This window comes from Vipera berus, assembly GCF_964194415.1.
Source record: "Vipera berus genome assembly, chromosome: 2".
NCBI classification, from domain to species: Eukaryota; Metazoa; Chordata; class Lepidosauria; order Squamata; family Viperidae; genus Vipera; species Vipera berus.
Genome location: NC_138203.1, coordinates 126,509,090 through 126,653,268, shown reverse-complemented (window position 1 = coordinate 126,653,268; position 144,179 = coordinate 126,509,090). Strand labels below are relative to the sequence as shown.

The 144,179-nt window shown below is 42.4% G+C and overlaps 1 protein-coding gene and 1 long non-coding RNA gene across 7 annotated transcripts; both read right to left on the bottom strand.

Moving 5' to 3' along the window:
• Positions 1–38,147: 38,147 nt before the first annotated feature.
• Positions 38,148–49,151, bottom strand: LOC308661773. The gene is made up of 3 exons (XR_014025018.1): positions 48,933–49,151; positions 47,437–47,589; positions 38,148–38,179 (listed from the first exon to the last, which is right to left on the bottom strand). It is a non-coding gene; the product is annotated as an uncharacterized lncRNA (long non-coding RNA).
• Positions 49,152–71,757: 22,606 nt separating this feature from the next.
• LOC308662549 (methyl-CpG-binding domain protein 1-like) lies at positions 71,758–143,620 on the bottom strand. 6 transcript variants are annotated; one of them, XM_081318491.1, is made up of 17 exons: positions 143,451–143,620; positions 128,270–128,416; positions 124,801–124,915; positions 123,822–123,869; positions 122,507–122,835; positions 115,804–115,889; positions 112,326–112,366; positions 109,787–109,921; positions 103,395–103,445; positions 102,913–102,978; positions 100,852–100,908; positions 95,113–95,277; positions 83,103–83,336; positions 81,836–81,946; positions 80,926–81,045; positions 75,281–75,420; positions 73,017–73,298 (listed from the first exon to the last, which is right to left on the bottom strand). In XM_081318491.1, exons 2-17 carry the CDS (start codon positions 128,404–128,406, stop codon positions 73,226–73,228), a joined length of 1,908 nt encoding a protein of 635 aa, XP_081174617.1. In that variant the 5' UTR covers positions 128,407–128,416; positions 143,451–143,620; the 3' UTR covers positions 73,017–73,225. The 6 variants fall into 6 exon arrangements, with proteins under 6 accessions (XP_081174612.1, XP_081174614.1, XP_081174615.1 ...); XM_081318486.1 differs by lacking the exon at positions 75,281–75,420 and having other exon boundaries at positions 71,758–73,298; XM_081318488.1 differs by lacking the exon at positions 75,281–75,420 and having other exon boundaries at positions 71,758–73,298; positions 143,447–143,605.
• Positions 143,621–144,179: the final 559 nt, after the last annotated feature.

Sequence of the window (144,179 nt, the reverse complement as noted above, 5' to 3'; positions counted from 1 at the left end):
TGTCAGATCATTTTGCAGACCTCTGCAGCGATGGAAGGTCTGTGGTTTGCCTTCCTTTGCCTGTTCGCTCAAGCAAGTAAAGCCAAAGTCTTCTCCAAGTGTGAATTGTATAAAGAATTGGAAAAAAATGGAATGGATAATTACCATCGTATTGGCCTAGCTCACTGTAAGTTTTCTGCTTTGAGTGTATCACTTCTTTCCCAGTCTGGGGCTTTAACTTAAGTCCAGTATGATGGTCATCTAATTCTATTTCCTTTCCATTTGATTCTGGAGGAAATTTCTTTTTTTCTTTAATGTCTAGCTTTTTAAAAGAACATTCATATTAAGGTTGAAAGGTAAGTACTATGAGTATGCAAGTTAAGCAAACTCAGCTGTGGGGCAGAGGGAAAGGGCCATCCATAACTATGCAATCAGATACACACACACACAAACACAAATGTGTCATGTACATCAGACATTAAAAAGGAGTGGGTGTCGATTGTCACAAACACTCCTACCTCAAAGTTTTCCTTTGACAGTTAATCACTTATTCATGTTTAATTGCTATGATTTCCTCCCAGGGTTATGTTTGATCCTGTTTAGCAGCGGGTTCAACACTGAACATTATGTGTATGCCGAAGGACAGCCATACTATGGTTTATTTCACCTGAGTGGCCTAATATGGTGTTCAGATGGGAGACATAACAGCCAGAACATTTGCCGAATAGATTGTGAGGGTGAGTGGCTTCTTTGTACCCCAGCAATTTACAAAATGAATTGAAGTAAAAACTACCCTGGAAATAAAGCCCTACAACCCTTCAAATTTTTTTTTTTATTATTTATTAAGCTATATTATGATCATAGGGACGGGGTGGCTCAGTGGGTTAGGACGCTGAGCTTGTCGATCAGAAGGTCGGCAGTTTGGTGGGTCGAATCCTGAGTGCCATGTAACAGAGTGAGCGCCTGTTACTCGTCCCAGCTTCTGGCAACCTAGCAGTTCGAAAGCACGTAAAAATGCAAGTAGAAAAATAGGGACCACTACAGTGGGAAGGTAACAGCGTTCCGTGTGCCTTTGGCATCTAGTCATGCTGGCCACGTGACCACGGAGACGTCCTTGGACAAGCCCTGGTTCTTTGGCTTTGAAACGGAGATGAGCACCGGCCCCTAGAGTCGGAAACGACTAGCACACGTGTGCGGGGGAACCTTTACCTTTACCTAATGATCTGTACATAACAACCTAAGGAGTTCTCCCAAAGTTCCCATTCACAGGTTGATGTGGTAGTGATGAACATATTATTGTTAAGATTTATAAAATGTTATTGAAATTGAATTCGGAAAATGAACATGTAAAACATTGTATGATTCAGTGGGCAGGGAAATTTGGATATAATGTGATGCTGGAACAATGGGAGAATATGTGGACAAAAAGCTTAAAATTTATAAGAAAATTTGTATAAGATGATGTACCGCTGGTATTTAACACCAGATCAGTTATCTAGAATGTGTAAAGGTATTTCAAACGAATGTTGGGAATGTAAATATAAAGAAGGGACCTTTTATCACTTATGGTGGACATGCGATAAAGCAAAGAAATATTGGAGTAGGATTCACATCTTAATGCAGAAAATTCTTAAAGTAAAGATAAAGATGAAACCAGAAATTTTTCTTCTGGGCATAATGGAAAAAGATTTAGAAAAAAATGGAACTTTGATCTTATACATGTCAACAGCAGCAAAACTATTATCTGCACAAAATGGAAGGACATTCCGATTTGATTCCCACTATGGATGAATGGCTACAGAAGTTGATGGAGTTGGCAGAGATGGCTAAATTAACTGTTTGGACTAAAGAAAAGAACATACGTACATTTGTTTCCACGTGGAAACTGCTCCTGGATTTTGTGCTTGGGGTGGAAGAAAGTGAAACTTTGATCTTGGGATTTACTGATTTAGATTGATTCGTTATAGAAATGGCTAGTTTATACTACTTTGGAAAAGTAAAAAGTGGAGGTACGATATTAATGCTTTATCCTACTGCAACAAAGGAAGTCGGAAATCAATGCTCTTTCTTTTCTTTTTCCCTTCTCCCGCTCACTTCTTTTTCTCTTTTCCTTCTCTACGGGGTCCTACTATTTGTTTTTGTATTTTGTACTTTATTTTAAAACAATCTAAAGCAGGGGTGTCAAACTGCCGGCCCGTGGCCGGACACGTCATCTGGAAACCGCACGCACCCCATTGCCGGCAATGGCAAAACTGTCCCGATACGTTGCGCAATGTCACATGATGTTGCGAGTTTGACGTGTCTGATCTAAAGTGTTCTCCCAAAAATTCCATTCCCAGGATGATGCATTTTGGACATCCCTAATAAATGGGTTAGGAAGCTGAGCTTGTCGATCAGAAGGTCGGCAGTTTGGCGGGTCGAATCCCGAGTGCCGCATAACAGAGTGAGCGCCTGTTACTCGTCCCAGCTTCTGCCAACCTAGCAGTTCGAAAGCACGTAAAAATGCAAGTAGAAAAATAGGGACCACTACGGTGGGAAGGTAACAGCGTTCCGTGCGCCTTTGGCGTCTAGTCATGCCAGCCACATGACCACGGAGACGTCCTCGGACAAGCGCTGGCTCTTCAGCTTTGAAACGGAGATGAGCACCGGCCCCTAGAGTCGGAAACGACTAGCACGCATGTGCGGGGGAAACTTTACCTTTTACCTAATAAATAAAAATAGGAAAGCCTGTGTGAGATAGTGATTGAAATGGCAGACTGGTTCTCAGATCACAGCTGAGACCTCCTTGAAGAGTGCACTGGAAACGAATTGCCATGAAATTCTAAATCTAAGCCTGGGAGATTCAACTATCACTGGAAAGCCCAAAGTCAGCATAGAAGGACTATTGGCATTCCGGTGGATGATTTCCTACTTAAAATCCCAGTTTTATCATGGGAGAAACTTTGATTTCATTAATGCTTTCCTTCTCTTCCTCCACAGAATTCCTCGATGACGATATTGCAGATGACATTAAATGTGCTAAGACAGTTGCCAGGAGTAGCAAAGGGATGTTGTCTTGGTAAGTAGCATCTACTTCGTTCATTCTAGGAATGAAAGAAAAAGTGGTAGAATGCATTCTTTAATTTTACAAAACCTTGATAGAAATCCCTTATTATTAGGGGGTAGTAATATCTTTGTGTAGGCAATGCATCTCTGAGCCTTCTGTATTTTGCTTTGGGCCATACTTGTTTTGAAAATAAATTGGGGGAAGAAATAGAAAAATGCAGAGATGGAGGCTACCTAGATAACAGGGTGGTGATGAGCCAGTCTGGTCTAGTGGTTACAGTGCTGGCCTAAGAACTTTAAGCTGTGAGTTCTAGTCCCACTTTGAGCCTGAAAAACAGCTGGATAACTTGGGCCAGTCACTCGCTCACAACCTCAAAAGGTTGTTGCTGTGGGGAAAATAGGAAGAGGAAGTAGTATTAGGTATGTTCACTGCCTTATTTATAAGCAATAAAAAGGTGGGATTAAAAAAACACCAAATAAATAAATAAAAAGTGCAAGATTTCTCACTTTGAGAATGTAACATTCTAGAGAACTCTGGAATGTTCCCATCCCTCCCTCCCACCCTACCCCAACCATGTCAGATTTCATTCCTTACCATGCCATTCCAGGGACAGTTTGACAATTTCTAGAAAGAAAACCTCTGAACCAGAAGTGGTTCAAGATTTTCTGGACAGGATGTGCTGAACAATACGAGCCTGTTTCCAGGCCAGATCACAAAAGAACACTTCAAATGACTTCTGCTTTGGTGGATTAATGGGAGTGTGGCGGCTCACACAGTTGGAGATTAGCAAAGCAGCATTCGAGACCCGGAGTGCTGCTGCGTGGCAGGGTGAACTCCCGTCATTCACTCCAGCTCCTTGATTTGGACATGAAAGGAGCCCTCATGCTCCTCCGAGCAACGGTGATGTCACCAGCTGATTCTTTCAACCCAGAAACACCTTAAATAGTGCCTCCAACACAAAGAGGATGGGGTGAATTTATATCCCAAATATGCCAACCACCACCAGGATGACATAGAAAATGTAATGTACGTTCCAAATGTGTACAGAATATTCTGTTCCCAGATTAATGAACTTTGCTCATCAATAGAACTTGGATGAAATGTGAGGTACACTATGCAATAGTTAAAGCACTGAGTTAAGAATCAGAAGATTTGGAGTTCAAGTCTTCCCTGAGCCATGGGAGCTGACTGGGTGACTTTTTCCCAACTATTAACACTCTAAAACAGCCGAAAGTACTTACAGGATTGCTGTAGGGGGGGGGGCAATAACAGAAAGGAACACTAGGCATGCAACCTGAAGCTTTTGGAAAAAAGATTGGATATAAATCTAATTGAACAAATAAGTCCCCAATAATGCAAAATCATGAAAAAGCAAAGACTTTTCCAATATCTTTATTTATTTAGGCCCCAACAGTTGTCCTACCCATGGAGACTATTGTCATTCCCTCACAATATTGGGCATTTTGACCTAAGAGTCTTCTTTTATATTTCTGTTGCTCCTCACACTCCCTTCGAAAGGGAATTGTTTGCACACAGTAGGTGCAATGCAAAAGCACATTTTGGAATGTACTTGTTGAATCAAAACCTATTGCCCAAAGTTGTCATCTTTTTAAAACAATGAAATCTTTGTCATGTACTTAACCTATTCTACTCTCCTCCCCTATTTCTTTAGGATACACTTCCAAGAATATTGTACTCACCCTGTGCCCCAATTATTATATTGGGAATGTATATGAAATACAAGAATCAATGCAACCTTTCATTCCTTTCTGCTTTTGGATGACTCTATCCTGACCAAACAGCTTCTGGAACTACTGTACCCATTGTCTGGAAACTGGTTTCCCATCTAAACCCTGGTCAGCCAGAATCACAAGTTGCTTGCCTTCTTCTAAACCAGGAAGGCAAGAAACTGAAATCTAACCTATTTTCAGGAAACCATTTTTGTAACCCTCAAATTTTATGAGTTTTGCAACAGTACGTTAGATCCATCATCTGAACTCTAAGAACAATTTTTTTTAAAAAAAATAGTATAAAATATACTTAAAAATACGTGAAACTGCCAACTGATAGGAGTATTTATGTTTCCATTGTATGACTTGCAAATATACAAAATGGAAGGACAAACACAGAGTACAAAAATAATATTGTTTAAATGTTGACATATCCTATACTTTGGATGTAAAATCAGAATAGGTTACAACTTTTAAAATTCTCCTTTGCCTCATTCAATCAGTCACATATCTGGTCAATTACTGAACTGAAAGCAACAGGTCTTGGTGGCCAAGTCTTGGATCATAGTCCTCTCTTATGGTCACTTAGTAGGAGGGATTCCTCTGTGGTTGAACTTGTGCTCAACAACCATCTGTTGCATCCTTGAGATTCTTGTATACCTGTACTAGAAAAATATGTCTCCACACACAGAGATGCACAAGATCGTAATATGTGTGCCTGTGCGTAACAGCCAAAATTTTCACCAGAATTTATAATCAGCATTTCAAGTATTATATGCCACATATAATATTTTAAAAAATACTAGAAAAATGTATTCAGCGTCATCTGGTAAAAAGCAAAGCAGGGGAGCAACTGCACTTTATGGAACAAGATATTTCATAAATTGGGTTCAATTGCTAGCAAGATCCACTTCTTGGGCCTTGTAGGATGCTTCCACCTGAACGAGACACAGAGGAAGATCTCCTTCTGACCTTACAGAGCAAATAAATGAAAGAACTGGTTCATAAATGGGAATGGAGCTGAGGAGGGAGAGGATGGGCCTGTACTGACACCTCTGCTCTAATGAAGCAGGATCCTGTTTGTTATGTATTAGGCTTTATTGGAACACCTAAAGCTTGTATAAGAATCACCACCAGGAGGCGTTGAACTGTAACTGTTTTGGCGGGAAGCATTTTCGGAGGGGAACAGAGGTTCAATCCGATTGGTTGGTTGAGTACTGGCCAGGTGCTGGCCAGGTATATATAAGAGAGCAGTTAGCCCCTATTCCCCAGTACAGTCACTTCCACCTAATAAAGAGCTATTATGTTGTACTCATCGTCTCGGCATCCTTCCTGCTCTCCAGAACCCACTACACAACAGTGGCAACGAAGGTGGGATCCTGCTTCGCATTAAAGAGCTGAATTCATGAGGGGACGGCTTCGCATGCTGGAGGAAAGAGGCATCTTTCCCCCCCCTTCTACGGCCGGCTAGTCATCATGCTAGTGGCCTCACATACTCAGAACCAACCGTTTGAGTCGGAGGAGCAGGATCCGAGAATGAGAGGAAGATGCCGAAGGTCGGCCAGCCCAGAGAATTCGACATCCACCATCCCGAACGGTGGCCATCACACCTGGGGCAAGTTGAGAACTACTTCCAGGCAAACCAAATCGCCGAGGATGGCCTAAAAGCAGCGACCCTGCTTTGCATAAGTGGGCCGGCCACATTCGACTTGGCCAAAAGCCTATTCACACCGACGCCGATGAAAACCGTCTCATACAGAGACCTCACGACAAAGCTGAACGGGCATTTCAAGCCCTGAATGTCCACGCTGGCCTGGCGGTTCCGGCTTGACCAGAGGGTACAACAGCCGGGTGAATCTGCGTCGGAGTTCATCGCAGCCTTGCGACAGGCCGCCTGCCTCTGCCAGTTCTCCAACCTGGATGAGAGACTTCAGGACAGGCTTGTGTGCGGCCTAAGAGACAAGCATCTGCAACAGAGGCTTTTTGCAAGGCCCGATATAACTCTCCAAGATGCTCAAGATGAGATCTTGGCCGACGAGGCAGCCAGAGGCACGGTGCAAGCGGTACAGACTCCCCTGCCCCGCAGCCCAGAGGAAGCAATACACAACAAAGGTGCAACGTACGGCGAGCACACAGATGAGGAAGAACCTGACATTGACCTGATCCAGCAGAAAATGGAACAACGGGATCGACAACGCGAGGACAGGGAGAGCCAGCCAAAGGCAGCTCCCTCCCCGAAATGCGGAGGCTGCAGAGGCAACCACGTGGGGGCGAACTGCAAGTTTCAGTTGGCCACATGTCGGGCCTGCGGAAAATTGGGCCACATCACAGTGGTCTGCCGTAGCCGTTTCCGAGAGGGCCTATCCAAGTGACAGTTGTAGAACTCGTGGTGGAAAGGTACCGGGGCCCGGAGCCCAACAAGCGTGGGGTTTTTCGAAAGCCGGAGGGCCATCTGCCGAACCGGGGCCCGCCGACAGTTTAAACCCAAACTTAAATTGGAAGTCCATTTACAAGGCATTCCTTGTAAAATGGAGCTAGTCTCCGGCTCTGCAGTCTCAATTATTTCCGAAGAGACATTTAAACTTGTTTGAGGCCGGAACAAGCAGTGGGTTAAATTGAGGCCCTCCAGCATCTTGTTAACCAATTTCCAAAATGCCCCAGTAAAAGTTAAGGGAGAGGCCACCCTGTCCGTGCGGTTTAAGAGGTTTCAGGGGCACTTGGATGTTATTGTAGTCAAAGGCCATAGGACCAGTTTAGTCGGGTTGGACTGGTTTGAGGCATCAGACATCGTAATATCTGGCATCCACAGATTGCAGGGAAACAACATCGAATCTGTCTGCAAAGAGTTTGCAGACGTATTCGATAGTAAGCTGGGGAGGTACACAGGGCCCCCCATTTCATTTAAGTCCTTGAGTCCTTCAGGAATAGGGCGGTATATAAATTCAACTAATAAATTAATTAATTAATTAATTAAACCCCAGCATCTTACCTATTAGAATCAAACCCAGGAGAGTCCCCTTCGCACTCAAGCACAAAATTGAGAAAGAGCTAGACAAACTAGTAGAACAGGGGGTCCTACAGCCGACAGACAGGGGAGAGTGGGAGACCCCGATAGTCACCCCCCTCAAAGCTGTGCCGATTATAAATTCACACTAAATAGGGCCCTAAACCAGCACGCTTACCCGGTCCCCACGGTCAGCCACATTCTCGCTTCCCTCCAAGGTGGCGCCATCTTTGCTAAACTAGACCTCGCACAAGCATACCAGCAGCTGCCAGTCACCATGGAGACAGCAGCAGCACAAACAGGGCTTTTTTTGTCATATAAAAAAAAAGCTCATATATTTGTGTAGTCACTGGTGTGACTACTGCCTGTTTGATGGCCTTCAAGATAGGCTGAAACAGGAAATAAAGATTTGTCCCATGTTTGGGGCCTAGCAAAGTAATCTAAATAGTTAACAAGCATTTGACACATATCTCCCCTTGCTTCTTAAGCTAACAAAGCGAGAGAGAGCCTGTGGCTTAGAGGTGAAAAGAACTGCCTAATGTGCAATCAGCCCAGGTTCGAATCTCAGAAGGGTATGGCTGACTGATGAAAACTAATAAGTTTGAAATGCATATCAGTCTCCCTTAATTCTTTGTTAGCAATTTACACAAATATATGAGCTGTCACCGGTGTGACTACTGCCTGTTCGATGGCCTTCAAGATAGGCTGAAACAGGAAATAAAGATTTGTCCCATGTTTGGGGCCTAGCAAGGTAATATAAATAGTTAACAAGCATTTGACACATATCTCCCCTTGCTTCTTAAGCTAACAAAGTGAGAGAGAGCCTGTGGCTTAGAGGTGAAAAGAACATTTTCTTTCTTCTTTCCTACTTTCTCAAGAGGTGTGCTGCCCACTCACTCTCACCCACATAACTGTGATTTAGTGAGTTTATTAATGTTCCCCAGTAATTCCCTTTACCAGCACTCAGAACTGTCCCAATAAATCCAAATACAAGCAAGCCAAGATTAGTCCACAAAGCAATTGGTAAATAGTCCATAAACAAGAAAAAGTTGCTCAAACAAATAACTCCATCAAACAAACTGAAATCCACCAGGCAAAAATAAAATACACACACAAAAGCTCACTTCGCAAGATCCTATTCAGGCTTGTCATTGCTGGCGTGGTCATTCAAAACCTTGCACCTTTTGGGTTGGGTCATTTATATATCTTCCTGTGTCTGGTCGTTCAGCAGCCCATTTGGCTTTCCATTGTTAACTTAAAACTGTTAAGCAGATGTTGTGCAACTGCCAATGGGGGCTTCCTACATTTGAGCCTTCTACTGATAAACAAGGAAGGTTGGCATGCACTGGTAGGAGTGAGTTGTCCATAATTTTTCTGTATTCTCTCACTAGTGCAACTTGCCTTCACAAAGCTGGCAGTGCTATATCACTCAAACAGGAAGCCAGCAAATTGGGGTGGTTTTAATACATATGCCTATCTCATGTTATCATTGAGTCTGGCATGTAGCTTGCTAGTTTGGCAGTTATTGAGCTATACAGGAGCACCGTATTCTGCAATGAAGTTGACCAGCTCTAATGCTGATGTTCTGAAGGTAGCCGCTGAAACTTCCCATTGAATTCTGCTTAATTTCTGGACTATGTTGTTCCTAGTATTGATTTTTGTCACCATGTTCACTAGATGTATCTTATAAGAGAGTCCAGTCCAATGTTACTCCAGAATACTTTGGATAAGGATTGTAGGGGAGTTGGTTATTGTTTAAGTAAACCTTCAAGGCTTCATTTGCTAGTTTATTACTAAGGTAGAAGTAGATAGTTACTGTTTTGTTGGCACTAGGAGTAAGCCTCCAGTCACTGAAGAATTTCCCCAAGATCTTAGGATCTTTGAGAAAGAGCCTATTTGCCAACTCCATGTGTTTTTCTTGCACTGCTATGGTCAAATCATCAACATATCCAAATTTGTGTCTCCTTGTTGCTGGCATATATAAATTGAATAATGTAGGTTTCATTAGAGAGCCCTGTGGGGGTTTTGCTACTGATACATTGGTACACTTTTGATACATTTCTTATCCTAATATTATATTAAATCCAAATTGAAAAGGAAAGGATAATCCTGTGTGAAAGGAAAAATCTGATGAATTTAAGCTCATTGTGTCCCATTGATGTCACTAAATTATGAACACATTTTGGTGAACTGCCCCATGAATGAGTAATGCCACCAGGTGGCACTGGTAGACACAGAGAAACAAGGATTGAAAGAATTTATTTTATTATTTTCTAAACACATTCTTCCTGTATGTTGGGTCTTGCTTTTTTTCCCCAACTTTGTTTTGCTCATCTAAATTAGCTTTTACCATCTTTGCTTAAAGTACTGTAGGCAGTCAGCACACACACCCTTCTTAGAGAATGAAATAAGTTCTCCAGGGCCGCCTGAGCTTATGGCTTGGGCGGCTGAAGGATTGAACTCCCCCGTAGCCTGGGCTGCTCCCAGCTGGCCGGCGCCTCTGCTCCTGATTTCTTGGAGCAGAGCCAGGCGTCTGCGACCACCCCTGCCTGAAGGAATAACTATGGATTAAAGGAGCAGGCAGAGCGATACAAGAGGAAAAGGTATATTTTACTCTCCAGCTTGATGGACTTTTTTGAATTATAAATCTGAAGTGAAAGTGCGTCACATTTGGTAAAAGATGGCGGCTAAACCACCCCCTAAAACTCTTCGGAGTGCTGGAACTTCTCCTGTGCAACAATCATTACTGCAGGCGCTGCATCCTCCTGATGTATTGACATCAAAGGACTTACAAGATGCTCTTGAAAAACACGCCCAGGTAATTTTGGAATCAATTAATCATAGATTTGTACAGATGGAGGAGAAATTGGAGAAATTGGAGGAGAGAATGGAGGAGAGGATGGAACAGAAGTTCAGAGTGATGAAGGCAGACATCTTGTCTTCAGTGTGTAAAGTGGCTCGCTGTGTGGAAGAATTGGAGGAAAAGCTAGAAGATTTGACTCAAAAGAATGCTATATTAGAAGCAAAAGTATTGGAGAATGAAGATAAAGTGGAAAAGGAACTGAGTCTTGCTCAATATTACCAGATGCAGTTTGCCATTAGAGTTAGAGGCTTAAAGGAGAATACCAAGGAAGATCTAAAGCAGCTGGTTTCTGAGGCTCTTGAAGTGGTACTGAATCAGCCAGCATCCGAAATAAAAGGAGGCATGGATAAAGTGTTTCGTGTGAATTCATGGATTGCTAGACAGAGAAAGTTGCCTAGAGATGTGGTGGTTTACTTTGCAAAAAGGGAAACTAGAGATGAAGTTATACGAGCTGCTTATGATACTAAAGTTGTGATTGCTAATCAAGAAGTCTTGGTCTTAAAAGAAATTCCTCCAAAGATTTTAAGGAGAAGGAAGGATTTTACATTTCTTGTGCAAGAGCTAAAGCAACGAGATATAAGGTTCAGATGGGAGATCCCAGCTGGGTTGATGGTGACGCACGAAGGTAAAAGGTACCGTCTGGTTACTGTGATGCAAGCGCGTGATTTCTACAATAATGTTTTAAATGCAACGCCATTAACACCTTTGGAAGCTGGAAAGGGATCTGGAGAAGGAGTGCATAAAGAGGTCGAAGGTGGTCAGATAGAAGACAACGGTGTTGGAAGAGATCAAGATACAACTTCGTCGGATGATTCTATAGAACAGAGGGTGACGCGTGCTGCTGCAAAACGATCTAAGAAGAGAAAATAGCAGGATTTGCAGAAGTCTATGGAATTTCTACGACGTATTCATAGTCAAGTATGGGAGGGGGGAAAAGATTTGGGTGTAGACGCAATATATTTTTTATATGTGGTGGTTTTGTGGAAAGGGTGAGTTTTTTTTTGGATTAAAGTTTGGTGGAATATATAGAAGATTTCCAAATGGAGGTTAAAGTTTTGTTCGCAATTTTTTTTTTTTTATTGTTTGGAATAATTATAGATGTGCTGGAAGAGGAACGGCCGATTACAGAAGAGTGGACTTTAAAGTTTTCTGATTTGGTTGAGGTGGCGAAGATTTTGGTTAATTTGAAAGATTATTTGTAAGAACGTTATATCATGGAATGGACAAAATGAATGGAGTCTATTTAGGACAAGTATAGGCTGAGAAGTATTATATAGTATTTGAATAATTCCTCTTTCCTTTTTTTTCTGTTTTTTTTTATCTCTTTTTATTTTGGGGTTTTTTTTCTTGTTTTTAATGTATATTTAATTTTATTAAGGTTTGTTTTATTCTATATAAGCTAGAAAGTGTTTCTTGTTTATCTTAGTTTTTTATATATATTTAATATTGCCAAGGGTTGGTTTATCTTATATAAGCTAGAGAGTGATGGATTTTAGAATTTATAGTTGTTAGTATATGGTTGCTTATGTTTGCCTTTCTTTTTTTTCTTTTTCTTTTTATATATATACCTTGTATTCAGCTCTGGGAGGTCGGGGGGGGGGGAGGGGGGGAGGTAGGGGGGGGAGGAGGGAGGGAGGGAGGGGGGGAGGTAGGGGGGGAGGAGGGAGGGGGAAGGGGGGTTTTTTTGAAGGAAAATTGTATTTTAAAACTTTTCAATAAAAAAAAAAGAAAAAAAAAAGGATTGAAAGAATTTATTTTATTATTTTCTAAACACATTCTTCCTGTATGTTGGGTCTTGCTTTTTTTCCCCAACTTTGTTTTGCTCATCTAAATTAGCTTTTACCATCTTTGCTTAAAGTACTGTAGGCAGTCAGCACACACACCCTTCTTAGAGAATGAAATATTTTGGGAAATATTAAAAGAGACAGGATAGAATATTTCCACTAAAGGAGAAATGGAGAAAAATATTTTTTTTAAAAAAATGTTTTATTGATTTTCTAATTTTACATTTAATTATTTGAAAAGCCACGTGGTGGCTAGGTTAATCGATAATACAATGACATACAAGTATCTTTACTACAAGTCTCAAGCTACATTAAATTTTTCCTCTCTTTTCCCCTTAGTATTTACTGTCTCCTGTTTAAACTAATACAATCCTTATTAAATCATTTAAATACAAATGACATTCTTAGATTTTATCAATAATTTTTGGAATTGTGGGAAGTCAGCTCCCCAGAGAAGGAAATATTAAAAGGGCAGAAAAATATATTTCCTAAAAAGAAATTGAACCAGGAAAGTATGCTGAGTTTTCTTAATAGCCCAAGTCTCCCTCCCCCCAAGCAGAAACCAACTCTATAGAAATGCAGATGTAAACCATTCAGGAAGGTTGAAGCTAAGAAGACTAAGACATCTAAAAATCTACATACCCCAGCCCCAGGGACGTGGGCTGGGATATACAAACAGCAGGATTCCTAGAGAGGCACACCTGGACTAAGGACACACAAAATAGCCCCAGACAGGAACCGGAAATCACTCCGAACAATAGAGTCCAGGGGGTATAAAAACCCACTACCCACATGTGGTCATGCCTTTTTTTTTCTGTTGGATCCATCTTTTTGTCTGGCTTTCCTCTGCAATAAACTACAACCTTCTTTCCAAAGCAGTTGCCATGTTTATTCCCTGCTTGGATGAACCATGATGAAGACTTTCCTTCCAACAGCTTATACATAGCCTTATTGTTTCAACATTCCACCTTTATAGACAATCAATGTCCTAATTAGTTTCCCCAATTTTTAATTTCCCGTTGATATTTAACTTAACATTTAATAGTTATAGTTTCCAAGTTTTAAGTAACCAAAGTTCCCATTATCAATACATCACAAAGTCTAATATTCAGAATACACGTCTTATCTATTTGAATATATTCTATTTCTCACCATCTTACATCAACTAATTAATAATACGATATAACATTCTTATTTTCTATTAATTTCCAAATGTCTTAAGTTTAGTAACTAAATTTTCTTATTTTAGCGTCAAATACTTGCTCTCTTTTTCTCTTAATGTCTATTATTTCATATTTAAGCTAGTGCAGTAAATAAGAAAGGAACAAGAAGTATTTAAAAAAATGACTTCTGATCTTCCATATAGCAATTACAAACTTACCCTCATTCTTCCCCCATCAGTGTTTCATCAAAAAAATGAAACAAGTTCATTTTTCCATATTCAGCACTTTTCACTCAGCAAACCAGAAATCATCAAATCATTTTTATTCATTTTCCACAAAAGGTCCCAAAAGGGCTTCCAAGCAGGTCAATTTTGCCATTTCTGTTAATTCTGTCAGCTCCACAGTCCAATACACACACTGAGGGTAGTGGTGTATTTTCCATCCTTGTGGACATAGTAGCCTCGCTGAAGTTATGCAGGGCTTTTCAACCAGTGGTACGGGTACCACCTGTGGTACATTGGCACCTGGCAGGTGGTACGCGACCATCCTAGAAAAGTGGTAGCAGGATAGGGGAATGAGCACCACACAATGAGCACCACACAAGCCTGAGAGAGAGATGGCTGGAGCTGCAAGGCTATCAGGGCTCAGCGGAAGCACCAGGCTCCAGCTGGAGCTCAGCGCTGATCCTGGCACTTCTGCTGAGCCCAGAAGTAGCGCCAATCAGCTGGAATGTTGCAGCATTTCCAGGGTCTTCTGATTTACATTCAGATGCTTGGCAACTGATTCATATTTATGATGGTCGCAGTGTCCCAGAGTCATGTGAAGTGGCCAAAACCTGCTGCAACCACCCAGCAGATGGGAATAAAAACCAAACACCCCACCCCCCACCCCACCCCCACTGCCAATCCTCAATAGAAATGCTCATAACAATGAAAACCTCGGACAGGAGGAAGAGCACTGCCGGGCGGGCAGGCAGGCGTCTTGCTCGGCTGAGGCTTGGGGGGCACTTTTTTCAGTGCCATGGTAACTTCAAATAGTCACTAAGCAAACTGTTGTAAGTCGAGGACTACCTGTACATCACTTTTTTCTTTTTTTTTTCTTTTTTGGTCATCACGTTTTTGAATCCTCAAGGGACCAGGCTGTATGCCATGTAGGACTTTATAGGTAATCACCAGCATCTAGAATAGCACTTGGAAGCAAACCAGCAACCAGTGCAACTTGCAAAGCAGAGGTATTTAATTCCATTTATATCCCGCCCTTCTCCGAAGACTCAGGGCGGCTTACAAGCTTAGCAGTAGCCTTCATTCTATGTATATGCCTGCTTATTAGGGCTTTCACACACACCCCAAGCGGCATTATTACAAAGTCAGCTTATTGCCCCCAACAATCTGGGTCCTCATTTTACCTACCTGGGAAGGATGGAAGGCTGAGTCAACCTTGAGCCTGGTGGGACTTGAACCTGCACTAATTGCAGGCAGCTGGTGTTACTTAAGGAGGCATTAGCCCACTGCTCCACCAAGGCTGTTACTTGTCAGGTAAAAGTTGTTCCATAATATATTTTCAACACAATCTATCTATAGAGGCCGACGCTCAAGATTAGCATTGGGTCCATTGTTCAAAAACATCCTTCAATAAGTCCAATGTTTAAATATTTTGGTTCATTCTGTTCATTTGTAGGTCGATTTTCAACATTCTTTCACTGTAATTTTTAGTTCGTTTTTAGTTGCTTCTGGTGTTTGATTTTTAGTTTCATTATGTTTGTTTGTTTTTTTTAAAAAAAGAATTCAAAACAAAAGCATTTTCCCATAGGAAGGATCTTATAGTTCATTTCAAAATCTTATTTCAAATTTATCTATCCCTTCAGTCCATTTGTGATTTTTGTAAGATTAGGCTGCAGCTGCCATACCTAAAGATTAAAGCAGGGCAGCTAAGCAGGGTGAATAGCAAGGAATCTTGTCTAAAAGATCCCTTTAGGGGAAGTAGTTAAGAAAGAATTAAATCATTAAGGAAACAAAGGGGGAAACCTCACCTGAAGACAAAGGAAATTTTGGGCCTGAGCACATAGAAAAGGCCTCAGGGCTCCCAGTCCATAGCTACCACACTTGAGAATCAATAAAGCAAGGACTTTTTTTGGGGGGGGGGGTTAGGGACACGGTGGCTCAGTGGGTTAGGACGCTGAGCTTGTTGATCAGAAGGTCGGCAGTTTGGCGGATCGAATCTCGAGTGCCGCGTAGCAGAGTGAGCGCCTGTTACTCGTCCCAGCTTCTGCCAACCTAGCAGTTTGAAAGCACGTAAAAATGCAAGTAGAAAAATAGGGACCACTACGGTGGGAAGGTAACAGCGTTCCGTGCGCCTTTGGTGTCTAGTCATGCCGGCCACATGACCACGGAGACGTCCTCAGACAAGCGCTGGCTCCTCGGCTTTGAAACGGAGATGAGCACCGGCCCCTAGAGTCGGAAACGTCTAGCACTCATGTGCGGGGGAACCTTTACCTTTACCTTTTAGGGGTCCTGAAGCCCACCCACTTTTTGAGTTATCTTTGGGTCCAGATTTGGCAGCTCCCTTCCCTCTAGCTAGCTAGAGCCTGCCAGCCTAGCTGAGAAGGACATGGATAAGTGTAGATGAGTGTGTGTGTGTGCACACATGAGAAAGAGCAAATATATATGTTTTAACCAGTAAAATTTTGATGTTATTTTAAATTCACTGGGTCTCCATGTAATCAGTTATGCTTCAGTGTTCGGTCAAAAGTGATTTGAACATAGCTATTTTTCAAGGCTGTGTGTAAGTAAATGGCCATTGGCCAAACCTGGGAGTGTGTTTGCAACGGTTCCTAGAATCAAAATTTTAATCACCCTTTTACTGTTTATTTTTTTAAAAAAAATAAGTCCTTAAACTTGTATTTAAAACTTTTTATTTTTACTATTTTATTCAAATATAAAATGTTAAAATACAAAATCCTAAACAAAAAAATTAAACTGATATAAAACAAGAGAAAAACATTTTTAAAAATGTGAATGAAAAAATTGGACAAAAAAACATATTATGCCCCGTAGTTGAACACTGAAAAATCTATTCCAGCCATAATAACTTTCCCCCTTACAAAGCATATCCAAAATTTATAAGCTTGTACATCTATTTACAGCCCAAATAACCTGTCATGCATTACATATATGAAAGAAAAAATAATTAACTGGTTAAACAACGGTGAAGTTAAAGTTCAAGGCGCTCTGCTAATAGCCCATTATATAATTTATTCATAGAAAGTCTAGTGGGCCACAGCCCTTTCAGAACTGGGCTGCACAAGCACTGAGCGTGGTTGTGCACACAGCTCCATTTGTGCAAGTGGTGGGTGTACCCCTGCCACTTGTACCAATGGAGTTGCTCATGCTTGTGTACACACCTAGCACTCACATAGAAGCATCCTCTCCCCTCGCCCCCTCTCCACTGGGCCACCAAGCCGGAAAGGTTGGGGACCACAGGTCTACACAGTTTCTTATTTACCACAAATCACCCTGATCATTATCTCTGAGTCCGGGATCAAATAACCTTGTTTGATTTTTAATAATGTAAACTTTCCTTAGGTTTTTAAAATATAAAATACGTCAGAGGTCAATGAGTCATAAATCAAAAAATTGCAAACCTTCAAAAAGTGCAGTTAAAACCCAGGCATGCTTAAAAGAAAAGAGCAGCTGAAGGAGGACAGAAGGCAAGAGACCAGACTGTTCTGTACCAGCCTGCTACCGGCCCTGCAGAAAACGCAGGGACAACCCCTTTACAAATGGCAAGAGGCTGGAATAAAGCCTGCCAAATTTATTAACATAAAACAGACACCAACCATGAAACAGGAGCTATGAAACAGGAACTATTCAAGCGGTTGCCTTCAGCAAACCAGCCCTCCCACACATTCCCCTTTTATACAGTTCAGGGCGTGGCTTCTCTCTGCCTCCTTCCGAGGTGCCCCATTGCCTTCCTCTGTTTACTCCTGATTGACTGCCTCCTGCGTCGGGCGTCCTTGAACAGGGCCAGCTGTGGGTCATCTTCATCCACGCTGTCAGGCTCACACAGCTGGGTCTGCATCGTGACCTGGTGGGAGGGGCCTGGCTGAGGGCTCTGCGGAGCCTCAAGGCCATCATCAGCAAGCTCTTCAACACCCCCCTCCTCCTCCTCTGAGTCATCCGACCCAACTGCCGAACCCACAGGCTGACCCTGAATCACAACACAGACCTTCCGATTGCTCCTTACTGAGAATTGTGGGCATCCAGACCCCTTCTTTTCTCCATCAGATTTTCCAAGTCGGCATGATCCTCAGAATGAGAGAAACTTAACTGAAATGTGCGACACATAAAAAGTGTAGGATTTTGATTGCTTGGTAGTGGCCACCATTTGGATCCATATCTACAGTTGTAATTGCAGATATTTCTAGAGACATAATTTTAGTTAAACAAGCATAGCACCTCTTTCAGGGGTACTCATAAGTCTCTCTCTCTCTCTCTCTCTCTCTCTCTCTCTCTCTCTCTCTCTCTCTCTCTCTCTCTCTCTCTCTGTGTGTGTGTGTGTGTGTGTGTGTGTGTGTGTGTGTGTGTGTGCACATATGCATATGCATGCATGTAAAAGAAATTCCAAATGATGGCCACTACCATGCAATCAAAATCCTACAGTTTTTATGTGTCGCAGCACATAGAGGGTGGGGCTGCCATCTTGATTTTTTCCCCCACCTCTTCCCTAACATCCCCAATCTCTTTCTTCCCCTGTGGTTCCAAGACATGTGGGTCCTGCTTGCAACAAAGAATCTTTCCACCTATTTCCACCACACTTGATCAAATTCACAATCCTATAATCCCCAAATATCATCCATGTCTGTCAGCTGAGATAATTCTGCTGCTGCAATCCGTTGCTTCCTAAACTCGATGGAAACGTTGCAATTCCGCAGAGCTTGTGGGTTTCCCCTTTGGCAAAAACCCTTGATTCATTTCATCTTCCAGCTCCTGTGCTGAAGCCATGCCAGCAGGCTTTTAAAGGGGAAATTAAATTCGATGGCTTTTCATCTTCCTCCATTTCGGAATTACTGAAACTGGGGGCAAATAACTGCCTATGCAGTGTGATAGATTGGGTTCAAGTTCACCATCAAACCTGGGAACTCTCTGGATGACCCCCAGCTGCTCATTCCAACCTACCTCTTTCATTATATATATTTTTTTTTTGCCCAAGATGGCGGCGACCACGGGCGGCGTTCGTTGAGCTCTGCGGTGAGCCTACACAATGGGGGACTGGTGAGGTTCACGAAAGCCCAGCCGAAGGGCATATTCGAAGGGGGGGTGTAGGAACAACAGGCTAGCACCGTTTCGCGGTGTGGAGCCTTTCCCCCCCCAGAGAAGTAGAAGCGGCAGCGGCAGCAGCCGGGCGGCCTGTAGCTTGCCGCCGATCAGCTGGTGCTCTGGATCAGCTGTCAGGCGCTGTGCTGGCTAGAACTGATTGCTCGCTCTCCCTTCCTCGGGCGTTGGGGAAGCTTTCTCAGACTGAGATGACTTCGGCAGCCTAGGATCCTGCTGCGGACCTCTGGATGGATCATCAGGTGCCTGAACTCGGTTGGAGGGCGCCGTCTGCAGCCATGTGGATCTCTCTGTTCCTGTCTGTTGCTCCTGGCCTTTCCGCTTATAAAATGGCTGCGGATTCCCGTCTCGGCGTGGAGGCTATGGGGGAGACTTTTCTGTCTCCTTTTTCTCAGAGGACGATGGAGATTTGGCTGCTTGAATCTGAGCATTTGACATTTATAACTGAGCTCCCTGCAGTCCTAGAAATGGATTTAGTGTGCTGGATGGTCTGCTTGCTACTTTCTAAGATGGACTGGATGCTGGAACAGGATTCGGGACATTTTTTCTCCTGTTCCTGTGACCTCCCTATGATGTTCCGGAAGGAGTCTAGGACAGGCCGTGGTGAGAGGGCGGCTCTGGACTGGCTATTAATCCCCTGCTGGTGTGAGAGACTAGCAAGGTGGACTTTTGCTTCCCCAGCAACGCTGCCCTTATCCATCCCAGGCTGGATTTCATGGCTAGGTGAGAGGACAGCCATGGGCTCTTGTCTGGACCGGCTCAGGTGAGAGCAGAGCCGGATTGGCAGACTGCTGGATGAAGACACGTTCCGGACTTAATGTTTTTTACATCTGAACTAACATCTCATCAGCTTAATAACTTCTGACCCCATTTGTGAACAATGGCTCATATGGACAGTTCCATCTCATGGCTCGCGTACAATACTCTGGATCGGACTTGTGCGCCCTCAGAGGGGTTTCTCCCTCCTGGATATGGCCAGCCTTCTTTTCTAACATTCCCCTTGATGACGGACCCAACTGCTGGGGTTCCGAGAGGTGGCTGGGCTTAACTAGGGGCCTCGAGTGGAAACGTGCTAAGAGGCCCCTGATAAAATTTTTAGCCGGTTATTTTAAAAGGTTAGGGAGGGGGAGGGAGGGGAGGGTAGGGAGGGAATCTTTAACCGGCACTCAGTCTGGACCTGTTAGAGGTCCTGACGGGACGGGGTCGGGGGAGGTGGCTGCTGGTTCTGGGAATGTGGGGGTGGGGCTTCAAATCCCCACGGCGATAGGGAATGGCAGCAGGTGTTTGCGCGGAGGGCCATATCAACACCTGGGATCGCGCCCCCGCTATCTCCGAGCGGTGGCGCGCTCCGACCCTCCGGTTAGCACCCTCTTACCCGGGGATGAGGGTGATCAGACCCCTGAGCTCAGGTTGGTCTATTTTAACGCTAGATCCGTAGTTAACAAAGCTCCCCTCATCCATGATCTGATCGAGGAGGAAGGTGCGGATCTAGCGTGCATCACGGAAACTTGGTTGGGTTCGGAGGGAGGGGTGCCTCTCACCGAGTTATGCCCGCCAGGTTTCCGGGTGCTGCACCAGCCACGGGCTCAGGGCAGGGGTGGTGGGGTGGCAGTGGTTATTCGGGAGACTTTGTGTCCCCGGGAGGCCACCATTGTCCAGATGTCCGGGAGTGAATCCCTCCTCTTGAGATGTGGTTCTCGGGTTCAGTTGGGTTTGTTGCTTACATACCTGGCGCCCAGCTGTGTGGCAACAGCCCTGCCTGAGCTGCTCGACACCCTCTCAGGGTTGGTGGTGGAGTTCCCCAGGCTTATAATCCTGGGTGACTTCAACCTGCCGTCACTGGGAGGGTCGTCGGAGTTAGCTCGGGAGTTCATGGCTTCCATGACAGCCATGGGCCTGACCCAGGTTATTGAGGGCCCGACTCATGTGGGGGATCATACTCTCGACCTGGTATTCCTGTCTGGACAGTGGTTGGATGATCTGGGAGGGGGCTCCCCATCCATCACCCCTCTGTCATGGTCAGATCACCACCTTCTTTTTTTTTTTTTTTTAATTGAAAAGTTTTAAAAATACAGTTTTCCTTTAAAAAAACCCCTTCCCCCTCCCTCCTCCCCTCCCTACCTCCCCCTTCCCCCCCCTCCCCCCCTCCCTCCTCCCCCCCCACCTCCCCCTAACCCCCCTCCCCCCCCCGGACTTCCCAGAGCTAAATACAAGGTATATATATATAAAAAAGCAATCATAAACAACCATATACTAACAACTATAAATTCTAAAATCCATCACTCTCTAACTTATATAGGATCAAACAAAACTTAGCATTATTAAATATATATAGAAGACAAAATAAAAAAAGAAAAAAGAAAACGAAAGAAGACTTATTCAAATGCTAGATAAAACTTCTTGACCCTATACTTATTCTGGATAAACTCAATCCATTTTCTCCATTCCATAATATAATGTTCTTGCGAGTAATCTTTCAAATAGGCCGAAATCTTCGCCATCTCTGCCAAGTCGGAAACCTTTAAAATCCACTCTTGTATAGTCGGCAGTTCCTCTTTCAGATCACCACCTTCTGAGGCTGGTTTTCCGTCATGCCACCCCCCGCCGCTGGGCGGCGGAACCGACCAGGTGGTTCCGCCCCAGGCGCCTAATGGACCCGGATCGGTTCCAGAGGGCGCTTGGGCCTATACCTATCACCCTTACCCACAGCCCAGTCGATGCTCTGGTGGAGGCCTGGGAAACGGCTGCCACCAGGGCACTTGACTGCATTGTACCCACGCGACCTCTGACCCGGCGCAGATCCCGTTAGGCCCCATGGTTCTCTGTGGAGCTCCGGGAGATGAAGCGTCGGAGACGAGGTCTAGAGAGCGGTTGGAGATCCAGCCAATCCGAATCCGACCGATTGCAGTTAAGAACCTTTATAAGGTCTTATCTTGCGGCGATAAGGACGGCGAAGTCTAACTACTTTGCCGCCCTTATCGCGTCCGCAGATAATCGCCCGGCCGCCCTGTTTAGGGTGACTCGCTCCCTCCTTAACCAGGAGGTGGGAGAGGATCCCTTGCAGGGACGAGCCGAGGAGTTTAGTCATCATCTGGCGGACAAAATCGCTCGGATCCGGACCGGCCTGGACTCTGACTGGGCAGAGTCTGATGTGGAGGAATCAGGCGGTCTTGAGCACGTTATCTGGACTGAGTTCGACCCTGTTTCCCCTGATGATGTGGACAGGATCATGGGGAGACTGAGCACCACCACCTGTTTGTTGGATCCGTGCCCCTCCTGGCTAGATTATGCGGCTCGGGAGGGAACACGAGGCTGGTTCCATGCAGTAATAACTGCTTCTTTGAAGGAGGGTGTCTTCCCTGCCGCCTTGAAGGAGGCGGTGGTGAGACCCCTTCTCAAGAAGCCTGCTTTGGACCCGGCTGCTTTAGACAACTACCGTCCAGTCTCCAACCTTCGCTTTCTGGCGAAGGTTGTTGAGAGTGTGGTGGCGCATCAGCTCCCTCTGTTCCTGGAGGAAACTGATTATCTGGACCCATACCAATCGGGTTTCAGGCCCGGATACAGCACGGAGACGGCATTGGTCACGCTGGTGAATGATCTCTGGAGGGCAAGGGACAGGGGTTGCTCCTCTGTCCTGGTCCTATTAGATCTCTCAGCGGCTTTCGATACCATCGACCATGGTATCCTGCTGCGGCGTCTCAGGGGGTTGGGAGTGGGAGGCACCGTTTTACGGTGGTTCTCCTCCTACCTCCAGGGCCGCTCACAGTCGGTGTTGACGGGAGGGCAGAGATCCGCCCCGAGGCCTCTCATTTGTGGAGTTCCTCAGGGGTCGGTTCTCTCGCCTCTCCTGTTCAACATCTATATGAAGCCGCTGGGCGAGATCATTCGTGGCTTCGGGGTGGGGTATCACCAGTACGCTGATGATACCCAACTTTTTCTTTCCACCCCGAACCAACCCAGTGATGCCCTCTCCGTGATGTCCCGGTGCCTGGAGGCGGTTCAGGTCTGGATGGGGAGAAACAGGCTTCATCTCAATCCCGCCAAGACTGAGTGGCTGTGCATATCGGCATCTCGGGTTAACCAAGTTATTCCACCTCTAACGATGGGGGGTGAGGTGTTACCCCCCGTTGATAGGGCTCGCAACTTGGGCGTCCTCCTGGATTCACGGCTCAATTTTGAAGATCACATAGGAGCCGTGACCAGGGGGGCTTTTGCACAGGTTCGCCTGGTGCGCCAGTTGCGTCCCTATCTGGACCGAGACGCCCTACGCACAGTTACTCATGCGCTTGTGACCTCCCGTTTGGACTACTGTAACACTCTCTACATGGGGCTGCCCTTGAAGACCACTCGGAGGCTTCAACTGGTGCAGAATGCGGCCGCGCGAGTTGTAATGGGGGTTTCCCGATACTCCCATGAAACACCTCTACTCCGCGAGCTGCATTGGCTTCCGGTTGCCCTCCGGGTGAAATTCAAGGTGCTGGTTATCACCTATAAAGCCCTACATGGCCTGGGTCCGGGGTATTTGAGGGAACACCTGCTGCCGGCATCAAACGCCCTTCGCCCAGTGCGCTCCCACAGGGAGGGTCTGCTCAGGGTCCCGCCGGTAAGAGATTGCCGGCGGGTGACACCCAGGGATAGGGCCTTCTCAGTGGGGGCGCCTGCCCTCTGGAACCAGCTGCTGGTGGAGCTGAGGACTGCTCCCGACCTCCGATCATTCCGCCGGGGCCTGAAGACCTGGCTCTTTGAGCTCTCGGGCGAGGCTGAGGAGACATTCATTTTAATTGGGGTTTTTAATAGTACAAGGTTGATTTAATATTTTTTTTAAAATTGGGTTTTAACTTTTGTATGGTTGATTTTTAACTCCCTGTAAACCGCCCTGAGTCCTCAGGGAAAGGGCGGTATATAAATGCAATAAAATAAATAAATAAATAAATAAATAAATAAATAAATAAATAAATATATGTACATTGTTTTGAGCTTCTAGAGCAGGGGTGTCAAACTGCCGGCCCACGGGCCGGATGCATCATGATGAAACTGCGCCCACCCCATTGCTGGCAATGGGAAAAAAATTGTGATACGTCGCGACATGTCACGTGACGTTTGATACCCCTGTTCTGGAGTGAAGGCAAGATTTTTAAAAAATCTAGCAAATACAATGTGAAAGAAAGACGCGTGCGTGTAAGGGGGGATTTTTGTTGCGCAAGACTGTGGTGATGTTGTTCACTCCTTTTTTTCAACAGTTCGAGTTTTAAAGAAGTCAAGATGATGACATAGCATCTACAAATTGCTTTTGAGGTTTGGGGGGATAAAGGGGCCAAAATCCTCACCTCACTGCAAAAATACGTAGCATTATTATGCCATACTCCTCTTCCCTGAATAATAACAACTTTTCAGCCCTTTGTATTTAAGTTTCCCTTTGAACAGAAATCACTTGATATATGACATACAAATATATAAGTACAGCATGGCTGAAAGAAAACTAATTTTACCTTCCTATTGGCAACAAGCTCACATCAAATCTCGATATCAAGAGAAACCTGGGCCCCAGTATGTTTTCTGAGTTGCTTTTTCTCTTCAAACCTCTCTCCCCTCCTCCAGATAATGGTGCTGAGGAAAATCCAGCACAGCCCGTTTCTTTTCTTCTGTGGCAGTATTGAAGAAATGGGCCTTGTCGGCCAATAGTGTTCAGTGGGAAGCCTCAAAGACAGTCTAATCTTGTTTCCATCATCAATGGGAGTAGAAGGAGACTATCCTGAAACATTAACCGCTAAAAGAAAGTATATGTATCCTTTAATCTTCTATGTCTATATAGTGGCGCAGTGGTTAGAATGCAGTACTGCAGGGTAATTCTGATGACTGCAGATTGCCAGCAGTTCAGCAGTTCGAATCTCACCAGCTGAAGGTTGACTCAGCTTTCCATCCTTACGAGGTCGGTGAAATGAGGACCCAGATTGTTGGGGTCGATATACTGACTTTGTAAACCACTTAGAGAGGGCTGTAAGGCACTGGGAAGCAGTATATAAGTCTAAGTGCTATTGCTACCTTCTTCAGAATTGAGATATAAAGCAGGGCACTAAGTCTTAATATTCTCATGGGTATCTCTTTATTTAACCCCCACCATCTCTTCACCCTCCTCGAGGTTATGCTGCTTGGACTTCTTATTTTTGACCCAAAAGTGTATGAAAACCACTATAACAATGATTAAAAGCAAGATTGATCCAACAATCTGTAAGAGAGAAGAAGAAAGGCTACATTAAGAATAACACTCCAGGAATATAATCCAGAATTTGAAAACATAAGCAAAAATGTCTTTGATGTCCTAGAGGCCCAACATTCACATAGTTCCTTTAGTGAATTTAATTTTGTGAGTTGAGGTCACCAAGAAAGCTAAACTTTTCCTAAAATGCATGCAACAATAAATATATGGAATCAGAGTTAGTTTTTATTTCAATGGGGTGTTTTTAGTGTATATTTGAGAAGCAGTTTTTCATACCAGACTTTCAAATCAGGACAAAAAGAAAAACAAATCATCATAAAGAATCTAATGAAAATGAGGCTGCTATATGGCAATTGTGTGCAGAAATTCATCTGTTTGTATCAGAATTGTTGAAGTTCCATAAGGACTAAACTGTGATGTAAGAATCAGTGGAATACAGACTGCTTTGTGATAAATACATCATGGATTAGAATATTGATAGCTGTAATCTGAAGTTTATTGCTAAAGACCAATTACTTTATTGACCTGAGATGGATACCCAACTATGTGCTTTTCCTCTGCACCCCGATTTTTACCCATTTGAATGTCTAATCAATTAATGTTTCCCACTTTCCAGTTACAGCAGAATGGGAAAGCATCTAGGAGAGAAAGGATTAAATTTCTCTCTTTTCCTGTCAAATCAAACATACCCTGAAAACCAGCTTCTTTTCCCAATATCAAGAATCTGTTAGGGGTTTAGTATGAGCTCCATAATGTTATGCAGCTTTGCCTTCCTTTCCTCCTCAGCGAACAAACATTTTCAAATTAACATTCAAAAGATTAGCATTTTATGAAGATTTTAAGGCATGCATCAGATGAAAAACAAGACAAAACAATAACTTACCTCGGACACTACTGCTTCATCTAGAACTGTGTCTTCTAGTCCATAAAAATGTGTAAACAATGCACACTTAAGATATTCACCATTCAAAAAAACAATCACAATCCACATCCAGGCAGGGAAGGAACTCTCCCATGCCATTCTGCGGCACTTCTCTTTTTTAACATTGAACGACTTTAAAAAATACACTTGAATAATAAAATTCAGCATCACGATGATGATGAACGGCATTATTACAAATAAAGCAAAATATATTTTGTTCCATGGCTCTGTCGGACAGGCAGTTTTAAATTCCGTATTTTCCTCAACCACAACCAAGATAATTGTGGCAATGCAATTCATTATTGTTTTTCTGTTCTGTAAAAGCCTCTCAACAAATTCTCCAAGCTTCATTTTGAATGGTTTGCTCCAACCGCCTGAACGCTTCCGAGAAGTTCTGACAAGGTTATCTAACACAACAAAAAACAAAAGGCAAACATACATAACTTGCTACAGTCATGTCATGGGAGAGAAATCTTTTTTTAGCGAGCTTCCAAAGAAAGTCAAACACAACAGCATCCTGAGGACTCACTCTTTCAGCAGCCACTTTCTGATGCTGAGGAGCTTGCAGCCCTTCTCCAGCAAAAAGTCACACCCCTTATGTCCTGTTTTTCCTTCAGGAGTTCAGGGCAGAACACAGAGAGAGGTAAGACCTCAAGAAACAACAGGTCACCTAATAAAGATTCAAAGTTACAACAGAGACCCCAAAACTAAATAGGATCTTGTTTCAAAAATAGCTGCAGCACCCCTGCAGTCATTCACCCTTACAACCAACCAAGGGCATGTGTCAGTGCTCCTCCTCGTCCTCCTCCCCCCATCTTACCCAAATGGGGTGCCACAGCTCTTGAGCTACTCCACATGCCTCCTGGAAGCCGTTGCCATTTTCAGCACCACAACAATTCCTCTCCTGAATGGAAGCTGCTTTCAGAGCAACCTGCTCTGGTCAGCTGGCTGTTGAAAACTGCAAACTTCCCATAGGCTGTGGGGAAGCCAGATGCTTGCATGCAAAGGTGGCATCTGGACTCTATTGTTTGGAGTTATTTCCTGTTTCAGGCTTTGTATTTCCTTTGTCACGTATTCTGTCCTGAGCCTAGGTGTGCCCCTCTAGGATTCTTGATGGTTTTGGGTATGTCCTATTATGTCCCCTGCTTCCCTGGAGCTGTGGCTGATGTTGACTCTAGAGATCTTTCTTCCTAATCCCAGTTTCCTGACAAGATTATCACATCTGCATTCCTGCAGACTTGGTTTGTGCTTGGGACAGAGAGACTTGGGGGCAGGGTTGGTTTCTGCTTTTAAAATCCTTTAGGGAAATATATTCTGACCTTTTAATATTTCCTTCTCTGGGGAGCTGACTTCCCACAAAAAGTTCAGCTTGCAACTGCAACCAAAAAAGGAGTGACCCTGGATCCTTGCAAAAAAATTGGCTGTTCGTTTAATTGCCTGTAGATCCCAGATAAAACTCGCTTTAAAATCCTAGCTGGGTCCTACTGGCAATCACATAAACAGCAAAATGTTTTTTTCTTTTTTATCTATTGGCTAAGGCAGGGCTTTTCAACCAGTGGTACGGGTACCACCTGTGGTACATTGGCACCTAGCAGGTGCTACGCGACCATCCTAGAAAAGTGGTAGCGGGGGAGGGGAATGAGCTGAACTGGTGGCAGCACTGCACAAGCCTGAGTGAGAGATGGCTGGAGCTGCTGGGCTGTCAGGGCTCAGCGGAAGCGCCAGGATCAGTGCTTCTTTGGGGCTGTCAGGACTCAGTGGGAGCGCCAGGATCAGCGCCAGGCTCCAGCTGGAGCTCAGTGCTGATCCTGGTGCTTCTGAGCCCAGAAAAAGCACCGATCAGCTGGAATGTTGCAGCATCTCCAGTGCCTTGTGATTTACATTCAGATGCTTGGCAACTGATTCATATTTATGACGACCACAGTATCCCAAGGTCAAATGTGAAGTGACCAAAACCACCCAGCAGAGGGGAGGGAATAAAAACCAACACCCCATCCCCACCCCCTCTGCCAATCCTCAACAGAAATGCTCACAACAGTGAAAACCTCGGACAGGAGGAAGAACACCGCCCGGTGGGCAGGCAGGTGTCTTGCTTGGCTGAGGCTTGGGAGGCATTTTTTTCAGTGCCACTGTAACTTCGAACAGTCACTAAGCAAACTGTTGTAAGTCGAGGACTACCTGTATTTCATCACTTTTTTCCTTTTTTTTTTTTTGGTCATCACATCAAGTTTTTGACACCTTGCTAGGTGACTGGTGGTACTCGGATGTTGCCATATCCTAAAAGTGGTACAATGGGTGAAAAGGCTGAAAAGCCCTGGGCTAAGGGGCTGAGATAGGACTCGGATCCGAACAATTCAAATTGCTTTGCCAAATACCATCAACCACACCCAGAATGGCAGTCTACAAGGAGGTTCAGCATGATTCAAAGGAAATGGAATGTACATTCCATGGTTCTTTGTTAATCCCAGATCAATGAATTTTGCACATGGCCGACTAAGAAACATGATGAAATCTGAGACCCACTGTAGGATAGTTAAAACACTGAATTAGGAGTCAGGCAATTCGGAGTTTAAGTCTTCGCTCAGCCATGGCAAAAGAGTGGGTGACTTTGCAAAAACTATTCACACTCTAAATTAGCTCAAACTACCTTACAGGGTTGCTGTGTGAGAACCAAGAAAAGGAGAGAGCACCTGAAGCTTTTGGAGAAAAGATGGGGTAGGATATTTTATAAAGAAAGTGTAGGTTTTCAATTTTTTAAAAAAAAATTGCTGTACTTTTTCAAATTATAAACTTTCATAAATATCACATTTCTAAAATGCACAGAGCAACCAGAGCATCATGGACTTTGAGAGAGGAGACTTTGAGCACCCAGCACCCAGCACGGGGTACAGTCAGCCAAAGAAAGTGACAAGCAAAAACGCAGGAGAGGCAGAGCAAGGGCAGAAGCAGGCAGTGGCAAATCCAGGCTGAGCACAACGTAGCTGACCCAGGAGACCAGGCAGCAGCAGATCCAGGCAACTGGGCACCGGCCAAGCAGACGGGCAAAACAACAGCAACAACTAAGTGTGGTAACAGTCTGCAAGAGGTTAAGGAATGTTGGCACTACCTAACTCCATCCCACTCTACTCCACTCCACACTCCACTCTGTGCTCTCTCCATTCCACTCTCCACCCCATCCTAACTCTCCACTCCACTCTGTGAGAAAGACACTCAGCTTCCAGGGATTTGACAGAGTCATCAAGTGAAGCAGCAAGCAATTTATTGAAAAATGTGTTCTTGCAAGAGCAGGTGGCTAGCAAGAAGGCACACCCAGGCATTAAATGGTTACATTATTATTTCCTTTCCCGAAGTGAAAGTCCATTCCCTGCCTCCCCAATGGCTGAGTACTACAAGGTGTACAGCCTGTCCAAAGAGCCTAAGCATCCCATGTGAATCTCTGCCCTTGCTTACATCTCTCAGCACCCCTTCCCCTTTTGTCCTTTTTAGGTTGGTTTTCCCTGAATGGGTGAGTGCACGAGGCATTGTCTAACCCAGAGGTCCCCAACTCCCTGGTCCGTGAACCACAGCAACCGGCCACAGCATGCCAGAAACCAGGCCACGCAAACAAGCGAAGCCATGGGATGCAGGCAGCATACGAAACCACGCCCCCTCCGGTCCACAGAAAAACCTCTCGCCACAGAAGCGGTCCCTGGTGCCTAAAAGGTTGGGGGCCTCTGGCCTAACCCACAGGACCTGTTTCTTGGAAACCATTTGCATAGGCATAAGGAAATAAAATAAGCGGTTAGTTTATTCTCTGTACATTTCCACAAGCTCTTGTGGTTAAGCTGTTGATGGGCTTCTTGTAAGACCGCAGACATTTCTTGTTGTTCTAACCTTTATTCTTATTATTCTGGGCCGTGTCAATTTTCTAAGTATGTGTCCCTAAAGTGTGCTAAATGTGGTTTGATGCAAAAACAACACCTTGCTATTTCCCATAATTTTTCCCCTTTTCTTTTAGGTACCATTGTTACAACTCCTGCTACTACTGTTAAAGAGGTAAAAAGTGATACTACCATGCCTCTCCATTTTCCACGCCATGATTCTAGCCATCCTGTAAGAGAACTATTCCTGAATTCTAAGCCAACTTCTGTGTCTATTAATTCTGCCCAAGCTGCTAAACATTTCAGCCTTTCCCCTACTTATCAGGTAGTTTTAACCACAAAGTCTAAGCTACTTATTTTATGTTTGTGGCACCTGGGATTTTTGTTGTAAGCAATTGAATATTACATGTCCCTTTTTCAAACTAAATCTAACCCAGAACCTGCATTCCAAGTATTTAACCACAAAAGGCAAATGTACTTTTAATAGACCTTATTTATCCATTTTGGATTGTTTTCCTTCCCCAAAGCCTCTCTCTATTCAATGACACGATTACTTTTTTGCCTAGAAAGTGTTAACTTTAAGAAGTCATCTGCCTACGGTCTGCTGATTTTACTGTTTCTGTGCCGTTTTTTATGAGGTCCTGAAAAGGGTCATGTTTTACTTCAGTCAGCCTTTTCTTGGTCCACACAGTCACTTCAGTGGTGAGGAGTTTCAGGAATGTTTCCTCCCACTTAGGAGACAAGGGGTGGTCCTTCCAAGTCTTGATCAGGAGCTAATCTCCTGGCTTAGAAATGATAGACTGAGAACTTCCAGGGGAACATTTGTACCAGCAGGATCTCCTGTTGAGAAGCAGAAAGAATGGCCAGCACACCAGCAAGATATTTTCTCAAGACATTAGTATTTAATTCAGGCACAGGACTCCCATCTCCCATTCCCACATAAGGAAGTCCAAACATCAATTTATAAGATGCTATTCCCAGGTCTTTCCATAGGACAGTCCTTAGTCTTAAACACTATTTTAACTTACCCATTGATTTTAACACTGTAAAATCTATTTGTACAAACCAGAAGGGGCTATTGGTAACAATTGACATCCTTCCAGCTGTTTTCTCCCTCCTTTGTTATTAATTTTTCCAGGCAAGCCAAACATTTTTGGGTTACTTGTTTTACAATTGTGTATAAGCCAAAAGGTAAAGGTAAAGGGACACGGTGGCTCAGTGGGTTAGGATGCTGAGCTTGTCGATCAGAAGGTCGGCAGTCTGGTGGGTCGAATCCCGAGTGCCGCGTAGCAGAGTGAGCGCCTGTTACTCGTCCCAGCTTCTGCCAACCTAGCAGTTCGAAAGCACATAAAAATGCAAGTAGAAAAATAGGGACCACTACAGTGGGAAGGTAACAGTGCTCCGTGCGCCTTTGGAGTCTAGTCATGCCGGCCACATGACCACGGAGACGTCCTCGGACAAGCGCTGGCTCTTCGGCTTTGAAACGGAGATGAGCACCGGCCCCTAGAGTTGGAAACGACTAGCACGCATGTGCGGGGGAACCTTTACCTTTTACCTTTATAAGCCAAAATACAAATACTTTCCTATAAATAAATCCACCATAGCCTATGCCCCATCCCCCAATTTCTTTTATTTTGGCTATTTTTAGTTTCTGAAAAAGCTGGGTCCTCTGTTAGGCTTTTCAGTAAAGGGCTAAGGTTCAGAACTTGACATTTCCTGTTTTGCTGAGTTGCTTCTTTTGCAGCCAACCCATTTGACCTATTTCCTATTATCAGTATACTTCCTTCCCATACTATTTCTTGCTCTTTTATTTCAGCTTTTCTTCACCAAGCAACAGCACAGGAACATTTTTCTTTCTCCCTTCCTACTTTCACAAGAGGTCGGATGGGCTGCAGAAGTGCGCTTCAGGCCTCCAGTTTCTGCAGAAGGCTTCTAGCAGACTGAGGAAGAGACAAGCTAAGACAAATGTCGCACTGAACGTAAGGACCCTTCAAACTTCAGGGCTTTACATTGGACTTGTTCCTGAAAGGGTGCTGCTAATATATTGGCGCACTTTTGATACTTCTCTTATCTCAATATTATACTAAATCCAAATTGTAAAGGACAGGATAATCCTGTGTCAAAGCAAAAAAATCTGATGAATTTCGACTCATTATGTCTGGGTTGGGTTATGCAACACATTATGGTGAAATGCCTCTTGAGCTACCGTAGTAAGACACCAGGTGGCAGTGTTAGACACAGAGAAACGAGTTGATTGAAGCAATCTATTTTACTCTTTCCTAGATCATATTCTTCCAGTATCCTGGGTCTTGCTTTTTTCCCCAAAGTTTGTTTTCGCTCATCTAAATTAGCTTTTACTAACATACTGAGGAACTTCCCAACTCCCCATCCATACTTACCAGACTTGAGAATCAACAAAGCGAGAGCTTTGAGGGATTTAAGGACTCCTGAAGCTCACTCACTCTTTGGATCCAGGCTTGGCAGCTTCTGTCCCTCTGGCTAGTGTGGGTAAGTATGGATGAGTGTGTGTGTGTGTGTGTGTGTGTGTGTGTGTGTGTGTGTGTGTATGTGAGTGAGTGTGTGTGTGTGAGAGAGAGAGAGAGAGAGAGAGAATATATGTTATGTTCGGTGCTGCGACAGATGACTCGGAGACTGGTATGGGGTTATTCTCTTTATTCCACCCCCCTTGGACCCATGATGCTACTCTGCTTAGTACTGGATCCTTGCTGGTGGCGTTGGCGATGTCTTTGCTGTTAGTGGGCATTCTTGGAGTTCCTGTATTGTGAGAATTTGTCCCACGGGTGCTGGGTCTGTGTCTGTGTCTGGTAGAGGTAGCCTGCTTAATGCATCCGCATGGCCCATTTCTTTCCCAGGTCTGTATTTGATGGAGAACGTATATGCTGATAGGAATATTGACCATCTCAGCATCTTTGGTGACATTATTTGTGGGGTTTGTCTGTCGGTTGTGAATAGTCCTAAGAGTGGTTTGTGGTCAGTGAATATTGTGAAATTCCTACCATATAGATAATCGTGGAATTTCTTTACCCCTGCCACGATTGCTAACGCCTCTTTGTCAATTTGTGCATAATTCCGCTCTGCCTTGGTCAGGGTTCTAGAGTAATATGCTATGGGTCTTTGTTCCCCCTCACTATCCAGATGGCTGATCACCGCCCCCACCCCATATGGTGATGCATCGCATGCTAAGCATATTGGCTCTCCCTCAATGAAATGGGTGACTGTGGACCTACTGGATAGTATCTCCTTCAGTGTTTGAAAGCTTCTTTTGTGTTGTTCCTGCCACTGCCAGGTGGCTTTTTTGTCAAGTAGCCTGTGCAGTGGTTCTGCTATGGCAGCTTTGTGTGGTAAGAATGTGTGATAGAAATTTATGAGACCCAAAAATGCTTGTAACTCTGCCTTATTTTTGGGTACTGGGGCTGATTTGATTGCTTTTATTTTGTCCTCTGTTGGATGTATGCCTAGGCCTGACAGTCCACCAGGGAGATACCCTGCCAGAGAACACAGACCTCCAACATACCTAAGGGATTATATAAGGAAATGAATCAGGGGAGTAAGACAAACAGGGTATAGATTAATTCACAAGTGGAGGGGAAGGGGTGTTCTGTATGCACCTGTCCATCCTCGTCACCACTGTTATGTTCGGTGCTGCGACAGATGACTCTGAGACTGGTATGGGGTTATTCTGTTTATTCCAATATACGTGGCCGAACTGACCTCGCATGCCCGAGTGACCCTTATATGTCCGGCAACTGCCGGACGCTAGCCAACCCCCTGGCTGCAATCTCCCGCCTTGCCTCAGACACCCCGGCCGGATTAGCCAATCACGAGGCTGGACAGGTGCATACAGAACAATATATATATATATTAATCAGTAGAAAAAAAACTCCAGCCAGGATGATGGAATTGGTGCTGATGAATGAAATGAGAAGCCAGGATGCAAGCTGCCAGAAAGGAGGTTTTATTTCAGAAGCCAGAAAACTGCAGTGAAGTGTTGGGTTCTGGATCAGCTGTCAACTTGGCAGGATGATAGAATGGTTTTTATACCCTCCTCAACCAAAGGATTGAGATGCCTGCCTGGTAGAATACTTGATTAGCTTAATGTTTGTTTGTTTTTTGTTTGTTTTTTGTTTTTGTTTTTTGTATCTTGATTGCCCTTATTCTTTTTTCTGGGTGATAGATAAGGTCAAGTCTAACCTGGGGGAAGGGAGGAGAATGTAAATCTGGTGGATTTTTGTGTTTATCTGGTTTAATCCTGTCAATTCAGTTTGCCTCAGTCCAAAGCATGACTTGTTACATTCTTGCAGTTTTTGTGTTTCATCCATTGATGCAATGTAACCATTTGCAGCACACTAAAAAGCAGAGACATCACCCTGTCAACAAAAGTGTGTATAGTCAAGGCTATGGTCTTCCCAGTTGCAATGTATGGCAGTGAAAGCTGGACCATAAGAAAGGCTGAGCGCCAAAGAATTGAAGCCTTTGAACTATGGTGCTGGAGAAGACTCCTGCGAGTTCCTTGGACTGCAAGGCGATCAAACCGGTCAGTCCTAGAGGAGATCAACCCTGACTGCTCTTTAGAAGGCCAGATCCTGAAGCTAAAACTCAAATACTTTGGCCACCTAACGAGAAGGAAGGACTCACTGGAGAAGAGCCTAATGCTGGGAAAGATTGAGGGCAATAGAAGAAGGGGACGACAGAGAATGAGGTGGCTGGATGGAGTCACTGAAGCAGTAGGCGTGAGCTTAAATGGACTCCAGAAGATGGTAGAGGACAGGAAGGCCTAGAGGAACATTGTCCATAGGGTCGCGATGGGTCGGACACGACTTCGCAACTAACAACAACAACAACCATTTGCAAAATGCTCTTATTAGGTTACCTGAAGCAATTCCGCTTGGCTGGGATGCAGAGTTTTGTTTCTTTGTTTTTCTCCTAACTTTTGGGAATGGTTCTTTTCCTTTTCCTTTCCCTGGGGTCATGATTCTTTCTACATGTTGTAATGAGTAAAGTTTTGTTGTTATTTTAAATTCACTTGGTCTCCATTTTTCTAAAGAACTGGTTGTGGCTCTGTGTTCAGTTGAAAGTGATTTGAGCGTGGCTATTTTTCAGGGGTGTGAGTCTGTGTAAGTGAATGTTATAAATCGAACCCAGGAGCACGTGTATAAGTCTTTCTAGAATCAAAATTTTAATCATTCTTTTACTGTTTATTCCCAAGAAAAGTTTGTATTTAAAACTTCTTTTATTAAGGACGGAAGGAAACAATCAAGCATGTAAAACCTGCCCATCCAAACATTATTAATAGCAGAAAAGTGAACAAGCAATTTTCAAAAAACGTTTAGAAAATGAAGTACATGAATCCAGCGTCTTTTCAAAACAACCAACTGCTATTTTGACATGGCTGTTTCCTTATCTCCCCGGGCTCTAAACTTGTCTTGCAGTCTCCACATGAGGAGCAACTGTTCGGAGCACTTGTGGGTGATCTCAAATCCTCTCTTTGTCCTTGGAGGAATTAGGAGAAAAATGCTGTTTGTACACAAATGTTCAAGAAGTATCTCGAAGATTTTCTGTCATTTATGCTTGGCAGCAAAGACAAATACCGATATTGGTATCGTATCCTGCAGTGGGCTGTCACTTTTTACAAACTAAATGACCATAGGCTTCAAGCCATCACCCTCAGACTGACAGAAACCAACCGAAATGTGCAGGTTCTTTAAAACTGGATCCATATCTACAGTTGTAATTGCAGTTATTTTGCAGATATAATTTTGGTTACAAAAAGTATAATACCAGACAGAAGTTGCAGCATCAATCTGTTGTTTACCAGAGATACAGAATCTCCCTAACACCTCTTTCAGGGGTATTCATAGGTGTGTGTGTGTGTGGGTGTGTGTCTGTGTGTAAAAAAAAGTCCAAATGGTGGCCACAACCATCCAATTGAAATCCTATGCTTTTTATATGTCCCAGCACATAGATGAAAGAGGTAGAAATTAAATTTTATGGTGGATCTGCCATCTTGACTTTTTTATTTTTTCCCCACTCCTGCCCCAACACCCCTGACCTCTAACTTCTTTTGTGGTTCCAAAATGTGTGCCTCCTGCTTGAACTTTCAATAAAGGGTGTTTCCACATATTTCCACCACTCTGAATCAATTTTACAACCTTGTAATCCCCCAATATGTTTGTAAGATGAGGTGATTCTTTTGTTACAATCCATTGTTTCCAAGGCTCAATGGAAAGGTTGCAGATTCTTTTCTTTTAATTTTAATTTTTTATTCAAAACATCAAAATACCAACTTCAAAAAAGGGAAAACAAAGAAAATACATATACTATATAGAAAAGTAAAAAAAAACTTTTAACCCGCATCTTTCCCAACAATTGGATCCCATTACTCAAAATCATAAGTCTCTGGGGTGGATATCTCCAAAGCATTTGTTGTTCAAAAAACCCCTACAAGTTGAAAAACAATGGCTCTTAACATTCGTTTTCCAGTTAGGTATAATGTCCATTCCCCAATCTCCATCAATTTTCTTAAAAAAAAAATCCAGTTCATCAGTTCTGCAAACTTTGTGACTTTAAAATCCATGCCTCTTTCAGCCTTCTCCAGCTAGCCTGCAGTTTTCGAACCAGACTCCTTCTCCTTCAAGTCTTGCCAGCAGCAAATTAAATCCCAATCCATCCAGTAATTTATTTGGTTTAACTGCTATTACTTATTGTACATATGAATATCATCTTTGGGTTGATTTAAAACTGTTGTTATTTTATCAAACTTTTTATCTAAATTTTCAATTTGAACTTGTAAATTGCAAAGCCTTTTTTTCCCAAAGGCTTCCCAAAGAGCTTCATCCTTAAATTGATACATTCTTTGAATGTTTAATATAATCCAAGACTCTTCTGTAGCTAAGATTTACAGACAATTATAAATTCCTCTCAAGGACAAGGGAAACACCAAATACACCAATAACCTGAAAAAAGGTTGAAATAAACTTTCCCACAAAATAAGTGGGAAAGAGGGATTTCATCAAAGATTAAAAAAAAAAGACCAGAGCTTTTAAAAATTAATAAAATGTAAAAAGCCCTGTAGTGAAGATCCGATACTAATGGTCACCACGATGTAAAAAAGATGTCGAGACTCTAGAAATGGTACAGAGAAGAGCAACCAAGATGATTAGGGGACTGGAGGCTAAAACATATAGGGAACGGTTGCTGGAATTGGGTATGTGTAGTTTAATGAAGAGAAGGGTGAGGGGGGACATGATAGCAGTGTTCCAATATCTCAGGGGCTGCCACAAAGAAGAGGGAGCCAAGCTATTCTCCAAAGCACCTGAAAGCAGGACAAGAAGCAATGGATGGAAACTAATCAAGGAGAGAAGCAACCTACCAGGACTAAGGAGAAACTTCCTGACAGTTAGAACAATTAACCGGTGGAACAACCTGCCTCCAGAGGTGGTGAATGCTCCAACACTGGAGGTTTTTAAGAAGAGACTGGACAGCCATTTGCCTGAAATGGTATAGGGTTTCCTGCCTGAGCAGGGGGTTGGACTAGATGACCTCCAAGGTCCCTTCCAACATTATATTATTATTAAATGTAAACGAAATCAGTTCACTTTTGCTACTCAATAAGTTGCCATCTACTTCCATACAGAATAACAGTGGCGTAGCGTGGGGGGTGCAGGGGGGGCCGGCCACACCGGGCGCAACATCTGGGGGGGCGCGCTCGCACTCGCAGCTCTCTGCCCCTGCCTGGTTCACTCACTCTCTCTCACTGCAGTGCTGGCTGTGCAAATCCGATCCGAGGGGTCGCCGCCCACTGTGGAGGGGGGGGGGTGCAAATTACTTGCCTTGCCCTGGGTGCTGACAACCCACGCTACGCCACTGCAGAATAAACAAAAGTGACTTACCACAACTAATAAAGCAATAAAAGAAAACACAAAGAATCCGCTTTAAAATCTTGCAAGCAGTTAGAATAAATCATCATTAAACTAGTCTATTAACATGTACAAGGAAAAATCAAAAAGAAAAAAAAGCAAATATCAAAATGTGCTGTTAAATTGAAAACATGATTAAAAACAAAAAACAGGTGAATGGGGACTCAACCTTCTGGCTTCTCCTATCAAAAATCGCAACCGTCTAGATTTGTCTTCTCAGGTATGTCCAGGGTGATCCAAGGGTCCTCAGTTATTCCTATTTGGTAGCATCCAAACATCGATAATACAGCAAGAGCACTTCTAGCTTCAAGTTGGAGGTATTTCCGAATAGCCTGCAAGGAATACTAGAGCAAGAAAACAAGAATGATTGTTAACTAATTAGGAAGGAAAGAAAATGGACATCGAAGTCAACAAAACATAGAGTAAATACCAGAATTGCCACCAGGAGAAAATTACCCAGAGATGTTTTAGTCCATTCTGTAAGAACAACAACAAGAGACTACATTTTGGATTGCCACTTCAAATCTAAATTAAGAATGGAAAATATGTTAACAATTGTCTATGTTAAAGTTCAAGAAACAGAAACTAAATTGAATTATGTGAAACAGACATTCTGAGTTTGCAAATAAACCAGGACGATGGCATATAAATTAAGAAAGCAAAGAGTCTTGAATAGAGATATTAAACAAGATAAGAAAATAACAGGTATAAATATCAAAAATGATGTTGATAAATCAAGAGCATTTGCTGATGATTTAGTTATATTCTTCTTGTTGTTGTTAGTTGCGAATCCATTATTCTTAGAAAACCCAAAAACCAGTATAAAATATCTGATGAAGAAACTACATGAGTTTGGAGCTTTGGTGGATTTAAAAAAAAAAAAACAATGCTTGCCAAGAATATGACCTCTTGGGACTATTGACTAAAAAGTTGGGTTTAAAAGTGGGGAAAAAAGTGAAACACCTAAAGGTTATATTGTCAAACACAAATGCTAAACTGTTTCAAAATAACTTTGTGCCTGTTTGGAATGATACTTTAAAAGATTTATTAAGATGGGATAGATTGCAATTAACATTATTGGGGAGTATTTCAGTGATCAAGATGAATGTTTTACCAAAGACGCTTTTTCTGTTTCAAACTATCCCAATACTTATAACCGATACTCCATTTAAACAAGATGGAGATGGATATTTCTAAATGTATAGGGCAAAGAGGGAGAAACAAGAATTAGATATAAATGATTGCAAGATGCTAAAGAGAGAGGAGCTTTGGGTTTACCAGATTTGGAATTGTACTTTGATGCTTGCTGTTTCCTCTGGCTGAAAGAGTAGGTGACTCTCCAAACTAGCAGGTTACTTGAACTGGAAGGCCAGGAATTAAGATTTGAATGGCATGGCTATTTGTCATATGATAAGGTTAAAGCAGAAGTCCCCAACCCCCAGGCCGAGGCCCACTACCAGGCCTATTTAGAACTGGTTTGCACAAGCAGTAGGCCCGTGCGCATGCACACATCTCAACTTACACAAGTTGAGTTGCATGTGCACATGTGCACTGGCCCACCACTCACGGAATCTGGTTTCCCCCTTCCCCCCCAGCTGGGCTGCCAAGCCACAAAGGTTGGGGACCACTGGATTAAAGTAAAGGTTGGTTTTAATAACCACTTTGATAGACACTCTATCCTAAGAGTTTGGAATAAATATAAAGTAAGATTCTCTGTGAAGATGCCTCTTTGGGTATCATCCCAAGAGGCTTTGTTTTTAGAAAAGAGATGGTGGTGAGGCCAGAGTGGTGAACTTATGGGCAAATAATGTCTTTCAGTTATGGTGACCCTATCCTCAAATCTAAAGAGGAATTGAAATCAGAAGGATGTGTTTGTCAGGGTTTACATATTTAAATTTTATTTTTAAAAAGCTATGGATTTGACTTTGTGGAAAATTAATTAGAGGTCCTATTGGTTGGTAGCGATGAACATATTATTGCTAAGGTTTATAAATTCTTACTGAAATTGAACTTGAAGAATGAATATCTAAAGCAATGGGTGAATCAATGGGGAGAGCTTTGGATATAATATAATGAAATGAAATGAACCTTTATTGTCAAAGTACAACTATGTGTACATTGAGATTAGCTGAGCCTCCCTTCGTGCTCTCACCCTCCAACACACAGTGACAATAAACCCTCCATCTTACTACACCGTGTGAACCAACTACACCACACACCATTCTCCCAAGTCAATTCTGCATAAAATTCACAAAAGTTATTTCTCATTCAAAAGCCTAACAGCCCACGGATAAAAGCTGTTTTTCAGCCTGTTGGTGCAGCTGGCTATACTCCTATATCTCCTACCCGATGGTAGGAGAGTAAAGAGATACCGTCCAGGGTGTGAGTCATCCCTGAGAATTTTCCTCACTCTTCCAAGGCAACGAGCCCTGGCAATGTCATCCAGTGGTGTCAGGGAACAGCCCACAATGTCTTGTGCTGTGCTCACTACCCTCTGTAATACTTTCCTATCCACGGCTGTCAGACCAGCATACCAAACCAGAGCCTTGGTGGAGCAGTGGGCTAATGCCTCCTTAAGTAACACCAGCTGCCTGCAATTAGTGCAGGTTCGGTTGACTCAGCCTTCCATCCTTCTGAGGTAGGTAAAATGAGGACCCAGATTGTTGGGGGCAATAAGCTGACTTTGTAATAATGCCGCTTGGGGGGGGGGGCGAAAGCCCTAATAAGCAGGCATATACATAGAATGAAGGCTATTGCTAAGCACATTGATTTGTGCTTTAGATTGTAAGCCGCCCTGAGTCTTCGGAGAAGGGCGGGATATAAATGGGATTTTAAAAAAAAACACAATACCATACGAGAGGACGCTCTCTATAGTAGACCGTTAAAAGAGGGTCATTAGCCGTTGTTCTACCCTGTTCTTCCGCAAGACCCTGAGAAAGTGAAGACTCTGTTGGGCCTTTCTACCCACCTGGGTTGTATTAACTTTCCAGGTCAGATCTTCACAGAGGTAGACTCCCAAAAATTTAAAGGAGGAAACTCTCTCCACACAGTCCTTCCCGATGTAAAGTGGGGCAGGTTCCTCCTTTTTTCTCCAGAAGCCTAGCACCATCTCTTTCATCTTACCGATGTTCAGGTGCAAGTTGCTGTTACTACACCATATGGATAGAGTTTGTACCTCCGTCCTGTATGCTGTCTCATCCCCACCTGTAATGAGACCCACCACAGTTATATCATCTGCCAACTTAATTATTGCAGTGGATGGGTCAGATGATACACAGTCATATGTGTATAAAGAGTACAGGTAGGGGCTAAGCACACAGCCCTGTGGCGAGCTGGTGCAAAGCTTCAGGGGGGTGGACAAAGCAGACCCGACCCTCACTGTTTGTAACCGGTCCCTGAGAATGTCTTGAATCCAATCGCAGATGGCGGGGGAGAATTTCAAGTCAGTCAGCTTCTCGATGAGAATGCTCGGCAAAATGGTGTTGAAAGCCGAGCTATAGTCAACAAAAAGCATCCTGACATAACTTCCAGGTTTCTCAAGATGACTTGATACAGAGTGTAAAGCAGTAGCTATGGCATCGTCTGTCGACCTATTTCCCCTATAGGCAAATTGATGTTTATCAAAATCCAGTGGGAGGCATGTCCTGAGATGTTGGAGAACCAATCTTTCGAAGCATTTCATGACTACAGACGTTAATGCAATAGGTCTGTAGTCGTTCAGGCACTCAACTGCGGTTTTCTTGGGGACCGGGACAATGGTAGCTGCTTTTAAGCACGATGGTACACATGCCGTTTGCAAGGAGATGTTAAAAATCCTTGTCAGGACCCCTGCTAATTGATCGGTACAATTCCTGACCACTATCCCCAGCACCCCATCTGGGCCTGTGGCTTTGCTAGGATTCACAGCCTTCAATACAGCTCTAACTTGGTGTTCACACAGGGTGAGTGGCTGAGAATCAGAAGGCCAGCCAGCAAAGGCTACAGGGTCTGGTCTTTTTACCTCGTAGCAAGCGAAGAAGATATTCAGCTCCTCAGCCAACGAGGCATCGGTGTTAACCATGCTCCTCATACTGCCCTTGTGGTTGGTTAAGTGCTGCAGTCCCTGTCATACTTGCCTCGGATCGTTGTCTGCTAAGTGGTTCTCCACCTTGTGTTTATATTGTTGTTTTGAGGATGGCCTCTTTTGAGATTTGCCCTGGCCTCTCTGTATGTGTCCCTGTCCCCCGCCTTAAAGGCAGACTCCCGGGCTCTCAGGAGTGTTTGTATCTCTGCAGTCATTCAGGGTTTACAGTTCCCGTAAACCCTAATGCACTTATCTGTTGTTACACTATCAGTGCATGTTCTAATATAAGAGAGTACGGCATCTGTATATGCATTCAGATCTTGTTCTTCGAATACACTTCAGTCAGTGGTTTCAAAGCAGTCCTGCAACTGGCTGAGAGCACCCACTGGCCAGGTTCTGACCCTTTTTGTGACTGCCTGAGTTCTTTTCCTGAGAGGGACATACTTTGGGCACAACAGGAGTGAAAGATGGTCAGATGTACCAGGTGGGGGAGAGGGAAAGCTCTGTATGCCTGTTTCAGATTGGAATACACGTGGTCTAAAGTGTTCTTCCCTCTGGTGGAAACTTGCACATATTGTACAAACCTGGGGAGAACTGTCTTCAGACAAGCTTGATTGAAGTCCCCAGCCACGACAAGAGCGCCCTCTGGGTGAGTTTGCTGCTGCCTGGTGACGACGTCATACAGCTTGGAAAGTGCCATGCTGACATTGGCATCAGGTGGAACATAAACAGCTGTAATAATTACCACAGTAATTTCTCTAGGCAGATAGAAAGGCCTACATATAACAGTCATCAGTTCCACATCTGGGGAGCAATATGTGTACACCAATCTGCTGTTGACACACCATTTATTTTTATTTATTATTTATTTATTTATTTACAGTGTATATACACACAGAGTCCTCCTCCTTTGCTCTTACCGGAGCCTTTATCTCTGTCAGAGCGGTGAATGCTTGAACAATGGGAAAATATGTAGATGAAAGGTCTAAAGTTCACATTAAATTATAATTTAAAAGAAAATTTTCATGAGATAATGTATCGTTGGCATCTAATATCTAATATTGTCAAAAAATGTATAAAGGGATTTCAAATAAATGTTGGAAAAGTGAATGTAAAGAAGAAACTTTTTTCATTTATGGTGGATGTGTGATAAAGCAAAGAAATATTGAAGCAGAATTCATATCCTAATACAGAATATTCTTAAAGTGAATATAAAGATGAAACCAGAGACTTTTCTCTTAGGTTTAATAGATAAAGAACTTGGGGGGGAAAATGGAACTTTGATGGATATGCTGACAGCAGCAAGAATACTTTATGCACAAAAATGGAAGGATGCTTTGATTCCCACAACAGATGAATGGGTGCAAAGGTTGATGCAGTGGAGATGGCCAAATTGACTGCTTTGATTAGCAAAGAACACAACTAATTCTGTTTCTATTTGGAAACCGCTTTTGGACTTTGTGCTTGTGGTTTTGGACTTTGTGCTTGTCAACATAAAATGTTGACTTTGAATTTTGCTGATTAGCTAGGTTTGATGTTATAAAAATGACTACTATATATTATTATATAAAAGTAAAAAGTTGAGGTTTTATATACTACCATATTCTACTGCATCAAAAGTTGCCAGGAAGCAATCTCAATCTCTCTCTCTCTCTCTCTCTCTCTCTCTCTCTCTCTCTCTCTCTCTCTCTCTCTCTCTCTCTCTCTCCCCTGCACTTTTTTCTCTTTCCCTTTTCCCTTCTTATTTTTCCATTATCTTTATTTTTCTTTGTATGTTTTCTATTTTATATTTTGATAAACCAATAAAATGTATAAAACCAAACCTGGGAGTATGCCATCAAAGAGCCAGCTTTGGTGGTGAAATCAGCTATTTGTCAGCAGGAGAGAAAAAATCACCCTTCTGCTCAGCACGCCATCTTTGGAAGACTTGAGAAGGTTGCAGTACTGCAGAGCCTGTGGATTTCCCTTTTGATTCATCTCATGCTCCAGTTCCTGCACTGCAGCCATGCTAGCAGGTTTTTAAAGAGGAAATTAAATTTGATGACTTTTCACCTTCCTCCATCTCTGGAATTACTGGAACAATTATTTGTGGGCAAAAAAACTGCCTGTGTGGTTGGGTTCAAATCCAGCATCAAGTCTGGGAACTCTCTGCATGACCCTGGGCTGCTCCCCTCCTCTCATTGCTACCAACCTCTTGCATGATAAATGTACACTGTCTTGAGCTTCTAGAGCCAAGATAAAAATCTAACAAACAAAATGTGAAAGAAAGACTCAATGAAAGACAAATATTTTACTTACAGGGTGGGCCCAAGGGGACTTTTGTTACTCAAGACTGTAGGGGTGGTATTAACCTCTCTCTCTCTCTCTCTCTCTCTCTCTCTCTCTCTCTCTCTCTCTCTCTCTCTCTCTCTCTCTCTCTCTCTCTCTCTCTCTCTCTCTCTCTCTCTCTCTGTGTGTGTGTGTGTGTCTGTGTCTGTGTCTCTGTGTCTGTGTGTGTGTGTCTGTGTGTGTCTGTGTCGGTGGTGTGTGTGTGTGTGTGTATGAAAGGCGAATATTTGTTGCTCAAGACTGTAGTGGTGATAGCAATAGCTATAGCACTAAGACTTATATACCGCTTCACAGTGGTTTACAGCCCTCTCTAAGCGCTTTACAGAATCAGCTTGTTGCTCCCAACAATCTAGGTGATGTTTGCTCCTTTTTCTCAGCAGTTCTAGGTTTGAAAAAATCAAAATGATTATACAGCATCTCCAAACTTTTGAGTTTTGGGGGAATGAAAACAGTGGTGGAAGGGGCCAAAATCCTAGAGTACTCCATTCTGTGATCTCCGCTTCTGCTGTAAGAGTGAAGCAAGCTTTGGCTGTCCTCTTCCTTTGAAAAGTATTCAGACCTGACCCAAACCTTAATCCATATCTGTTAGGACAGACATTCAGAAGGTGTCCCCATCTCACAGCAAATACAGTATGTACCATTTTTATGCTCTACTCCTCTTCCCTGAATGATAACAACTTTTCTGGTGGGGGCCCATCTGCACTCAGTTTTCCTTTGAACATAAATCACTTGCTGTATGGCATTTCCACAAGGTGAAGTAGAGGTAAAAACATGCAAATGTAGCATGGCTGAAAGAAAAGTAGTCTTACATTCCTACTAGCAGCAAGCTCACATCAAATCTCCGTCAAGAATAACCTGGATCCCAGTACATTTTCTGAGTTGCTTCCTGGCTCAGAACACACTCTTTATTTTACTTTTATCCTGTAGAAACTATTTTAGTCAAAACCTATTAGTAAACATTCATTCAAAAGGTTTTCTTTGATTTTGATCTGGTCCTGTGCTTTGCTCCTCACACAAATGTCTATTCAAACCACAGAAGATTAACGCAAGAAGAGCAAAAAATGAACTCCTGGAAATTAACCAATCAAGCCAAGATTGCTCTGCTCATCTGTTGAGCTGGCATTAGCACACCTTCAACAGGCAGCCCGTATCTAGAATTAACCATGGCTTGGTGAGATTCTGAAGTATGTCATTTGCTTATTAATAGTCAGGGACAGTGGGGTAATCTAGTAGTTTCTTATAATTTCCTTCTTTCCTTTAAAATCTCTTCATCACTGTTTCTTTCTTAAGGAAGGATCTCATTGTCAGCTGTCACCTTATGTTTGCTGTGCTTTCCTGTTATGCGGTGAAAGACTGCCATGAGCTGTGGGAAGAGGGGATGAGGAGGGGGATCCTTGGGGAATCGATCGTAGAGACTACACCCCCTTGAGACGCTGCCCCAAGATCATCCAGCTAGAAGAAAGAGAGAGGTGTATACAAAGCTGTGTTTGGGCTGACTGTTGTCAAAACATATTGCATGGATTTGGTTGGTTACAATGGGATGGGCAGCAAGGGACAGTTGGGTGAAAAAGTAGAACTTAGGGATTTGGGCACACAATTCTCAGTTCTGGCTTTGCAATGCTGCAATACGCTTGATCTCTAATAAATCTACACCTTTCTCAACAAATGGAGCCAAGGATCATTTCTATTTAGAGATTTAGGTTGTGGCCAGCCTGAGATACCTGTGTGTCAGAGGCTGGTTTGGAGGAAGAGGGGGAGGAGGGGGAGGAGGAGTTGGAGCTGAGACCATCGGACAGGGAAGGTACACACCAGGGGCTGAGGACAATGCTCTCCTGGGCCCCTCAGGCATTGGGAAAGGTGGTCGACCAGATGGATTGCTGCCTGCCTGCCCAGACACAGGGGAGTTAGTCTTTGCCAGGAAGAATTGTTTGCTTTGGCTTACATTACCCTGGCTTTTACATATGCTTGCTGCTGTTTGCCTTGCCTCACATGGAAGATTGCTGTTTGCATTTTCTTTTGGACCTCGCTCTTCTCTTGTGGCCTTTGCTTCACTGGAGCTTTGGAACTGCTTCTTTTCTGGGACCTGTTTCTTGTCCTGAGGACTGCCCTGGTTTTGTGCCTGGGCCCTGCTTGGTGGATTGGACTTGGAACCCGGGACTTTGCCCTGTGGGTGTGCTCCTACTCTGTGGACTTTCTTGGTACTATAAGGGCTGTTGTTTGGGGGGACTGAGGGTGGCTGTCTTCAGGGTAGCGTGAGGACGGAGCCTCCCTGCTTGGCAACGTGCAATCTTTAGCTGAAAGCTTTCTTAAAAATTTTGATGAACTCATCAAGATGCTGGAAAATATTCAGAGGAAACTGACAGTAAATCAATTAAATCCACAAAAGGAATGTGATCTCAAAGCAGCAGATATGTTAGGAAGAAATATGGACTCAGAAATAACTGAGCTGAACTCATACACCTTCCTGAAGCTCAAGTCAGTCTTTCTATACAGTATAATAGCAGAAAACTGTCAATTGGTCTTTGTTAAGTGGATTGAAGAGGATTGGGGAACGGTTTTTATCGCCTTTAACTGGGGAACAATTTCATCTGGATTTTTTTGGGAAGAGTCTGGCTTTGGAGATTGGATTTACTGAATTCAATCAAACAATAATTGATAAGAGATGGCATTAAGAAACAAATGTCGATATTTTATCGGGGACCAATCAGGGTTAATTTGGGGAATGATTTGGGATAGTTAAGAAGCCGTGATAAATTTGCTATGAGTTGTTTACAATAAGAGTTTGTTAACAGAGGGTTTTGGAATTTTAATCTTGTCTTTTTGAATTATTACTGTTCTTCCTGTTAACTATTTTGTTACTGATATACTATATAGATGACAGGTTAACACTTTGTAAAATAGAATTAGTAGTTTAGTCACTTCAAATTCTTTGGGCCTGTTTCGCAAGGGGTGGGAAACTAATATTGTTGTAATATATTAATCAGCATTCAACTAGGGATGACAATATGTGTATATGTGTTGGTCTATTTTTTTAATGCACCTTTTTCTTTTCAATGTTTGTTGCTTTTTTCCTCTTTGTTTTTTTGTAAAACATTTTGGTGTTTTGCATTTTAACTTTTTTTTGCATACAATAAAAATAGTTTAAAAAAACCCAATTGCAGTGATTCACTTAATTGTGGCAAGAAAGGTCATACAACGGGCAAAACTCACCTAAATACTGCTTTGCCTAGAAATTCAAGGATTACTTGTATTCTCAGATGCATTCTACCCAGTATTAGACTGCTGGGGCTCATTCTTATTCTTGACACAATAGTGTCCGAGCATCGCAAAAGTAATGAGTAAGAGCACACTTAATCCAATAGTCTGAAAGAGGTAAGAAGAAAGGCTACATTAACAATATAACTCTGGTAATATATTCCAAAATTTGAAAGCAAAAGCAACCCTGTCTTTGATATCCCAAGTCCCCAATATTCACATAGTTCCTAATTTAATTTAATTTAATTTATGGGTTGAGGTCATCAAGAAAACTAAGGTTTTCCTAAAAATATGTGCAACAATAAATTTACAAAGCTAATATTTATTTCAACAGGCTGTTTTTAGTGTACATTTGGGAAGCAACGTTTCATACCAGACTTTCAAATCAGGACAAAAAGAAAAAACAAATCACCACAAAGAAACTAATGAAAACCAGGCTGTTACGTAACAGTTGTGTGCAGAAATTGAGCTGCTTGTATTAGAATTATTGAAGTTCCATAAGAGCTAAATTGTGATATAAGATTCAGTGGAATAGAAACCACTTTGTGATAAATACATCATGGACTAGATATACTGGTAGCTATAATCTGAAGAGGTTTATTGCTAAAGCCCAATCTGTTAGTTGTGTGAAAAAGCTAAAAGCAAAAAAGTTGAATAAGTTTCCAATTCCTTTCTTGACCTGAGATGGATACCCATCTATGTGCTTTTCCTCTGCACCCCCATATTTGCCCGTTTGAATGTCTAATAAATTATTTATTTATTTATTTATTTTATTAAATTTTTATACCGCCCTTCTCCCGAAGGACTCAGGGCGGTGAACAGGGCATATAATAAAAATACAAAAATACAAAAGTTAAAATAGAATTAAATTAATGCCCAAGATAAAACAATAAAATATACAAATATTTAAAACCCTAAATTAACTCCCCATCAGGCCAGGCCAGCTTGTTCGAATAGGTGGGTCTTTAACCCGCGCCGGAAGGAGCGGAGATCCGGTGCCATCCGGAGCTCAACCGGCAGTTGATTCCACAGAGCCGGGGCGCCCACAGAGAAGGCCCTCCCCCTGGGGGCCACCAGCCGGCATTCTCTGACCGGAGGCACCCTGAGGAGGCCCTCTCTGTGGGAACGCACAGGGCGGAGGGGAGTTGACGCCGGCAACGTTTCCCACTTTCCATTTACAGCAGAATGGGAAAGCATCTAGGAGAGAAAGGATCAAATTTCTCTTTCTCTCAAATCTAAAATATCCTGAAAAACAGCTTCTTTTCTCAATATCAAGCATCTGTTAGTTCAGTATGAGCTCCAGGTTATGCAGCTTAGCCTTTCTTTCCTCCTGAGTGAACACACAAACAAATGTTATCTTTTCAAATCAAATTTCAAATTTACGCGAATTTTATCAGGATTTTATGGCAAGTGTCAGATGAAATATAAGGGGAAAAACGACAACAGCTTACCTTAGATTCTGCCGACATTTCAAAATTAGTTAGCTTTATTGATGCATCGTGATCTGTACTCATTGCACACTGGAAATACCTTCCATCCAAAAAAACAATCACAATCCACATGCAGGGAGGGAAGGAACACTGCCATAGGATGCAGAGCCAGGAGCACCAGTTTTTTTTAATATCAAATGAATTTAACATATACCTCTGAATAATAAAATTCAGGATGAAGAAAATGAGAAATGGGAGCACTAACAATATTATAAAATAAGTTAGATTCCATGGCGGTGGGGCACAGGTATATTCGCGTTCCGTAATTTCTTCAATCACTGCCAAAATAATTGTGGCAATGAAATTTAGTGCTGTTCTGTTGTGGAAAAAATTCCCAACAATGTCTTTAAGCTTCATTTTGAAAGTTTTGCTCCAGCTGCCTGAAGGTTTCTGAGAAGCTCTCACAAAGATATGAAGCACAACGGAAAATGAAAGCATAGCTGTGCTACATCATGTCATGGGAGAGAAATCTTCTGCAGAACTCCCACAGGAAGTCAAACACAGCAGCACACACCACTTTCTGAGGTGCTTGCAGTGGCGTAGCGTGGGGGGTGCAGGGGGGGCCGGCTGCACAGGGCGCAACATCTGGGGGGGGCGCTCGCACTGAGCTGCTCAGGGAGCCCCAAGGGCTGCACAGAGTTGGCTTGGCTCCGCTCTTGAGCTGCTCTTTCTTGCAAAGCGAAATGAGTCCGGCAGGTGAGATGGGCGGCCACATAAACTGAATAAAATAAATAGAAGCGCCCAACTCTCCGCCCAGGCTCAGGCCAACCGCAAGCGCCCCGCAGGCGCCCCGGCAGGCTTGGCCGAGCGAAGACGGACCCGCCGGCCGGCTGGCCTAGCTTCGTGCGCATGCGTGGCTTTATTTAGCGGGGCTCACGTGCGAGCTTGAATGCAGCGGCTCTTGCAGGTTGGAGCCCCGCCCAGCCGCCCTCGAGAGGGACCCGGAAGCATCCTGCATGCGCGCGACTCTTCTTGGAAAGTCTACGCCGCTGCGGGGCGCGTCTTTTCGGCGGTGCCGTGACGTCACCGCCCGCCCGCCCCTCTATTTCCGCTTCCGGTTGCCTTGCCCCGGGTGCTGACAACCCACGCTATGCCACTGGGTGCTTGCAGTCCTTCTCCAGCAAAAAGACACATCTCTTACCTCCTGTTTTTTCCTTCAGGAGCTCCTGCAGTGACAACCCTATCAGATAGGTTGGACTGAGAGAGAATGAGTTGCTCAAAGTCACCAAGGCAGCTTCCCTGCCTGAAGAGAGGCCGAAAGTTGAGTGTGTCACTGTGGAGCCAACACCTCATTCACTAGCTCACATTGGCTGCATCCTTTATGAGCAGCTTGATTGTAAGTCAAAGTAACAGCCAAGGCTTGCTTCTCAGATCAATTCACCAAGGGAACAAGTCTAATTCACTCCTTTTATCAATCAGGGACAAAGGAAACTAACCTTCCATATGACTTGTATGAAGGTAGTAAAGGAAATTACAAAGGTAGAGCAACTATGGGAACTTGATTCTAAGTTCAGTTTGGCAAAGCAGGTATCAAACCACATTCTTTACTGTCAATTCTCTAAATTTCTGGGGAGAAAAGCATGTAATGCTTTAACAAAGGCCCCAGACTGGTGAGTGGGTTAGGCTATTGAAACTTTAATTGTGGCTTGGAGAAGGTTTGTGCAGGGTTCGGGTGAGAAAAATTAGTCCTGCATAATGAGGAAAATATAATTCGTGCATAATGTGTGTGGCTAGCCTTCGATGTCACCCACACAGCTGCTTCGCTGGGCTCCCCTCCCATTTCAGAGCCAGCAGGATATCCTGTTGCCTGATGTCACGTTGAAGCTTTATGCTTTCAGGAGGAGAGGAAGGGAAGGAATTTCCTGCCAGGCAAGCTACAGAAAAAGAACAGGAGAATCCTTTTAATTACACTTCTAATTAACCATGATAACCAATGAAGGAGAATATTTGTAGCTCAGGGTTGAAAGGAGGGGTCCTTGGTGCTCTCTGAGCTTGCTTGTTTTCTTGCAAACATTTCATTCCCCTGATGATGTTACCTGGTTAAGGTAATGAAATGCTTGCAAGTATTCCTGAAACTTGGTTGGATCCCAAAGAGAGTATTCCCCTCTTGGAAATGTACCCACCTGGCATCAGTCGAGACTCCAGAGCAGGGGTGGAAGTGTAGTACATATCTGGGAGGCTGTAATGATTTTCAAGGGCATTGCTCTGCATGTGAATTGCTTTTCTTTAAGTTGGGATCTAGGAATCAGTTAGGATGATTTTCCCACTGTACCAGTCTCTGTGCTGCATTGCCACCTCTCAGCCTAAGCTACTTGACTTCAATCCTGGATTGGCAGTGGAGTTTTCCAGACTAATGGTCCTTGAAGACTTCAATTTGCCTTCTCTGGGAGTGAGGTCTGAGTCTGCTTGGGAGTTCCTGGCCACCTTGACAGCCGTGGGGCCATCCCAGATCATCTAGGGCCCAATATGGGGCAGTAGGCCCTATCTACCAAGGAATGTCATCTGATACGGCTCAGGAAAAAAGCCTTAGGGAGGGCAAACAATGATTTTGCTTGTGTTGTTAGAAAGGGGAAAGTGTTGTTTGACTACCCCAAAAGAAATAACTCACAGGTTATTTCCTCCTTACTAATTTATGGTGTCATGCAAACATACCATAGTTGCAATGTTATAAAAACCTGACTTCAATATGGACCTAACCATGTGGGCATGTTTTGATGATAGCAGAAGATGTCTCCAGTCATAAATGAGTTTTGTTCTTGCTTTTCCTATGCTATGATTTGTCCCTGACAATTGCTAGTTGCTACTCTTAAGACTGTACAAATAACTATTAACTAAACAGTTTTATAAAGCGATGGTGAGCTGAGTGATAAGCTTCTTAACCCTTTTTTGTTTTTGATTCATGGAGCATAATAACTAAACTTGTGGGAAAATAGCCTCTGGTGGCAGGAAGTGAGCAAACAGTGCGATGGGCAAGCTGCTGCAGAGAGAGCAGCCATTGAGTTTCATGCTTCTCTGGGCTTAGCAAATGGCAGCTCTGGGTGAGCAGTGACCACCAGGCTGGGCTCTCTTCAAGCTGAACACTTAAGTGTGTGGGAAGAATACTATGCAGATGGGTGCTAAATGCCATTCAGAGTCACAAGAGAAGAGGATAACTTGGGGAAAATGTGGCTTAGCTTTGCTGCAAAGTTTGTCCACTGAACTGAGGACGTTGCGTGGCACAGCTCTATAGTTATCAACCACAACCAGTGGTACAGAAAGGCCATTGGTTCTGTAGGGAGACAAGAGCAGTCTCTGACTAGCTATCTCAACCCCCATAGACCAGGATTTCATTAGAACCAGAAGCACCAAAACATCAATATAGTGGCTTCAATCATGCAGCCATGGTTGCCATCTGGACTATTTGTACCTCCTTATGGATAACCACAACTGGAACGTGTTTCTCCAAGTTAACTGAAGAAAGGAAAAGGGGGTGGGGGGAGAGAGAGAGGTTAATCGAGCAATTATGGAAATGAAGCCAAAGGATATTTTACATTCCCTGGGCCAAATCTCAGGTACTACGCTGGTTCTGGGATTTCTGGATCTTCATGCATCATTCTAAGCTGCTTTTAATAAAGTTATTGTAAGAAGCTAGGGTACTTTGAATTCAATGGGTTTGTTGTAGCAGTGAATGTGTGTTAGAATGTGTGATAGCCGCTACTTTCTGAGGTTTGTTGAACAACGTTGTGCTTTGTAATATCAAAATTAAAAACTGAAAAAGGAGGGAAAGAAGGTAAACATTTATATCATAAGCACAGTTTTAAAAATTGCCTGACTTGCTCTAAAGGCCTCTTCATATTCCTTTGACAAAAAAAAACATCCAAATTTGGATACAGATCTCACAAATCAGATGTAATTTCTCCTTCCAATGTTCTGACTTTGCAGAAATTCAAAGCCTGGCTGGTATATAAGTGGAGGAAAAGTAAGGTTTGTGTCAGTTCCTGGGGTAGCATTAGCCTTCTTCCAGTGGTGGGATTCAGCCAGTTCGCACCACTTCAGCAGAACCGGTAGCTAATTTTTTGTTGCCCAGGCCCAGAATGGACTTCTGGAAGCGGCATCCACACAGAGAACCGGTTGTTCACATATTTGAGTCCCACCACTGCCTTCTTTACACTGTCAGTGTGTCCAAAAATCAGGGTAGTTTCCTCCAATGGGCCCTCCTTTTGCCTCCTTACAAATTCAGCATTTTGATGTCAACAAACAAACAAACAAAAACACCCCTAAGTTTGAAAACTGCCAAGGATGCTTCCTAATCTGGGACTCAAGTCTCGTACCTCAAGAGGTGGGGAAAAAACCTCAGGTTTGCAAACCACAAGAGAGCACAGGATTGCAACAAGAAACAAACAGGCACAAGAAACAATAGCAAAGGAAAGAAAGGGTATTTTCATGTAACCATCTGTTTTGTGTTTATTTGCTTTTTCTAATGTAGGAATGCTTGATACATTAAGCCAAGCCCTAATTTCCTCCAGTTTCACTTTCCCTTTTCTCCCCAGCTGCTTTCCTGTGAAACAATGCATGCTATTTATATAAGAAGGGAAGTTCAATAATGTATTTCATTACATTTTGATTATGTTATGAATCCATTAGATGTGTAACCCTGACAATTAAGATGTAACCCTGACAATTAAGCCCTTGTTAACACTCACCTAAAAATAAAGAGTTCTTTTTCCCTCATAACTAATTCCCTTCTCCCACCCAGACTTCTAAAGCTGTTAGATTGCATTGATAAGAAAGTGAACATTCAAAAAGAAGAACATGAGGAGACACGTTTTTAATAATCCCACTTTCCTAATTTAAGAAAAAGAACTTATTGGACAGCCTTGTCCTCAGTAAATGCTCCATTTCTCAGAGCAATCTTTCTCAACTTTGGTGACTTTAAGATAGATGGACTCAACTCCCAGAATTCCCCAGCCAGCCATGCTGGCTGGGGAATTCTGGAAGTTGAAGTCCATTTATTTATTTATTTATTTTATTTTATTAGTTTTCTATACCGCCCTATTCCCAAAGGACTCAGGGCGGTTTACAGGGCAATATTTAAAAGACAATATAAATTAAGATAAAAATAGAATTAAAAGAATTAAATTAATAATAGCCCAACAATAAAACAATGTTAAAACTTAAAACTAAAAACCCCCTCAGTCCAGGCCAGATAGATCGAAAAGCCAGGTTTTCAGGTCCCGGTGAAACGAGCACAGGTCGGGGGCAGTCCGGAGTTCCACAGGTAAATCATTCCAAAGGGCAGGTGCGCCCACAGAGAATGCCCTCCCTCTGGGGATCACCCGCCGGCATTCCCTGACCGGCGGCACCCTAAGGAGGCCCTCCCTATGGGAGCGCACAGGACGATGGGAAGTTGACGCCGGCAGAAGGTGCGCCCTCAGATAATCCGGGCCCATGCCATTTAGGGCTTTATAGGTCATCACCAGCACCTTGAATCTCACCCGGAGGGCAACTGGAAGCCAATGCAGCTCGCGGAGAAGAGGTGTTACACGGGAGTATCGGGAGACTCCCATCACAACTCGCGCGGCCGCATTTATCTTAAAATCACCATGATTGCAAAACACTATTGCAGGACATTTTTCTGAAAATGTAGGTCTGTGTTCAGGCTGACTGGATTGCAGCAAAGAAAGTTAAATATGTCAGGCTTGCTCACTTATCATTTTTTTCTATTTTAGCCTTTCTTTGTCCTATTTTTACTTAGCAGATTTGTTCAGAAAAACATTGCATTTTAATTGCAATCTTCCCAATATACAGAGCAAATCTGGTGTATGTTTTTTAAAAATTCGGCACCCTATTTATCTTACCTAAAATCATAGTATGAATGGGGTATCCCTCTTAGCAAGTACGTTTTTGTACGTATTTCCTTGGCCTGCAGAGATCCAGATTCAAAGGTCAAAATGTGATTCACACACAGACACACCAACCCATCAAGAATACTTTAAAGCAGGTGCACCTTTTCTTGGCACCCATATGGGCCATTCTAGAAAAAGTCACATTTAATTTAGGGTGTTCCCCCAAAACACCTAGATAACTGCTTGCTCTCAGTGCTCCCAATCACATTTTGACCATTGACTTTGGCCTTCTGCACAAGCCTATAACACACATTGCTTTGTTCACAACTGCAAGTCAAATGATGTTTTTATAAAGGGAGATTTTTCTCTTCTGCTGCCTAAGCTGTGAACTAAGCTGTGAGAAAGATCCCAAATATAACACTTTACCTGTTGGTGCTCAATTCACTATAGAAAGCATATCTATGTCTCATCTGTGCTGCCAATCATAGCAAGCAATGGCCTGCAATATTTCATGTGGGGCCATTGTGGAAAAAACTGAGGGGCAACGCTAGACTTGTATTCTCTTCACAACTTTGTTGACCCAGAATTAGGAGACCGCATAGGAAGTATCAATTGTGAATATGTGCAAATGGCCCTGCTGTCTTTGGGCACTTGCAGAGTCATGGATGCAGGGTCATGAAAGGTTCAAGGAAAACACCCAATGTCCTAACCCACATTTTAGGGAAACACCCAAAAGGGAACATTTTTAACTATTTCTGCTTTCTCCCTTCTTATCTACAATGTGCCAGACTTACTGGGTGAAATCTTGATCTTATGTGTGTCAGCTTTGCTGGGTGGATTGCTTATGTAATCAGAAAGAATAAACACAAGGATTTCTTGTCATTCGGAGCTTCCCTCTTTTAGAGGAGTCCGTCTTTGTTCAACTGAATAAAAACATAAAGTTTAAAGGCAACTTCTGGTTTTCTGTATTTTTTTTATCAAGCAAAGCCTCAGAACCTGTGCAGCAACTTTCTCTATTCCCAGACTTTACAACCTAGGTAATGGACAAATTTTGCATTGGTGTCTCACCCCAAGACTCTATACGATATGATTCCCTCCACTCAGTTCGGCTAGCTAAAGGTCTTCAGGACCATCAGAAGAAAGGTGGAGAATTCTGATGGATACCTAAACTTCACAAGGCTCTTCTAACTAGATGAGGATAAAAACAGAGTGTTTTTGGTGTTCTGGAGAAAGCAGCATTCACTGAGCTAGGATTACAACATCACATAGATTCCCAGAAATGGTGCTGGCAGGATGGTGACCCTAAAGGAGAAGAAATTGCAGGAGGGGATTCCTTTATTTCACAGTAGATAAGGAGCAAATAAGTCGGGTATAAGATTGCTGAAAGAGACTTAAAGGAACCCAAATAAAATTAAAGAAAAAAAAGAAACCGATGGAAAACTGGAATTGGTGGGAAAAGCCTGGAATAGGGAGGGTTACTAGATGGGGAGAAAATATAAACACGGCAGTGTGGGAGGACAGCACACCCCCCCAGAGAAAGACATATTTTGGGAATATTTAAAAGGCAGAATATTATATTTCCCCAAAGGATCTTAAAGGCAGAAACTAACTCCACCCCCCACCCCCGCACAAGTCTCTCTGTCCCAAACAGAAACCAGATCTCCAGAAATGCAGATGTGATAATCTTGTCAGAAAGATTGGAGCCAGGAAGCTTGGATTAGAAAGACAAAGATCTCTAGAATCAACAATCCCCCACACCAAAAAAATCCAACACGGGATATAGCTATCAGCCACAGCCCCAGGAAAGCAGGATATGATCTTTGGGACATAATTGGATTAACCCACCACCATCACAATACCAGAAAGGCACACACAGACTCAGGTCAAAGTTCATGCCACAGGAACAACTCCAAACAAAAGCTCAAGAAGGTATAAAAACCCACCACTCCCTACTACATGTGGTCAGCTTTCCCAGAGCCATCTTTCTGTCTGGCTCTCCTGTTCAATAAAATGCAACTTTCTTTCTAAAGCAGTCTCCATTTTGTTTATTCCCGGCTTGGACTGGACCCTGATGAAGATTTTTCTTTCAACAGCAATATGATTACTGGAAATCAGGATAGCTGCTGGAAGCAAACAATAAGCCAACAAAGATAAAATCAGGCTGCGTTCACCCACTGTCCAGGCTACAGTTTGCTTAAGCATGATTTAATATTGGCTGGATCCACATATCCTAAGTCACATACCATTATCAACCGCAAAAATGCTTGACAAAAACAAACAAATGTGTTATGGTGTAGCACAGACTAAATCCAACCAAAGTGTAACCTAACAAGAAGGTGGAAAAATGGAAGACCCAAAGGAAAAACAGAGCTATTGTGTATACCCCAAAACTTCCACAGTGTGGAAGACTTCCGCTGAATGTATTCAGTGGCTAGTTGGCTGAGTAATCAAAATGTAAAAATCCCCTGCAGAGCTCAGGACTTGTTTTCTTAGTAACAAGACAATTTACTTCAGGTTGCTGGGGAGGAGAGCACTCCATATCTGCAAATGCATATTTCCCAGCCTAGCCCTGCACTGTTTGTTGTTCTTAGGAAAGGTAGAAAAATGAAAGTGTCTTGGGTCTCCAGAGCTATTGTTTGTGCTATTGAATTGGTTCTCTTCCCAGCAGAGTTGGCTGGAATATGAGGTTTGATGGCCTACTTCTAGGTTCCTACCTTTTAACCCTAGAATGCCCAAAGTTCCTGTAATACTCAAATGCCTGCAAGTTACATGCTATACGGCATGTTCTTTTATGGATATTCTATTTATTTCCTAGCAATGAACCAATAGGCCATATATTTCTTTTGTCAGCTTCTCCCAATTCATGCCCTCCTCTGTATCTTGCCAGGTTGCTTTTTCCCCCAATAAATATTTATTTTTTATTCAAAACGTTAAAATACAAACTGTAAAAAAAAAGGGGGGGGAATACAAAACAAAGTGAAACTACACAGAATGAAGAAAGAAAATGAATGTGCATTAAAAGTAAAAACAACACCAAACATAAACATAATTTCCCCCGCCCCCTGGTTAGAATACTGATAAATATATTTTGAAAATAATAGTTTCCCTCTTTTCAGGTACGTCTACAGTCACCTGAGGGTTATATTGAGTCATTTCTAGGAGCTCCAAATTTAAGGAACATGCCTCCAGAGAGCCAGCTTTGGTGGCAAAATCAGCTTTTTGCCAGCAAGAGAGAAAAATGGCCATGTCACTTAGCATGCCATCTTCGAAGGACCACCCACCCCGGTTGCATTTTCTACAACAGGGGTCTTCAGACTTGGCTCATTTAAGACTTGTGGACTTCAACTCCCAGAATTCCTCAGCCAGGCACGTTGGCTGAGGAATTCTGGGAGTTGAAGTCCACAAGTCTTAAATGGGCCAAGTCTGAAAACCCCTGTTCTACAATATATATTTACACTTGAATGTTCCAATAATCTCCTCTGTCTTACTGATAATTCCCCAGTTTATAATTATAACCTCCCAAGCAGCCAATATCTGCCCTGCCCACCATTCCGGCAATTCTGGCCCTAATAAATCACATAAAATTCTGTTGAATAACCTTGCTATATTTTATTTATTTATTTATTTATTTATTTATTTATTTATTTATTTTAGATTTATATACCGCCCCTCTCCAAGGACTCGGGGCGGTGTACAGGGCAATTAAAACGCTAACAACACACAAGGTATAAAAATTAAAATAAGATTAAATCAATAGCCCTAAGTAATAAATACAATCTAAAATTTAAAATTATTTAAAATTTAAACACTAAAATCCAATCCCTCAGTCCAGGCTGGCCTGTTCAAAGAACCAAGTCTTCAGGTTGCGGCGAAACGAGCGAAGGTCGGGAGCCATCCGGAGCTCAACCGGAAGCTGATTCCAGAGGGCAGGCGTGCCCACAGAGAATGCTCTCCCCCTGGGGGCCACCAGTCGACATTCCTTGACCGAGGGCACCCTGAGGAGGCCCTCTCTGTGGGAGCGCACAGGACGATGGGAGGTTAACGCCGGCAAAAGGTGCTCCCGTAAATAACCCGGACCCATGCCATTTAGGGCTTTATAGGTCATCACCAGCACCTTGAATCTCACCCAGAAGACAACTGGAAGCCAATGCAGCTCGCGGAGCAGAGGTGTTACTTGGGAGTATCGGGAAACCCCCATCACAACTCGCGTGGCTGCATTCTGCACCAGCTGGAGCCTCCGAGTGGTATTCAAGTGGTATAAATATCACAATGGGTTTTTTTTTTTGGTCGTTGCCAATTCTTTGTGACTGTTTGTCTTGGGACTGCCATGTAACATGGGTGAACTAAAAATTGCTGTTGACCTTTGTGAAAATCAAGGAGCAATATTTGTAAAGGCGTTCAGCATGATTCTATTATGTGCCATACCAGGCACCGCAAATAAAATACAGTTTTAGAAGCTGGAATAAAGTAATCTCTACATCTGCTACTCTGATGAAAGATTGTAGGCAGTTGGAGAAATTTGGTGAACACAAGTCTGACTTCTCAGGTTTTATTTCCATGGTGTTGTTCTTCTTCAGATCATTATGGAAATTGGTTAAAACAGGGCTATTCAACCAGTGGTACGGGTACCACCTGTGGTACACTGGCACCTGGCAGGAACCTGGCAGGTGGTACGCGCCCATCCTAGAAAAATGGTAGCAGGGGAGGGGAATGGCAGCACCACACAAGCCTGATGGCTGGAGCTGCAGGGCTGTCAGGGCTCAGTGGAAGCACCAGAATCAGCGCCAGGCTCCAGCTGGAGCTCAGCGCTGATCCGGGCACTTCTGCTGAGCCCAGAAGAAGCACCAATCAGCTGGAATGTTGCAGCATCTCCAGGGTCTTCTGATTTACATTCAGATGCTTGGCAACTGATTCATATTTATGATGGTCACACTGTCCCAGGGTCATGTAAAGTGACCAAAACCTGCTGCAACCACCCAGCAGACAGGGGGAATAAAAACCAAACACCTTCCCACCCCCCACCCCCGCTGCCAATCCTCAACTGAAATGCTCACAACAGTGAAAACCTCAGACAGGAGGAAGAGTGCCGCCGGGCGGGCGGGCTGGTGTCTTGCTCGGCTGAGGCTTGGGGGGCACTTTTTCCAGTGCCATTGTATCTTCAGACAGTCACTAAGCGAACTGTTGTAAGTTGAGGACTACTTGTACTTCATCACTTTTTTCCTTTATTTTTTTTTTGTCATCACGTTTTTGACACCTTGCTAGGTGACTGGTGGTACTTGGATGCTGCCATATCCTAAAAGTGGTACAATGGGTGAAGAAGGTTGAAAAGCCCTGGGTTTAAAAAAACAACAACCATAAAAGAAGTTGCAGAATATCCTATCATAGGAAACCATGCCCAGTTGTTACATTTTATTGAAATCTGCCCCTTAATGAGTGCTTTTTTTTAACCATACCTGTGATAATAGCAGCTGCAAAGAGGTCATCCTTTAAATTTAAAGCTTGAAAAGTCCCACATCCCAAAGCAGAACCTAAATGTTGGTGCTGCCGATGGAGAATGAGCTGCCACAAAACTGTCTACTCTAAAGTTAATCACTCTGCAGATCAAAAGGGGGAAAAGAGGGGAAAAATGAATCACCCTTTACAACTCCTTCCCACCTACATACAACCAAGATAACTCCTGTCAGGCCCCAAACCTGATCCAGTAGTCAAAAGGGATACAGGTGGTCCTCGACTTCCAACAGTTACAACGGCACTGAAAAATGTGGCCTATGACCGATTTTCACACTTACGGCCTTTGCAGCATCCCAACGATCATGTGATCAAAATTCAGCTGCTTAGCAACTGCCTCATTCTTATAACCGTTGCTGCCTCCCAAGGTCATGTGATCCCCTTTTGCAAGCTTTTGACCAGCAAAATCAACGGGGATGCCAGATTCACTTAACAACCAGGTTACTAACTTAACAACTGCGGCAATTCACTGAACAACTGTGGCAAGAAAAGTCATAACATGGGGCAAAACTCACTTAACAAATGTCTGACTTATCAACAGGAAAGTTGGGCTCAATTGCGGTCGTTAGTCAAGGACTACCTGTATATGATTCTTAGGTTGCACAACATTTCAGGTGTTGGAATGGACGCTGCTCTGGTTAGCAGGCTCAACAGCTTAGACAGAAGAAAAGGAAAGGGGGAGGGGAAGAAGTGCCTCCCCAAAAGGAAGCTATTGCCATTTTTAGTTTGTAGAAACTTGGTTTTCTTTGATCTGATGTGTCATTTATTATTATTGTGCTATGTGCAGTCTCTTAGATTCAGTCAGCATTTTATAAAGGCGTTTAGTTTGGTTTGATTTGGGTTGGGTTGGGGTTGGGTTGGGGTTTGGTTGGATAAGAGCACTGTCTGATAGTGTCACTGTGCTCTGTGCATGCTTTTAACCTCAGTCTACATGATATGAGGGGCCTGTTCTGTTTCAAGCAAAGGGGGCTACTACTGCTTGATACAGGCAGATAAACTCCACGGAAAGGGTTTCATGCAGATTACTTTAATTCATCAGGCATCCTTTAAACATTAACTCACAGTTACTGGAGAGATTCTTCTGAAGCACATTCATAATCTGACCCCAGCACGTAGACGAAAAGAGGTAGTATTTTCCCATATTAAAGGAGCAAACAGCTCCCATGGCTGGAATTCATAAAAGCCCTGCTGGTCTGCACGTAGCCAGTAATCCCAGCTATCCAATCAGAAGTCCCTCCCAATGGCCAATCCAAAACACAGATGTGACCGAGCAACTTAAAACTACATTACCCAAAAGGCTATCCCTTAAGGGGACAGTCCTTAATTCCTAAAATAGCTGTTTACTCTGACCAGCACAGGGCCCATCTTGCTGTCTTTATCAAAGTCCCTTTCCATCTTAAATACATTCCCAATCAGGTGTGAGGGGTCCTTGGTGCTCTCTGAGCTTGGTTGTTTTCTTGCAGATGTTTCATTATCCAAACTAGGCAGCAGCATCAGTGCAATGATCAGCACTGATGATCTTACCTAGTTTGGGTAATGAAACATCTGCAAGAAAACAACCAAGCTCAGAGAGCACCAAGGACCCCTTATTTCAAACCCAAGCTACAAATATTCTCCTTTATCTGATCAGGTATTTGGGGATGTCTGTTCATTTGCTTGCTTTGTTTTAAAGGATTTACCAAAGTCTTTTTATTTTTTTTGTAATACACATAGGCAATTGACAAAGTTGCCCGAGTGTAGCCCTGGATCCACCTTAAGTATGGACTCCTTCAGCAACTCCAGAGCATTAGCCATTTGTTTTAGCAGTGCAGGGACACACACTTTTAGATCTCTTGTACCCTTAACAACTGGTCAGGTGTCAGGTTTTCAAGCCCCAGTGGCACTGTGAGTGATGCCACAATCAGCACCTGCCACAATTTCCATTTCTCCATTATTCTTCCAGTTGAGAAGGTTGGTTGACATTGTGAACAGAGACCCAGGGAAGCAATAGATGACATTGTTTTGAAGAATGTGTAGGATGTTTGAGCATTCAGTGAGGGAAGAAATCCTTTCCTGGGGGTAGAGGGATACTGGCACGTAGTCCTACTATGTGGGGCAGCTGGGCAGCTCCATCTCCTCCCTGCAGTATATAAAGAACCATGTTATGTTCCCCCAATAATCATTGCAGTGTTGAAATGAAGACTCCCTACTTAGTGCTTCTTTTTCTCATTGTTGCAGGGGCAGTGAGGAGCAATGCTATCATCTTTGACAGATGCAACCTCTCGGCCATCCTGAAGGACAATGGATTGGAGGGATTTGCAGGCACCACAATAGCAGAGTGTGAGTGCTCCTCATTTTGTTCTGCTTGTAGCCTCCTCAGTTATGCTGAAATATCCTGATTCCCCACAGCAGCTTTTCATTTTATGCCTTTGGTGTATTTGTAACGCTACTTGTCTATTTTCAAAATGCAATCTGTTAACATTCGGTGATCTTGAAATGATGCTTTTTATGAAATGTCTTTAATGCAGCTATGTAGCTGCATTCAGCCCAACTGTCTTGATAGTAGATAACCAAATTTCAGCCATGGAATTCTGGAAGCTCTAGAGAACTCATTCATTCTTTGGGCTACAAGTAGCCCTCTCCTTCCATAACTGGTTCCTGCTGTCACTCTTTGATGGGAAATGGTGATTCAGACCATCATATATTTTTTTTGAGCCTGCTTTCCTCTGCCTCCAGGGATTTGTTTGGTGTTTCATAGCAGTGGCTTTGATACCTCAGCCCTCAATGTGGGACCAAGGGCCACCAATCATGGGATCTTCTTGCTAAGTGCAAAGTGGTGGTGTGACGATTTCAAGACACCACATGCACGCAACTATTGCAACCTAAGTTGTGAAGGTAAGAAATCATGACTTTCCATGACCTCCTTACCTACTTTAGTTTCTCCTTACCTACTTTATCCACATCTTGTGTAATTTTATACACCTCAGTCATGCCGTCTCTTATTCACCTCCTTTCTAGATGAAAAAGGCCCAAATGTCACAACCTTTTCTGATAAGGAATTTGGGCCAGTCCTTTGATCACCTTAATTACCCTCTTCTTTAGTTCCACTGTAATATAAGAGTATTATAATATTGGCATCTCTTTTCCTTTGTTTTCTTTAGTTTTCCTATATTCTTTCGAGGGCTACCTCCTTCAAAATATTCACTCAGAAACACTTCTCTTGTTTTTAACTCCTTATCTTCTTCTCAAAACTAACAATATCCAGAACTTACAGAGTCAAATGCATTGAGTTTCATGGTGGTCTAGCAGACAACAAGGACTGGATAGGCTTTCAAAAGGAGAATATACTTCACTGCAAGTCTGGAGGCATTGGAATACTCTAGTATGAGAATTACTTTTGCAACAGTCCAACTGTCACCAACTTTGAGTTGGGTTTACACATTAATGTTTACACATTGATAAGTTTATACATTGATCTAAGTCTGTCTTGTTATTACCATGATGGTTTGCTCAATAGGTCATTGGCTAGGTTCATACTATAATGGATTAGAAAATTTGATTGACAAACCACAGTGGCTGGGTCTGGAGTCACACAATCTACATTAAGCCACTAAACTAACCACATATTGGCATAGACACAGTATAAACTTATTCAAGAATCAACTTACTTTACCTTTCTCAATTTAGTACTTCCTCTGACTTTAACAATAACTATGCTCAAGTAGACTTTTCAATTCTTTTCTTCTTCAGCACTGCAGGATGATAACATTACTGATGATATTCAATGTGCCAAGAGAGTTGTCCAAAAAAGCAAGGGCTTTGCAGCATGGTAAATGGATTATTATATTCTTATTTACTCTGTTATCAATCACATATACCAAAAGGAAAATAAGGTAGCTCTGGAAGAAAACTGACGTGAATTCACTGGAGAGGTCTATATGTTGCCTGGATAGCTCCACAAAAGGCTAAAGTTTGGGGTGATTATTTGTAGTTGCCATTGCTCCTGTTCTCCAAAGAAGGCAGGAAAGCAAAAATAAAAGTCACTTCTAAAGCTAGGAATTGTGCTTGCCTCTCCTCTAAATGTTGCATTTCTGACGTTTTGCCTATGCCTAAAGTGAAATAAAGCAAGAAGGCCAAATTCAGTTCAAGAAAGCTCACCAAAAGAGAAGGAAAGTACTATCACTAGACTGATCTTGGGCAGAACATTAATGTAGTTTTTCTAGTCTGGCTTTCTATAGAAATGTTTGAGATGCAACTCACAGAACTCTGAAGGTTGTCCAACATACCTGGATCTGAGACTAGAGTCATTTGTTCACCTGCCCCAGCAGGCAAAATGTCATCAATGAAAAAAACTTAAGGGGGAGAAGTCCTGTCCTCTGTGTGAAGGCCCTTTTCTTGGTGGAATCCAGTTCTCTGTGCAGAACTCAGGAAATCACTACTGTATTTTCCGGCGTATAAGACGACTGGGCGTATAAGACGACCCCCCAACTTTTGAGATGATTTTCAAGATTTTTCGTCTTATAAGCTGGAAAATCAGCGAGTCCGGGAAGGCACGCCCTCCCCTCTCACTGTGGAGGAAGCAGGGCAGGCTGGCATCTGGCGGGAGCCGGCAGGGCAGTCCTGTGCACGCGCGCACTCCCTGGCTCCTAAGGAGTCATCGGGGAGCCATGGCAGGCGCCTCACGCTCTTCCCTCTTGAGGCAGCATCGGCGGAGCCGTCCGGCGTCGGGCGGGAGCCGGCAGGGCAGTCCTGCACACGCGCACACACGCGCGCACTCCCCGGCTGCTAAGGAGCTATCAGTTTTCAGCAGTCATGACCATGGGGATTGTAAAGACCCCCAAAAAGGGGATTGAGAAATTGTTCGAGGCCCTGGGGCTATAGGCTGGCTACCCTTTCTGCATATCATATTCAGTGATGACGGAACAGAAAGATTTTGTTAAGGAAATGATACGAATTAGAGAGGGATGAAACACGATGCCTTGATTATTAGTACAATCTGGCAGTTATTTGGGGGCTCAGGCTTCCATGTGGCAACATTCATACCTTGGTCTTCCCAAGTACATGTCTAGTCAACTTGAATGGCAGCAATATTCTGACCAAGAATTGTTCATTACAGGGCTTCCTGGAGCATACACTGTAAAGGACAAGATCTGAGGAAATATATTGCAGGCTGTGACCTGGAAGAAGTCACCTCTTCACCGCCAGTCTCAGAAAAAGTCTTTACTAGTGACCAGAGGCCAAAGACTACCCATCCAGGAGTAGATCTTCTGACTACTCCTTTCCGAGACGTTTACCCTGAAGAACCTACTCTCCCATTTAAAAAGTGGCCTAATTCTGAGCTTCCAGCCATGGGTTCTTTAAAGCCTACAGTTTCTATAAGAAAGTTCCCAAATGCCACCTTCGTATCTGAGAATCTTACAAATTCTAACATTTCAGTCAAAGAGCTTCCAGGATTCACCCTCTCGACACATAATCCCTTAAAGCCCTCTGTTACATTAGGGGAAGCCCCAGATTTCATCCCAGCCAAGATTCCTCCAGAACCTACAGCCTCCATCAATGAGACTTCAAACTCCACCCTCCAAGCAGTTGATCCCCAAAAGTATTCGGTCCCATCGCCTAATCATGCAGAACCCAGCATTTTTTAACAACGCAAAGAAGAACAAATGGTAAAACTAGCTTTTTTTTAAAAAAAATATCATATTATATCAGAGTTGTCATGAATATGCAATGAAATTGCAGTATCTTTTCTTAGCACGGAGTCATAATACTCTTCTTTGTGGATAGTGGTGTCATTTATTACACTCTTCATTTATAAGTGATATTCTATACATGAAAATAATGTTCTCAATAGAATTAGATAAACTGATATGGTTAGAAAAAGCAAGGTTTGTGTATAGTATGAAGACATATGACATTTCTTTAAATAAAAAAAATGCAAAACTCTGAAAACTGCTGAATCATCAGTGACTTAATATGACTATTAAATTTTCAGTTATCCCAACATTGACAGGTCTTGGTGATGTGCGTATAAATAACTATACCAACTAAAATTCTTTCATATTTAATTGGTATAAGTATGTCATCACTAAAATTCATTCAGACACAGAAGGGATGTCCTCTGTTAATGGTATCTACCCACCCTACAAAATAGGAAGTGTTGCTACTGTAAAATAAATCAAATTCATCCTGCAAACAGCTACAGGGCAGTTAAGGCCAACTTTAGAGGACTTGACAAAGTCTGCTTATCTTCTTAGAGGCTGAACTACATGATTTGTTACTAGTTTGCCTTTGGTTTATTTATCATAAGACCTAATTGGCTCGGTGCACATTCTTTAAAGGCAGTATTCCTCAAAGTGTGCTCATACATGGAAAGTTTTCAGAAAATACTTTCTTCACATTCTTTTCTGAACAGTCATACCAGTGTTCTGATTGCAAAGCTACGGAAAAATTCCAGAGATCCAGAAGAAGCCTCAGCTATCTTCTCTTTTTTTTCAACACAAGTGCTTGCCTTTTGAAGGAGAAGAAATCACTGTGAGAGTTTATGCAGCTTCTGTGCAAAGGGACTCACTCAGCACAGAGAGTTATGACAGGGGGGAACAGAAAGAAAGTGGTCCCAAAGATGCTTCTTTTTTTTTTCACGAGGCGACTGGTTCCTTGCCTCGTGAAAAAAAAGCATATTTGGGGTAATTGTGACCTGGATGACTGAGAATCTCCATAGACAGAAAGAAGGTGGGTTGAGATAGTAACATCACAATGCCTGGTAACTTTTCTGAAGAAAAAAAATGGCTTGTTTGAAAATCCGTGCCAAAAATTGATATTTAGTAGAACTACCCTTTGAAGCCTTTGAACTATGGTGCTGGAGAAGACTCCTGTGAGTCCCTTGGACTGCAAGGCGATCAAACCGGTCAGTCCTAGAGATCAACCCTGACTGCTCTTTAGAAGGCCAGATCCTGAAGCTAAAACTCAAATACTTTGGCCACCTAATTTTATTTATTTTATTTTTTTATTTTAATTCCATTTATATCCCGCCCTTCTCCAGCTTACAAGCTTAGCAGTAGCCTTCATTCTATGTATATGTCTGCTTATTAGGGCTTTCACACACACCCCAAGCGGCATTATTACAAAGTCAGCTTATTGCCCAACAATCTGGGTCCTCATTTTACCTACCTCAGAAGGATGGAAGGCTGAGTCAACCTTGAGCCTGGTGGGATGCGAACCTGCACTAATTGCAGGCAGCTGGTGTTACTTAAGGAGGCATTAGCCCACTGCTCCACCAATGAGAAGGAAGGACTCACTGGAGAAGAGCCTAATGCTGGGAAAGATTGAGGGCAATAGAAGAAGGGGACGACAGAGAATGAGGTGGCTGGATGGAGTCACTGAAGCAGTAGGCGTGAGCTTAAATGGACTCCAGAAGATGGTAGAGGACAGGAAGGCCTGGAGGAACGTTGTCCATCGGGTCGCGATGGGTCGGACACGACTTCACAACTAACAACAACAACCCTTTGATCATGTAGCATTAAGACCACACTTTATTTTTAATTTTGTTTTTAATTGGGCTTTTAGTCATGTTTTTATATTATTTTACTGTTGGTAAACTGCTCAGAGTCAGATGAGATGGATGGTGTAGAAATTTGATGAATAAAATAAAATAAAATTATAGACCTTCTCCGAGATAAATACCTAGTTTACTCATCCCTAACTGAAGTATAATTTCTCAGCCTCAGTGAAGTGCCATCTCCTTTTATTATGTCATTTACCAGATCATAGACCTTGCCAACTATCAGAGCAGAAAAAAGTACTTCATTTTGTAAGATGCAATTCAAACCAGAACTTTTGGTTTGCAAATGGAAGGCTTTGTGGTAAAATTAAAGAGTTATATAATATGCCTCTATCCTTATCTTTTAAAAATATAGATTAGATCTTTCTGCAGTCTTATGGTAAAGTTTATATAATGCAACTTCTTTCTACCTCCAGATCTAATATGGTCACTTTTCCCACACTAAAATTCTGAAGAAAAAAAAATTGCCTGGTTGAAAATCAAAATCCCCAAACCTGATATTTAGTAGAACTACCTTTGATTGTACATAATAGTAATCAATGTTATTTATTCATGAAGCAGCAACACCAACAGGCATCAAATACCTTGCAAAATTTCTTTTGCAAATTGATCTTACCTGTATTTGGTAGAATATTACCAAATCCTGTTTCAGAGAAACTCATTTCTAGCTTTTCAAACAAAATATTGCCAGAGCTTAGAGATTTTGCTAAAGGCGATTTGCAATCCGGGAGAGAAAGATAACACCATCAGCACAGGAGAAGATAGTGACAGAATTAATGTAAAAACTAAAAGCAAGCAAGTCCACTCTCTTAACTCCAGTTTAGAATGGTGATTTAGTAGAGAAAGCCATCCCTTGAGATGCATATAGTAATTTTAGGGAGCATCATACAGCAATCTAGTGGAGGAAGTGAATATTTAGATTACCAGCTACCAGTTTCCTAAGTGACTACATCACTACCTAGAGTTGCTCTGTGAAGGCAATGGAGGGCTGGTCTTTGATCTTTATTAAAACAACCGGGTTTCTTTCATCATTTCACAAATGTTTCTGTAGTTTCCTTCTTTAGATCTGTTCCACCTCACTTTTAATGAGCATGCAGAACCAGCCAAAGTATTCTAGATGAACTTTAAATCATGCAGAATAAAAAAGTGATTCCTTCCAGCAGCTTGGAAACAATGGATCTGTTAACGCAGCCTAAAACTTTTACCTCCTTTGCTAACTATCCTTTATATATTTAGACAGGAATCAATGCTTACAATTATCCTCCCATCCAATTTCCACAATCACAAACCTTCATCCCATACCTGTGTAAATGTTTTGCATAAAATAAGTCTCAATATTTTTAATTATTTCAATTCATTTTTAAGATCTCTTCCTCAATTTTCCCTGGTATTGTTATCAGAGGAACTTGTCTACAATGTTCTGGATCCCCTAGATGGCAGCATTTGAACATCTCCAATCTTACACTGGGTGTCTCCAGCAATTACAACAGTTCCACTTCTGTTCAGACAGATTTCTAGAACATGTTGGATACTTTGTATTTTTTTGTTAGAGTAAAAGGCCAATACTGTTTAGTATCACCATTATCAAATAAAAATGTGAATTAATCTAAGACTGTTAGATACTTCTGGACATATGCTGATCTTTCACTATTCAAATTACTTCTGCAAATTTGGATTTAATTTCCCTTTTAAGAGAAAAATAGGGAAAATCTGACTGGTTGCCATTATTTGTTAATATTTTACTGCACTTAAGAGGGGAAGGAGACAAGAGTTGGCAAACTTTCTAAGTACCGAGAATGAAAATTAAAAATGACAACCATCTCACAGGACTTCCAAACCTGAAAAGCCTCTGCGCTCCACAAACGTGTAAGAATATCTATATCTCAAACACTATCCATTTAATAACACTTTTTGTTATGAGGGTTTGCGGATACTTCCTAGGAATAGTATGGGTACCATCATGTCAGGTTCTGAGTTAACCCATCATTTCAGCCTCTTCAACTATACACTCATACACAACCATTTGTACCATGGCTGACTCAGAATCAGCTCCCACAAGTGGACAAAAGGTGCCCATACATACTGTATATCCATTCATATTAGAAAGAATCTATGCAGCAGCTGGTTTAAACACTGCCTTCTAAACAGTAGTGATGTGCATCAACCTAGCACACATCTGGGTTTGTGAAACCTGAAACCGATGCATATTTTTAACCTCTGAAACTTGGAAATGCAACATATTGTAATGATGAGGTTAAGAATGTTAAGGGAGGGGACACTAGGAAACTTCTAGAACCTGGAGGTTGCCATGGAAGATGGATGTTATCAGAACAAAACATCGGAGGACAAAAGGCTTTGTGTACAGAATGTTCTGTTTCTGGGAAAGGCACAGACTGGATGTCATCTGAGATCTTAGAAGGTGCCTGCAAAAGCCGGTCAGGTGCAGTTGAGAGAACAGTCCTGAGAAAATCCAGTTTTCTAGAAGAAAAAAGGAATCTATGTAATATATATTCTTGCATTTGATTTTGGGGGGTGGGGAGAGAACCAAACCTGGGATGGCACAAAAAGAGCATTGGTTGCACTGTTGGATGATACCTGGCATGAATGTTGTGTATTCATCCTTCCCTTTTTTTTGACTGTTGCTTTCAACATCATCAACCATTATATCCTTCCAGATCAACTCAGAATGGAGATTGGGGGTGGGCAGTACAGTGTTATACTGGTTCACCCCCTTTCTCCAAGAATCCCACCCTCAACCCCTGTGAATCCCACCCTCCTGGTCTTACAATCTTTGCCTGATGAGCAGATGGCAGTAGTGGCTAGGAAGGTCTTTGCACAACTTCAGATTGGGTGCCAGTTGTGCGTTCCTAGACTGAGAGCCATACTCAGTCACCCACACACGGGTCACCTCCTAGTTGGACCACTGTAATGTGCTCTGCATGGGGCTGCCCTTGAAGAGTATCCGAAAACTTCACTGTTGCAAAATGCAGCACAGCAGTGCAGAGTTGTGTTTCTGATAGAACATGTTACATTTCTGCTCTAAGTTGCATGGGTTAACTGTTTGTTTTGGAGTCCAATTCAAGTTCCTGATGTTGATTTTTAAAGCCCTATATGGCATGAGCCCAGGTTCCCTGGAGGAGGATTGCATCTCCACAATTACATCTGCCCATTCCACCAGATCCAGCATATACAGTATGTAACAGGTTGTCATCTAAGGAATTACATGTGTTGGGCACTAGGCACTGGGCCTTTCTGCTGTGGCATCGCTTTATGAAATCCAACCCCCCCCCCATGAGGCTGGCTCCATCACTGCTGACCTTCCAAAGGTCCCTCAAGACCTCATTGTGCCATCAGACCTGAGTACCCCAAGGTCCTAGTGAACCAGTGAAGTGGCCCCTTTATTATTAACATCCTTTTGCCCACTATATATTTTATCTTTGCTTTTATATTTTCAATTTTTTTAATCAAAATAATTATTTTTAAGTATTTATTAACCATTCTAGTGATTGTTGTATGCCCAAGTCACTTGTTTTGTGAAATGACCAGCTACATAAATTTGACAAATAAACTCACAAGACAAATGAAGAGATTCTGTGTAAGAAAAGACCAAGAACTGTAACGTCATGAAAACATGATCTTGTGAGACCCCACAGCTTGATTTAACAAAGATGCCACCACTTTATGTAAGCTAAAAACACTCTCACTACAATTCTTAGCCCATGTGCATTCAGTAGGGAATTTATGAGTTGACAGTCAGTGGGTCACCCTTGCATACATATTGAACAGTCACAAAAAAATTAAGGTATCAAGACTTAGGAGAAATTTACACAGCAGTCTTAGCTACTCTTCTCCCATGCTCTCACAAACCAGTTTGAGGATTCTCACTCTGAACAGAAATAAGAACAACCAAAGACCATTTGCTCTTTCAAATTTTTAATATGTTAAAAAAAATAGAAGCCAGTTCTGATTTGTTATTTCTTTGAGGATAGTTTCATTCTTTTCTTCTGAAAGAAAAATATCACACATCAAGAGAGTCAAACAGACTGCAAAAAGGCGTAGGGGAGGGGCAGAAGATAAAGGTTGTTGTTACCACTGCCACCAACTACATTGAAGGAAGACATGAAACAAAACCACAAGTTAGCAAGTGACAAACAACTATGGCTTCTGTAGAACTTCCCTGAACAGAACATGCTGGAATCTCTCAGCATATAGAATGGCAGCTCACCAACTTCCACTCAGGCACCATTTGTGGGACCTTTTCTGCTCCCCAGAGCAAAAGTCTTGCAGATACTCAAGCAGAATTCCCTATTCAAACCCCACAACATGAAGCAAAGGAAAACATGTTTGGGGCAACAATTCAAGTTGTAAACAAATCGGGGGGAAATGTCTAGCCCATAGCGATTTGTTTGAAGAAGGAGATTCTACTGTAAAATCCCATTTTTCCTGGGTTTGGTGGAGATCATACTGTAGGAGTGTGCTAGATACGGCAAGCAAAAAACCATGGAAACAGGATCCCAAGTGGATGCATAACCCATCTCCACCTGCCCATCGTATCAACCTGTAATACTACATTGCCAAGCACATAAAAAAGCTTTAAAAGTGCACAAAACTGGTGGTCAGCCCAAGCTGCTGTGATACACACACTGTCCACCCGGTACCTCTCTAGCAGGAAATGAGTAAATGGCTAAAGCAAGACTGGAATTTAGTCGCCAAAAGAAACCTCTCTGAACACCAGAAGTACACGAGCAAGTTATCGGGGGGGGGGGGGGAAATCAGAAACAAGACAAGAAGGGGGAATATTTTTTTTGCCAAGCTATTGAACATGAGGGAAATAATAATAATGCTATTTATGGCAAGGAATTATCCTTTTAGAAATCCAAGCCATGTCCAGTGTCAAAATTAAACTTAGATTAACTGCCCATTCTCAGATCGGGGGGTGGGTGGGGGGGCAGAGGGGGCTGAATCTGCCTCCAAATTCCTTGCCCAGCTTGGTTCTCAGCGAGTGCCGCTTCCTGATGGCCAGGGGTTGAGCCGGCACTGTGGGCAGCGGCCTGATTGAACAAGAACATCACAGGCCTCAGAGCGTTCTCCAGCGGGCCACCCTGCAGGCCAACCTGAACAAAGTTGGTAGGCCTCCAGATCGCAGATCAGTTCCACCACCTCATCAACCGTGGTCAGGCGGGCAGGGTGACTGGCGTAAAGTTCGTGTTCCTGAGGCACCAGCAGATCTTGCACTACCACGTGGAAGAAAAGGCCTGGGCGGATGTGAATGACTGCAGCAGACATGGTGGAATGTTTCGAGTGCTGGACAAGACGCAGGTCTGGGCTGTCAAGGGGAGGCAACACCTCCCAATGAGCAGGGAGAGGGATCTCATTCAGCTCAGCTAAAAACTCTCGCAAGACGCTGTCCAACTGAGAGAGGGGCCGCACACCGCCCAGGCTGTAGACCTCCATAATCTAGAGAAAGAAAGAGCAAAAAAAAAGCCCAGTTGTAAGTATCCTTTTGGTACAGGTAGTCCTCGACTTAAGACCACAACCCAGCCCAAAATTTCGGCTGCTAAGCGAGGCATTTGTTAAGTGAGTTTCGCCCCATTCTGCAACCTTTCTGCCGCGGTTGTTAAGGGCATCGCTGTGGTTGCTAAGTTAGCAACGCGGTTGTTAAGTGAACCCGGCTTCCCCGCTGACTTTCCTTGTCAAGAGGTCACAAAAGGCGATTACATGAACCCGGGACACTGCAACCAACGTAAATATGAGTCAGTTGCCAAGCATGTGAATTTTGATCACGTGACCATGGGGGTGCTGTGATGGCTGTAAGTGTGAAAAACGGTCGTAAGTCACCTTTTTCAGTGCTGTTGTAACTTTGGACAGTCACTAGTGAACTGTTGTTAAGTCAAGGCCAGTAGTAATCAAATAACTTTAGATAAGCTGCCATTTCCCCCAGTTTGCTCCATCCTTGGTGGAGCAGTGGGCTAATGCCTCCTTAAGTAACACCAGCTGCCTGCAATTAGTGCAGGTTCGAGTCCCACCAGGCTCAAGGTTGACTCAGCCTTCCATCCTTCCCAGGTAGGTAAAATGAGGACCCAGATTGTTGGGGGCAATTAAGCTGACTTTGTAATAATGCCGCTTGGGGTGTGTGTGTGAAAGCCCTAATAAGCAGGCATATACATAGAATGAAGGCTACTGCTAAGCTTGTAAGCCGCCCTGAGTCTTCGGAGAAGGGCGGGATATAAATGGAATTAAAATAAAAATAAATAAATAAAATAGGGCACAGGGGCCCCTATTTCAAAGCCACGCTTTGTCACGATTAAGGCAATGACTCAAGGTCTCAACTCATGTAGCAGTTCAGTCTCAGAGATGGGTAAGCCACAAGTAATCTTGGGTCTGGAGTGAACTGATTTAAGAATCTGTCCAGGAAAAATCACATTTTACATATTCTGAAGACAATAACGTTTGCAGTAAAGAACCAATTTTGCATTCTGAGGATTCATCCAGTCTCCGTTGGGCTTCTGGCAGGAAATGTCTCTTGGCAAAAAATGAAGGCCAACGACAATTCTATCTTGATGAAGCGAGTCAAAGCATGGGTAACCTCCACGTTCAATTCGCCATAGAAGACCCCTTGCTTGAGAGCTGCCCCAAAACTGCCATCTGTAATCAAGACAGAGCCTTGGTGGAGCAGTGGGCTAATGCCTCCTTAAGTAACACCAGCTGCCTGCAATTAATGCAGGTTTGAGTCCCACCAGGCTCAAGGTTGACTCAGCCTTCCATCCTTCCGAGGTAGGTAAAATGAGGACCCAGATTGTTGGGGGCAATTAAGCTGACTTGGTAATAATGCCGCTTGGGGGGAGGGGCGAAAGCCCTAATAAGCAGGCATATACATAGAATGAAGGCTATTGCTAAGCACATTGATTTGTGCTTTAAATTGTAAGCCGCCCTGAGTCTTCGGAGAAGGTGGGATATAAATGGGATTTTTTTTTAAAAAAAAGTACAGGCAGTCCCTTGGTTAACAACAGTAACTGGGACCAGCAACTCCATTACTAAGTGGCACAGTCATAAAGCGTGATATCCCGTGATTGGCTCAACTTAGAATGAAAAGTGTGGCAATTCCAGGTATCATCATTAGATAAAATTCTGGGTGATCGCAGCATCCCTTGGTCACACAATCAAAGTTCTGAGACCTCCATCTTGTTTCCCTATTTACTCTGCTTGTTGGAAGCCAGTAGTGAAGGCTGCATAATGGCCATGTTCACTCAAATGGTGAACTTCAAATGGCAAAACTAATGCGGACAAGATTCAGTTGATTTGACTGAGGAGTACAAGAGCTCACAGAAGAAGCTAATATTTTGAGAACTTACCTGTGACAAATTCATCATCAAATAAAAATTGATGGGCTTTTTTTTAAAACTAAAGGAAACAGCAGGTACAAGTAATCTTCAACTTACAACCACAAGTGGGGCCAAAATTTCCATCGGTAAGTTGGTGTGGTCATAAAGTGAATCTGGCTTCCCCAATTGACTGCTGCCAAAAGCCCTCTGGGGAGGTCACAAATTGTGGTCCCGGGACCCATGAGATGCGGCAACCACTGCAAATAAAAGCCAGTCGCAAAGTGTCTGGATTGCAATCACATGATTATCGGGTGGGTGGGTGGGTGGTATGATGGTTATGACTTCAAGGACAGTTCACAAGTCACTTTTCCCACCTGTAATTTAAATCCTTCTCTAGCTTGGACAGAGGTGTAGAAAACAGGGAATTATTTTCAATCACAAATGACTTTTATATTTAAAGAAGAATTAGCCCCCCAAAATGAGAGAACAGATGATGTATCTTGAGAGAACCTCTATCTGTGATTTGTCTGAGGAAAAAATGCTCCCCAAAAAGGTTTTAGCATATTTTATCGCTATAAGTGTTTCTTCACATTGAGAAACTAATTGCTATGTTTGATCAATCCATGGCAGTTAGAAAAATATATGGGTGAATTAAACGATATCCACTGCATTGTTTGACAGAAATACCCAAGACTTCCTCTATAGAAGTAGAAACTTTGGGCTTACACTAGCCAGCCTTGAGATGAGCTAGATGACAGATTAAGGCTGTGTGTAAGCAGGAATCAAACAAAAAACCTAGACAAGAAAACCATTATTCTCTCATTCAAATGTAGCCAGATTATAATTCTAAAGGTAAAGGTAAAGGTAAAGGTTCCCCCGCACATGCGTGCTAGTCGTTTCCAACTCTAGGGGCCGGTGCTCATCTCCGTTTCAAAGCCGAAGAGCCAGCGCTTGTCTGAGGACGTCTCCGTGGTCATGTGGCCGGCATGACTAGACGCCAAAGATGCACGGAATGCTGTTACCTTCCCACCGTAGTGGTCCCTATTTTTCTACTTGCATTTTTATGTGCTTTCGAACTGCTAGGTTGGCAGAAGCTGGGACGAGTAACAGGCGCTCAGTCTGTTACGCGGCACTCGGGATTCGACCCACCAAACTGCCGACCTTCTGATCAACAAGCTCAGCGTCCTAACCCACTGAGCCACCGCGTCCCCTAGTTATAATTCTAGTTACACTCAAAAGAGTTCATAGAGGACAGTATTTTAGAAATATAACTGCATATTCACTGAATCAACTTTTCCATGAACATTTTGAGCACAGCGATCTGATTGGTGTGTTTGCCAAACTCAACAAGAAAGAAGAGAATTTTGTTAACATTTAATCATACTTGGTAGTTACGCAGCAACACCACTACTACTGTTAAAAGTTGAAAACAGTGTCATTTGCCTTTCAAATTCTTCTAATATGGGGTTCAGGAAAAGGAAATACTGTCTATGTTCTAGATCAGAGGTCCCCAACCTTTTGGATACCAGGGACCGGTTATGTGGAGAGAGGTTTTTCCGCAGACCGAAGGGGGCTTGGCTTTGTGTGCTGCCTGCATCCTGCTGATGGGATTTTCCTTGTTTGTGCGGACCAGTTACTGGCATGCCGCAGCCCAGTACTGGTCCACGGACCAGAAGTTGGGGACCCTTGTTCTATATAGCACTAAACTGGCTTTTAAATATCAAATGCATTTCATAGATGTTAGCTGAGCACACACATACAAGAAGCTGGAGAAAATGAAACCATCAGGACAGCCAAGCACAGAAAAACAGCCAAAGCAGCAGCCAAATGGGAGGAAGCAAGGAGACTGAAAGCAGATTTCCCAAGAGCAGCAAGGAAAGACAACAAAGTTTACACTTACAAGTAACTTCAAAGGATTTGAACAACATTTGCTGCTCATAAAAGCATCATCAAAAACAAGCAAGAGAAAGAACTGTCTGACCGATAAGGTGTGAAGAACAGAAGGTGAGAATAAACAGAAGAGCTGTATACCAGCAACAAAGAAGCCGGACTTCCTGAGGATGAGGAGGAAAGGAAAGCAGAAACAGCACCAGCCGTCCTTCGGGAAGATGTTGTGTAGGCAATGAGCCAACTGCCCTCCAAAAAACAAGGGTCAAGGGGTTGAAACCATCGCTGCAGAATTTCTTAGGCCTGTTATCACCCACAACCACCATAGCCTTGTACTGGAAAATTTTTGGGGGGGAGGGAATTACAAATAACCCCAGGATTGGAAATGAGCAGTGTTTATTCCACTAACAAAAAAGAGCAACTCCAGGGATCGCTCCAATTAATTGTACAACTGTTCCTCATCCCTTGTGCTAGCAAGTTTCTCCTTAAGATTGTATAGTTTGTTTTGAAACTGCCCCCAACCAAAAAAAAAATTAAACCGCACCAGAAAATTCCCTAAGTGAGAAGAAATCCCATGGAAAATATCTCTGTCTCTCCGTTTTCATTTACACTGCTCACTGCCGACCACCAGTGACGCTTATTGCTGGACGGACCTTATCTCCATTAATAAGGTACGTGGTTTCATTGCTCAGCTAAGGCAGAGGTACAATGTGACCTCAAGAAGCCACGGAATGGCAATAAACTCAAAGCTCTGGGATCACTCAAAGCACTGAGACCGTAGACAGACAGAGGCTGATCACAGAAAGCGAGAATTTCACACCTATCCCCAAACTTCTTACATCCAAGAAGGACAGCGACAAGAACCATATGCTCCAGAGGAAAATCTCTACTGATAAGGAAGAATAAGCAAGATGGTTCTTGTCGCTGTCCTCCTTGGATTTTAAGAGGTTTGGGGATAGGTGTGAAATTCTCGTGCCCCTCTCTCTCTCTCTCTCTCTCTCTCTCTGTGTGTGTGTGTGTGTGTGTGTGTGTGTGTGTGTGTCTACGGTCATAAAATCATACATCACACTCACATTTCCTTCACAAACATAACACAAAGAGCCTCAAATCCCACAAAAATCTCACTAAAGTACCAGTCAGTAGCCAGCTACCCCAAAAACAAACTCTGTTATTGTTTTTGGAATAAAAAGAGAGACTGCTTTGCCAGCAGTTCATCTTGCATCTTGATCGCCGGTACTCTTTTCCCAGCTCGGAAGAAAAGAGACACGGGGAAATTCTCTCAACAGGATTATACAGTAGTGTCTGGTGCCATCCATCAAAAAATGAATTATTAGATATTCAAGCTGGCTTCAGAAGGGATCATGGCACTAGTGACTATTACAAATTATTCTGGATCGTGGAAAAATCTCAAGAATGTCTATATTTGCTTTATTTACTACAAGAAAGCCTTCCATTATGTCAATAATGATGTGCTTTGAAGAGCCCTAGAGTAGGGATCCCCCAACCACCAGTCTATGGACCGGCACCGGTTTGTGGCATGCCAGAAACTGGGCTATGCAAACAAGCAAAGCCCCATCTGCGGGATGCAGGCTGAGTCGCAAAACCACGCCCCCTCCGGTCCACAGAAAAACCTGTCTCCATGGAACCAGTTCCTGGTTGGGTTGGGGGCCACTGTCCTAGAAGACTCGAGGGTACCAACAGATCTGGTCAAATTGATGCAGTCCCTTCAACACAGATCAGGAAACTATTGTGTAAACACCACAGAGAGACACTGATTGGTTCAAGACAGAGAAAGGAGTGTGGCAAGGTTGCATTCCTTCACTTTTCTTATTCACCCTGTATGCTGAAGTGATTATAAGGAAGCTGGAATTTGAAGAAATAAAAATTGGGGTAAAGATTGGAGGAAGGAATATCAACAATCTTTGGATATGCTGACAACTCTCCTTTCAGAAACCAAAGAGGGCTTGAAAGAAGATCCAAAGGATTAAAGAAGAGAGCAAGAAATTTGGCCTCTTCCTGAACATCAAAAAGACTAAGCTAATGACCACTGTGAGGAATGAACATGTCAAAATAACATCTGACAATGAAAAGATTGAAAATACGCAAGTACACTTCTCTAGGATCACAGACTGATCAAAGCAGAGAGCGCAGTCCAGAAATAAAGAGTTAAATTGCACTGGGTCACACAATAATGATGAGCATGAATCGTCTGGCAACTAAAGCCTTGGTGGAGCAGTGGTGGAGCCTTGGTGGAGCAGTGGGCTAATGCCTCCTTAAGTAACACCAGCTGTCTGCAATTAGTGCAGGTTCGCATCCCACCAGGCTCAAGGTTGACTCAGCCTTCCATCCTTCCGAGGTAGGTAAAATGAGGACCCAGATTGTTGGGGGCAATTAAGCTGACTTTGTAATAATGCCGCTTGGGGTGTGTGTGTGAAAACCCTAACAAGCAGGCATATACATAGAATGAAGGCTACTGCTAAGTTTGTAAGCCGCCCTGAGTCTTCGGAGAAGGGCAGGATATAAATGGAATAAAAAAAATAATAAATAAAATAAATAAATGCCAGGTTTCCCACAGATACTTACAACTGTGAAAGTTCGATTAAAAAAACCAACACTACTTGTTTGAACTGTAGTGCTGGAGAAGGCTCCTCACATTCCTTGGACAGCTAAAGTGACAAACGATCAAGTACTGTGGAGAATATAAAACCAGGCATATTGCTGGAAGGCAAAATCATCAAATTCCACCTTACTTATTTCAGCCATGTCATGCAATCAAACTGATTTGCTCGGAATGGTCAGTGATAAAAGGAAATAAGAACAGTTGCTAGGTACAATCAAAGCCGACACCAGCCAGAGCATAAAGCAACTCAAAGAAGCTGTACAAAACTGGAAAACTGGAGACAGCTGGTTCAGAGAATAGCTGAGAACTGGTGTTGTGATTCAGGGTCAGCCTGTGGGTTCGGCAGTTGGGTCGGACGACTCAGAGGAGGGGGGTGTTGAAGAGCTTGCTGAGGGGGTTGGAGAGCTTGCTGAGGGGGTTGGAGAGCTTGCTGATGAGAGCCCTCAGCCAGGCCCCTCCCACCTGGTCACGACGGAGACCCAGCTGTGTGAGCCTGACAGCGTAGATGAAGATGACCCACAGCTGGCCCTGTTCAAGGATGCCCGACGCAGGAGGCAGTCAATCAGGAGTAAACAGAGGAAGGCAATGGGGCACCTCGGAAGGAGGCAGAGAGAAGCCACGCCCTGAACTGTATAAAAGGGGAATGCGTGGGAGGGCTGGTTTGCTGAAGGCAACCGCTTGAATAGTTCCTGTTTCATAGCTTCTGTTTCATGGTTCGTGTCTTGTTTTGCTCTGTTTTATGTTAATAAATTTGGCAGGCTTTATTCCAGCCTCTTGCCGTTTGTAAAGGGGTTGTCCCTGTCTTTTCTGCAGGGCCGGTAGCAGGCTGGTACAGAACAACTGGATATGATTGAATGGACAGCATCATTGCTTAAGAAAGATGGTTGGCAAGCTGGAACAATAATATGTATCTTTTCTCTTATCAGGTATTTATTTTTTATGGTTGGTCAAGGGCCATAATAAATTTTTCAAAACAAAGTTTCCATGCTATTATCCCCCAGTCCGCCTCTCCCCAACTCTCTTATTGTTGAAAAAAACCTACAGTCCAAAACTTCTCCTTCACTTCACTGATCTCAGTATCTGTTGTTGCATATCCATCACCTTCTGTTGGCCATACATATTGTGATTCTCATCCCCAGGATCAGGAACAAACTTGCCCAGGATCAACAACCAAACCCCCCCACCCCCCCAAAAAAAAACCATGACCCTCTAAAAGAGTTATTATCACAGTACCTAAAATTATCCCATTACTTACCACTGGAGGCTGGATCTGCTGCATTGGTCCCACTTCATTGTCTTCTGAATCATCAAGAACTACCACTTCTGTGCTTGGTGTTCCCGACAGTTTCTTAAATTGGGGGAATCCTGCTGATACCTGCAGCAATAAAAATAGGCTCAAGGTTTGATTTGTAAAAGTCAACGAATAGGCCTTTCTCAGACTTCTCAGTGCCCAAACCCTACTTCAGACAACAAATCTGACATCAGAAGGGAACTGTACATACAGAGACACATACAAATGATATTTCAAAGGAAGCTGAAGCACAGATTATACAGACAAATAGATGGGATTACAGGGCAACCTACAAGAGACCTCCTTGAAACATCTCTTAAATGCATAGGCCCAGAAATATTTCTTGTCTATGATTGGGAATCCATGAAACTAAAGCCATAATAACATAAATAATTAATCCCCTGCTGGATTGGATCCTTTATCCATCTAGTCCAGTAGTCTGTTCTCACAGTGACCAACCAACTGCGCACACACACACACGCGCGCACACACACACATCCCACTTGTCTCCCAGGAGATCATCCTTCAAAGCCAGTCACACTGCCATCAAGTCTAAGAGTCACTGATCTCTAAGAATTGGTCCAAGTGTTTTTTGAAACCAGCCAAACCTGGGTGGAATAATACAAAAGCAAAGGATTGGTATAAAGCCCGTTCTCCGCCCCCCCATCTATAGTGCACCAAGGACAGCCAGCAAGCACCAAACAGAATGAATTAGCAATCTAGGCTGTCCGGACTGCACCGTGTCTACTAGCATGTGTAGATTTCCCTGATATCGTATGCCACACGCTAAATAGATGAATAAAAATTTCAGCAAGCAACCAACCAGGACACTAAGGTGATTTGGCAAGGAAAGACACCTTAAACTAGAGCTTACCAGAGAGTCACTGGATGCCTGACAATTCCCACCTGGTTCTGCGTATTCTTGCTTGTTTTGGGGAGAGGTGGCAATAAGGAGATTGACTGCAGGCAGTTTGGTGTCTGGATCCTATGAGATAGATTATACCAAAATATTAGAGCCTAATAAATGGAGGTTTTAAACCTAAAGTTTCAAGCTACATACAAGGTGCAGTTTTTTTAAAAAAAAGAGACGTAAGTGCACTCTTTACCACAAGCAGTATGTCACTGCTGCTCTTTCTCAAGTCTAATCGTGCCATGTTAGCATGTTCGTTCAATAATTTGTTACTCGGGGGGGGAACCTTGCTCAAGAAACAACCCCCCCTGTGTGAGATCACTCTCTGCTTGACTTTTGAAAACTAGGTGATGCACACAATAATTAAAAAAAAGATAAAACATACTTCAAATAGGCTGAGTTGGAGTGAATGTCAACAAAGACCTTGCAGTTTCAAAGAAAGAAATACATGTGTGGCCAATGTACACTTTTTCTTTCTGTATATTACCCAAAAAAAGATACTTGAAAAATGCAAGTTTGTTTGCAATTTGAAAACAGTATTAGCACAGCCAACCAATTTAGGATGGGACCAAATGTATGGCTTCTAACAAGTCCATCCTCAATTTTAAAGGAAGAAAATCAGTAAATATTAAGGTAGAAAGCATTTATTTGCAATGCAGCATTTTCAAGAAAAAAATCAACACCAAACAAGCTAAGCAAAAGCAGCTTATGCAAACGATATGAACAAAAATGCCAGGTCCAAATCCCCGTCTTACCCAAAATATACACTGTTAAAAGATGAAAAGTTAGTCCATCCAGAAATGCCTATGTTGTTTAAGTCAAACAAAAAAATTTCAGGACGCTTCTAAAATCTACAAAGCATTAAACTTTCAGGATGTTGCCACCCAACTGCTCTCTCTCTCTCTCTCTTTCTCTCTCACGTGTGCACACACAGACACACACTTACTTTAACAAACCAGTGATTTTTTATTTAAGTCTATTTCGGTTTGTTTAATCTCTATTACTTTTCTTTATCTTTTTTCAGCACATATCTATGAAGTAACATTCTGTTTTTATTTCACTGTTACTCTTTTTTTGGGGGGGCAGTACAAACAAAGTCTAACAAACATAGCAACTCCTCCCGCCCTAAGCATGCAGCCGCAATATTTGACATTTCAGCTGGCAAAACAGGAGAAGCAGTTTAGGGGAGGAACAGTCACACATGACTTAAACGGTACCAGCTTTCACCCACCGTTCCTATGACCCAGGTGGATTTAATGGGGTGGTGGCGTATATCTTGCTCTTGCTGGATGTATGGCGGCAGAATGGAACACTCCTTTGAGGGTTCGTGGGAGGCAGAGGGTATGGTTTCCTTCTTCGGCTTCATCGGTGGTGGCTGTGGATGCAGATGTGGCTGCTCCTGCTTAGGCATCTGTAAGCTCAGGGATTTGGGCACTTCAGTCCACTCACTGGTCAAGGAAGATTCCTTCAGTGCCACAGGAGAGGAAAGGAAAGAGATATAAGCAACCTTATACTGGCTCAGCCTATTTGTCTATCTAATTCAGAATTACACGGGACAATTACTGGAATAACACTACCACGGTAGTAATGGGGAACTTTTACTACCCTGACATCCGCTGGGAAACAAATTCTGCAACAAATTCCCAAGGATAAGACAAGAAGCAATGATTGAAGTTTGTCAAGAGAGAGACCCGACCTGAAAATAAGAAGGAATTTCTTGACAGTGAAAATGACTAAGCAGTGGAGCAGCTTTATTTTATTTTATTTTACCATATTTTCCGGCGTATAAGACGACTTTTTAACCCATGAAAATCATCTCAAAAGTTGGGGGGTCGTCTTATACGCCCAGTCGTCTTATATGCCGGAAAATCAGCGAGCCCGGGAAGGCACGCCCTCCCCTCTCACTGTGGAGGAAGCAGGGCAGGCTGGCGTCTGGCGGGAGCCGGCAGGGCAGTCCTGCACACGCGCAGCTGGAGTGCGCGCGTGTGCAGGACTGCCCTGCCGGCTCCCGCCCGACGCTCTTCCCTCTTGAGGTAGCATCCCCGACGACTCCTTAGGAGCCGGGGAGCGATGCTGCCTCAAGAGGGAAGAGCGTCGGGCGGGAGCCGGCAGGGCAGTCCTGCACACGCGAGCACTCCCCGGCTGCTAAGGAGTGCTCCTTAACAGCCGGGGAGCGCGCGCGTGCGCAGGACTGCCCTGCCGGCTCCCGCCAGACGCCAGCCTGCCCTGCTTCCTCCACAGTGAGAGGGGAGGGCGTGCCTTCCCGGGCTCGCTGATTTTCCGGCATATAAGACGAAAAATCTTGAAAATCATCTCAAAAGTTGGGGGGTCGTCTTATATGCCCAGTCGTCTTATACGCTGGAAAATACGGTATTTTTTCAAACTTCTTTACCGCCTATCACCCTCATTAAAGGGTTCTTGCCTTCTGGAGTTGTGGGTGCTCTGTTCTTGGAGGTTTTTAAGAAAAAAAAAACTGGACAACAATTTGTCCAAGATGGTATGAGGATTCCTACATTAGGCAGGGGGGTTGACTAGAACGGAGGTCCCCCCCCCAACCTTTTGGGCACTAGGGACCGGTTCTGTGGAGAAAGGTTTTTCCGTGGACTGGAGAGTACATAGTTTTGTGTGCTGCCTGCATCACACAGATGGGGCTTTGCTTGTTTGTGTGGACCAGTTGCTGGCATGCTGCAGCCCAGTACCGGACCATGGACCGCAGGTTGGGGACCCCTGGACTAGAAGACCTCCAAAGATCCCTGGTTCAGCCCTGTGATTCTATGAAGTGAAGAGTGATTCCAGGTTAGGAAGAAATCATCCCAGTTAAGGGTTGTAAATACAAAAGGCTGAACCTGGAACTGTTCCACAAGCAAATGTATACTGCCCCTCCCTGGACTTTTTTTTTAAACAGGTGATCCTCACTTACCAATGGTAATTGGAACTGTGTACTCCTTTGCTAAGCAATGTGGTCACTAAGGGACAGGGTGTCACATGACCATGCCAGTTTATGACAGTAGTTCTGGCAGTCCCAGTTGCTGAGAATAGATAAATTCCACATTCACAACATTCCCATGGTGGCCATTTACAACCTCCTGCTGGCTTCCCCATCGACTTTGCTTGTTAGAAGTAGGCAATGAAGGCTGCAGATGGGATCACATGGCAGCAGGGCACCGCATAACTGAGAGCTGGTTGCCAAACACCTGAATCCTGATCCCATAATGATGGCATCCCTGTGATTGCCTTTTCCTCCATGTACAAAACCAAAATTTAGTGCTGGGTGGCAGCATTAGCAGCAAGCTGCTTCAGCCATCGAAATTTTAAGCCTAGAAAATCTCAGACGCCAAAAGCTTGTCACTGAGTGGGAAGAGGGGGAAAGGATGGACAAACATCTCTTTTTATTATTATTTTACCTCTATAGAGCACATATCAGCAAGCTTTTGGAGTGCTGTTTTCATGTGATGTCCCAGGCAGCCCTCTCATCTTATTTCTAAAAATCGTCTGAAATCTAACAAGCTTTTGATTAATTCATAAAAGTGTGGTGAAATCTTTCAACATTCCAACCGTTAAAAGAAAAAAATGCCAAATGAGGAACATGATAAATTGATGCAAACAATGTTTTATTACTCAGATTCCTGTTGCAAATATTAAGCGGAAAGTATAGAAACTGTAGGGATGCGGTGGCTCAGTGGGTTAGGACGCTGAGCTTGTCGATCAGAAGGTCGGCAGTTTGGCGGGTCGAATCCCAAGTGCCGCATAACAGAGTGAGCGCCTGTTACTCGTCCCAGCTTCTGCCAACCTAGCAGTTCGAAAGCACGTAAAAATGCAAGTAGAAAAATAGGGACCACTACGGTGGGAAGGTAACAGCGTTCCGTGCGCCTTTGGCGTTTAGTCATGCCGGCCACATGACCACGGAGACGTCCTCGGACAAGCGCTGGCTCTTCGGCTTTGAAACGGAGATGAGCACCGGCCCCTAGAGTTGGAAACGACTAGCACACATGTGCGGGGGAACCTTTACCTTTACCTATAGAAACTGTAGCCACCTGAACACTTTTGTTGTCAGTTCAAACTAGAACCGTCTTTTTTCTTTCCCAACCTCCAACTTGCATGGTACCTGCATAGTCCAAGTCAGTTTAATTATTATTAATTTTTTGCACCAAAGGATTGTGTTACAAACCTTAGTACAAGTATTTTAATTAATTCCAAGTGGCTTTCATGCAATTGAGAGTTTCTTGATGTCATAAAAAGTCAGAAAATATTATCAGTTCAAACTAAGGGAAGCACAGTTAAGGCTTATTTACTGATGAGAAACGCATCTATGCTGTTATTTATTTATTTATATTTAACCAGCCTCCAATCTCACGGAAGAGTGACACTAAATCGTGCACAATAAAAAGAATAAAATCACAATATTAAAACAACTACAATTAAAAGACAACAACAACAGTAACAAAACAGCCAAGAAAAATGATGTCAAAAACAATAAAGCCATCTCATTAGATCGCCATTCCCTTGAGATCCCCAAGCCAAATTTTCAACCTAATTTTTAAATTAACCGATCTCCATCTGTATATAGCAGATATTGTAACACATATTCCCACCTACCCTTCGGACAGAACAGAAAAAGAATGAAAAGTGAAATGGGTGGATGGATGGATGAATGGGAAGGAGGAAGCATCTCCATTTATTGTTACAGAAAGAATAAAATTCGGCAAACAAGTAGGCATCCAAAGCATTAAGATTAATCTTCAAAGATATCCAGGCTTTTCACCTCTCTGTGCTTATTTTTACTTCTGCCCATTTCCCTTGTTTTCAACAGCCTCTTTTATTTTATTTTATTTTTTAAGAATGACTGAGAACCCAGTGCAGTATTTCAATTCCATGCAATTTTAACACAATTAACAATTTCCTAATCAGGCAACATCTTTTATGTTTGGGGGGGGGGGACAAAATCATCATGAATGCACACCCATATAGACAGACAGGAGCATCTTGCAGCTACACAAGCCTGAAAAAAGACACAGCTATTTTAATGATTTGATGAGAGGAGCTGCTTCGTGCCCTTGTACAATATGCTGCACATTGTACAGAGCTAATACAGGGACTACTTAGCCTGGCCAGTTAAGTACATGGAAGATGCATAGATAGAGCAAGTTAAGCTTGGCTAGTTTTAAACTACCTTTGGATTTTTGTTCATAGCTTAAATTAATGTTTACTTTATGGTTCAGCATAGTTTGTGAATCCAGAACACAATGAAGCCAGTTTTTGACTTTTTGTGAGAAACTAAGAGACACGTAATTTTGACTCTGGGATTGGATGATTAGAGTTATATGTGATTATAGGAGTAATGTGGACTATTGTTAATTTCAGAATAAGAGTTGGATGTATCTTTTATCTATACATGTACAAAAAATGGGAAGCTATTTTTTTTCTTTCCTTTTTCTCGCATTCTTATCTTGCTTTTCATCTGATTCTTTTTTGTTTCTTTTTTCTTGCTTGTTTACTTTTTATTCATGTTTTTAAAATTTAATAACATTAAAAAAAAACAGATCAATTCAATAACCAGGTTGTGCTGAGCGAAGGCAGGCATGCAGTTACTTCAAAAAACTGAAATCTAAGCATCTAAGAGTAACATCTTGTAGATACACAAATTGCTGAGCCCTCTTTATGCATGGCTGCGAGCATTCCTGTTTCTCGGATGTGTACTTCAAGACTCATCAAGAAGCTTTCCTGATGTTGCAAAGCCCTCTCTTGCAATTCTGTAAACACTTGCCTGGCCATTCCAATTTTCAGATACAGTAACAATCCGGAAATCCAGAAAACTCTCTAAAAAAATATTCCTAGTGAGAAAAGTTGTGAGCTTCTTTGTAAAGCGGCTGCGGAGGCAGGGATGCATTCCAGAGGCCAGTATTCGGATACAAATTTTTCTGAGCAGGAAACCATTCTAAAAGCAACACGTTAAACTTTGTGGTTTTGGGGTCTGCTAAAATAATACATAACGCCAATCTGCCATGAAGTATATAAAGGTAAAGGTTCCCCCGCACATGCGTGCTAGTCGTTTCCGACTCTAGGGGCCGGTGCTCATCTCCGTTTCAAAGCCGAAGAGCCAGCGCTTGTCTGAGGACGTCTCCGTGGTCATGTGGCCGGCATGACTAGACGTCAAAGGCACACGGAACGCTGTTACCTTCCCACCGTAGTGGTCCCTATTTTTCTACTTGCATTTTTATGTGCTTTCGAACTGCTAGGTTGGCAGAAGCTGGGACAAGTAACAGGCGCTCACTCTGTTAACGCAGCACTCGGGATTCGACCTGCCAAACTGCCGACCTTCTGAGCGTCCTAACCCACTGAGCCACCACGTCCCTTGCCATGAAATATATTTACCGATATATTAGATGCTGGGCTGGTAAGCAAGGCTGTTACCGGAAATCACAGCTGGTATAGCATTACAGGTAGTCCTCACTTAACAACAGTTTGTTTTGTGACTGTTCCAAACTACAACGGCACTGAAAAAAGTGACGTACGATTGTTTTTCCACACTAAATGAACGTTGCAGCATCTCCATGATCATGTGGTGAAAATTCAGATGGTTGACAACGGACTCATGTTTACGACGGTTGCAGTGTCCGGGGTCACGTGATCCCCTTTTGAGACCTTCTGACAAGCAAAGCCAACGGGGAGGCCAGATTCACTTAACAACCATGCCACTAACTTAACAACTGCAGTGATTCACTGTGGCAAGAACGATCGTAACATGGCTGCAAAACTCAACTTAACAAATGTCTCACTTGACAACAGAAATTTTAGGCTCAACTGCGGTTATAAGCCGAGGACTACCTGTAGTAAATTTAAGATAATCCCTCCTAAAAAGAAAAGAGTTGATCTATCAACCTAAATGTCGGAGGTGTGGTGGCGAAGACGCAACGTACTTTCATATATGGTGGACCTGTAAAAAGGTTAAAGCTTTTTGGATTAAAATCTGGTGGAATATGCAGAAGATATTTAAGAAAAGGATAAAGTTTTGTCCGCAATTGTTTTTACTGGGCATAATCACTGATACTACTGTTGTGGACACTAAGTTGATGTTGAACTTAATTACGGCAGCAAGACTTTTAGTAGGTCAATATTGGAAGAAGGAGGAACTGCCGACTATAGGGAGAATGGACTTTAAAAGTTTCTGATCTGGCGGAAATGGCAAAGATATCGGCGTACTTGAAAGACCATTCGCAACAACGTTATATTACGGAATGGAAAAAATGGATTGATTACAACCAGAATAAATATGGGACTAAAAAGTTTCATTTAGCATTTGCATAAGTATTGATGTGATATTAAGATTGCTTGTAGTCATTTTATATGAGCTAGAGTGCGATAGACTTAATAGCTTATTGTTGTTAGCATATGGTTGTTTATGATTGTTTTTACTTTTATACCTTGTATTTAGCTCTGGGAAGTCGGGGATAGGGAGGGGGGAAGGGGAGGGGGGAGGGTCGGGAAGGGTTGGGTACGGGGTGGGGGGGAGGGGTTGTTAAAGATAAAATGTATTGAAAAACTTTTCAATAAAAAGAAAAAGAAAAGAGTTGATAGAAAAAACACACTGACAAAATTCCTACGAAGTCCTATGAACTCCCGTGCCTGGTCACCCTATGATTGCCCAAGGCCAACTGAAAGCAGTCCTTGACATTTCCTCCTTTCCTGTAATTGTGACACACTTACACAATCCATATATGAGGAAAGGGAAAGGGGCCCAGACCATCAATTCCTCCCGTTTGGCTCTGGGGAAACTGTAGCCCGAACGACAAAATGGAAAATGTATTATTTTCCAGAGACTCACAACACAAAAAACTCACAAATCTTTCCAAAGAGACTGTGAAGGAACTTATAAGCAAGCTTTTTAATTTGCCAGGTTTATGCCACTCTTGGATCAAAATTGTGGAACAGAAGTTCTCAGTTTCTGTTGCTGCAGATAAGAACCCCATAATTATATATATCGTGTTTCCCCAAAATTAAGACCTGGTATTATATTATTTTTTCTCTCCAAAAGATGCATTAGGGCTTATTTTACAGTTAGGTCTTATTTTCAGGGAAATTATAGTACCAAATGCATCCATCTGGCTGACGATCTTAACTGGGGCTTATTTTTGGGGTGGGGTTTATATTACCAGCATCCTGAAAAATCATGCCAGGGCTTATTTTCTGGTTGGGTCTTATTTTCAGGAAAACATGGTAAGAATAGTAAAAGACTAGTTTTGTTTTTATACAAAGGCCAGAAGTAGTCTTCCAAGAAATTTTTCTTTTACAATTCTTGTCTTTTTCTGTAAAATACTTAGCTAGCATGCACATTTTCTTTCTTCCAACTCATCTATCTTCCAAAACACTTATTAAATATGTTTCTTTATTTTTGCTACGGATTGGAGCAGATCTCTTATTTATATGTCCAGACAGGATAGAAAGTGAGTGAGATGATAAAGTCAGGAATAGTGATCAAAGATAGGTCAATGCTTCAAGCCACCCAGGGCAAAGTTTATGGAATATCAAATACAGCTAGGGCATTAGAACAATAGAGTGTTTATGAATATATGTCCTTGCTCAAGTATTTTCCTGGGTCTCTCCATCTTGATGGTTGAAGAAAAAGACGACAGTATCCAATTCACCTTAGAAGAAACCTAAGAGTCCATGCATCTCTTTTTGTATTCCCTCTATGTTTTCCGCTTACTCATTTCACTTATACAAATAGATGCAGCTTATAATGCTTAGTCGTGCACGCAAACACCCGTTCCAAAGTCATGCCAAGTGCAGATATTTCATTAGGTAAAGAATTTATCATTTTGAGAATCTCAGCCTTCTACATTCAGCAGATTAAAACTGCTTTAGCAAGTGTGCATAAAGAAACACTTCTAAGTAGCTAATCCAAGTTATAACCCCAGCCACTAACGCTGTATGATCAGCTTGCTCAAAAAAAACCCCATATAAATCCTATGTGGTCAGGGCAACACAGAATCAAGAGAACAAACTCTTTCCTGCTGGCGCCTCCTTAGTTCTTACAACTTTTACAACTCTACAGCAGGGGTGTCAAACTCGCAACGTCATGTGATGTGTCACGATGTATCGTGACTTTTTTCCCCCCATTGCCGGCAATGGGGTGGGCACGGTTTCAGCATGATGCCGGTGGGCCAGCAGTTTGGCACCCCTGCTCTACAGCTATTCAGCTCAGAGTTAAAACCCACCATTGCAGTCAAATAAATGGGTGCTGAATTCATTTCTCCATAAGGAAGTAACGAAACTGGAGTTAGCCTTGGGAAGCAGTTAAATCCTGCTTGAATTCCAACTTTCTCCAAATCTAAATGTTGGCTACATTCAGGAATAAATACTGAGCTGAAACAACTGGTCAAGCTGGTTTTTTTCATAATATTTATGCCACTTAAAATAATGTTCCTTGGTTAATCAGGTGAGGATTGGACTGTATTATGATTTTGCCAGTTCCAGAGCAAGGTATTTAACCTGATTTTGTTAATCTCAATAAAGATTAAAATACAGCAAAAAAAATCATCCAGGTATGATAAAACAGGGAAAAGATAATATAAGGTTTATTAAACAAACAATAGTGAGACAGGGAAATATTTTATTGTCTGTCCAAGGTCAGACTTAAGACACCTGGAGATAAGAGTCAAAACATGTAAAAGCAAGTAGGCTTTATATAACATCAGATAAATCTGCACAAAATCTTCTAGACCACGGGTCGGCAACCCGCGGCTCCGGAGCCGCATGCGGCTCTTTGAGCCGTCCCCTGCGGCTCCCAGCCGCCCGGTGCGCGCGCACCTCTTCGAACGGGCAGTGGTGCGCGCGCACCTCTCCAAATGGAGAGTGGCACCGCCCGTTTGGAGAGGTGCGCGCGCACCTCTCCGAATGGGCGCAGGTGCGTGCGCACCTCCCCAAACCTTTGGAGAGGTGCGCGCGGACCTCCGCGCAAACGGGCAGCGGCGCCGCTCATTGGGAAAGCTGCCGCGGCCCGTTTGCAGGCTGCCGAAAGCGGCAGCTCTGCAAACGGGCCGTGGCAGCTTTCCCAACAAGCGGCGCCGCTGCCCATTCCGAGAGGTGCGCGCGCACCTCTCCGAACGAGCGGAGGTGCGCGCACACCTCCCCAAACCTTTGGAGAGGTGCGCGTGGACCTCCGCGCGAACGGGTAGCGGCGCCGCTCGTTGGGAAAGCTGCCGCGGCCCGTTTGCAGGCTGCCGAAAGCGGCAGCTCTGCAAACGGGCCGTGGCAGCTTTCCCAACCATTGGCGCCGCTGCCCATTCCGAGAGGTGCGCGCGCACCTCTCCGAACGAGCGGAGGTGCGCGCGCACCTCCCCAAACCTTTGGAGAGGTGCGCGCGGACCTCCGCGCAAACGGGCAGCGGCGCCGCTCATTGGGAAAGCTGCCGCGGCCCGTTTGCAGGCTGCCGAAAGCGGCAGCTCTGCAAACGGGCCGTGGCAGCTTTCCCAACAAGCGGCGCCGCTGCCCATTCCGAGAGGTGCGCGCGCACCTCCGGTCGTTCGGAGAGGTGCGCGCGCACCTCTCGGAATGGGCAGGGGCGCCGCTCTTTGAGGAAGCTGCCACGGCCCATCTGCAAAGCTGCCGAAAGCGGCAGCTTTGCAGACGGGCCGTCGCCGTCGGGCAACCGGGAACCGGTTCCATCTCATTTTTAAAAAAATGGCAGCCGCGTGCGTCCGCGCATGCGCAAAAAACCTTTTTGCGCATGCGCGTGCATGGACACACGCACGCGGCTCCCTCTTTTTTTAATTTGTGATGGAACCGGTTCCCAGTGGCTCTTTCTCTTTTTTAGGTTGCCGACCCCTGTTCTAGACAAATCACACATGGCTGGGTTTACACAGCAACAGATCATTAAAAAAAACAAATTTTGACTTAGCACAATATGGTAATCTCCTCAATTGTGTTTAATGAATGAAACACAAATATCTCCTTTTCCTTATTTATTGAACCAAACCTTATTAGTCAGGCAACCTATCAAAAAGTTTATTTAAAGTTTTCCAACTTAATTTTTTAAAGTTTGTATTCTTATAACTGAATTAGGGAATAAAGTGTAAAAAAAAGACATCAAGAATATAAATCATAGCTCCTGATTAATGATGAAGTTGGCACACACACACACACACACCCCGCCGTAATATATATCTGAACACCAAATCTGAATGACAAACATAACTCCTGCTCTTTGAAACGAACTGAACTAGGCAGTGCTTACTGACTGCAGAAACTATTAATTTCAATCTTTCAATAGTTACAGCATCAATAAGAGGAAAAGTGGACTCTTTCGAAAGTCATTTTATGTATTCATTCAATCATATAATGCCAAATCAGCAGAGACTGCTTCATAGCAGGAAGTCCTGGATCCAAAAGGAGCAAAGCTTGTTATGTCTAAAAGAAAGATCCTACAAATCCAATCCAGAGAAGTGTGACCAAACTCAGAGAGTCTCCACCAGTGCAGGGCAAAGAGTGAGGCTGGAAGTAAAAAAAAAACAATAGCCTCCAAAACAACAGTGTTCCATTACAGATCATTTTAAAAATATATATATTAAATATAACAATAAAAATACGAACTAAACAATATAAAAGGGGAAAAAATAGAAGGTTCAGAAAAGAAAAAAATAGAAAGAAAAATAGAAAAGAAAAAAGAATGCAGTATAAAGAAAAAAGCATTTCCCTTTCTTCCTAAGTATAAACAATTTTAATAACTTGTCACTTTCTCTTGAAATACAACAAATGATCTCTTCTTCCTATCTCCTATTTCTTATCTATAAACAAATACTCAGTCTCCTCATTTCCATCCTGATGTCATCAAAAGTCCATTAAGAGATAACAATGTATCTATTTCCTGACCAAATAAACCATCATTATATTCCTTACTTTTACTTCTAACAATCTTGATTTGAAGTGTCTGGAACCTGATCTCCTTTTATTTTTTTCTTTGCCTTTTCTCACAAAATTCTTTAAAGCTTTAACAAACCTCTTCAATAAATCCATTATAGGAAAATTATCCAGGTCACTTCCTTGGTTTAGTATTTATATACCTCATATAATCATTAAGATACCAATTTCTTTGTATATCCAATGCAACATCTTTTTCCATGTCATTTTTGTAGCCTGTATTTTTTAAAAATCCACTTCAAATCAATCTCATCTTGCCAAGTAAAATTTGTTCTCCTCCCACAATAGCTTTTACACACAGCCTATCTAGAGAGGCACACACCCTTAAATTCTGTAAAACATATTGATCCAAAGAATTGCACTGGATGCCAGTTGGGTTTTAGATCCTATTCAAGGTGTCGAGTGTGACCTATAAAGCCCTACATGGTACGGGCCCCTCAGGCTACCTATGGAACAGTCTTTGTCCCATTGTGGTTGGTCCCCTCTTTGTCTTTTTAATTAATTTCTAACAGAGTTTAATAATCTTTGACTCCTTTTAAATTCTACATTTTCTAAATTCGTAATTGTTATATGGTGTTTTTATATTTTAACAGTTTATTGTACACCGCCCAGAGCCTCTCCTCAAAAGAAATGGGCGGCTAAAAAATGTGAATAAAAATAAAATAAATAAATCCCTACTTCTTTCAAACTCATGTGATCAATCTATATAAACCAAAGGAAGTGCATACAGTGGCAGTACTGCTTTAATTTAATGAGTCTGCCATCGTTAATATTCATATTCCCGCTCTGTGCATGTGATCAGAGATACTTTGTTTGGGCTAAAACAGGAACACGTATAGAGGAGTTACTGACTGCATTCCTTATAACACCTTTAATATTGTCTAGCAATTTTAATGCAGGAATTGTTCTAACAAGAAGGGAAAATGAATTATTATAGCTTTTTCCTGTCGTGTTATTTTGTCACTGCGACCAGATCGGTATTAAAAGAAAAGATTTCAAATGCAAATCAATAAGAATCTGCTATTCACCTCCAGGAGGTATTTATAAACAATTCAATTTCAGGCTGCCCATCCCTGGAATAAAGAAACCCAAGTTGATCAATCCTGACAATATACAGACTTTAGATCTGACAATTCGACAACATGCTTTTGAAAAAAATGCACATACTGCAATGAGACCTACAACATGCAAGGCTTTGTTAGTATGAGCTCTTGATACCCACACTTAGCACAGAGAAGCATGAAATGGCTTACAAAATACTACAGTCTACAAGTAGCAAAGTGGAGCTAGAGAGCACAATACAACAGATGAGAGGGTACACCAACCATTGCAAACTGCAGACATTGCCTCCAGCGGCACTTCTGGTGCTTGAGGTTCTTCCCTCCAAATTTGGGCTTGTCACAACAGAAATCACAGCGGCCGCAGTCTGTTTTCAACAGGCAGGCTTCACATTCACCACACGTCTGGTTTTGCTGATTTTTGGAGGAATGCTACAAGGAGAAAAAGAGAGGTATCATGCCAGGAAGAATGTGTTGCCAAGCCTAGGACAGTATCTAAATAATCCAGTTATTTCTGAAAGGCGCAAAGTTCACAAGCTTTGTACTATGCGAGAATTAGGAAATAAATCTCCCTCAAATGCGACTGAAGCATAAACAATTCAACCAACTTGCATAGGTAAGCGTCTATGAAGATTCTCAGTCATCTGGGCAATGGATGTCCCAAAGGTGCTTTTTCAAGAGACAACTGGACTTTCTTTGTTTTTCCTTGAAGACATTTCACTTCTCATTCAAGAAGGCCAGAACTGAAGAAGCTTCTTGGATGAGAAGCAAAACATCTTCAAGGAAAAATAAAGAAAGTCCAGTTGTCTCTTGAAAAAGCACCTTTGGGACATCCATGACCTGAATGACTGAGAATCTCCATAGACAATTCAACCAACTCTATTCTTTTTCAGAAACCTTAGAACCGCTGCGTATTGCGGGAATTTTTAAACAATGAAGCCAATTGTTGTTGTTTTTTTGTTGTTGTTGTTGTTTTGAAAATCAAGGAAATGAAAATTGTTCCCTGGACCCAGAATGACCAATGTAGCTCTTACAGTCTAATAAGAAAGAGAGATTCAAACCTATACTTCAGAAGAAGACAGCTGCAACATTCCTTGCCTTATTATAGCTATACCAGTGATCACTGAGATAAGGACACAGATCCTTCATATCAAGTTTTAGCTTGTCAGCGTTATGTAAATTCAACTTGTACAACATGCTGGTTGGGTCTACTATAATCAGAGGGTGCTGCCTAGAAGAATCACCTAAGTATTAAGATGAAAAGTAATCTCCAAAGATTGTAGGAGTCTACTCCGTACACTCATATCTTCCTTTTCTTTCTTACGCCCTGTATTTGTCAAGAATTACTGTTCAAAAGATTATTGAAATTAGATCAGTTATTTTATTGCTGTCTCTGCCTCTCTGGGGAGTGACAGACTTACGAAACTCTTCAAAGCAAGTTCTATAGCTACTCATTTTCCTTCCTCCCACTTTGGATACTCATAGCCCATTGGATCCCAATGCAGAATCTGTTTTGTGCTTCCCCTGGGACTGTGGATTCGCTTTGTAGCGGATTCCACTAGTCCTGACGAGTTCACCTATTTAACCTGCTTGCCCAATCTGTTAATTCAAAATTGGCCACGTTCCAGATAAATCAGAAAACCAAAAAAAAAAGAAACACATTTTACCACACTGTTCTTGAGTTTAGCCACAGGATGCTTGGGAGGATGGCCCACTTTCTTCCTCTCTTTCGCCACTCCCAATTGCTTCTTCTGTCGGGAGGAACCCAACAAAAGTTAGTGGCTGGGAGGACTTGAAACTCTTGTTCCCCAAGGCATTTTTAATTCAGAAAAGTTGGAGAACATTGCGGCGTTCTTCTCCCACTGACAGACTCTCTCTGCAGTTTGTTTGGTGTACTTTGAAGTACAAAAAAGACCCAGCATTACACGCCTTGTATCATAGCATAGCCAAATGAAATGAGTAAAGGGCTGATTAGGGGAGAGGATTCCAAGAAGAGTTATGCAGCAGCAGTGATTCTGACACCTTTTATTAATATCATCTAGATTTTAAACATGTGCACTTAATCCTCGATTTATAACCACAATGGAGCCCAAAATTTCTGTTGCTAAGCAAGGCGGTTGCTAAGCGAATTTTGCCCCATTTTATGTCCTTTCTTCCCATAGTTGTTAAGTGAACCATTACAGTTGTTAAGTTAGTAACAGTTGATAAGCAAATCTGGGTTCCCCAGGGGGAAGCTGCAATGGTCAAAAGTGTGAAAAACAGTCACAAATCACTTTTTTCAGTGCTGCTGTAACTTCAGCCGCTAAACGAATGGCTGTAAGTTGAGGACTACCTGTATAACGTAATTGATTTTGAAGAACAAAGCCTTGCTTATAGTTAGATTTTTTTTGTTTCGAATCAACAACAAAAGGGTTTTCTTCTAGGAAGAATCTCTCAAGAGAACAAAAGAGAGAAGTAATTCTAGCAGCCAGCTAAATTAAAGGCCAGCTGAATATGGCTTCCAAGGAAGAATCTTGGATTGAAACTGAAATAATGCTTCATGGGAAACAAATGAACAAGCTCACAATTTAAGTTAACACCTTATCAAATTTTGTTTGAGAGCCCACTGCTCACAACTCAGATTCAACGATTCTGAACAAAAAAAACCCTTTTCTCTATGGCCTTTAAAATCTCTTATAGACTGCAGCATAGTTTAAAACCCTGCTTTATTGCATACTATTTTATTCAGTTTAATGTTCAGATTCTTTCAAAAGGGAAAAAAAGTCAGTGGGAAACAGGCATAGTGCAAAGCAAATTGCTAGATTATAGCATTGCCTTTGTTTCTAAAGAATGGCTCTGAATTCCACAATCCCACTGAGAAGAGGGGGGCTCCATCTGCCCCCTCCACAAAAAGGCAAACAGAGTATGTCCTGGAGATGATAAGTTCCCTCTCCACCTTTTATATACATTTTAAATAGAAGCTGTTTTAGATTCGGGTACAGTACACTGGGATGCGTCTTCCTCCTACTGCTGCAAAGCCCACCCAGACTACTCTTAGCAGTTCCTAGCACTGTTGTTCCTCAAACTTGTTAAGAGTCCCAAACTGTTCCAGTATACAATCCCAACTACTTGATTGGGCTGTTAAGTAGATACAGAGAGTCTGTACTTTGGGTCCTTAGTGTAGTTGACCCCTGCTTCTACTGATATGTAGTGTCCATTCTTCTGCTGCTAATATCAGTGCCTCAGTGCTATCTTTCACTCCAGCCCTTTCCAGCCACTGGAAGAATTTCCCAATGTCTGCCATTTCACTATCTGTCAATGGTACATCCCATGCAGGGTTTTGTTTTCCCCTGGCACTTCCTCTGGTTGATCTTCCTCCCATGTCTGCTTCTGCTTCAGGCATTCTCTTAGCAGCTTATCTTTGGCGCACTATTAAGATGTATTCCTGGATGCTCTGAGTTTTATCCAAGATAGTGCACCACTAGACCCAGCCCACCCTCTTTCCTTCTGATGTACAGTCCCTGGGTGTTGGGATGGAAACCTCCATACATAGGAGCTTCCAGGTCTCGACATGGGCAGCTTCCATACCCTCCTTTAACCAATTCACCATATTGGCAGGGCTGACCATCAGGTTGTATCTGTTGATGATATGGAACTTGTTCTTCACATTGAGCTGTCTCTTCATAACCTGTCTAATCTTTGGTGGTATTTGGATGTTGCCATTTTTCTTGCCTCCTCATTGTGATTCCCATGTCACTATGGGATACCAATGTATGTCTGCTATGTGGCTCACTGGTAGTCCCACTGCACAATCTTAACTATCTTCCCTCTCTTTAGTACGATCTAGCCACTTCTCTGAATGAACTCCCAATGTCCTCCCTGTAGATCAATGTCAGGTGGACCTGTGAGTAGATGCCTTATTCATTCGTAGCATACAGCTTTATGTCATCCATACAGATCATAGTTTCACTCTTGAACTGGAAAAATTTGGAACTCCGATTTAATATATGTTGATGGCAGCAAGACTACTCTACACACAAAAATGGAAGAATTTCTTGATTCCCACCATGGATGATTGGTTACAAAAGCCGATGGAGTTAGCAGAGATGGCTAAATTGACTGTGCTGATAAAAGGAGAATATAAGTACTTTTGTTTCTACTTGGAAACCGCTTCTGGACTTTGTGCTTGAGGTGGGGAAAAACATGTTACTTTTGGGTTTTACTGATTAACCTCTGAGTTGCCATGATTTTAGCCATTAACCTCATTTTATGGGAGGTGTCTATAATAGTGGTTATATACTGCTGTTGTTCTTGATCATACAGCCAAGCATCTCCAGGATTACAGTGGCTGTAAGGTATATCAGTTCATTGGTTTGAGTTATGGCAATAGTAGGGTGCTAGTGAGAGCTCTATTGGCAGCCTCTTATGTACTATTTGATGGCACTTCTTCACTGAGCCTTGGTAATCAGCCCTGAGAGCTAACTGTAGCTAGTTTATCCATGATCCTGTGCCTCATATTAGCTCCTCTGAACCATGGTGGAGCAGTAGTTAAAATGCCATATTGCAGGCTAACTCTGCCCACAACCAGGAGTTCGATCCTGACCGTCTCAATGTTGATTCAGCCTTCCATCCTTCCGAGGTCTGAAAAATGAGAACCCAGATTGTTGGAGGCAATACGCTGACACTATAAACAGCTCAGAAAGTGCTATAAAGCACTATGGCACCATATATAAGTCTAAGTGCTCTTGCTCTTGCTCCTGAGGTTTGTAATGAAGGGGATGGCAGTGACATTCCAACTACAGGTGTTGGTTGCACATCCAATAGTTCTTCAAAGTGTTATTGAGTCTGGGATATAATGCGTAGTTAGTCTACCTCAAGTTGTGAGACCAGTTTCCTCTTTACTATGTTGAAGCACTGGGTAACTGTTTCTCAGTTAGCGTGGATACAGGTCTTTTATCTATAGTTCCTTCATATGCTACTGCTGTTGTAGCAGTAGCATTCCATCAGTTCCTGGTTCTCTGATCTCATCCATGTATGGTTTGTTCCAGTAGCCCACTTAATTATCAGATTGTCCTGGTTCCTTAGCATCTGACACAGATTGTATTAATCCAAACATCCAAGTCAGCATGACTCTTCTAATTCACGTAACCTCATATCTGAGGTAGGAAGATGAAGCATTAGGGGTTCTTTTTCCAGAGACTACCAGTAAGGTAGGTATTAACCAGGATTCAAACACCAGTCTCTCACATCCCAGGCAGTACTCTAACCACTACGTTATCCAGCCACTCTAGAGATATCTGAAGTTCCATCAATTACTCTATGAAACTACTTGGATCCTACCGCAATAGGAACTTTTGTCAGTTTCAGCCAGTTTTAAGAACACAAAAAATTTCAAATGAGCAAGAGTTAGTTGGAGCTGAAGCAATACTTGTCATGCAAGAGTAGTCTTTCCTTAAACCTGAATCAAATATATACCTAAGTAATGAGAGAGCTAACCAGATCAAATGTTATTTCATGCTCCATATTACTTTCCCTTCAAACCTGTCAAAAAAGAATTCAGTCCCAGATCCCAGATTATGCTGTACTGAAATGCTGACTTCTCTTTGCTTCAGAATTCTCCACTGAAGACCACTAGTACTTTCTCTCTCTTTCTCTTTCCCTTTTTGAGGAAACCTATTGTGTTCTGGTATTATTGGTTCAGAAATTCCAATATTTCCCATAATTTCTAAGGGACCAAACTGAAATATACTTTCAACATTTTGAAATGAAGTAACTTCAGTCTTTGCCAAACTAGAAAAGGTCAGAACATTTCATCACTGTTCAAAGGAGCAGAAATATATAGTACAAGTAGGATTAATGTAGGGATGGTTCCATTTTATAACTCCTTCACTAGAAAACATTCAAGATTCCTGTGTCTAAGTGGATCTGGATTTCCCCAAACACTATGCCACAGGAATATTTACTGTTCACTTTGCAAGAGAAACCAGCCTATTTGATATATATATTTTTACCCTTTTGCATACATACCCTATGCCTTACAAGAGGATTGCCTCCTGGATCCCTTTGTATGATAGGTTTCCATTTCTAGAATAAGGACAGAACAAGTGATAGAATTAACAAACGGAAATTATAATCTAAGTGGAAACATAGGAGACATCCAAAAATGAGCAAAAAGAAGTAGACAGAAAGAAAGGTATGAAGTAAGGATAAGGTGGCTTCCCCAACTCCTGTAACTTAACCGAGTACATGTTCTGAAAGAGTTTTTCAAAATTTTGTGTGTGAGTAAAGGGAAAAAGTTAATTTCTAAATGAGGAATAGAAATAATTTAAAAAACTGCTTTATAATTATATAAAAAATTACCCCATCTATTGCACTTAGTTCAGAAAAAAAAGAAAGTATTTTCAAATGCTCTTCCGTTGATATTTGTTCCGCCCAATTTCCAGATTTAACAATTGAACATTTTGAAGAACATTGGGGAAAAAGTGATTCTGAATTATTTTATCTTTTAGAATGAGTGCAGCATATGTTGTGATTCAATTTTGCTCAACCCACATGCATAAATTATAGCTTTTAGGTAAGGCAATTTATATTATGGTACTAATCTAATATCCAAATATGGTGCTATCTTGTAATTCTGTGGTCGTATTTTTTTAAATTATATATATACATACACAAACACAAACACCCTTTTTTTTCTTCCTTCTTGAATGGCAATAACAAAAATGCATGTGCTTATGCTTGTCCTTTTCATTCACTTGCAAGGAAACAACCCTATGGCTTAGTTCTTTATAGGTGTGTAGATAGCAAGGCATTTATGCCTTTCAAGAGATAATCTTTGATATCTGGGAGTGACCCATTTCTGCATGTACCAGCCTTTGTCTCTATAGACTGGGGCTTTACCCCAAAGAAGTTCAATGTGAACTTTAATCATCTTCAATCCCCAGACCATTATGCAAATTTCCCTGAAAGAACAGGTATGCAGACCACTTACTGCGGTGGCAGAGTGCCTCTGTTGGGGATGGCCTGGGGCCAACTGAGCCTTTGGAAATTGCCCACCCTGACAGCCAAAGAAATGAAGACAGCAAAGAAAATGAGAGCGAAGATAGCGTGCTCAAAGATATTGGAAAGATCCTTGCCTGAAACTTCCTTTATAAGAAAGCTCTTCAATTTTTTCATTAGGTTAATAGTGTGCTGATGGAAATGTTCCATAAAGCACATTCAAAAAAATAGGTAATATATTGCATTCCATACTGACCTAGAAAACTGACAATGTGAGGCCCATTTTCCTAACTCTAGCAGCCTTAGAAAGAGAGTTTATAAAGAACTAGAAACCCATGCTGCTTGGGCCATCATTTCAGAGATATTTCCTTATCTAAACAAACAAAAAACAGAAAGACCAAGGGCAGGCAAAAAAAAAAAACCAGTAGGGATAGGAGCAACTTCCATGCTCCTACCAGCTTCCCCATTGTGTTTCCTTGTGGGAATATGGCAGGAAGCATAGAAATTTCCCTTCCTTCCTTCCCTTCCCTTTCCAGCAGGCATCAGGATGGGACTTATTCTAACAGACCGAGGAAGAAAAACAAGGGATGAATAAAGACATACAAAGCTGAAGGAGCAACAAGAACTTCTAACTCCAAGTTCATTGTTAGTCAGATTCAATATAATTGTTTCCCAAGAACCTTGTGCTATCCAATGTTAGACTAAAGCAGGGGTAGGCAACCTCAGCTCTTTTATGACTCATGGACTTCAACTCCCAGAATTCCTGAGCCAGCTTGGCTGGCTCAGGAATTCTGGGAGTTGAAGTCCATGAGTCATAAAAGAGCTGAGGTTGCCTACCACTGGACTAAAGAAATGTGCCTCACCTAAGACAGAGGACCCAGAAACCAAGCTCCTGTTGGTCAAAACATTACATTACAGTTTTGCACTAGCTTCCAGTGTTTATCATCCTTGAAATTAAATCCACCTCATAAACTGGTCTGCTTCCAGTATCAACATATATAACTAAGGGCAGGGGTGGGAGTGGAGATTCAGATCCCTGTAGAACATTAACTGTCATTTTTATTTGCATGAAGAAGTAGAGCCACTCACTGTGGTTAAAGTTGGCTTTTTCTGCCCACACTGTTTTGGGGTGAAGACATTCTTTGCTGAAGATTCCTGGGATCAACCGAGAAACATAAGGGCCAAGTTGTAGTGAATTAAAGAGAAAAATCTATGCATAGATGCACACACCGCAAAGGCTTCTTCCCAAAAACAAAGATGGGAAGCCATGCACAAAAGCCACTTTCCGACTCACTACGTGCCACATTCCAATCTGCACAGGCACTATGAACGAAGAAGCAATCCACAATGGAAAAGGGATGTTGTGGCTTGGGAGACAAGAGTTCCCTCTGTAATCCCGCTTGGCTGGCTGTAGCTTTGCCACTATCTCTTGCTGCTGATTCATTCAAAACTCACGTTGGAGCCAGAAAACCACGCAAGCAGAACAGAGGAGCAAAAGAGCCGAACAGAAGGGAGTGGAATGAAAGTGAGCAAATGCCAAAGCCCAGGAAAGTCACATAGCAGGTACTTACTGCTATAGGTTTCTTCAAGTTGCAGCTGTCCTTCTTGGGTGAGATTTTTTTCTGGAAGGATCAAGAGCCATTTAGTGCTAGAATGACAAGGTTAACATGCACCTCAGATACATTTAATTTTTAGGAATCACTCCTGTGGAATCTGTATTCATTGAAGTCTTTGACCAGGGATCTCAGATTCAGGAGAAAAGCATGCTGTGATTATTTCCAGTTAATGCAGCCACGCATTATTAAATTGAATTCTTACATTTCCAGATCATTTCCATACAGAGCAAAGGTTTTTACAGACCCAGGAGAAAGGCATTTGAGCACACAAAGGTCTAATTGTTAGACTGGAATCCACAGATTTTAAAGTTCATATCAAACACACCAAAAATTCAAAATGATCTTTATATATCCTGAGGGAATGTTCCTTACATAACTCTTCCTTAGGGATTATACAGCCCAAGATTCTTTTTATGGCTGCATGTTTCAGAGAGAAGGGAATTGGCCAGCATACGGAAACTTCATCTTCATCTTGGTAAACTTGAGGAGCAAGTTTAGTTTCTCTTTGGATGTCCATAAAGTCCATGATGACTGTTTATATGTAGCTTTGGATCATTTTGCTCAGTACATAAATAAGTGTACTGTTTTTCATTCATTTTGTTTAATTGAATTCTCTTTATTTAATTTTAGGACATGTGGAGAAGAGATCACATTTTAGGGTATATTTACGCAGAAATATTGGAAATTCAAAAGGGTTTACAAACATTTAAGCACCACCTTATTTATAATGCTCTAGTTACTAAAAAAAAGATACACCAGGTATCAACAGCTTATCCTCAGCCTCTAGAAATCGTAACTGAAGTTGCTGTTATAGTGCTACTTACTTGAAAATCAGTTCTATAAGTCAAATAGGCCTTGTATACAAAATATTCATGAATAATTAGGTTTTTCTCTGAATTCCTTCATGCTTTTCAGTGTAAGTTAGGCTAGAAGCTCATATCTTTATAAATAAAAGCAAAGTTTCAGGAGGCAAACATCTTATTTTAGCACCATACACTTTTATTCCCCTTCAGAATAGCAATGTAATATAATTGAGCATACCCCATCTGGTTTATACTAATAGTATTCTTAAGCTAGAGGACCCAATAACGGTTCATTCCAGACTAACAAAAAAGTCACAGTTAAGAATAACGGTATGTACAACAATATTGAAAGAAAATGCCTCAGAGCCTACGTAGTCCAGAAATAAGTCTGGAAAGAACAACATAAGTTCTGAAAGGCAAAAAGCATTGAACAAAGAATCATACATGTCATAATGAAGATGAACTAAAATGTTTTTAGAAATATCCTTATGTCAGCTGGCCCTCTCACAACTGTCTCCCTATTCACGAAAATGCCAGCTACAAGGATTTTGGGGCATGGCAGGATTCTATCTTATCTGGATTCTCAACGTTCACCTCTTGGCTAAGCTACTCTACCAAGGTACTAAAGACTCTTGATTGGGAACAGTTTGAATGGATGCGGGAGTGCCAGATTGACCTGTGAGTCAAGAAAGTTCTTGTGCAGGCTCCTGCATCGGGCATTCCCAATGTTACTAAGCTGCTTACATTGTATGTGTCTGAAAACAAAGGAATGGCTGCGGGACTGTTGTCCCAGACCTTTGGTAGCTGGGAACACCCTGTAACATAATTCTTCCAAGCAATATCTTTGGATATCTGACGAAGCACCTGCTGCCGGCATCAAGTTCCCTTCGTCCTGTGCGCTCCCACAGGGAGGGCCTTCTCAGGGTGCCGCCAGCAAAAGATTGCCGGCAGGCAACACCCAGGGGGAGGGCCTTCTCTGTGGGTGCGCCTGCTCTTTGGAACCAGTTACCCGTAGAGCTCAGGACTGCCCCTGATTTTCGTTTGTTCCGCCGGGACCTGAAGACCTGGCTCTTTGAGCTTTCCGGCCAGGACTGAGAATTTTAATTTTTAACTTATTGTAATTGGGTTTTAATTAGAGTTACAGGGGTTTTATATTTTACTCAAGGATAATTTAATTATTTTAATTGTTATTAACTTTTTTGTATTGTAGTGTTATTTTTAATTGCCTTGTGAACCGCCCTGAGTCCTATGGGAGAAGGGCGGTATATAAGTTCAATAAATAATAATAATAATAATAATAATAATAATAATAATAATAATAATAATAATAATAACAACAACAACAACAACAACAACAACTTGACCCTCTTGCCAAGGCTGACCAGGGTGCCTCCAGGTAGCTGCATCCTTTGTCTGGGGCTGATCAACTGACATTTGGAGCCCCCACAGAGGTTGAAACTCCTCACTCTGTACGGGAATTGTTAAAATTAAAAGGGGGGGGGGTGTCACTGGCTAACAGCAAGTTGATTGGTGAAGTCTTAAACTGCTCTTCTCAACAATCCTCACGTTCAATTAAAGAGGAACAGGTAGGGGAAGCAGCAGCTCTCTCTATTGGAACTTCAGCCCAAAAGGCTGCACTTACTGCCCTGACTAGAGCCTTGGAGTTATCAAATGGTGTGGTTGTCAATAGTTATACCAATAGCAGATTTGCTTATGGTGTAGTACATAACAGAATAGCAAAATAACGGAACCTTGGAGGTCTTCTAGTCCAACCCCCGGCTCAAGCCGGAGACCCGATACCATTTCAGACAAATGGTTGTCCACTCTCTTCTGAAAAACCTCCAGTGTTGGGAGCATCCATGGCTCCTGAAGGCAAGTCGTGCCACTGATTTAATTGTTCTGTCATGAAATTTGTCCTTCTAACCGTCAGGAAATTTCTCCCAACGTGCTCGTGGTACTTTATGGAAGGAGCATGGTTTTGTTAATTGTGAAAGGGAGCCCAGTTAAATGATTCTGATATGCTATGCCTTTTGGATGCCAATCTGCTTCCAAGCAAGATGCATGTAAGGGCCCATGGTAAGGACAGTAAACGTGGCAGAGGTAATGCTCTTGCTGATCGCATCGCAAAGTCTGAAGCTTCGGGTCCCTTTCCCCTTGGTGTGTGCATTCATTCATTTCCAATTACCTGTGCCACACCCTTCATATACTACTCAAAATAGGCACAGAGCTCATAAAATGGGTGTTGCTTTACAGGGGAATCGGTGGGAGAAGGATGGCATGAAACTCCTCCCAGTTCACGAGCTATTGGTCCTCTTAAGAAAATTACATGCAAGGAACATATTGGGGTTCCCAGGCCATGGCTGAATTTTTGTTAAAAGATTATATTTATCCTGGGATTTTTATAAAGCTCAGTGGTCAGGCAATGTGCTGTTGATCAAACGGAACAATCCAGGAAAAACACAGAAGTGCCAGCTGGGTAAGCTTAGCTATGGTTATGCTCCGGACAGTTTTTGGAAAATTGATTTTACTGAACTGCCCCACAAAAACAAGGTTTCTGGTATTGGATAGTTTTGGTTGATGCCTTTTCTAGATGTGTTTAGGCTCCCCCTCTCGCTCTCTTGCAGATGCGGACTAGGCCCAAACAAACAGTCATTGGGTCTGTCCCCTTTTGAAATTATGTATGGCAGGCCATCTGTTTATCATATCAGTTCTATATCTACCTCCATTCCCACCTTCAGGGACCATGTCCTTCGAGAATATGTTCACTTTCTGATTAACAATATTTCTTCCATTTCTGAAGCTGTTTAATACTGTTCGTCCTCCTGGTCCAGGTCACTTAGTGCATTCATTCTGCCCTGGAGATTAGGTTCTTGTCAAATTCTGGCCTTCTGGCGATCCTTTGACTGAAAAGTGGAAGAGACCTTATACTGTTCTTCTCACCATCCATACTGTGGTCAAGGTTACTGGAGTCCAGACCTGGATTCATCACACCTATCTAAAGGCATCTTCTCTCCCTGCTGATGATGAACTTTGGACTGTGACCTTGGTAGTTAGGTTGGCCTTGGGCTGAAGCTCATATTTAAACATATACGCCTCTCTGTTATGTGTCCAAACACCACCATGGTTGTTGGTTCACTTCAGGACACTCTCTGACATGAGCTGAATCCTCTATGTTGTTTCCGTATCAGCCCTAGGACATTTTGTGCTTCCGGTCCTTTTTCTTCTCTTGCTACAGGTTTGTTTGCTCTTTACTGCCATTTACTTCCATGCTGACTCAGGAATTCTGGGAGTTGAAGTCCACAAGTCATAAAAGAGCCAAGGTTGCCTACCCCTTACCTAGAGGAACATGATCATCCTCAAAGGGGCAAACAATACCCGATACCATTATTGGGATTGTGGAGTGCCAATATGCATATCCAGAAGCTGGGTAAAAAATCTTAAGTGTTACTGGGTGCTGGATTTGCATCCACATTCCCCTTGTACAGGTAGCCCTCAACGTACGACCACAATTCAGCCCAAAATTTATGTGGCTAAGTGAGAAATTTGTTAAGTGAGTTTTGCCCCATTTTTACAACTTAACATTTGGTAAGTGAATCACTGCAGTTGTTAAATTAGTAACCCGATTGTTAAGTAAATGTGGCTTCCTCCTTGACTTCGCTTGTCACAAGGTTGCAAAAAGCGATCACATGACCCCGGGACACTCCAACCATCATAAAATGTGAGTCAGTTGTCAGGCAGCTGAATGTAAATCACGTGACCATAGGGATGCTGCAACGGTCATAACTGTGAAAAATGTTCACAAGTCATTTTTTTTCAGTGCTGTGGTCATTTCAAAATGGTCACTAAATGAATGGTTGTAAGTTGAAAGCTACCTGTATTTGGTCCAAAGAAACAGACTATTATTAAACTTGGAGCATGAATCCAAGATCATACCGCTGTCTGCTTGAAACATTCCAATCCTAGCTCAAAGGCAAAGTTGGAAGCTTATGAGCAGTGTGATTGTCCAGTATCTGGGTGGTCAATATTACCAGTTATTGAACTGAATGAATAAAATGGCATAAGGCCTTTGGGTAGAACACGAATCCCCACCCTAAAACCTCATTCTGTTTTATGCAATCTCATTAGCATTATGGAAGTAGTTGCATATGAAAACCTACATGCTGAGGACCACAACTTGCTGAGCAGCCCATACCCCAATTGGTGGTTCTTATGTGGTAAGTTTGCTTATAAAATATTTGCCACCTTTCTGGTCTAGACTTTGCACAGTGCGCACAGTTACCCCCTTTCCTTTTGAGTAATAAACCAGAAAGAGTAAAACTAGTGGATCGGCAATAAGTGTGCCTTGGTGCAGGATTCGGTTCGGGATTTAACTATGGATCTATTATACAACTGAGCAGGAAGTACAGTATGTTTAATTTGACTATAAAGAGTATGTCCCAACTGAATAAAGGTGGTGAGATTAGGGAGGTTGTTCTCCAGAACCAGCATGCTGTAGACGTTGTGTTAGCAGCAAAAGGAGAGGGAGTTGTGCACTTTGTCACTATAGTTCAAATTATCAAGTTGATATTAATCATACTATTCACTTCATGGAAAAGATTGCAAATAGATTCATGGATGCTGATCTCTCAGGACGTTCTTGGGGGTATTTTTTTTGGGGGGGAAGGGGGGCTCACAACTGGCTGCCTACAAGGTGACTGCACTTCCAATTTTCCGAGGTGATACTTCTCTGCATTGCTCAAAGTATCGAATAGGGGATTACGATGATAAAGATTTCTTGCATTGAAATGGATGAATTAAATGAGTTGTAATAACATGTACTTGTCCTTAGCCTCAGGGGAGGTACGACAGGAAATGAGGTAGGGTGCAGGAGACTTGCTAAGCACGATTCTTTCTAAATGTACTTGGCGAGCAGCGACATTGTAATAACTTCTGCTTTTTATCTACTTTCGTCTACTTTCGTGCAAACAGCTGCATTTCCTGCTTGTGTAACCAAGTAAACTATAAAGGCACGCTTGGTCCAGATCTGAATAATCATATGGCTTGGAGAGAAGTGGACTCTACCTCTTTGTTTGTGCCAGGCCAGACCTAGGAATTCTGCTTAACAAGAACTAAACATTAAATGTGTCCTTCGCATTTGGCTTTCTTGCTTTAAGCCAAGCCTCTATGGTCCATCAGAAGTACAAACTTTGAAAATTTCCTCTAGAATAATCTTGATTATTTTTTTTTAAACTTCAGTTTGCAAAGGACCGCTCCCTAAATGAAATAGGCTGGTGCTGCTTTCTCTTTCTTTTATATCCATTCTAGAAGCCAGGGTAGCGCAGTGGTTAGAAGGCAGTATTGCACTGTTAATTCAGCTCACTGCCAGGAGTTCGATCCTGACCGGCTCAAGCTTGACTCAGCCTTCCATCCTTCTGAGCTCGGTAAAAATGAGGAGCCAGATTGTTGAGGGCAATATGCTGTAGAGCACTGTGGTAGTCTAAGTGCTATTGCTACTTCAACCATTCCTTTTAAAGACGTTCAAAACTAGTTGGATCAAGCACACACCTTGCGTTTGAGACAACGGCGCTTGAGACATTTCCACTGACGTTTCATGCCAGGTCTCTGCTTCCGCAAACAGATCGCACAGGTCCCACAATCCTCCGTTATCTTGCAGGCCTGACACAGGCCACACTCAAGGCCCTGCAAACCAGAATGAGAATGGAGGAGAGGGTTAACTGTTAAAGCTTAAGACCACCTGTAAGCCTACGTGCAGCTGGGAAGAAAGAAGCAGAGAAAAAGGAAAAGCACAAACCCTGGAAAAGGGAAGGGAAGGGAAGGGAAGGGAAGGAAAAGCAGGAAGCAGCCTATGGTACCTTTTTGACAATCTTCAAGCATCGGCGTAGCAAGCATTTGATGCCAGGGTGGAACTTGGGGCTTTGGGCTCGCAGAACACACACACTGCAGATGCCGCAGTCCTGAGACATCTGGCAGGCCTGGCACACACCACAGCCAATTTGCTGCAAGGGCAGAGGGGTAGGGATAAACAAGGTTCCAGGGAAAGCAATCACCTCAGTGGCCCCATCACCTCAAAAGCAGCACACGTCACCTATCTGACTGACCACATCAAAAGCATCACGCTGGGTGTTCACATCAAACCTTTAACTGCAATTTATCAAGCTGCCAAACAAACAAACAAACGAAAAAACCTCCATCACCTCTCTCTAAGGACATCAGGTGTGTCTTACTATTGTAAACTACACGGGGTCACTACGAGATAGGTGGCATGTGAATTTAATATATTATTATTGTGATATACACAACATTGCTAAGGTGGTTGTCAGTTCTTTAACTGATATTGGCCTTTATCGGCATTAAGTTATTCCCAAGAACCTGGGATGTTGTGATGTATCAACGTAACGTATGAGCAGATCCAAGCTGTATAGCCTTTTATAACGGACAGATGAAAATTTTATCAATACATAGATTTTCTAAGTGCTGTCCAAAGTCTTTTGGTATGGCACCCAGTATGGTGAGAACCACTGGGACTACCGCAACTGGATTATGCCATGATCTTTCCGTTTCGATTTTCAGATCTTGATACTTTGTGATCTTCTCCCATTTTTTTTTTGTCTTCTATTGTACTGCACTCTGGTATTGCCACGTCAATTATCCATACTTTCTTCTTTTCAACCACAGTTGTGGTCATTAACCATGGTCCTCTATCATCTTGAGCCAAGATTCTCTGCAAAACACACTGCTTAGGACATTTTGGCTGGAGATGGGGGCAACTATAATGCACAATCTGCCAGACTATTTTTGTATTATAGCTCTATATTATATTCTGTCCTGGTCCTAGGATCTTTCTTCTTCAAAGAGGCAAACAAAATCTTAATCATCTTAAAATCCAATCTTCAGCCCTACCGCTATTGATAAAGTGCATGCTTCTGTACCTCTGCAATACTCTCATACAGGTAGTCCTCGACTTACAACAGTTTGCTTAGTGACTGTTCAAAGTTACAATGGCACTGAAAAATGTGACTTATGACCGTTTCTCACAGTTATGACCTTTGCAGCATCCCCACCACCACGTGATCAAAATTCAGACATTTGGCAACAGATTCAAATTTATGACACTTGCAGTCTTCTGGGGTCGTGGGATCCACTTTTGCGACCTTCCGACAAGCAAAGTCAATGGGGAAGCCAGATTCCCTTAACCAACCCCGTTACCAAATAAACTGCAATGTTTCACTTAACAGTTACGGCAAGAAAGGTCATAAAATGGGGCAAAACTCACTTAACAAATGTTTCATTTAGCAACATAAATTTTGGGCTCAACTGTGGTTGTAAGCCGAGGACTGCCTGTACTCTGAATCCAAAAAAAGAGCACCTTCTAGTTGGGCCTGGCTACAGATGATAGGAAATGAAGAGCAAAAGCACCCAAGAGCCTCTCACTGGAGAAGTCTCTTCTAATATATTCCAGTATACAGCCAAGTGGTGCTTCAATTACAAGCAATCAGTTTTCAAATTCGAGATGGAATGGTAGCTTTTCAGCTCTTCCATTTAACAGCTCTAACCTTCTGCCTTATCTGGAGTAAAACCAGATCCTTTCATCAGTTGCAAAGCTGATAGCAAACAGAGGTCCAATCATAAAAATGCAGCCTAATAATTACATGCATACTTGTTCCTTACATTACGGTAGCATTTTTTTATTTATTTTAAGTACAGACTTATCTCTGAGCACAGTACCTTTTCTACTCGTATGCTTTCAATGTACTTTCTAAATAAAACAAAAAGTGGGTCGGTGTCTCAGATCAGAGTTCCCCCATGCTTTCCAGCTTTGCAGACCAGCTGGAGTGGGGAGAGGGGATGGTTCCGCGTGAGTGGTGGGGCGAGCACAAGCAGGTGTGTAGCAGCTCCATTGGTGGGAGCGGTGGGCACGCCTGCGCGCTGCTTGCACAAATGGAGCACGCTTCCCTGCGGCTCACGCAAGTGTGGATGCGTGCGCACACGCTCGCCCACCACTTCCACGGACCGGTTCCAAAGGGCTCGAGGCCAGGTAATGGGCCGCAGCCCAGGGCTTGGCGACTCCTGTCTTAGATCTTACCTTATAATATCTTTGCTCCCTGTTAAAAGCTCTCCTCTGAGCTGAAAAGAGGCAAAACAAGTAAGTAAGTAAAGCTGGCACACAAAAACATTGTCTTAAGTGTCTTACTAACAAATTCAGCAGTGTAGAAAAGAAGACAATCAATCAAAAGGTTACTAGGCACAATAATAAAGTGAACCAGACATGACAGACTGCCCTCCTTCTCAGGGTGAACAGGAGATGAGTAAATATTTGGACTAGAAGAAAACAAAAGCAAGGTCTCCAGCAGTCTTTCCGATTTATCTATTTTATTTTATTTTATTTTATTTTAATCCCATTTATATCCCGCCCTTCCCCGAAGACTCAGGGCGGCTTACAATTTAAGCACAAACCAATGTGCTTAGCAATAGCCTTCATTCTATGTATATGCCTGCTTATTAGGGCTTTCAGCCGCCCCCCCCAAGCGGCATTATTACAAAGTCAGCTTAATTGCCCCCAACAATCTGGGTCCTCATTTTACCTACTTCGGAAGGATGGAAGGCTGAGTCAACCTTGAGCCTGGTGGGACTCGAACCTGCACGAATTGCAGGCAGCTGGTGTTACTTAAGGAGGCATTAGCCCACTGCTCCACCAAGGCTCAATTTACCAAATTGTTGTCTCTGAAACAGACCTAGAGATGTTCAAATAGAGAAAGCAAGGGAGATGGATGCTCTGGCACACTTATGGTAAAAAAAAAAAGGCCTCGCAGATTCATACCTTGCCTTCAAATATAAAGTCAGTAATACTTTACTGAAGAAAGGAAGGAAGAGAATTTATCTTTCCTACTGACATTTTAATCACTTAGATGGCTTGACAAGCAGGCCAAATTGATAGCCTTGAAAACCCCGTTCTCTTCCTTAAGACCAAGAGGCTCAAACGCTGGGGGGGGGGGGAATTCCCCTGGACTTGCGTACTTGAAGTCCGCCTCAGAGCATCTCTGGTTACATTCACTCTCTTTTTCTCTAGCGAACGAGAAAGAGGACTCTCCAGGAACCGCAAGTTGGGAGAGGCCTCCAAGGCACAATCGATTCTAAGGTCATTCCAAGCAATGACCAAAGCCTGAGTTGAGTCTCCAGGTGTACCCCAATTTCCCGCTGGAACCCAACAGGGGTCCCTATGACAGGAAGCACCTTTGGAAAATTCTAAAGCAATCAAAGGGTCATCTGATCACGACAAAAAAACAACAACAACTGATGTCAATTATTCCCATATCCAAATCATGTCACTATTCTCCCGAGACCAAAATCAGATCCAGCATAAACCTTCCTCTGTGCATCAGGCCATCAATGATTTGAGTAAGGTCCATGGTTGTCATAGTGCCTGGGAGCCATCTCCACTTCCAGAAAAAAAAAATCAGGTTGAAGGAAATTCCATCACTAACTCAGAGCTGAACAACTCTAACAGCAGGGCTCCTATGCAGCAAGAAAGCTAATTTAGTCCTAGCAACCCCAGCTGATCCCTAATGCCCAAATTCAGAAACTGGATCTCATATCCAGTCATCTGTGGCACAGCACACCTGAAAGCACACCACTGTTGATAACATAAAAGCCAAGAGTCCATCCTTAACAAAAGCTTTCAAGATATGGTTTTGCAATCTTTGTCTGAAACAATTGTATCATTCATTGTCAAGGGTGGCATTTTCACCTTTGTCACAACATAGCCCTTGACTTACGACCATTGGCTTAACAATGGTGGTAAGCTACTACAGCCTTGGGGGGGAAAAGGGACCTACGATCTGTACTTACACTTTCAATTGTCACACCTGCCCCACGTTCCCCTGTTCCCACCTCCCCCACCTTCCAGACTACGATTGCAATTATTTGGGCACCTGGCACACATTTATGACCATTTGCAGCATCCTGTGGCCACATGATCAGAATTTGCAACCTTTTAATGCTTGTTTTCAGGAGGAAAAAAAAGAGAGAGAAAGCAAAAATGCTCTATGAGAAGCTTAATAACTGTGTGACTCGCTTAACGACTGCCATAAAAACTATCATAAAATTAGGTCGGACCTGATTTACATCCGCACCAATTTCCCTCAGAACTATCTGTATCACCCCTTTCCTTTGAGATATTAATTACCAATTTCCCTCAGAACTATCTGTATCACCCCTTTCCTGTGAGATATTAATTAGCAGGACGACACTCAGTCACATGCTGGGGGGGAGGGGGGAGAGGAGAAGAGGTGCTCTGTAGGGAAGCTTGCAAAGCAGGAGAGGCACAGGGAGACATCACATAGGGAGCAAAGGAGTCCAAACACTCAGCCACCTGCCTTCTCCAAGCAGTGACTAGGGCTTTGGTCAACCACCCATCAGATCCTCACAGAAAACTCCCTAGTTTCTTTCTGGAAATCCACTGGGTCCATCAGTGGGCGGATGCAGGTTGATCAAATAGTTCATGTCCCCTCGCCAGGAAGGGTGACAAAAGCAAACCTGAAAGCAAACCTGAGCTCTCCATGACAAAACAGACTGATGTCACAATCTTTCACTACCAGGTCACGTCACAATTGCCCTAAGACAGGGGTTGGCAACCTCAGCTCTTTTATGACTCATGGACTTCAACTCCCAGCTGACTCAGGAATTCTGGGAGTCGAAGTCCATGAGTCATAAAAGAGCCGAGGTTGCCTACCCCTGCCCTAAGATCAAAACCAGATCGTTTAGTCACCGGTGTGTGTCAGATCAGTGGAGAGCTGGGACTGGTGGTTTATGGTTGCCATCAGCTCCTGAGATGCTCCGGGCACAACATTGCCAGATGGCAAATTGAAATCCCCAAGTACCAATAACCTCAGCTCAGTGATAGAATCCCATAGCTCCAAAATAAAAGCAGCTCAGCAGCAGTGAGGGCAGTACAAGAGCTATTCCCTAGATCCCAACTTCAACCAGAGCACCTCATATCCGCAGAGAATAGCCTCTGAGAGCTTTTAAAAACTCACAGATGACAACAGCCCTGAATCCACCCTCTCCTGGTTAATACAAAACCCAGGTGAGCATAATTCCAAGGCACACATTTCTCTGAGCCCACCCACACATCTCAGGCATGCCAGGTTGACAACCTTACCCTTGGTAAGATCATGAATGAGGGCAGCCTTCTCGCATACTGATCTGGGGGTTCAACAGCAGTAGCCAGAGCAGAGTTATTGAGGATCCGACGACCAGGCATCAAGAGTGGAAGCCAAAGGCCAGAAAGTGAGAACACTTTCAAATATTGGATCTGGTATCCCCAAGTATGGCCCGCCTCCAGATTCTCATCATACCTTCCTCTGCCTGTTACCATTGTAATGTTCCTGCCCACCTTCTCAACTCTCCAACGTCTTCTAGCTTTCCCCCCCTTAGACACTTCCTAATGAGGAAATGGCCAATTAATCCTTTAATTGCTTTACTGGAACGTAAGTAAGTAATCTACCATTCCAGCACAGCATCAATAAAACAAATCCTTGCTTCTCATCACTTGAAGTACCAACCTCTGCAGTCTGGGCAGAGCCACCGACAACGTCTCTGAGATGGTAGCATCACTTCTGGGAATTGGCCCTGACAGCTGGAACAGCACCTGGAAGAAGAGATGGACTGAATCATTCCTTTTCACCCACGTCATAATTCTTTGATGTTCAGTTGCTTATTGCAACCTGCTTTTATCATTCCAAGAGATTTTCAAAACTGCTCTCCAAAGGTTTCCACTACATAACCATGTTCAGCTGTATTATCAGGAACAGTAATAACATAGCGATCGTAAGGTGCCAGTGATTAACTGGGCAACATTTTTATCCAATGTTTGATTTGCTTTGTCATCACTCTCTCCCTAAACAGCACAATTCACTGAAGATCTTCAGGTCAGGCAGGGGAACATGGCTTAGCTTAGGATGGAGGGTATCCTCCTGGGTATCTGCAGCAAGTATGACACCATGGTATGAACATGTCATGCTACCAAAAAATACCAGAAGCTAAGCCTTGAACACGGAGATTTATGTTAGTTTGTTCAAAAGATGCATATTCACACACATAATGGCACTCTGCTAAACAACTGATTCCTACAACACCGTCAAAGCTGTATTACTATTATTCTCATCTTTCCTATTACCTATCCTTATATTCTTATGACTATAACTTTGTTGCTTGCACCTTACAATTTATAGTTTTATTAGTAATCCTGGTATGATTTATGTTGTTTGCTTAGCTAGTATCCTATGACTATCACTAAGTATTACATCTGATGCTTTATGATGAATGTGTTGTAGTTGATGATTTAGGGTGAATGTATTTTTATGTTGATTATGATCATGATTTATTGCTGTTGCTTGTATGTACACTGAGAGCTTATGCACCGGAGACAAATTCCTTGTGTGTCCAAGCACACTTGGCCAATAAAGAATTCTAATTCTAATAACAAAAGTGTGAGACAGGCTGCTGAAATAGGAGAAAAAAGGAGGAACCTGCCCCACTTTACATCGGGGAGGACTGTGTAGAGAGAGTTTCCTCCTTTAAATTTCTGGGAGTCTACCTCTGCGAAGATCTGACCTGGAAAGTTAATACAACCCAGGTGGCCAGAACAGAGGCTTCACTTTCTCAGGGTCTTGCAGAAGAACATGGTAGAACAACGGCTTATGACCCTTTTTTATCGGTCTACTATAGAGAGTGTCCTCTCTCATGGTATTGTGGTTTGGTATGCTGGTCTGACAGTCGCGGATAGGAAAGTATCACAGAGGGTGGTGAGCACAGCACAAGACATTGTGGGCTGTCCCCTGACACCACTGGATGACATCGCCAGGGCTCGTTGCCTTGGAAGAGTGAGGAAAATTCTCAGGGATGACTCACACCCTGGACAGTATCTCTTTACTCTCCTACCATTGGGTAGGAGATATAGGAGTATAGCCAGCTGCACCAACAGGCTGAAAAACAGCTTTTCTCGTATGGTATTGTGGTTTTTTTTAAAATCCCATTTATATCCCGCCCTTCTCCGAAGACTCAGGGCAGCTTACAATCTAAAGCACAAATCAATGTGCTTAGCAATAGCCTTCATTCTATGTATATGCCTGCTTATTAGGGCTTTCACCGCCCCCCCAAGCGGCATTATTACAAAGTCAGCTTAATTGCCCCCAACAATCTGGGTCCTCATTTTACCTCCCTTGGAAGGATGGAAGGCTGAGTCAACCTTGAGCCTGGTGGGATGCGAACCTGCACTAATTGCAGGCAGCTGGTGTTACTTAAGGAGGCATTAGCCCACTGCTCCACCAAGGCTCTGGTTTGGTATGCTGGTCTGACAGCCGTGGATAGGAAAGTATTACAGAGGGTGGTGAGTACAGCACAAGACATTGTGGGCTGTTCCCTGACACCACTGGATGACATCGCCAGGGCTCGTTGCCTTGGAAGAGTGAGGAAAATTCTCAGGGATGACTCACACCCTGGACGGTATCTCTTTACTCTCCTACCATCCGGTAGGAGATATAGGAATATAGCCAGCTGCACCAACAGGTTGAAAAACAGCTTTTATCCGTGGGCTGTTAGGCTTTTAAACGGGAAATAATTTTTATAAACTTTATGCAGAATTGACTTGTGAGGCCGGTGTGTGGTGCAATTAGTTCACATGGTGTAATAAGATGGAGGGTTTGTTGTCACTGTGAGTTGGGGGGTGGGAGCACGAAGGGAGGCTCAGCTAATCTCAATGTATACATGGTTGTACTTTGACAATAAAGGTTCATTCATTCATTCATTCAAAGTAGGGTTACCCAGTTTTTAGCTGAAAAAAGCTTCCAAACTTCAAAGGTCTATGAGTGTCCTATCCTAATGAAAATCAAGTTGTTTGTTTTTAAAACATACATATTTCAAGAACTGTTTATTGGAGATTATCCGATTTGAACACTGATCTTCTCCTAGTCACAACATTCCCTGCCTAGACTGTGTCCTTTCTGCTTTCATCCTATTCTAACGCATGATAGAATTTTGTCTAGCATGCACTTCTGATATTCTTTATTCTTCTCAGGGTGCGATGTTTCTTCAAGATCTACCAAAACAAACATCTAAGATCAAACACAAGCGATTGCACGGTCTTCTGCCCTCTCTTAAAACCGATACTTGAGAATGATATTGCTGAAAAGAGGAGAGAAAAATAACGTACATTTCTGGAGCAACATACAAAAGTATGTTTGGGCTTTTTTAAAAAAAGCATTATCAAAGATGCAACGTCCTGTATCCTTCCTACAAAGAGGCTCATTAAAAAGAGATTGATAAGGAAAAAAGACAAGCAGCCTACAAAGTCCAGATTGTTAGTAAGAGTCACGGCACTGACACGGGTGCTTGTAAACTCTTCACAAAGGGAGAGAAAATAGTTACATTCGGAGATTCACTTAGGTATACTGTACACCCAAGTATTAGGGTCCAACATTACATAATTCTGTGCTCATCTTAGCACCGGATAAGTGGACAATTTTTGAGAGGCTGTTTAAGATGGCAAACACACTGTCTGCTCAGATAAGTATAAAGTAACAATTTTTATCAGAATGAAAGATGAAGATAAAATCATTACCTGAACGATATTCAAGATTATACATAGGAATGGCTTATTCCCTTGAAATGAACAGCACATTGCTTTGAAAACAATGATACTTACTTTGATTTTAAACTGAGATTACCAAATGCTTTGTAATCTTTATTTATGTTTTATTTATTTGTATTTGTATGCCCGCTTTGTATTTCATAGACATCTCACTGGGGGAACTACGGGCTTCCAGCTTTTAGGTATGTAATTTGGAAGCTTGAAAATACAGTCACAAAGTCTGACTTTACCATATGCTTCCATTGCGTTCAGAAATTAATGGCGCTGTCAGTAAGATGCTATAGATGTTCTTTTTAACATTGTGCATGTTTTCCTTGGTTATGCAGGTAATCCTTGAGTTACAACGCAATAGAGCCTGCCCGTCATGGCCATAACTCGTGATGGTTGTACAACGGGTCATCCCTCTGATCGACCTGATTTTACAGCCTTTTTAAATGAATCACTGCAGGCGTTCAGCAAATCCATGATCATTAAGCAAATCTATGGTTCCCTGTGGCACGGTTTTGTCAAAAACTGAAAGTAAATATGGCCTGATTGCTGAGTGTTTGAAGTGCAGGTAAAGTGAAGGGGTGGGGGGATGGGCAATCCTCACAACTTCAAATCCGTGTTATAAGCATTCCCCAGATAGCTTCGTAGGAACTTCAAACAGTCACTAAGAGACCAGTCATATGGCGAGGACTACCTGCATATGGGTATACCGGTAGTATATGGAATTTGTTATCATACCCACAGTTATGCAGCTAAAAGAACTGTTGTATAATTTTGAAAGGATTCACTTCTGATCTGCATATATAAATGTTAATATTACCTCTACAGATGCTTGAAATGGGCACGTTTATTTACAGGGAGGGAAGAAAAAGGTTTTAATTTAATTTCACTAAGCTCTTTGCATTACAATTACCTATTTTCTCTTCCATCTTTTTTCTTTCCTTTTCAGGCTTTGCTTTCAGCGTTTAGATTAATTAACTTAATAATTATAATGAACTGTAACAAAGAAAGCAGCATTTGATTTGAAAGAGGTCTCAGTAAGTCATAAGGATATAATGGTATATACACAGTGGTTAAAGTTCTGGCCTAGAAACCAGGAGACCATGAGTTCTAGTCCTGCCTTAGGCATGAAAGCCAGCTGGGTGACTTCAGGCCAGTCATTCTCTCTTAGCCCAACTCACCTCACAGGGTTGTTGTGAGGAGGGGGAAGTATTATGTATGTTCACTGCCTTGAGTTACTTATAAAGTAATAAAGGCAGGATAGAAAACTTTAAACAGCCAGTCTGGGTTAGTAGTTAAAGTACCAGGTTAAGAAACTAGGAGACTGAGTTCTAGTCCCACTTTAGGCATGAAATCCAGTTGTGTAACCTTGGGCCAGTTACTCTCTCGCAACCCAACCTACCTCACAGGGTTGTGGTTATGGGGAAAAGAGGAGGCAGGAGGAGTATTATGTATGTTTGTTGCTTGAGTTATTTATAAAAATAATAAAGGTGAGGAAAATAGACAAACAAGGTAGTATTTTGTCACACAGATTAAATATGTACAGAAAGAGCTTCCGAGAAGGTAGTGACTCTACATAATCTTAATAAACCCTCCTATATTGCATTACTTAATGTCTGGTGTTACTGCCACTGTTAGGAAAGACCATTAATATATTCAGAGTTATTAATTTGTAATTTGTTCCCTAAATAGCAGCCCTACCCCCAAAAAAACCCAGAAATCATTTAAAAATGATGGGAAACAATGTACAGAAGTTTCAAAGTTCAGGGAGTATGCTTTTACCAACATTACTCTAATTCAAGAATGTATACATTGATTTTTTTTTAAAAAAGGTGACAAAAAACTTGCATTATTTGGGAAAGAAGACAACATTATATCATTTTATCTGTCATGCGCAGGGAATTAATTGTGAATAATCTGATCAGAAAAAATATGAAACGTATGCAGAAACGATTTGAGCTGTTTGAACTACTAGACAGTGTATGCCTTCTTGCCTGTAGGTCAGGGGTGTCAAACTCAATTTCATTGAGGGCCGCATCAGCATTGCGGTTGCCCTCAGGGGGCCGGGTGGGCGTGGCCAGGGTGGGCGTGGCCTACTGGGTGGGCGTGGCCAGAGTGCGTATGGCCTACTGGGTGGGCGTGGCCAGCTCTACATCGTTCGCATCAAGGGTGCCTATGGGGGCCTGGGCAGGAGTGGGACAGATCTGTGGGTCTCTGGCAGAAGGAGGGTCTCTGGGCCAGGGCCAAGGCAGTGGGGGCCGTTCCCTCACTGTTTCCAGGATGGCTTCGCGGGCCGCATGAAACCACTTTGCGGGCCAGACCTGGCCCCCGGGCCTTGTGTTTGACAGGTCTGCTGTAGGTAGTCCTCGGGCTTTTATCTCTTGTTTAGTGACTGTTCAAAGTTACAGTGGCACTGAACAAGGGGGACATGTAACCTGTCTGCAAAGTTGCAGCCATCCCAGCATGCTCATAGTTAAATGGCTGCAATTCAAGCACTTAGCAAGAAGCTCACAATTACCATGGTTGCAGCCTCCCATAGTCACATGAATGCCACTTGCTTCCTTCCCTGCCAGCTTCCCACAAGCAAAGTCAATGGGGAACCCAGAAGGACACTGTAAATAATTCCTACTACTTTTTCACCCATCTGCCTACTCATGGCACCTACCCCATTGCTAGCACACCATAGCACTGACCCACAACAACTGCTACACTCCATAGCGCTCGCCTGTGTAAATGCACCCATTTACACTCCACAATGCTTGCCAAAAGCAACTGCCCAGCCATTCGTACACAGCATCTGCTGCTGGCACCTGCCTGCTATACTCCACTGTGCCTGCCTGAAGCATCCATTCGACTGCCTGTAGCTGTCACCTGCAACTCTTGCTCACTGGCCTGTTTGCCTGGAACTTCCCCCCCCGCCCCCTTTTCCCATATCATGGTCACATGAGACCCTCAGTCAATGAGCTGTATAGTCCTGAGGTTACAATGGCAGCTGAGACTTCAGGACTGCTGTTACCAAGTGATGTGGCTATGTGACACTGCGCTTTATGACTTCACTGCTTAATGATGGAAATTCCAATCCCAACTGTGGTAACCCAAAGACTACCACAGTTTGGATTGGAATTTCCATCACTGAAGTCTCAGCTGCCATTGTTTATATGCCTTTACTTCATATAAACCTGGTAATAATTTTTTTTAAGCTCTGATACAGAAATGCCAGTTCTGATCAAATGACTGGCTTTCCTAATACAATTTTGTTAATTATCTAAATTCAATGTTAGTCTGTTTTAACCCGTAACAGAGTTGTCTTTGGGTAAAAGAGAGAAGGAGACCGTACATTTAAAATATCAACAGATACTTACTCCAGGGACGTTTGATAATGCATTTCAGAAATTTGAGGTTAGCATTTGGCTAGTTAATGGCTTAGCTAGAATGGAATCACTCTTATCAAAATTTATATCTGAATTTATGAGTTTTGTGTGTGTAAATTTAAGAAAAACAAAGATAATCAACTGGCCACCTCCTAATTCTTTCAGATTAACTATTAGCTGTCCGTGATTTGAGGGCTTCCATGAGGAAGCTAAGAGACTACAACGATCTGTTGGTAATGGCACAAGGTAACTACTCACGCTATAGCTTCCTTTGGATTGCTCTCCTGCAATGTCACATCTTCTACATTTCCTGGAGAAGGAATGGGTGGAAGATGCTGCCGATTACGTCGCTTGCGGGGCTTTGATACTGGTTGATCCAAAGTAACAGGAAGCTCCGACTGCTGACTCTGCATATTGACTTGGGTCTCTCCCAACAACTCTAATTCCAGGTCTGAAGGTTTCTGGTATAGAAGCCCCTGTCCTGGAGAAGGCTGAGGCTCTAGAAACATCTGCAAATAAGGTGGTTTCTTGGATGGTAAGGTGGTTGTTGCCAGATGCAACAGATGCTTTTTGCCACTCTTTTTGACCTGTTGGAGGAAGAAAAAGAATGTGCTCTCTGCCCTATGACAGACTCTTGTCTGCAAATAAAAGCTTCCTTCAAGATTAATGGCTATCGGAGATCCATGCTTCACCTTCACCCAAGTGCCATTTCTGAATCCAAAGGCAGGATTCCTATACATCAATTAGTAACCAAACTCCTCCATCCCTGAAAATGTTTCACCAAGGACTAAGAACCAGGGGAATTAATCAATTGCACAAGCCAAGCCGTGACTTCTCCAGACCATTTGTTTTTACATTGCTTCACCCAGGCAAAGGACACCTGTTAAGCACTTTCTCATTCAAACACTGCAATAAAACACTGTAGGACCCAACTTGAAAAACTACGGGATGGAATCTTCCCTTTGCATGGAAAGAGTGGTAAACAATTATCCTTACAGTAGTATTTTTAATCACATGGATTTTCATTTGTAACGGTATGTGGGAATGACTTTGGGAGATTAGGAGGAAGAGCCACAGCCTAGCCCTAGACAATGGGCTGATAAAACAAAATTTGAGTCGGAAGGAGGAAGAGGGGTGAAAGCATTTCAAAGAGGATCTTCCTTAGTTTTTTAGGGAGAGTAAAAGTGAGGAATGGGAGGGGTGTTTTCAGCCTTGCAAGAATGTAACCCTACTACAAAGAGAGAGCTAGTATTCCTGGTTATGGTTGTTGTCTGGATAACCTCACAAGGCTAATATCCATGGAGAATAGGAGGCAACTAAGACTGTTAAATGTTCCAGAGAACACAACTAATTTACCACTTGAGCAGGACATGTTTTGAAGGTACTTTTTGGAGGCTTCATCAAATAGCTTTCCAAATTGCTCACTAGTTAAATTTCTATTCCGCCAAACAAGTAAACCTATCATGCTGATGACTTTCCACCTCTTCTGCTATGTCATATTTTTCCAGTTGGCAACCAAACTACCAATCTAGATACCATAATGTTCTGGCTTGAGAAGACTATGTACACTCACCCTCTGAGGACTTCCTTCAGTAGAAGAGAGGGGTGCTGAGGGCAGGGCCTGCAAGAGGAGATAAGAGGCAGAGGAGACAGTTAACTTTAATGTATACTATCACTGCTACTAGGCATTATAGTCTAGTTATTTATTCCTAGTTTAGGAAGTCAACTAATATATAAAATAGAAATTCATGCATCCTTCAGCCGATGGATCACCTCAACTATAGACTTGCTAGCAAAACTAATTAAGCATGGTCTTTCCCCCATAGGAAGACAAAGGATAACAGATGCTGACAGAAAAGGATCATCTTGTACAAGTGGAAAAAGCTCACCAGTAATCATAGATCAACTACTACAGGTAGTCCCGACTTACAACCATCCATTTAAAAACCACTTACAGTGGAAGTTCTGTTCCAAATGTAATCATAAATTGAGCCTTGGTGGAGCAGTGGGCTAATGCCTCCTTAAGTAACACCAGCTGCCTGCAATTAGTGCAGGTTCGAGTCCCACCAGGCTCAAGGTTGACTCAGCCTTCCATCCTTCCGAGGTAGGTAAAATGAGGACCCAGATTGTTGGGGGCAATTAAGCTGACTTTGTAATAATGTCGCTTGGGGTGTGTGTGAAAGCCCTAATAAGCAGGCATATACATAGAATGAAGGCTACTGCTAAGCACAATGATTTGTGCTTTAGATTGTAAGCCGCCCTGAGTCTTCGGGGAAGGGCAGGATATAAATGGGATTAAAAATAAAAAAAAATGAGGATTATCTGTATATCTCAGATTAAATTATCTCACAAAGTAATTATGAGGATAAAATAAAGGAAGGGCCAGCTGCAAACAAAATAAACATAAATAAATAAAAAATCTACTCTGGAAAAATAAACAACAAAAATACTTAAAAATCTGGGATTAATTGGAAGCTGGAAGCCCTATGACTCTGACCAGAATTCACAGCAACTAATTAGGCTATCACAGCCAGTGTTACCTATAATAATACCTCTGTGTTTGGCTCAACAAAAATTCCTCTCCTGTAATCAAAGTCAGTCAGATCCCGTGAGCATCCCAGCAATCTCAATAACTCCACTCTGCTGCGGATCTTCTCTCCTCTGGGGCTGGAGAAGAAGTGAAGCTGTGATTAGAAACTTTCAGGAAAAAAACAATACAATGAAAATAAGAACACCCAATCTGAACAAATAGGAGGCAACAGGAGTTCAAAAGCCACCTTATATCAAATTTCCATTTTCTGCTGTAATAGAATAAGTTCTATTACAAGACCAACGTGGATGGTAAAAACGAAGCAAGGTCTTTGTTAGTATATGTAATTTCAGGCTTTATGGGAAGCAGGTCACCTAATATCTTAGCAACAGTAACCAGGAGTTCTGTCTTATTGTTTCCAAAGAAACAATAGCTGGAGGCTAAAACATATAGGGAACGGTTGCTGGAATTGGGTATGTGTAGTTTAATGAAGAGAAGGGTGAGGGGTGACATGATAGCAGTGTTCCAATATCTCAGGGGCTACCACAAAGAAGAGGGAGTCAAGATATTCTCCAAAGCACCTGAAAGCAGGACAAGAAGCAACGGATGGAAACTAGTCAAGGAGAGAAGCAACCTAGAACTAAGGAGAAATTTCCTGATAGTTAGAACAATTAACCAGTGGAACAACCTGCCTCCAGAGGTGGTGAATGCTCCAACACTGGAGGTTTTTAAGAAGAGACTGGACAGCCATTTGCCTGAAATGGTATAGGGTTTCCTGCCTGAGCAGGGGGTTGGACTAGATGACCTCCAAGGTCCCTTCCAACTTTATATTATTATTATTATTATTATTATTATTATTATTATTATTATTATTATTATTATTATTATTATTATTATTATTATTATTATTATATAATACTAGGAACCATCTGCTAACTTTACCTATTTTCGGAATTCATTTGATCTTCAAGAACCATTTCCTATCCTCACAGCCTTTAAGAATCTTCAGTTGCTTAAGAGCACAGAAGATAATAGTGGGGAAAAAACCCACAAAATTACAGACCCTTTCTCTATGCCCACCTCTTCTGCTTCCCACCCATCCCTGGCTAGAAATCTTACTTGGTCTTCATATCCAATTATAATTATATCTAGTTGATTGGTTGATTGCCACGTAGATGGGAGATCAACAAATACAATGGATGGAGATTAGACTGGGAGGTTAGAAGGTATACCCATACTGTTTCTAAAAAGCCTGACATGTTCATAAAGTGTTTAGGAGTCAAGATAAACTTAAGGTAATGCTTAGCCTTAATGTAATGTGTATATATTTCCCCCTTGGATCTATCTTTATATAGTTATTTTTCTCAGTGGTGATGATGGACATAAAGATAGAAGAGAGTTGATTTCCAAATTGGTATTTTTTACTAACATTTTGACACTCTAGTAGAAGCTGACCTAGGTTGTATCACTGAATGCCAAGAACCAGGATAAATTAATATATTCTTAATTATGCTGTATGTGGACTTCCAGAGGAAGAAATGGCAGACTTAAGATGACTCCACCATGAAAAATGGACTGTGGTGAGCAAAAAAGAGCTGGTGAGTAGAGAAATCACCCCCAAGTACTCCAGACAGTTGCTCCTCCCAAGGAGACTGCAAGTGATCAAAGACCTAATTATACTCGCCACATATGAACACATTGCCTGTAGATGTAGACTTTATATTTATTTATACACAATAAAGTAGGTTAAAATAAACCATGATAATTATGTGTGTATTAGAAATGTATGCATACTTGCATTACGTAAAATCAAAACTGTTTATCATTATAATACATTATATTTTGATTCCTTTTTATTGTATTTTTTTTCCCCACCTTTTAAAAGCACTTATGCATTTTTTCTTTTGGTGATGTGATGATTTTCTTTGTGTTTTGTTTCTTTTTTCTGTTATTATTTTTAGATAGATAGATAGATAGATAGATGATAGATAGATAGATAGATAGATAGATAGATAGATAGATAGATAGATAGATAGATAGATAGATAGACAGACAGACAGACACACAGACAGACAGACAGATCCTTTCCTGGGAAAGTGTACTTCTTTTGAAATTTTTCTAAGATGCAAAGGAGATAAATAATTTTAAAACTTGAAAACTAGAATACATAAACCTGATTAACAGCTACAGAAAGATATATTATAATATTGGAGGATACTGAAGGATACTTAATATCAACAATGTCAAAAACAATGTTGGGTTCTATGGATAATCTATTATATGTCTAAAAGATGTTTTGGAAAAAAGTTTTATCTGAGAAGACAGTGATTAGGTTAGCAGTGAAATGAGATCTACAAGTGACAGGCTACACAAATGACATGGAAAAAATGTTTGGACATACAAAAGAAATTGGTTGATTTTTTAAAAAAATCAAAAGGCAATTATAAATAATAAACTAAGTGAGTAACCTAGACAATGCTTTTACATTGGATTTACAAAAAAGGGTTTGTTAAAGCTTGGGTAAATCTTGGGGTAAAAAAAAATCAAAGTAAACCAAGTACTGTGACAGTGTTTGAATGAACTAAAAATTACAATTGTTAGAAACAAAAGGAAGAAATATAAAGTTGCTTTATTTGATCAAAATTAATAAAAATGTGTTATTTCTGGCAATATTTAATGAACTGTTGCTAAGAGCACAACTGACACGGCAATGCTTTATTTGTTTATAGATTTATATATTTGAAATAAAGGTTGGAAGTGACTTCTGTAGAGTTATTTTCTTCTTTACTACATTCTTACTTTCCTTTTTTCTTTCTATTTACTTTTTTTTTCTTTATACTTTTTACTCTTTTTCCCCACTCTTCTTTTGGTTTGCATTAACCTGTATTGTTTCAATTAAATTCTTTTAATAAAATTCTTTTTAAAAATTGTGGTATGCTTTTGTCTTTTAACACGCCTGGCGTTCTTTGCAGATACAGCATATAATAATTATAATGGAACTTCTATGGAACATTTACATGCAATCTCTCAATAATCATTACAACAATTCTCTAGGTAAGCATATCTGTCATACAGAGTAGGGAAAGAAGATAGAATAATAATTATCAAGGGACAATCCAGTACATCCTAAGTAAAAAAAGATACAGGAGTTTAAGTTTGCTGATGCAACAGTCTTTGTTCCAATTAACTGTTTGTAGAATTTATGGAACTCTCACATATATGACAACCTGAGATGAAGTAGAAAAGAGCAACAATTCATAGTGACAAATGACAACTGTATGTCTCTGAATGGAGTAAACAAATGTTTGGAAACAGGCCAGATGGCAATTGTTGTTGCCCTGAATAAATTGAGCAACCATGAAACGGCAGAATGCTTCTTACCCTCAAAGTTTACCAAATAAATGCTTTGGAAAAGATTGAAACGCTTTTGCCTAGGGATAAGAAACTTGTATCACTATCCTTTTCCCAATATGATCCCAAAACAGAATTACCTTATATAATAGGTGTCTGAATGTCCACTTCTTGTTCCACTTTTCCGCAAGACTTCACGACGTTTCCAGCCAGGGCCCAAGGAGGGACAATCTACCCAGCCGTCTGTCATGTTTTCTGCTGGGATGGAAAAAACCATTGAAAAGGCCCTAAAATGATAAGAGAAATTGAAGGATCATAACAATGGCGCTGAAGGAGAACTTACAACAAAAATTTACAAATCCGCAAATTACAGGAGGAGGAGGAGGAAGGATATACAGATATGCAAATTATAGGGAGAGGAGAAGGAGGAGAAAGAAGATGGAGGAGAAAGGGGGGGGGAAAGATAGATGGATTTGCAAATTATAGGGTGGGAGGAGGAGGAAGAGGGAGGAGGAGGAGGAGAAGCAACAGCAGCAGGAGCAGAAGAAGCAGCAGCAAAATCAGAAGATTCATTACCAGCAATAAAATATTCAGCGATGCAGAACTGGAAGAGATTTAGGAAAATTGTGAAAATGGAAGACCCCAAAACAACCTCCCAGGACACATCATACAGGATCTCTAGTGACTGTTTTTAAAAAGCAGGGCTGCAAGTGCACCATCAAGCAATACATCACTGAACTCATACAGCAGGGGTCCCTGAGACCCCTGCCTGGTCTGTGGACCGGTACCGGTCTGCAGCATGCCAGCCACGGGTCCGCACAAACAAGCAAAGCCCCATCCCTGGGATGCAGGCAGCACACAAAACCATGCACTCTCCGGTCCGTGGAAAAACCTCTCTCCACGGAACCAGTCCCTAATGCCCCAAAAGTTGGGGACCTCTGATATACAGCGCAAGGTTTCAGGCAATCTCAGAATGTGTCAAGAAAGACCATTTTTAAATACGTAATTGTTAATCGATAAGGTAATTGTAACCTGTCTTGTATGTAACCTGCATCTGCACAACCAACTAATCTTCCTTTCCCTTTTCTCCCTTATCACCCCAATGTGAGCTCTATGCATCTGATGAAGTGAGCTGAAGCTCACAAAAGTATTCCTTTTAATAAGATTAGTCAGAAACAGTACACATACACACACACACACACACACACACACACACACATGCTATAGTGCTCAATCAAGATCAAGATTTGTCCAGATAGATAGAGCGGATTTGTCTCTGTTGGGAAGGTGAGAAGTTTCATCTGATGCAAGATGAGTGCTGTTCACCTCCAGAGCACAAATAGGACGGACTATCTATATACCTACCTACCTACCTACCTATCTATCTATCTATCTATCTTGTATCTAGTGACTTTTGCTGGCTACCTTTTAAATTAAACTATGCAAAGGAAACTAATGTGCACACCAAGTTACCAGTAATGACTCACATAACACCTACACAGATGAGATCCTGCATTATATAAGAATAAGAACTTTATTGTCATTTTGAATGTACACTAATCAGCATACATTAAAATGAAATTTCATTGCATACAGCTCTCAAAGGGTTATCACCTCTGATATAAACTACATAAATATGACAAAAAATAAATAAATACAGAATTAAGCATATACCCACTTATATGAAACAGAAAGACAACGCGGTCTAGTTCGGGATATCTATACATGTGCATGGCGAGAAAAACGAATCTTGCAAGTTTACCAGACGGATGGCATAGGGAAGAAAGCTATTACAGAATCGGGTAGTCTTGCTAGAGCTACTTCGAAACCTCCTCCCAGAGGGGAGCAACAGAAACAGATCATAGAGTGGGTGTGTGGGGTCTCTAACAATGCTTTGAGCTCTAAGTACATCGCGCTTATAAGCAGCATCCAGAATACCAGGGAGCGAGCTTCCTATGATCTTCCCGGCTGTCCTTGCCACCCTCTGTATGGACCTTCTATCTGAGGCCCTGCTGCCACCAAACCAGACAGTGATGCAGTGGGTTAAAAGTGCTTTCAGTTGTGCCTCTGTAAAAAGTGGCCAGGACAGAAGGAGAAAGATGCTCTCTCCTCGTCCGACGCAGGAAATGCAGACGCTGATTTGCATGCTTCACTAAGGATGATGTGTGGAGAGACCAATTGAGATTGTTAGTGATCTGCACCTCCAGATATCAGGTTATATTTGTCTAAATCACTTTATATAGATGCATCAGGTATCCGTGGTCATGTGGCCGGCATGTTGTTGTTGTTGTTGTTGTTGTTAGTTGCGAAGTCGTGTCCGACCCATCGCGACCCTATCGACAATGTTCCTCCAGGCTTTCCTGTCCTCTACCATCTTCTGGAGTCCATTTAAGCTCACGCCTACTGCTTCAGTGACTCCATCCAGCCACCTCATTCTCTGTCGTCCCCTTCTTCTCTTGCCCTCGATCTTTCCCAGCATTAGGCTCTTCTCCAGTGAGTCCTTCCTTCTCATTAGGTGGCCAAAGTATTTGAGTTTTAGCTTCAGGATCTGGCCTTCTAAAGAGCAGTCAGGGTTGATCTCCTCTAGGACTAGACTAGACGCCAAAGGCGCACGGAACGCTGTTACATATAAACTGTGGTAAATAAACATATAAATAAAAAGACAATGTCAATGTATAAAATGTTCATGCAAAAGACAGGAGTGTAAAATAAACTGGAAAGTGAAAGTGGGAATATAGATTTCTGCCATATAGAAATTTTAAGAAATAAATTCCTGGTCCAGATGAATACAAAGCAAACCTAATCATAGCAGTTGCTCATAAAAGATAGACTATATTTAAATGAATAACTGTCTGTACTTGTCGGTAAAAAAAGGTGTGAAAAATGCAAAATACAAATAAAATGCAAGCTGTGGTTGCTCAATATATACTATTAGTGGAACTGCTGCTTTAGCTTTAAAGAAGTTGAATGGAACATGACTTAATATGCTGATTGTCAGAGGTTAGGGGTTCCCAACCTCTGGGCCACGGCCCCCTACTGGGCCACGGCCTATCTGCAACCGGGCCATGTGAGCAGTGGGCTGGTGCATGTGCATGCAGCTCAACTTGCACAAGTCAAGCTGCGCTCGCATCTGTGCTAGCCCACTGCTCATGCGAGTTTAGCTGCGCATGCCCTGGACAGCTGCTCACGCAGTTCGGTTCCCTTCTCCCCCCCCTCAGCTGGCCCATCCACCAAGCCGCAAAACTTGGGGACCGCTGATATAGGTAGTCCTCGACTCATTGCCAAAATTGGGAGCAAATCTTGGTTGCTGAGCAGACACATGACTACTTTGCTCAACAATCACATTTCCGGCTCTCCCAGCTATATCTTTAAGCAGATGGAATCTGAGATTACGAGTCCAGGGTGCCTCAGCATGTTTGTGGGAGGCTGTGCTCAAGGGCTGAAATTTCTCCCTGCTGAAATCCCATAAGGATTTTCAGTCTCTGAACGGAAAGTCATTCGCATACGCCAAGCCTTCCAGGATTCCATCACCACCACCCAAGCATCCTTGGCTCCTTACCTTGCTGTGTTGCCTCTCTACTCTCTGCTTGAGAGGGATGATGAGGAAAAACCCAGAGGAAATAGCATACAGATGCAGTTTTCACTCAGTATGTCTCTTAACAACAACAACAAAGAGTGATTCAGTCACAAAGATGACTGTCACAGACCTGGTAAAGTCCTTTCACAAGCATTTTCGTCAAATCTCACACAACTGGCAAACTGGCCAATTAGTGAGAACTACACAGATTTCAGAAAGGCATGTTTAATATTAGTCCCCAGTTCAAATGGGTATAAAGATTTATTGCAAGTTTAAGCTCTCTACAAGAATCTGAACTATTAACAGTTAAGGAAAATAGGCGGTAGATAAGTCAATGGAATTCAAGATGGGCTGGACTTAGAATTCTTGTGGGCTCAAATGCTTTTGACCTCTTCCCCTCAGGGTCAGCTTAGGCATCTCATACAATATCATTTCAAAAACTGTAAAAGTAAATTCCCAGACAGGCATATTGCAAGCCAATTAAGACAAAATCTCTTTGAAACATTCCTTTCCTACAGCTCCCACATTTGGGCTCTCCTGCCTCTTCTCACATCAATCAAACTGCTCCCATGCCTGCTTCCCATATCTCACAGTGCTGCAACAACTGCAACAGAAAACCAAGTGAAAAATCGAATTTGACTCTCCCACTACATTCCTGATGGAAAAAGCTAGCAGAATATTTGTGGTGTTATCAAAAACTATTCTATTCTATTCTGATGGCAGCAATCAAAAAGAAACAGATGGAACTTTTAGGATTCAAGTTCTCAAGTTGGGGCTAAAGAGAAAATGAACTTTAGCTAGTAGTCTAATGAACAGCCTACTCCTGTGGCCTTGAACGAAGTTCAGAGAAACAATTTTCATGCTGCTAAAATTTGGAACCGAGTATAAATTTGAAAAGGGATGTGGTGGCTCAGTGGGTTAGGACGCTGAGCTTGTCGATCGGAAGGTCGGCAGTTTGGCGGGTCGAATCCCAAGTGCCGCATAACAGAGTGAGCGCCTGTTACTCGTCCCAGCTTCTGCCAACCTAGCAGTTCGAAAGCACGTAAAAATGCAAGTAGAAAAATAGGGACCACTACGGTGGGAAGGTAACAGCGTTCCGTGCGCCTTTGGCGTCTAGTCATGCCGGCCACATGACCACGGAGACGTCCTTGGACAAGCGCTGGCTCTTCGGCTTTGAAACGGAGATGAGCACCGGCCCCTAGAGTTGGAAACGACTAGCACGCATGTGCGGGGGAACCTTTACCTTTACCTTTTTTTATAAATTTGAAAAAGAGAACTGATGACAAATACTGCCTTCAGCTCACCTTCTTGCCAGTATTCTCAATATTCAATATTAGGATCAGTGTTTAACTGCAGAAAAAGAGGCTATGACATGGGCATCTAGCAATCAATCGTTCATCCATATAATACCAACTATATAATAAATGTAAAGGGAACTATTGGTCCATTCAAGATATATAGGATGAAAGTCAGGCCCCAAAGGCCAATCACAGTAAGTTTTACTAATTTTTCCAGGGAAAGTGTTACTGTACTTAGAAATATTCAAAAGACGTCTAAGTAAGGAAGTATTTAGAAATGGCAACCAATTCAAACATTTAAGATACGTTTATGTAACAAATTGTCTATCAGGCTGACTTTGTCTACGTGGCTTGACTTTTGACACACCTTAAATGCTTTAAAAAGTCACGTAAACATCTAAATTCAGAGATAAATGAAGGAGAAATTTAGTATTTAATAGCAATAGATTCTTCTGGTGCTGTGGAAAAATATTTTTCATTCAAGTTATTTATTCAAATTTGGTAACAAAAAACATGAAAATATGTTTATCTTTTTCAATGATGCACCATCATCATCCAATTGTTCTGACTTGAATTGCCCATTTTTTTAAAAAATATTTAATTAAATAGTTGGTAAAAATGGATGTGATTGATTTTTCTTAAAACAATGTATACATATTTGCTTGCTGAAGAAATATCCAAAACAAACAGGAAGAGTTTGGTTATTCTACTACTTGTGTTGGAAACTAAATCTAGCTTAGTTCCTTCTTATAATTTCATAATTGTATCTGCTTGGTATGAAATATCACTGAACATTTTAAATTGAAAATTAATTAATGTTTATCCAATGTAATGAAACCTGCATCAAACTTTTATCTCAAGCAGCTTATACAGTTTCATTTGAAACATCATCATCTTCCAAGGTAGTGGGGGGAAAATTACAGTTTAAACAATTAATATGGCTTTTCCCAAATAGTGTTTTAATCAACTTTATTTTAATTAATTGATTTAAAACATATTCACTCTAATTCCACAATAGGAATTTAATCTAGGCATACCCACCCGTGGAATTTCAGGTTGACCAAACCTGAAAGATCAATGGATGTTCTTGAAAGTCTAGTTAAAGATGAGTCTGGAAGCTGCAAATCTATGCCAACCCCTAAAAATCCAATGAATGCTTTTACCAAACATAACCCTTTTCTATGCTGTAACCTGAAGTCTGGTTTTGGCTATATCTCACAAGTTCAGAGCCAACATGGAAGCCGTATCTGCTATCTTTTCCATTTCTCCTCCATGGTATTCCTGACATTGGGCAGCTTGTTGGAATTGTTTACCATATCAGATTTTCCATAACTGTTGCTCCTAGGTCTTGGTTATCTCCAGCTCCCACCACATCTGACATTTAACATAACTCTTCTTGGAAACTTCCTTTTCCACACTAGGGCTCCTGACCTCTTTCTTGAAAGATGTCATTCTTGGAACTTACTCCTTTACTCATCTCTATGTGTGTGACTGGCTATCTATTAAGACCAGAGGAAAGAGGCCTCCAAACTGGAAGAGGCCTCCAAATTTAAAGGCAAGAGTGAGGTAAATCTTTAATGAAAGTTTAGATGTCTCAATATGTTAAGCATAAGGAATATGTGTAACTATTGGATCAGAAAGATGCAATGCAATGTAAAGAAACAGACAATCATAGTGTTCATTAAAAAAGAGAAAGCTGTGCATTGAACAGGTTGTCAGAATCTACTTATCACAGTTTCTTCTCCATCCCAGGCGGAGTCAAGAATGTTGTTGCTCCTAAACACACCGTGGTCAAGTCGGCTTACCCAGCATTTCATTTTAAATATTTATGGACAGCTGACAGAAGTGAAAGAAGAAAGCCTGGGAAAACCAGGCGGAGTCAAGAGTGTTGTTGCTCCTAAACACACCGTGGTCAAGTCGGCTTACCCAGCATTTCATTTTAAATATTTATGGACAGCTGACAGAAGTGAAAGAAGAAAGCCTGGGAAAACCTAGGTGGAAGCAGGAGTCCCATTTGAATCCTAAATATTTCTTTACTTTGCAGAGAAGCCGCCCAGTGAATAGGTTCAAGCAGCAGAGCATTTTCCAAAGAAATGAAGCAGAAGCAGATTTCTCATCCCTTCTCAGTCCTACCACAATCAATGTATGTTAGATAATCAGCAGCCTCACTTAAAAGGAGCTAAATTTCAATGTGCAATGTATTACTGAGAGAGCTCTTCCTGATCACCGACATCCCTTGTTTTACACTGTGCTCACTTGAGTTCCACCAAACACTGTTCCAAAGATTTTTGGCTTGCTTCCATAATGATAAAAAGCAGATTTGTGATCATTTCTCCATGAAAATTCTTGACTGGTGATTGAAGTTGACAAAAGAGATTAACTATATTAATCTGAGTGCAGCTCTGACACCAGCATACGCACCTAGTAGAAATCAACAGGATTATCATTCAATGGCCATAAAACATTCCTGTCAGGCTATAGTGGCTAGAAAATTCTAGCCTAATTTGACAGACTTATTTGAACAGGAGAGCAAGAATAAAGAGATAAAAGGAGTTTCAAGTCTCCTGTTTTGGGATGCAAAAGAACATGAAACGTCATCAGATCCGACATGGTACATTGTGCATTCTTCGTATTTATATTACACCTGCTTCCTCAAAAACTGTCAACTATTTTCTTTGATTGATTACCATTTCCTGGAACATAATAAAGAAGTAATTTCTAGTTCTATCTCTGAATGTGGGAACCTGACAACTAAACTGCACAAAAACCAGAAAGAGAAAAAAATGCACAGAATATTCCTATATGGTAGCAATGCTCCAATGGACCACCAACCGTATCATGTATACAGACCAAATAAAATTTGGCCATAGCCTTGATAATATTTAATAGTATTGTCTAATATACCTAATGGTTATTGCATTCATTCTAAAACACAGTGCCCAGAATTATATGCAATATTCAACATGAAATCTGACCAACAGTAAAAATATATCGGTTGAACAATTACAGACAGTCCTCCATTTACAACAATTCATTTAGTGACCATTTGAAGTTACAACAGCACTGAAAAAAGTGACTTATGACTGGTTTTCACACGACTGTTGCCACATCCCCATGGTCACGTGATGTTGGCAACTAACTTATATTTATGACTTCAAAGGATTTTGTACTTCAAAGCACACCAAACAAACTGCAGCTCAGCCTTGGGAGTCTTTCAGGGGGAGAAGAATGCTGCAATGTTCTTCTGTTGTTTAGCAATAGAAAATTTTGGCTCAATTGTGATCGTATTTCTTTTCATCTAGTCACAGCTTATTACAAGGAATCCTTGCTTAAAGAACCCCAATTGAGACCAGCCATTCAGCCATTAAGTGAAGCCACAACTGTGCTTACGATCTTATTTCAACTCTCCTTTGCTTTCCTTATCTTTACTTTCCTTATCCTTGATTGCCACTCCTGCCTTGTGTTAATTGTTGCTCTGATGAAATCCATTTAACAGTTCTTGTTTGGGGAGAAGACTGCTTGATTCCCTCTTCTTTGTGGTAACCCCTGAGATGTTGGAACACTGCTATCATGTCACCCCAGTCCTTCTTTTCATTAAACTAGACATACCCAATTCCTGCAACCATTCTTTCTATGTTTTAGCCTCCAGTCCCCTAATCATCTTTATTGCTTTTCTCTGCACTCCTCCTAGAACCAGGGTGTCAAACTCACAACGTCACGTTACCTGTCGCAACGTATTACGACTTTTTTTCCATTGCCAGCAATAGGGTGGGCGCGGTTTCAGCAGGATGCAACTGGCCCACGGGCTAGCAGTTTGACACCCCTGTACTAGAATCTCAACATCTTTTTTATATCATGGCGACCAAACCAATATTCCAACTGTGTTCTTACCAAGGCATTATAAAGTGTTACTAACACTTCATGTGATCTTGATTCTATCCAATCAGGGTCAGTCCCTGGGACTACAGGTTTAGTCTTCCAAGCTTTCAGATTTGTGCTGGAGCCCCTCTTCAGGAAACCTCTCTCTAGCAGTGTGTGTGTGTGATTCTATCCTTCTCTTAATGCAGCCTAGGACTGCTGCATTGGCTTTTTTTTTTTGGCAGCTCCAGCACACTGCTGGCTCAGAGTTAAGTGATTATTCACAAGATCCACCTACTCTATACATTTGGTTTTTCTTGCCTCAATGTAGAACCTTGTTTTTCTCACCACTGAATTTCATTTTGTTAGATAGGGCCCATATGTTGAGACTATCCTCACTTGGTTACTACAATATAATAAAAAGGTAAAGGTAAAGGTTCCCCCGCACATGCGTGCTAGTCGTTTCCGACTCTAGGGGCCGGTGCTCATCTCCGTTTCAAAGCCGAAGAGCCAGCGCTTGTCTGAGGACGTCTCCGTGGTCATATGGCCGGCATGACTAGACGCCAAAGGCGCACGGAACGCCGTTACCTTCCCACCGTAGTGGTCCCTATTTTTCTACTTGCATTTTTACGTGCTTTCGAACTGCTAGGTTGGCAGAAGCTGGGACGAGTAACAGGCGCTCACTCTGCTACGCGGCACTCGGGATTTGACCCGCCAACCTTCTGATCGACAAGCTCAGTGTCCTAACACACTGAGCCACCGTGTCCCTTACAATATAATATATACAAGTAAATTAGGTTATTACTTTTAATATGCTCCTATTAACGGGACAGCAGGATAATTCGATTCTTTCATTCCTGCTCATTGATTTCAAAAGATTCTCTCTCGTTTCCCATAATTTGCCTTTGCTTTACCAGTAATACAAAAATTTTGTCAAACCAAACTATATATAGAAAAACCAAATGCACAGGTAAAGTATAGGCGGAAACTTGCTTAATAGTAGTAACTGTGAGAGGAATTTCAGAGCCCAACACAGTGCAAGGCTGCATTAAAAGAGGGATAGAATCAAGATCATGTGGAGGGTTAATACTACTTTACAATGCCTTGGTAAGGCCACACTTGGAATAATGCATCCAGTTTTGGTCACCACAATGCAAAAAAGATATTGAGACTCTAGAAAGAGTACAGACAAGAGCAATAAAGATGATTAGGGGACTGGGGGCTAAAACATACGGTTGCTGGAATTGGGTATGTCTAGTATAATGAAGAGAAGGATGAGGGGGGACATGATAGCAGTGTTCCAATATCTCAGGGTTTGCCACAAAGAAGAGGGAGTCAAGCTATTCTCCAAAGTGCCTGAAGGAAACTAACCAAAGAGAGAAGCAACCTAGAACTAAGGAGAAACTTCCTGATAGTTAGAACAATTAATCAGTGGATCAACCTGCCTCCAGAAATTGTGAATGCTCCAAAAGTGGAAGTTTTTAAGAAGAGACTGGACAGCCATTTGTCTAAAATGGTATAAGGGTTCCAGCCTGAGCAAGGGGTTGGACCAGATGACCTCCAAGATCCCTTCCAACTCTATTATTATTGTTGTTATTAGAAGAAATCACAATAAGCGGTGTAAAAGTCTATAAAATAATCATTTGATAGACATTTATACAAAAAAGAAAATGCAAACTATCCACTGAAAACAGATTACAAGCATGTGAATAAAACACTTAAATCTTTAATATTTTCTGAATTAGTACATGACTTGGCACAGGAAGTTCTCAGATTTGTAAAAAGCACTGGAAATTATTATTTTTATTTCTGCATTCACTTTTTTTCCCAAAGAGAGCTTGTAAAATGTATGGAGCAGAGAAGTGGGGGAAAAATCTACATACCATGAGATCACAAAGTTACAACTAAGCTGTCTTTGAATAATATTTAAAAAGTCTTAAGATGCTCATAAAACACAGAGACAAGTGAGACGCTTACTTTTATTAGGAAACAAATTTTCATACTTTTAGATATGTACCCGTTACGACACTTTCAAACTAGAGCTGATTTCTGATGACTGCAGAAGTCACCATTCCCTTTCAGAATGTTCTTTTGGGTTTCCAGTATAGCCAACAGAACTGCAACAGCCTGTCCCATTATCTAAGTAGTAACTAGATATGATCTCATTTAGCTTCAGAGATCAGCCAAGGTAAACTATAGGTAGGCAATAAGCACGTTCACAGGCAAAGAGTGGACTGCAGGGTTTTTTTTAAGAACACCTCCAAAGTATTATGCTAGATTCCGGAACATTCTTGAAAATAAAAATAAACATTGGGAGGGTGGTGCTTTGTTTAGCAGCAATATCAACCTCTTATTTATTTAAAGCTGTTTAAAATTGGAACTTTTAAAACATTTTTAAATATTAAGTAAAGTAGGTAGAGCTCATAGCTGAAATGTCTATGGCAGGGGTCCTCAAACTTTTTAAAAAGAGGCCAGTCCCTCAGACTGTTGGGGGGCTGGACTATAGTTTGAACAAAAATAATGATTATAGATTTGTAATTTTGTTGTTGTTGTTGTTGTTAGTTGCGAAGTCAAAACTCGAGTCATAAAAGAGCCAAGGTTGCCTATCGCTGGACTAGACCTCCACTCCCTTAATACTTTTTGTTTTTGCCTTGCTTGAAGTCCTTGTAGTTCATATTATTGGGGAACAAAAAGGCCATTTTGCAAAGGTATTGGGTGTTTCTCAAATTCAAAGACTTTTCTTTCCAACTCCACATTAACTTGGATGCCCAACTTTGGAACAACAATTGAAGTTCTGAGGAAAATCTTTAAAGCGAAGCCAATCACTAAAACAGAGCATACAACTAAAAGACTAGGATTTTGCCACTTCTCTGCTGGCTGAACAAGACAATTTAGGAAAATGTATTCTATGCTGAAAATAGGTTTACCTTCCTAAAGCTTTAATACTTTTCCTAGAATACAAACATCACAATTCAAATAATGTCAAGCAAATAATTCCTGACACAAACTTTAAATGTTATTTAAATATTAAGAAATTTCCAAGCATTACCTTATATCTGGTTTCCTCACTGCTCTAATTTCCACTATAAACAGGAGCGTGCACATAGGCATAAAGTTGAAGGAACTTTCTCTACAGAAAATATAATACTAGATTTAACTGTTTTAACAATTAGCAGTAGCATGGACTACTACCAAAGAAGCTCCTTAATTAGTTTGACTCATGGATGGAAGTTGCCTTAAAACTGTGGTATGGACAATAACAACACCAGTATCATTTCAAAATCAGGCTAGAGATTCCTTTGCCACTAAGTATTATATCATTCCCCTACAATTAGATCCTGAGGGTTACTGTAAAGGTATTCTTTTTTTTCTTTTAGGAAATGAAAGTCAGATTCATATAGCAGTTGGTCCTTGCTTAGCAACCACTCAGTAGTTCAATGACCAAACTTATGACAACACTGAATGAATGGTACATATGACCGGTCCTCAAACATCTTGCAAGTTACATGATCACCACCAGCGACCTTCACTGGAGGTTTCTGACAAGCAAAATCAATGGAAAACACAGCAGCAGATTGCAAATGATGATCACGTGATGTCATGCTTAATAACAGCATGGAATTCGCTTAACAATAAGAATCAAAAGAGCCAGAATTACTACTGCTATGCGGTCCCATGATGTTGCATTTTATGACCATGTCACTTAGTAATAGAAATTCCAGTCCCAATTACTGTTGTTTAATAAGGACTTCCGGTATAAGTATGAAGCAATATAAATATGGTCCAGCGACGCAGACACCAGTTGTTTCACAATTATCAATTAAAAATCACGTAATCCACATATATATACCACTAAGCCCCATAAAAATCCCAAGTATTCGTATCCAGGGATGAAATGCATTTTAACAATATTAATACTAAATAAAAAGGAAAACCTTAATATTATCCATTCTCTCTGCTGCAGAATTGCTATACAACAATTTATGCTGTTCTGACTTCAACCTTGATACAATATCATGGATACTCATAAAAATCAAATGTAAGTTACAAAAACACTCTTGATGCAATCTTTCTATATTTTCTAATAATTGAGAAACATTGTCAAATTAAAAGGAGGTATTCCCATTCTTACATTCTGGCTGTTGCTGTCTAACTGGGAAGCAGTAAAATAATTAAATGATTAGGATTCAATAGGAAGCTACAGTTAAAACACAAACAAAACCAAGTATTTCACTATCAGTTCTAGTAAACAGACACAAAGGAGCAGTATGGAGCCATATTAAGGTACTGTGCTCTATCAGGAACCTTCTGCTATTATTCAGTGTACAAATAATGGTTTAAGACACAAAGATAGGAAATAAACATTAAATCCAAGATCTGATGGTGGGCCACAATTAAAAATGCATTAGAATCAGTGTTTCAGATACAAGGTTTTTCACTATGACATTAACAATTTCTGATTGTATAGTTCATTCCATGCAAACTGACTGCATCTATGAATTTCACGGTAATTTCAGGAGTATAGTATTCCACTTTAAAAAAAAACCTAGGCATTACTTTTGGATAGTTGTGATGCTGCCACAGTGCAAAATTATAGCTCTGAGAATGTAGCACTATGACCTTCATTTCATATTGGTTTCACCTAAAAATCATGAGGACCCATGAAGTTTTTACCCAAGATAAAGTTGATACACACACACACATTTTTAAGACAACACAGTGCCACTTCTGAAGGTAGTTAACTCACATTGGAGGGATTAGACACATGTTAACAATGACTGCCAACAGCTCGCAAATTAAACAGCAGGAGAACAGCAGGAGAACATACAGGCAGTCCTCAACTTACAATCACAATTGAGCCCAAAGTTTAGGTTGCTAAGAGAGAAATTTGTTAAGTGAGTTTTCCCCATTTTACAACTTTTCTTGCCACGTTTGTTAAGTGGATACTGCAGTTGTTAAATTAGTAACATGGTTGTTAAGTGAATCTGGTTTCCCCACTGACTTTGTCAGAAGATCGCAAAAGGGGATCACGTGGACCCCGGGACACTACAGTCGTGGTAAGTGTGAGCCAGTTGTCAAGTATCCAAATGTATATCACGTGACCATGGGGGATGCTGCAACAGTCATAAGTGTGGAAAAAATGGTCATAAGTCACTTTTTTTCAGTGCCATTGTAACTTCAAACGGTCAGTAAGCAAACTGTTGGAAATCGAGGACCACCTGTATAAAAATCGGCACGGCACCGTTTTCCAACCCGCACCAGCCTTAAGGTGGCCACATTTCTCAACACCTCGGATGTGGCGCACCTCTTGGTTTTGAAGGGTCAGATGAACGAATATATGTGCAGATGAGGCCCTGGGGATCAGAAGAAGGGTCATATGTGGAGATAGGACCCAGGTGTGGGTGTGATGGACATGAGAGTGGGGAAGATGAATTGTGAGAGAAACATTTACTCTGGGACAATTAAACAACTTTTTCTTTCTGCTCACTAGGGGACTTGCAGTACAAGCTTGCTAACAGTTGATAGCATTGCGAGGGGGGCTGCGGGGGTGGGGGGCGAGGGAGGGGGGCTACCGGAGCAATGAAGGGAGACAGATTCACAGGTTCCTCTCTGAGAAACCACTGTGAATAAGCTCACTTACAAGAAAACCCCAAATCACATAGCTGGCACAGAAAACTAGAAGCTTTGCAAGATAGCCATGACCTGAGGTGGGCAGTAGGTGACGGTGAAATTTAGCTATTTTGCGTAGCAAGCGAGAAAGCTTTAGGGGGCTGCAATCCAGGTAACCAACCAACATTATATATTATCCATGCATTATTGGGGGGGGAGGGCAAAGGGGTGTACTGCGAATCACCTTCGATTATAAAAACTGCCGTAAAACAGTTAATTAGGGCCTTGGTAGCTTTCAAAGCCGGGGCCACTTATATCTTGCTACCAAAAGAAAAGTCCTTTTGTTTCACATCTCGCGTTTGGTGTTCAATTGGCTTCGACACCAAGCTAAGGCCCAGTTTTGGGGGCAACAGTTTCAGCAGCGCCATCAAGGGCAATATCCTTCCGAGGTAGGTAAAATGAGGACCCAGATTGTTGGGGGCAATTAAGCTGACTTTGTAATAATGCCGCTGGGGTGTGTGTGAAAGCCCTAATAAGCAGGCATATACATAGAATGAAGGCTACTGCTAAGCTTGTATGCTGCCCTGAGTCTTCGGAGAAGGGCAGGATATAAATGGAATTAAAATAAATAAATATCCTGGACGAAAAGCCCTAGGGCAGGGGTAGGCAAGCTCGGCTCTTTTATGACTCATGGACTTCAACTCCCAGAATTCCTGAGCCAGAATTCTGGGAGTTGAAGTCCATGAGTCATAAAAGAGCCGAGCTTGCCTACCCCTGCCCTAGGGCTCCATCTCGAGCAGAGCAGCCGATCAAGGCTATCTATCAACGGCCTCCCAAGGCAACCCGGGCATATAACATGTTCAAGTGCGTAACAGACGCCTCTCTACCCGGAGCCATCTAGAGCCCCAGCTCTGCCCCGCTTTCTTTCCTGAGCCCGCCCGCCTCTTAAAAGGCCCAACGGCAGCCACACTCACCGACCTCTTTTTTTTTCGCCCTTTGCCCTAGGAATGGCAGGGATCTAGGCGAACTCCGGGCAAGGAGCTCCGTCGTCCGCGACGCACCGCTGCCCCTTTCCTACCTCGCCAAACGGACGAGGAGGAAGGGGTAAAAAAAAACAAAACCCACGCCAACAGAAACAACCGTCCGCAGAAGACCCGGAAGCGGAAGTGACGTCTAAGGCCGCGGCAGATGGGCTAGAGGGGGAACGGCCTTCCGTTGCACGTGATGAAGAGGGGCGGAAAGAATGGAGCGTGGATGCGGGGGGGGGAGGGGAGGGGTGGAACTGGGCTCCGAGGTAGTAGAAGCGCAGCTTGCTTGGCGAAGCGACGGAATCCTCTTTGCTGTGGACGGCGCGCGATCCAAAAGGCAACGCGGCAGCCCGCCTGCACATCTCCGTGTCACCTTATCACACCCCTTTTCCGGGCTCCACGTGTACGCCAAAATATCGGGATCAGGGGTTGCGCGTCCAGGGAAGAGTCCTCACTGTGCCCCACGAGAATTGGCGTTATAACGATACAACGCAGCGCTTCTTGGCTTGGGAAAGTCCGTTCCACACACGCCAGGGTCTTGCCCGGCCGCGTCTTCACGTAGGAACCCCCCCTCCAGACGAAGCAGAAGGAGTTCCGATGCCGGAGCGTGCTTGGTCTGAGTTGTAGGTGTATTAGCCAAGTACTAATACCGCTTTACAATGCCTTGGTAAGACCACAC

Coding starts and splice junctions, on each gene's coding strand:
- LOC308662549 (XM_081318486.1), bottom strand. CDS start 128,406: ATGGTTTTTTCCATCCCAGCAGAAAACATGACAGACGGCTGGGTAGAT. Junction 123,870..124,800: donor TTGTTGAGCCAAACACAGAG/GTATTATTATAG, acceptor CTCCTCTTGCAG/GCCCTGCCCTCAGCACCCCT. Junction 83,337..95,112: donor AATGTCTGCAGTTTGCAATG/GTTGGTGTACCC, acceptor GTGGCACTGAAG/GAATCTTCCTTGACCAGTGA.